General features: G+C 40.7%; 1 non-coding gene across 1 annotated transcript; it reads right to left on the minus strand.

The window, feature by feature from the left end:
- Positions 1-100,774: 100,774 nt before the first annotated feature.
- Positions 100,775-100,880, minus strand: LOC122028359. Its single transcript, XR_006124756.1, has one exon. It is a non-coding gene; the product is annotated as a small nucleolar RNA R71 (small nucleolar RNA).
- Positions 100,881-144,179: the final 43,299 nt, after the last annotated feature.

A 144,179-nucleotide genomic window follows, 5' to 3' on the forward strand; every position in this document is an offset into this window, starting at 1 on the left:
GTCTACAAATATCATCTGGTGCTTTATACTTAATCGGACTCCGTCCGATCTAGTATAATCGTCCAATATGATATAGTCAATTTCGACCGATCTATTATATCTACAAATATCGTCTGACGCTTTATACTTAACTAAATCTCGTCTGGTCTAGTATGACCGTCCAGGTTTATTGTTTAATCAAATAGATAGTCTTAAGTTACTCGATCGACCTTACACCCGACCGATTTTCCTCATACTTCTTTGATTCTTTAAGAATCAAGTGCAGAGAGAGAGAAAAACTTGTCGCATTTTTCGAGGATGATTGCTGAGCTTACCTTCCTTTCCTTGGGATTCGACCTTTTTTTTAATTTGATCCCCTTTTTCAAGGACATCCTCTTTTTATGGCAGTTATGATTCTGTGTACTCTTATTTATTGAGTTTATAACAATTATGTCATCCCCTCCTTTTTTGTACCTAATCTTTTTACAAACTATTATTGATCTTCGGGTTTCTTCTCTTTCCAGTTTTCCCCTATCTTTCTAAGGGTTTTCGGTATAGGGCCCAGAAGACACTTTCTTCTACTCCCCGACTATTCCTCCTTCTTCCTTTGTTCACCTTCTTTCTGCTTTTCGACCATGGCCACGCCTTCCCCAGCATGGTTTCTTTCGTCTACTTCTAGCCTTATCGATTCAGAAGAAGTGGAATTGCAAGCGAACTATGGTTTTCCTTCCTATATGGTTCTCCCTACTTCTCATAATGGTCTGCATCTTCCTCCTTTAGGAAGCATATCGATCTTCTAGGCTCAAGCTTTACAAGGTTTCCGTTTCCCTCTTCATCCCTTTTTCGTTGATGTTAGTACCTACTTTGAGATTCCTCTTAATCAGCTTACTCCTCAATCTTTTTCTATCCTTGTGGGTTTTGTTGGGGTATCTAAACTACTAGATTTTCCTCTGTCCCCTCGCCTTTTTCACTACTTCTTTATTCCCTGCCAAGTAGATATCGGTATCTTTAAATTTCAATCTTGCCCTAAGGCTATTTTGTTTAGTGGGATTCCTCCTCAAGAGGAATGGCGTCACAAATTTTTCTTTATGCGTCTTCCTCCCCCCCCTCTCCTTTTCCTACCAACTAGATATATGACCTTCCTCCAGTTCCTAGCACTGATGGCCTCCTTACTGATCCCTCAGTTTCTTCTGCCTTACCCAAGTTAAAGGGGGCTAAATTTTGCTTACCGACCTTAATTGTGGAAGGTCTGATGTTTCCCTTTGGAATAAACTCCATTGAAACCCCCTTGGAGGTCTCTTTTGGTATGTTCAGACATTCTCGACTATGTTTATTAGCCATTTGTTAATTATTTTCTATAATAACTCCTAATTTTTATATTTCAGATGATGCTCTTCTACCTGCTTTCATGTACAAGAACACAACTATGACCAAGTCTTTTTTGAATAAACTTGGAGAAAAATTGCTACAGGCTCGTCGAGCTAATCCTACTACCTCTACTCCAGGTTTATTATCTAAGGAAGAACAAGCAGCGGAAGCTATTGCTTCCTTGGAAGAGGAAGAAGAACAACCTTTTATTGCCATACACAAGAAACCCAGGCTTACTAAGGAAGTTCCCTTTCGTGACACTTTTGGTACTTTTGTGCAGATCCCCATTGTTCCTTTACCTATTTCTTTTGAGAGAGGTAAAGAACTAATGCCCCCTACTCACATTGTCTCCAACATTTCTCTTAATATGATGAGACCGGGCTACTACTACTTCTACATCCTCTCAACCTCTTTCATTGGCCTTACCTCCTCTGACTTCTAGACCACGAGCTAAAAGAACACCTTGCAAGAGATCTTCTCCGAGACCATCAGCTATCCGTGCCTCAAAAACTCAATAAACTTTCATTGCTTTGCCATCCTCCATCCCCTCTAGCTCTTCCTCTATTGTTCCCCTTTCTACCACTTCCTCTCCTTCTCTTCCTTCTTCTTACACCTGGCCTTCTTCACCTTCTGCCCCCCACCTCTGTTTAGACAAGCTATGGGTCTGCCCTCTCAAATGGGACAAGTTTCGGATTCTCCTAGTTACGGTTTTCTATAGCTACAAGACCCGTTGGATGAGTCTTGGCTACATAGCCAAGAGTTGTTAAGGGGCATCAGTATTTCAAACCGCGTTGACAGTCATAGTCGTCAAGTTGTTGCCGTAAGCGTTTTTCATTATACATTGTTAACGTCTTATTATTTCCCGCTGACTGCATTATTATTTTAGTTTCTTGCCTCAAGTCTTTATCTAGACTAGCTACTCATTGCTCTAGAAAGGGACAATAGCAAGTTAAAAGCTCAAGTAGAGGCACTAAAAGCCAATCTTCCTCCTTCCCACATTAAGCTTACTCAATTACAAGAGAAGATAGCTTTACAAACTCAACAAATAGAGGTTATGAAAAAGGAATTGCAGCATCAGCAACAGTTATTGAAAAACAAAAAGCTTGAAAGGAAAACCCTGGAGCTACAAGTGGATCAGTTAAATTCCAGCCTCTAGGTGGAAACTACTTTGAAAGACAAAGCTATTTCAGATGTTTCTCATAAGAACACGTTTTTAGAGAAAGTGGAGAGGCTTCACAATATCTTTCTTTCTCAGCAGGCTTAAGATTCAGCCTCAAGCGAGTTTGCTCTTCTGCAAGAGCAGGAACAGAGAAAGGCTCAAGATGTAGAGATATCCTCACTCCGAAAGGAATTGGAGCAGCTTAAATATGAAAGAAACACTTTCAAAGACTAAGCGGCTAAACTACAAACTGAATTTCAAAGTTATAAGGAGCATGAGGAAGACCGATGGGAAGATAGGCGCTTAACTTATCTGAGGTCCCCAGAATTTACTAACGAATATGTCCGCCATATCATTGGAACTTTAAATCATTCTGTGACCGGGGTTATTCAATAACTAAGGGAAGGTGATTATCTATCTCGCGAACCCCCTCTCAATTCATAAATCGTCGCAGACTTAACCAGGAATTATCCGAAAATTTGACAAGCAACTTTAAGTGATCATGATGGTGTATTTATAAAAGACTTGTAATTCAGTACTTGCAATTTTGGTAAAAATGTGTACTTACCTGTTTTTCTGACCTTTATTATCTGGCTGCTGCTTCCTGAGAATAAGTACTATCTTGCTCAAAAGCTTTACCTCTTGTGATATCTTAATTGATCATATGGCTCTAAACAATAAGCTTTCCATAAACTCCTTAATCTTTATTCAGGTATGACTGTATATAAAGAATTCTAAAGACCTTAATGCTTCCGAGGGATGTGTAATCCCGAGCAACTTTATATGAAGAACTTCATAGGATTTATAAGTTCTTGGTTGGGCGTACAATCCCAAGCGATTTTAAATAAAGAACTTCATATGAATGTGACTTCTGATGGGGAATGTAATTTTATAGAATTCACTCTGAACTTTGAATCCTGGTAGGGAGTGTAATACCGAATGATCTTTATAAAGAAATCCAGATGACTTTGAATCTAGGCTAGGCGTATAATCCCGAACGATTTAATATGAAGAATTTCATCAACCTTTGAGTTTTCGGTCGGGAGTGTAATCCCGATCGATTTAATATGAAGAATTTCATCAACCTTTGAGTTTTTGGTCGGGTGTGTAATCCCGATTAATTTAAGTCAATAGAGTCCAGTGCTTTATCATATTTTGATCAGGTATTCAATCCTGCCTGACTTTTCTAATGACAGTTTAAAGTCTCCGGTTCCTCCCAGGAAGGCCCATCCAGGTTACATCAAGAGATTTCTCGATCGACTGTGTTCATGCTAGTTTAAAGTCTCCAGTTCCTCTCAAGAAGGCCCGTCCGGGTTACTTCAAGAGATTTCCCGATCGATTGTTCTCATGCTAGTTTAAAGTCTCCAGTTCCTCTCAAGAAGGCCCATCCGGGTTACTTCAAGAGATTTCCCGATCGACTGTGTTTATGCTAGTTTAAAGTCTCCAGTTCCGCTCAAGAAGGCTCATCCGAGTTTCTTCAAGAGATTTCCCGATCGACTATGTTTATGCTAGTTTAAAGTCTCTGGTTCCTCTCAAGAAGACCCGTCCGGGTTTATTCAAGAGATTTCCCGATCGACTATATGTTTATGCTAGTTTAAAGTCTCCGGTTCCTCTCAAGAAGGCCCGTGCGGGTTACTTCTAGAGATTTCCCGATCGACTGTGTTTATGCTAGTTTAAAGTCTCCGGTTCCTCTCAAGAATGCCCGTCCGGGTTATTTCAAGAGATTTCCCGATCGACTATGTTTATGCTAGTTTAAAGTCTCCGATTCTTCTCAAGAAGACCCGTCTGGGTTACTTCAAGAGATTTCCCGATCGACTATGTTTATGCTAGTTTAAAGTCTCCGGTTCCTCTCTAGAAGACCCGTCCGGGTTACTTCAAGAGAATTTCCGATCGACTATGATTTGAGTGGAACTAAAAATGCTTTCACTAACCTTGTGATGGTTTATCGTCTTCGAGATTCCTTAAGGAAACCTGATCGGTTACTCCTTAAAGCTCCCAATTGACGGCCGCTTGAACAGAATAAAAATGTTTGCACGGTAATCACCATGTTGTTTAAACCGTGTCTATTTTTCTGGCGATTCTTGGCCTGCATTGTATTTATCAAATTAAATGAAGTACAAAAATTGCAAGCATACTTGTCATCTTTTTGTAGAACTGAATGGAGGGAAATTGCTTACATAAACTTGATTTGTTCTTTTGGGCATGCTAAGTTTCACATGATTGGGTGATTGAAGTATACTGAGGAGACATTAGTTTGCTCATTCAAGGATATCTATATTTCTCGAGCGATATAAACTTGTTAAGCTCGGTAGGGCTGTAAATGATTTGCACTCCATGGGCGCCCGAGAATTCTTCCTTCTGTGTCTTGGAGATAATATGAGCCTGATGCTAATTTTTCTACCACCTTGTAGGGTCCTTCCCATTGTGGTGCTAATTTGTTAACATCCCCAGTTGGCTTGACATGCTTCCATACTGGATCCCCCACTTGGAAGAATCTCGAGATGACTCTTTTGTTATAATTTTGTCTTATTCATTGTCGGTATGATATAAGACGAGTTGTAGCTTTGTCTCGAATCTCTTGTATCAGATCTAGCTCCATAAGTCACCTACCTGCATTGTCATCGTCATATAGTTGTCTTCTGTGGAATTCTACTCCCACCTCGATAGGAATTACAGCTTCTCCTCCATAAACCAGTTGGAAGGGGGTAATCCCTGTAGCTTCTCGGGGTGTAGTACGATATGCCCAAAGAACACTGGGCAATTCATCTACCCAGCTGCCTCTGACATGATCCAGTTTGATTTTTAGACCTCTTATAATCTCTCTGTTGGTTACTTCTGCTTGACCGTTAATCTGTGGATACGCCACAGAGGTGAATGCTTAAGTAATTCTGTAGCTTTTACACCAATCTAAGATTTTGTCTCCTTGAAATTGCCTTCCATTATCAGAGACTAATTTATGGGGAATACCGAATCTGCAAACAATATTTTTCCACAAGAATTTAATAACCGCATATTCAGTAATCTGAGCAAGTGGTTCCGCTTCTACCCATTTAGAGAAATAGTCTACCGCTACTAATAAAAATCTTCTCTATGCAGTGGCCATAGGAAATGGACCAACTATATCTGATCCTGTCTGAGAAACTTGACAAAATGAAAAGCTAGGGACAGAACTTACTCCTGATAAAGAAGAATACATGAGGATGCCCGATCCGAGAAAACCAAAGCGGATCAGGAAGAATAAAGTCACAAAACACCTCCTTGTTCAAAGACCCAAGGACAAAAGGAAGGATCCTGTGAAAAATACTAAGATCTGGAGCTCTGACGACTTCCTGCGCACAAGAGACCAACCAACACTATCGTTAGTGACCTAAGACCGGGGTGGGAATACCTGGCTAGGCCCTCCGACGCTCAATTCAGTGATCTCTCTTAGTGTGGAAGGAAAAAGATGAAGAAGATGAACCGTGATTGAAATTAGGGTTTGTAATGGATGGTTGTGAGTGTGGTGAGCGTGAGCCTACTTGGCCAACGGAGAGGATTCCCTTTTTTATACCAATTCATATAACGTCCGTAGTCATGAACTGGACCCCGGCTTGTTAGAGTTTATTATGAGATGACATAAGCCATATACTTGCAGAAAATAACTTTTAAGGAATCTTTTTTTACCCCAGATGTACCTTCTTTGTCGCCTAGTGCCTGTAGAAGAGTCTAGAAACATTCTTCCCGCCAAATTAGTAAACCTGTTATACAATTACATATTACAGATATCTTCATTAAGCTATTTATGAATATTATTGAAATATTTGTTCTCGCCCTGTCTTATAAGCTATATGGAGATATATTTATTGTCCATACCTGCTTACCCTGCTTTTATTATGTTACAAACAGTTCGATCTTATACTACGATTTGTATCTGACGGAATTGAACCTAAGTTATGTCCGAGCGAGTTACTACTATTGTTCAACATATGTCCTAACCGTCTGATAATATATTATAGATCTTGTAAGGCCTTGTATCTTTTCACATCCAGATGTACTAATTTAGACAATCTTAAATTATCTATCTTAAACGCTTAAACCCTGCCGATATTGGCCTGCTTTTCTTAAGGTATTATCCTGGACGATATTAGCCTACTTTCTTAAGGTATATACCGGCCGATATTGGCCTATCCTTCTCAAGGTATTATCCGGCCGACATTAGCCTACTTTCTTAAGGTATATACCGGCCGATATTGGTCTATCCCTCTCAAGGTATTAAGATATATACTGGCCGATACTAGTCTATCCTTCTCAAGGCACATCCCAAACGATATTAGCCTACTTTTCTTAAGGTATTATCCCGGCCGATATTGGTTTATCCTTCTTAAGGTATATCCCAGACGATATTAGCCTACTTTCTTAAGGTATATACCGGCCAATACTGGTCTATCCTTTTCAAGGTATTATCCGACCGACATTAGCCTACTTTCTTAAGATATATACTGGTCGATACTGGTCTATCCTTCTCAAGGCACATCTTGGACGATATTAGCCTACTTTTCTTAAGGTATTATCCCGGCCGATATTGGTCTATCCTTCTCAAGGTATATCCCGGACGATATTAGCCTACTTTCTTAAGGTATATACCAGCTGATACTGGTCTATCCTTCTCAAGGTATTTCCCGGTCGATATTAGCGCTTGCTTAATTCTGCTATTTCCCTTCTCATTCTCACCGGGGACCTACTAAACCTAAACCATATCAATATCCATGCCCCATTGATCAAAGGGGCAGGAAACTATAGAGGTTCTTAATAATTGTGTAGGATGATGTGGAATATTCTGATGTTTCTGACAAGAAATGTAATTTCCTACAAATTTGGCAGCATCTTCATGTAAAGTAGGCCAGAAATATCTTTCTAGTAAAATCCTGCGGGCTAAAGATCTTTCTCCTATATGACTCCCACATGAGCCCTGATGAACCTCTTGCAAGATAAATTGTATATCTTCTGTTCCAGTACATTTAAGCAAAGATCTAGAGAAAGCCCTTTTACATAACTGTTCCCCTATCATAGTGTATTGGGAAACTCTCTTCTTAAATACTCTTGCTTGTTCTGCATTAATCGGAAGAATGCCATGCTGCAAATATAATATGATTTGTGCTCTCCAATCACCTTGTATCTCTATTTCAGCCTGTCTTTCAATACAAGATACTAATAATGTCTACTCAACTGGCCGATCCAAGCTCCATGGTGTTATAGCAGAGGCCAATTTAGCTAATTCATTCGCTACTTGATTCTCAGATCGAGGAATTTTTTTTGTATATTTACTCCTTGAAACTGAGCCTTCAATTTATCAAATGCCTCAGCATATAACCTGAGTCTATCATTGTTGATTTCGAAGATACCTGATAATTGTTGGGCTGCTAACTGAGAGTCAAAATAAATGTAAACCCAGGCTGCTCCCACATGCCGAGCAGCTTGTAATCCTGCTATCAATGCTTCATATTCTGCTTCATTATTAGTGGCCCTATAATTCAGCCTGACAGAAAGTTGAAGCTTATCTTTCCTTGGAGATACAATGAGAATACCAATTCCACTACTCTGTCTGGTTGAAGATCCATCCACATATACTTTCCAAGTACTTTCTTCTTCAGGACCCTGAACTTCTATGATGAAATCTGCCAGAGATTGTCCTTTGATGGCCGAGCGGGGTTGATACTGTATATCATACTCACTAAGTTTGGTCATCCATTTGATTAACCGACTAGATGCCTCTGGGATAAGCAAAACCCGCCCGCCCGAGAGTACTGTTGGTCAATACAATAATTGCATGTGCTAAAAAATATGGACGCAACCTCCGGGCAATTAACACTATTGCATAGGCCAACTTTTCGAGTGTAGTATATCTACATTCAGCTCCTTTTAATAAATGGCTAGAAAAATACACAGGTTGTTGCTCTTTTCCTTCCTGTTTGACTAACATAGAGCCTACAATATTTTCATTGGCCGACAAATATACCCATAGGGTTTCTCCTACTACAGGCTTAGCCAACACGGGAAGGGTGGACAAGTAATCTTTCAATTCCTGGAAGGCTTTGTCATATTCTTCATCTCATTGAAATTTGTTAGCCTTCCGGAATATTTTGAAGAAATGGAAGCTACGATCGGCCGATCTTGAAATGAATCTAGACAAGGCTGTGATCCGGTCGGTAAGTCTTTGAGCTTCCCTCATATTGCGTGGTGGCTCCATATTTTGAAGTGCTTTGACTTTCCTTGGGTTGGCTTCTATTCCTCGTTCGGACACCATGTAACCCAAGAACTTTCCACCTTTTGCTCCAAACAAACATTTGCCCGGGTTCAACTTGAGCCTATACTGTCTCAATGTTTCGCAAGTTTCTTCTACATCCCTGAAGAGATCAGTAGCCTGAAGAGATATAATTAAAATATCATCAACATATACCTCCATATTTCTTCCAATCTGCTTCCGGAAGACCTTATTCATAAGTCATTGATAAGTTGCTCCTGTATTTTTTAGTCCGAACGACATAACATTATAACAATAAGTACCTTGAAAGGTTACAAAACTGACCTTCTCTTGATCCTCCTTAGCAAGAGGGACCTGATGATAGCCTTGATAGGCCTCCAACATAGAAATGCACTCACACCCAGCTGTAGAATCCACTAATTGATCGATCCGCGGCAGTGGATAATAATCCTTTGGGCAGGCCTTGTTAAGATCACGGAAATCAATACATACCCGCCATTTATTTCCTGGTTTAGAGACCAGGACAACATTAGCTAACCAACTAGGGAATTGTACCTCCCTAATGTAACCGACCTCCATCAGTTTAGCCACTTCTTCTTTAATGATTTGATTCCGCTCTGCACTGAAATTCCTCTTTCTTTGCATGACAGGCCGAGCATCTGGAAAGACATGTAAAGAATGCTCCATTACTGAAGGAGAAATGCCCATGACTTCTTTGGTCATCCAAGTGAAGACATCCTTATTTTTCTTCAAGCATTGAATCAGCTCAGTTTTCAGGGCAGGATCAAGATCGTCCGCGACATAGGTGGTGACTTCAGGTCAACCGGTCTGTATCTGGACCTCTTCCTTTTCCTCATAAACCAGGATAGGTGGCTTCTCTTGAACGACATTAACCTCCATTTTTTGCATTTTTCGAGCGGCATTGGCTTCAGTTCTGACGATCTCCAAACAACACTTATGAGCCATCTTCTGATCACCACGTACTTCCCCAACATGGTCCTCAACGGGAAATTTAATTTTCTAGTAAAAAGTAGAAACGACTGCCCTGAATCATTTAAGGTCGGTCGACCCAGTATCACATTATAGGTAGATGGGGCATCCACCACCATGAAGTAAGATCTTCTTGATCTCATGAGGGGCTCCTCCCCTAAAGATATGACCAAATTTATCTGGCCAAGCGGTTGTACCTCATTACCAGTGAATCCATATAGAGGTGTCACTATATGTTGAAGTTCACTTGGATCAATCTGCAGTTGATCAAAAGCTTTTTTGAAAATAATATTGACGGAACTACCAGTGTCTATAAAGGTATGAGAAATAGTGTAATTGACTATCACAGCCTTAATTATTAACGCATCATCATGGGGTATTTCTACCCCTTCAAGGTCTCTGGGCCCAAAACTAATTTCCGGTCCTGCTGCTCTTTCCATGCTGCATCCCACAGCATGAATCTCAAGTCTTCTTGCGTGTACCTTCCTGGCCCTGTTGGAATCTCCATCAGTGGGCCCGCCCGCGATCATATTAATGCTACCCCGAGCGGCATTGCTTCTGTTCTCTTCTTATCGAGTTGTCATGGTCTCCGGTTGAATTTTCTCAGGCGCCTGAGTTGTACCGGCCGGGTTTGGTAATACCCCTTGTTGAGGTTCGACCAGACGGTATTCTATCTTGAGTGGACTTTGCTGCCTGGGATATTGTTGTTGATAGTAGTTTCGCCTTTGATAACGATCCCTATTTGCTTTCTTATTTTTCAAAACAAAATAGTCTTCTGTATGATGACTGCTGATCTTGTGATAAGTGCACCATGTTCTTGGTGCTTCTTGTGCATCTCCACATGCTGTACGGCTTGTGAACGATACTCTGTATGACAATGGGGTGGAGGGATCACTCGAGGTCCCCTCGGTGGAGGAACATGAGCGGGAGCTTTCTCCTTAATAGGAGTAGGAGAAGAAGTAGTATCTTCTTTCCTGCGTGCAGCCTGAGCTTCTTTGACATTAATAAATTCAGTAGCGCGTTCAATTAATGAGTCAAAATTGGCAGGAGGATTTCTCACCAGATTTTTAAAGAAATCATTATCATTCAAGCCTAGAGAAAAAGCACTTACTAATATCACAGTAGTGGCATTGGATACGTCAATAGCTACCTGATTGAATCTCTTGATGTAGGCTCTGATGGCCTCTTTAGATCCTTGTTTAATTGAGAATAAGCTCCAGGGAGTTTTATGATACCTCTTGTTGCTGGAAAAATGGTGTAAGAAAACCTTCTTGAAATATTTAAACCTTCAGATAGAATTTTTCGACAATCTTTTGAACCAGCGTTGAGCAGCTCCTCCAAGTATTGTAAGGAACATCCGACACTTTACTCCATTAGAAAATTATTGTAATAATGCCACGTTCTCAAATTTTAATAGATGATCTTCTGGATCTGTGGTTCCAGTATACTCGCCGATTTGAAGATTTTGATATCGCTTAGGAAGTGGATCATCCAGGACACTTTGAAAAAAGGGAGAAATAGTTCTCTCTGGCGAGCTATCACTAGCCACCATTATTTTAGCTTTACATTTCTCTTTGTCCGGTGCTTCGCCAGAGGCTTCTTGAAATACAGACCATCATCCTCCCTGTTCGAAAGGAGTACGAAGAAAAGCTTGAGGGCGTCTAGTCAGAGAAGCAATGGCCGGAGTAGTATACATACAATCTTCCTCTTCCAATTCTTTCCCCTTCCGATGGTCAGAAGTCGACATCGCCGGATTATGAGCTACTGGTAGAGTAGCTCCAATATGAGCTTGTTGTTGTTGTTGGTGTTTATGTAGAGCCTTCTGCACATGAGTGCTAATAAGGAAATCCAGATCTTCACGACTAATAGTGAGTAGGTTCGTTTTTCCAGCGTATTCCATCTTTCAATCTCAGATTCAGGTGAAATTTGTCGGGAATTTCGGGCCACAAAAACCGCCTTTTTTTGCGTTGCGGAAACCCCAAACCCCAAGCCACCGGATCCGTGCGAAGATAAAATTTTTGAAAAATATTACGAGTACGAGTTTCTTATGCTAGTTCTAAACTAGATCTACAAGGAGAAGGAATTTACCCTCGATGCGATGCCCTTCGCAATCCCGCTCGTCCAACGGTTCGCCGGATCTCGAGATCGTAAAATGTACGATCCTCTAGAAGTATCCACACGAACAAACTAGGTGGAGAAGATCAAACAAAGGTGTGCTAGCACCTTAGGTTGTTCGGCCAAGAAAGAGGAGTGGGAGAGCAAGAAGAGAGGAAGAAGGAGGAATGAATGCCTTTAATAAAAAATCAACCCCAATTCCACCATAAGTGGCTGGCCACAATTGGAGTTGTAACCTCCATCCTCATTTAATGTGGCCATTAAAGAGGAGATTTGTAACCTCCATGAGGTGGCATACACATGTGCTAAATATGATGATGTGACACATCATCATTAGTCCTCCTAATGCCAACTCACAAATGAGATGGCAAATAGTCAAGTCAAACTTGACTTTTCATCTTCCTCTCAAGTCAAGTCAAACTTGACATTATAACTCTCATGGTTGATCAAATCCAACCATTTGATTCAAGCCAATTTAATATAATGAATCTAATACATTTAATTAAATTGATTCAATGAGTCATAATCTAAATTAGACTCATTGAACACATGAATCAAATTGAGGCCAACTCAATTAGTTCAATTAGGATTACTCTTAATCCAATTTGATTCATCACATGAATCTAATCCTCTTAGTTCATCATATGAACCTAATCTCCATCTAATTGTCCTTTGTGTGTGACCCTATAGGTTCTTATAACGTTAGCAATGCTCCTAAACCCATTTAAAAACATAAGTAATGAGCGGTATCTAGCAACACATCATTACTACCCAAGTTATAAAGAATGTTGAGATCCAACATCACCTTGTGACTACTAATTGTGACTCCTCATAATATATGACATTGTCCTTCTATCCTAGACATCTAGATTGATCAATGTGAGGCATAGACCGTGTCATCCTCTAATCAATCTAAATCTTGAACTCCAAGTAGACTCACTAAATCAAATGAGCTCAAAATCTCATATTGACTCATTTGGGCATGACCATGTACTTCGTGGTCTCACTCTATCAAGAATATCGATGTCTCTCCCGTCATATAGGAGGAATAGATCCCATCTACATCACTCACATCCCTCTGCATAATTCGTTACATACCCAATAATCGCCTTTATAGTCCACCTAGTTACGGGTGACGTTTGACGAAGCCAAAGTACGTAACTCCTTATGTAGGGAACCATGGTGACTTCAGGTCCATGGACTAGTAGTCATACTAATAGCCACATGAGAAAGTATATGACACTCATATAACGATCCATGATACTTTCTCATGGCGGGTCATTCAGTATACATTCTCCAATGCATACCCATGTGTCAACTTGATATCTCCATATCCATAACTTGTGAGATCAAGTCATCGAGTTGACCTACATGCTAGTCTCGTTGCATTAACATTGTCCCTGAATGTTAATACTCGACTAGGAATGATTATGAGTAGTGTTCCCTATATCATCTCACTATCGATTCAACCAATCGATTGATATAGGTAAGAACCTTCTACTCAAGGACGTTATTATACTTAGTTTATTTGGCACCAATACAAGTAAACATAATAACCAAAAACCAAATGCCTTTATATATAAGAATATGATACAATGAGTCCATATAACAATCATCAAATGATTGGCTCTAGGGCTCTAACTAACAATCTCCCACTAGCACTAGTGCCAATCAGTGTAAGCTCTAAGCCCCAATGACCTAGTGTGACCATCATGCTTCCTCTATGTCAAAGCCTTGGTCAAGGGATCTGCGATGTTAGCCTCTATGGGTACTCTACAAATTTTCATATCTCCTCTCTCGATAATCTCCCGGATGAGATGGAAGCGCCGTAGTATGTGTTTGGTCCGCTGGTGTGAGCAAGGTTCCTTAGCCTGTGCAAACCTTCACATCTGCGATGTTGTCATAATAGAGCTCAATAGGGTCAGCGATACTAGGAACCACCCCAAGTTCAGTGATGAACTTGCAGATCTAAACTGCCTCCTTTGTTGCCTCTGATGCAGCAATGTACTCGGCCTCTGTTGTAGAATCAGCGACTGTGTCCTGCTTCGAACTCTTCCAGTTCACAGCACCACAATTTATGCAAAATACGAACCCTGACTGCGATCGATAATCATCCTAGTCGGTCTGGAAGCTAGCATCACTGTAACCCTTTACAGCTTGCTCGTCATCGCCTCCATATATCAAGAAATATTATTTAGTCCTTCTTAAGTACTTAAGAATATTCTTGACCGCTATCTAGTGACTCTAACCTGGATCTGACTGGTATCTGCTCGTCATGCTCAAAGCATACGAGACATCAGGTCGAGTACATAGCATGGCGTACATGATAGATCCTATGTCTAAGGCATAAGGGATCTGATCCATGCAGTCTCTCTCCTCTCTAGAAGAGGGACTTTGAGTCTTCGAAAGACTCACGCCATATGACATCGGCAGAAAACTCTTCTTGGAGTTCTGCATGGCAAACCGTAGGAGTACCTTATCAATGTATGTACTCTGACTTAGGCCAAGCAATCTCTTAGATCTATCTCTATAGATCTGTATCTCTAGAATGCGGGATGCCTCACCTAAGTCCTTCATTGAGAAACATGTCCCTAGCCAAGTCTTGACAGACTGTAGCAAAGGGATGTCTTTCCCAATGAGTAGTATGTCATCCACATATAATATGAGGAAGACAACTATGTCCCCTACAACCTTCTTGTACACATAAGGTTCATCTTCATTTTTGATGAAACCAAACTGTTTGATTGCATCATCGAATCGAAGATTTCAGCTCCGATAAGCTTGCTTTAGTCCATAAATGGACCTATGCAGCTTGCATACTCTGCCAGTATGCTGTGGATCTACAAAACCCTCAGGTTGTGTCATGTACACATCCTCGAGTAGATTCCAGGATGAGTGAGTTGGGATAGAATCCCACACTCAGCTAGATAGTCACGAAACTCATGGCTAAGGTATTCTTCACCTCGATCTGATCGAAGTATCTTAATACTCTTGCCAAGCTGGTTCTGTACTTCATTCTTGAATTGTTTGAACTTTTCAAAGGATTCAGACTTATGTGTCATCAAGTACACATAACCATATCTACTGAAGGCATCAGTAAATGTGATGAAGTACCTATAACCGCCTTTAGCAGCGACATTGAAAAGGCCACATACATCACTATGTATAAGTCCTAACAAATCTGTCGCTCTTTCGCTGTGCCCACTAAAGGGAGTCTTGGTCATCTTGCCTTGTAAGTATGACTCGCACGTCTCATTAGAGCTGGGATAAGTGCTTGTCATTTATATGACCTAAGCGACAGTGCCAGATATAGGTTTGGTTTATGTCATTTGAGATGAACCTCTTGGTATTTAAGTTATAGATAGGGCTTTCAAGGTCTAGAATGTAGAGTCCGTTCATCAGAGGTGCACTACAATAGAACATATCTTTTAAATAAATAGAACAACATTTGTCCTTTATTATAAAAGAGAAACCTTTCTTGTCCAAACAAGAAACTAAAATTATGTTCTTAGTTAAAGCAGGCAGATAACAATATTCGTCTAATTCTAATACAAGCCCAGAGGGCAGAGATGGAAAATAAGTCCCTACAGCAACAGCAGCAACCCGTGCTCCATTGCCTACTCGTAGGTCCACCTTGCCCTTCGTCAATGCCCTACTATTTCTCAGCGCCTGCACATTAGTACAAATGTGAGAAGCACATCCGGTATCTAATACCCATGATGAAGAAATAGATAGATTGACTTCTATAACATATACCTGAAGTCTTCCAATGCCCGGTCTGACCGCAGTGGAAGCAGGTAGCATCCTTGGTGACCCCTCCTCTAGGCTTCAGTGCCTTGCCTTTACCCTTGGCTTGGGACTTTCCTTTGCCTTTGGGCTTGCCCTTGCCCTTGTGTTTCTAAAGCATCAGAACAGAGTGGGGCTTAACCTTCTTAAGGTTCAGCTCAGCAGTTCTTAACATGCTAAGCAGCTCGGGCAATGGCTTGTCAATTTCGTTCATGTTATAATTTAGAACGAATTGACTATAGCTATCTGGCAAGGACTGCAAGATCAGGTCAGTGGCCAATTCTTGGCCAAGTGGGAACCCCAACCTCTGTAGGTTCTATATGTACCCAATCATCTTGAGCACATATGGACCTACGGGAGGCCCGTCTGACATCTTGCACTGAAATAATGCCTTAGAGATCTCGAATCTCTCGTGCCTCGCTTGTCCTTGATATAGTTGACGAAGATGTTCAACCATATCGTAAGCGCCCATCAACTCGTGTTGCTTCTGAAGCTCAGAGTTCATGGTCGCGAGCATTAGACAGGACACATCTAATGCCTCATCTTGATGCTTCTTGTAAGCATCTCGGTCAGCTCGCGTGGTAGTGGTAGGAGGAGCCCCCGGAATGGGCTGCTCCAGAACGTACAGTTTACGTTCTTGGGCGAGAACTATTCTCAAGTTCCTGTACCAGTCCAGGAAATTTGCTCCATTGAGCTTGACCTTCTCAAGGACAGAATGCAGGGAGAAAAAGTTCGTATTCGACGTCATGGTAATCTACAACAGAAATTAAAGTAGAAAGTAAATATCACATTCTTTTTAATCATTTAATTAGGCCTTTAACTAAATGATGCTCCCACTGAATTCTATAATTCAAGTGGAACAAGATCCATATCATACTACGCCTTGAGTTAGCTTTGGCTAAATCACCCAAGACTTAGTATGATCGGTAGGTAACTAATTACCAATTACATCTCTATGCAACTCTTGTTTATAGGATCAAGATCCGCATTTATATTAAAACTCGAGTTAGCTTTGGCTAATACGCCCAAGAGTTAATATAAACGTGATTTTGTCCTACCTTTCAAACCATTGGATAAATGCCTATAGTTAAACTCGATCCAATTGAGTTAACTAGTTACTCAATCTAATTGAGTTGTACTCACCCATGCGTTGATAGGCGGGACCAAGATTGTCCCTCCGTACCCTACCAAGATAATATATGTTGCTCTGCTTTGGCAGATTCAACAACACATGTGATCGATGTAATGATAGGTATCACGGCATGGTAGGCATTTGAGTTGATGCAATTGAGATCTAATCTAATTGATAGGGTGCATCTTTTACATGATTTAGATCTAATCTAATCGTTAAGGCGTTAATTAATTACTATACTAGCATGCATCACATATACACAAACAAGCAATTAATTAAATTATTTGTGATTAGTCATGGCCCTACTACGATCTTCTCAAGCTAATGAGAAGATCGGATGGTCAACCTAGGGTCAACAGCTTCTCCAAGCTCCTCCCTTTGACCACCTTGTGTTGCTCGCGCCCTCCTCGTAGCTCCGTCTCGAGTGGACCTTCCACCGCTCCAATTTTTTTTGTACATTACAATTTTTAAACTCAAGTTACATTTGAGTCTAAACTAATTTACAACAAGAATTAAAAGAGAGGCACGACGCGCAGGTCGCGTATCAAGTATACAGCACACACAACACAAATGACGGCGCGCAGGCCGTAATATGAATTACAACACAATTTTTCAAATCCAATTTGGGTCTTTTGGGCCATGACTATCACAAAATAATACATAATTCTAAATTATGTATTTTCTATAATTTTCTGTAATTTTTATTACAATTTTTACAATTTTTATGAGTAAAATTTCCCGACGGTCCCGTTTAGCGATTTTCAGGCGCAATCGCGGAACGAATCCCCTTGCGGGGTCAGGGGCAGTACCCTTACCCGCGATATAACCATCGCGAGTGTTCCTAAGCGATCCTACAGTGCCTTAGTCCACTGTCCCAAAAGGTTTTGGGGCGAAACCTTGCCGTTTCGGAAAAATCTTCTAGGTAGTCGAAGCCTACAAGTGTCTAAACACTTGTGCTTCACATCTACGAGAAAAATACCCATAAAAACCATAAAATAGAAAATTCATAGAATATTACAGAACTGATATTTTTCTTAAAAATACAAATTCAACTCGTACAAGACTTCGCACGTGGCTCTGATACCACTGTTAGGAATTTCGGGCCGCAAAAACCATCTTTTTTTGCGTTGCGGATACCCCGAACCCCAGGCCACCGGATCCGTGCGAAGATAAAATTTTCAAAAAGCATTACGAGTACGAGTTTCTTATGTTAGTTCTAAACTAGATCTACAAGGAGAAGGAATTTACCCTCGATGCGATGCCCTTCGCAATCCCGCTCGTCCAACGGTTCGCCGGATCTCGAGATCGTAAAATGTACGATCCTCTAGAAGTATCCACACGAACAAACTAGGTGGAGAAGACCAAACAAAGGTGTGGTAGCACCTTAGGTTGTTCGGCCAAGAAGGATGAGTGGGAGAGCAAGAAGAGAGGAAGAAGGAGGAATGAATGCCTTGAATAAAAAATCAAGTCCTCATTCCACCATAAGTGGCTGGCCACAATTGGAGTTGTAACCTCCATGAGGTGGCACACACATGTGCTAAACATGATGATGTGGCACATCATCATTAGTCCTCCTAATGCCAACTTACAAATGAGGTGGCAAATAGTCAAGTCAAACTTGACTTTTCATCTTCCTCTCAAGTCAAGTCAAACTTGACATTATAACTCCCATGGTTGATCAAATCCAACCATTTGATTCAAGCTAATTTAATATAATGAATCTAATTCATTTAATTAAATTGATTCAATGAGTCATAATCTAAATTAGTCTCATTGAACACATGAATCAAATTGAGTCCAACTCAATTAGTTCAATAAGGATTACTCTTAATCCAATTTGATTCATCACATGAATCTAATCCTCTTGGTTCATCATATGAACCTAATCTCCATCTAATTATCCTTTGTGTGTGACCCTATAGGTTCTTATAACGTTGACAATGCTCCTAAACTCATTTAGAAGCATAAGTAATGAGCGGTATCTAGTAACACATCATTACTACCCAAGTTATAAGAATGTTGAGATCCAACATCACCTTGTGACTACTAATTGTGACTCCTCACAATATATGAAATTGTCCTTCTATCCTAGACATCTAGATTGATCAATGTGAGGCATAGACCTTGTTATCCTCTAATCAATCTAAATCTTGAACTCCAAGTAGACTCACTAAATCAAATGAGTTCAATATCTCATATTGACTCATTTGGGCATGGCCATGCACTTCGTGGTCTCACTCTATCAAGAATATCGTTGTCTCTCCCGTCATATAGGAGGGATAGATCCCATCTACATACCCAGTAATCGCCTTTATAGTCCACCAAGTTACTGGTGACGTTTGACGAAGCCAAAGTACGTAACTCCTTATGTAGGGAACCATGGTGACTTCAGGTCCATGGACTAGTAGTCATACTAATAGCCATATGAGAAAGTATATGACACTCATATAACGATCCATGATACTTTCTCATGGCGGGTCATTCAGTATACATTCTCTAATGCATACCCATGTGTCAACTTGATATCTCCATATCCATGACTTGTGAGATCAAGTCATCGAGTTGACCTACATGCTAGTCTCGTTGCATTAACATTGTCCTTGAATGTTAATACTCGACTAGGAATGATTAAGAGTAGTGTTCCTTATATCATCTCACTATCGATTCAACCAATCGATTGATATAGGTAAGAACCTTCTACTCAAGGACGTCATTATACTTAGTTTATTCGGCACCAATAGAAATAAGCATAATAACCAAAAACCAAATGCCTTTATATATTAGAATATGATACAATGAGTCCATACAACAATCATCAAATGATTAGCTCTAGTGCTCTAACTAACAAAATTCTCACAGACAACACCAGATTCAGGTGAAATTCCCACAGACAACACCAAATTTGATCCTGTCTGAGAAGCTTGACAAAATGGAAAGCTGGGAAGAGAACTTACTGTTGATGAAGAAGAACACCTGAGAACTCCCGATCCAAGAAAACCAAAGCGGATCCGGAAGAACAAAGTCACAGAACACCTCCTGGTGCAGAGATCCAAGGACAATGGGAAGGATCCTGTGAAAAATACCGAGAACTGGAGCTCCAATGACTTCCTGCACACAAGAGAACAACCAAAATTATCGTCAGTGACCTAAGATCGAGGTGGGAATCCCTGGCTAGGCCCTCCAACACTCAAGTCAGTGATCTCTCTTAATGTGGAAGGAAGAAGATGAACAGTAGCTAAAACTAGGGCTTGCAATAGATGACTATGTGTGTTGTGAGCGGGAGCATACTTGGCCAACGGAGAGGATTCACCTTTTTATACCACTTCATATAACCTCCGTAGTCATGAAGTGGACCCCGGTTTGTTAGAGTTTGTTATGTGATGACGTACGCCATGTACTTGCAGAAAATAACTTTTATGGAATCTTTTTTGCACCCCAAAAGTACCTTCTTTCTCGCCTAGTGCCTGTAGAAGAGTCTAGAAACATTCTTCCCGCCAAATTAGTAAACCTGTTATACAGTCACATACTACAGATATCTTCATTAAGCTATTTATGAATATTCTTGAAATATTTGTTCTCACCCTGTCTTATAAGCTATATGGAGATATATTTATTGTCCATACCTGCTTACCCTGTTTTTATTATGTTACAAACAGTTCGATCTTATACTACGATTTGTATTGGACGGAATTGAACCTAAGTTATGTCCGAGTGAGTTACTACTATTGTTCAACATACGTCCTAATTGTCTGATAATATATTATAGATCTTGTAAGGCCTTGTATCTTTTCACATCCAGATGTACTAATTTAGACAATCTTAAATTATCTAACTTGAACGCTTAAACCTTGCCGATATTGGCCTACTTTTCTTAAGGTATTTTCCCGACCGATATCGGTCTATCCTTCTCAAGGCATATCTCTGACGATATTAACCTACTTTCTTAAGGTATATACCGGCCGATATTGGCTATCCTTCTCAAGGTATTATCCGGCCGACATTAGCCTACTTTCTTAAGGTATATACTGGCAGAGATTGGTCTATCCTTCCTAAGGCATATCCTGGACGATATTAGCCTACTTTCTTAAGGTATATACCCACCGATATTGGCCTATCCTACTCAAGGTATTATCCGGTCGACATTAGCCTACTTTCTTAAGGTATATACCGACCGATATTGGTATATCCTTCTCAAAGCACATCCCGGACGATATTAGCCTACTTTCTTAAGGTATATACTGGCCGATATTGGCCTATCCTTCTCAAGGTATTATCCGGCCGACATTAGCCTACTTTCTTAAGGTGTATACCGGACGATATTGGACTATCCTTCTCAAGGTATATCCCGGTCGATATTAGCGCTTGCTTAATTCTGCTATTTCCTTTCGCCTTCTCACCGGGGACCTACTAAACCTAACCCATATCAACAGGTAAGTACAAATTTTTACAAAAATGCAAGTACTTGATTACAAGTCTTTTATAAATACACAATCATGCTTATTTAAAGTTGCTTGTCAAGTTTTCGGGCAATTCCTTGTTAAGTCTACGACGGTTTATGAAATGAGAGGGAGGTTCGTGAGATAGATAACCACCTTCTCGTAATTGATGAATAACCCCGGACATAGTATGATTTAAAGTCTCTATGATACAACGAACATATTCGCCATTAAACCCTGGGGACCTCAGATAGGTTAGGCGCTTGTTTTGCCATCGGTCTTCCTCATGCTCTTTAAAACTTTGAAATTCGATTTGTAGTTTGGCAGCTTGATCTTTAAAAGTGTCTCTTTCTAATTTAAGTTGCTCTAATTCCTTTTGGAGTGAGGATATCTCTACTTCCTGGGCCCTTCTTTGCTCCTGTTCCTGTAGAAGAGCAAACTCTTTTGATGCTGAATCTTGAGCCTGCTCGGAAAGAAAGATATTCTGAAGCTTTTCCACTTTTTCTAAAACAATGTTTTTATGAGAAACATCTGAAATAGCTTTGTCTTTCAAAGCAATTTCCACCTAGAGGCTGGAGTTTAACCGATCTACTTGTAACTCCAAGGTTCTCCTTTCAAGCTCTTTATTTTCCAATAATTGTTGCTGATGTTGCAGTTCCTTCTTCATAGCCTCTATTTGTTGAGTCTGTAAAGCTCTCTTCTCTCGTAATTAAGTAAGATCAATGTGGGAAGGAGGAAGAGTGACTTTCAGTGCCTCTACTTGGGCCCTTAACTTGTTGTTATCCTTTTCTAAAGAAATGAGCAGCTGGTCTAGATGAAAACTTGAGGCAAAGAACTAAACAAAATAACAATGCAGTTAGAGGGAATGATAAGAAGTTAACAACATATAATTAAAAATACTTACAACAGCAGCTTGACGACTGTGACTGTCAACGCGGCTTGAGATACTGGTGCCCTTTAATAGTTCTTGGCTATGTAGCCAAGATTCAGCTAACGGGCCCTGTAGTTGTATAGAGCCCCAAATAGGAAGATCTGAGGCTTGTCCCAGTTGAGAGGGCAAACCTAAAGCTTGCCTAAAAAGAGATGTGGGGACAGAAGGGGAAGAGGGTCGTGTAGAAGAAGAAGGAAGAGAGGGAAGGGAAGTAGTAGAAATGGGAACAACAGAGGAAGAGCTAGACGGGATGAATGGTAAAGCAAGGAGAGTTGAGCCAGTTATTGAGGTACAAATAGCTAATAGCCCTGGACTCGGAGAAGATCTCTTGCAGGGTGCTCTTTTAGCTCGAGGTCCCGAGGCTATAGGAGGTGAGACCAAGGGAATATGTTGAGGGGATGCAGAAGCAGTAGTAGTCAGCAGGGGAGCAGAAGTAGCTGAAACAGAAATAGAAGAGGAAGGAATAAGTAGACCCGGTCTCATCATATTAAGAGAAAGGTTGGGTATATGGGCATTATTTCCTTACCTCTCTCATAAGAAATAGTTGAAGGAACAATGGGGGTCTGCATGAAAGTACCAAAGGTATTATGAAATGGAACCTCTTTAGTAAGCCTGGGTTTCTTGTGTATGGCAACAAAAGGTTGTTCCTCTTCCGGGGAAGCAAGAGCTTCCGCTGCTTGTTCTTCCTCAGATAACAAGCCAAGAGTAGAGATGGTAGGATTTGCTCGACGAGCCTGTAGCAATTTTTCTCCAAATTTATTCAAAAAAGATTTGGTCATAGTGGTATTCTTGTACATAAAAGCAGGTAGAAGAGCATCAGCTGAAACATAAGAATCAGGTGTCAGTAGGAAGAATAGTTAGCAAATAACTAATAAACTTAGTCGGGAATGTCTGGACATACCAAAAGAGACCTCCAAGGGGGTTTTAATGAGGCTTAGTCCAAAGGGAAATATTAGACCCTCAACAATCAAGGCCGGTAAACAAAATTTGGCCCCCTTTAACTTGGATAAGGCCGAGGAGACAGAGGGATCAGTAAGGAGGTTGTTAGTGCTAGGAACTGGAGGGGAGACGCATAAAGAAAAAATTGTGACGTCATTCCTCTTGAGGAAGAATCCCACTAAACAAAATAGCTTGAGGACGAGACCGGAACTTAAAGATACCAATGTCTACTTGGTGGGGAATGAAGAAGTGATGAAAAAGGCGAGGGGATAAAGGAAAATCTAGTAGTTTGGATACCCCAACAAAACCCACAAGGATAGAAAAAGATTGAGGAATAAGCTGATTAAGAGGATTATCAAAGTAGATACTAACATCAGGAAAAAAGAGATGAAGAGGGAATCGGAAACCTTGTAAAGCTTGATCCCGAAAGATAGATATACTTCCTGGAGGAGGAAGATGCAGACCATTATGAGAGGAAGGGTGAACCATATAGGAGGGAAAATCGTAATTCATTTTCAATTCCACCTCCTCTGAATCGATAAGGCGAGAAGCACACAAAAGAAACCACGCTGGGGAAGAAGTGGTCATGGTTGAATAATAGAAGGAAGGCAAACAAAGGAAGAAGAAGAGGAAGGGATAGACTGGGAGCAGAAGATAGCGTCTTAAACCTTTTTTCCCTTCCTCCATGTCTTATGCCAAAAACCCTTAAACAGAGATGGAAGAAGAACTGGAAAAAGGAGAAACCCCAAAGACCAATGATGGTTCGTGTAGAATTTAGGTACAAAAGAGGGTAGGAAAAGTAACAGTATAAACCCAACATAGAAGAACATACGGAATTATAATTACCATAAAGAGGTGATATCATCGAGGAATGGCATAAAATTCAAAAAGAAGGCTGGATCCCAAGGAGAGGGTGTTAAGTTCAACAATCATTCTCGGAAAACGTGATAGGTTTTCCTCTCTTCCGCACCTGATTCTTAAAAGATTCTAGGAGGTATGGGGGAAAATCGGTTGGGTATAAGGTCGAGCGGGTAGCTTAAGACTACCTATCTGATTAAACAATAGACCTAGATGATTATATCAGATCGGACAAAATCTTGGCAAGTATAAAGTATCAGACGATATTTACAAACATAAGGGTAAATCGGGCGGTTATAATAGACTGGTCGAGATTGAGGGTATTATAGTTTACTGATAAAAAATTAGGACCTTATTTAAATATAGTTAGCTAAATAGTAATAGACCGGGCAATATTTGACACGCTAGGATAAGGTGAACAAGAGAAAGCCAGTTATGAAAAGGGGATTAATTCAGGGAGGCAGTATACCACCATAAAAAAACAAGTTTGATAACAGAGGAAAAATAATTTTAAACATATAAATACGAAAAGATAAAAGCATAAAATAAGAATATAAACCAAATGGTCTGGTAAATTCATTAACATAAAAAATTGTTAACACCAGAAACGAATAAAAAGTTTAACTTCACAAAAATAAACCAGTGTCTGATGGGAACTGTCATAACAAGTCATAGTTAACTTTACAACCAGCTGGAGTAAAAGGGTTATTTTACAGATAATTGAGGAAACAGATCATCATGCCTATTATCAATCAGCTTGCGTCGATCCAAGAAGTTGGGAGGAGGATTATGAGACAAAAAGCCTTTCTCCCGTAATTGCTCAACGGCTCCTTCAGCTCCGACAGTATAAGCTGCCAAAATAGATTTTACAATTGGCCTATTGAATTCAGTAGATCTAATTAGGGTTGTGGCTCGCTCCTTGAAATGATCATCTTCACCAGCTTTGTAAACAACTAGGGCTGTTTGGGAAGTCGTCAATTCGGCATCTTTAGTGGAGACCTCTATTTTAGATGTGTCCAAGGAGACGTTTAAAGAAGCTATTTCATCCTCTTTCAAATGTAAAGTTTTGAGTTTATCGGCTAAGGTAGACTCATAATCAGACTTCAATTTGTTGGTCTTAGTAGTTTACTTCTCTAATTTAGAAGATAATCAATGTTGAGGGTCGTAGCCGATTTAAATTGAGATTGAAGGCTCTCAAGCTGGGCTTCATATTGTTTCCTAGATTCTTCTTAAAGTTTGGTAGAGGACATCTCAACAACCTATTGTTTAAGCTTCTCTTTCTCCGAATATAAGTTGTTTATTAGTCAAGCCAGACCTATATTGGCTATCCATCGCAAAGAACATAAGAATGGGTCATAAAATAGTCAGGGATAAACCATAAAGAAGTAATAGTAAAAATACCTTGGTTTCCTCATGGGAAAATTGATCAATTATCTCAGAAGGGGTAAGCCCTCCAAAGAGTGGGCGAATTTCCTCCCGGGCAGTAGTGAAAGAACCTCCCAGCAATATAGGGAGGATAGGAACAAAAGAAGAACTTGTAGAAAAGGAAGAGGTTGGAATAGAAGGGGGAGCGAAAACCAAATAAGACGAGGATGAAGTAGGTAAAGACCCAAATTCTGGAAGAGATAAGGGAAAAGTAAAAGAAGTACCACCGGGGGTAGTACTGCTGGAAGAAGGAGAGGAAGAGAAAATAAGGGAAGGATAAAGATCAACCAAAGTAGGGTTAGTAGGGGGAAGGGTAGTAGGAACAAAACCTTCTGAGAGTAATTCCTCAGAAGGAAGAATGAGTCTCCTTTTAGAAGGGGGAGCTCTAGTGAGTTTACGTCTCGGGCATTTGCAACAACCACTGACGAAGAAGCAGTTGGCAAAGGGACAACAGGAGTTCCTGCCGGAAGGTTCTCAGGAACTTCAGGAACTACTTGAGAGCTGGAAGCTTCAACCAGAGGAACCGAAGCTCCAATTGAAGAGGGTGGATTAATTGCAGCAAGAAGCTGTTTCTCTTTAGCATGAAGTTCGGCCTCTTCTATACGTAGTGCTTCATCAATCAGAGCAGCATAAAAACCAGCCACTACACAAAATGGAAGAAAATATTTTAGTTAGTAAAAATTAATAGGAGAAGAAACAGAACTTTACCTAAGGAGTCGTGTATCTTAAATTTGACCGGGCTCAAACCAAACAGATACAGAAGGTCGCTCCGTATCCATTTAGTGATAGAAAGGCGATGATATAGCAACTTTTCACAATAAAGGGGAAAAGAAGGGTGAAGATGAAACTCCTTGATATCAGGTAAAGGAGGTAAAGAAGATCTCCAAGCATGGGATCAAGGAATAAGTCCTGGAAACTTTATAAAGAAGAAGCGAGATTTCCAAGCTTTAAGAGAAGAAGGTATATCATCAAAAAGGACCATCTTAGTCCGAGATTGGAAAAGAAAAACACCTGGCTCTGCCACCTTTGTTAGTTAGAGCCCTAGAGCCAATCATTTGATGATTGTATGGACTCATGTATATCATATTCTTGTATAATAATAAAGCCATTTGTTTGGTTATTATACTTATTTATATTAGTGCCAAATAGACTAAGTATAATAGCCTCCTTGAGTAGAAGGTTCATACCTATATCAATCGATTAGTTGAATCGATAGTGAGATGATATAGGGAACACTACTCTAAATTATTCCTAGTCGAGTATTAGCATTCAGGGACAATGTTAATACAATAAGACTAGCATGTAGGTCAGCTCGATGACTTGATCTCACAAGTCATGGATATAGAGATATCAAGCTGACACATGGGTATGCATTAGAGAATGTATACTGAATGACCCGCCATGAGAAAGTATCATGGATCGTTATATGAGTGTCATATACTTTCTCATGTGGCTATTAGTATGACTATTAGTCCTTAGACCTGAAGTCACCATGGATCCCTACATAAGGAGTTATGTACTTTAGTTTCGTCAAACGTCACACGTAACTGGGTGGACTATAAAGGTGATTACTAGGTATATAACGAATTATGTAGAGGGATGTGAGTGATGTAGATGGGATCTATCCCTCCCATATGACGGGAGCGACATCGGTATTCTTGATAGAGTGAGACCACTAAGTGCATGGCCATGCCCAAATGAGTCAACATTAGATGTTGAGCTCATTTGATCGAGTGAGTCTACTTGGAGTTCAAGATTTAGATTGATTGGAGGATGACACGGTCTATGCCTCACATTGATCAATCTAGATGTCTAGGATAGAAGGACACTTGTCATTATTTTGTGAGTAGTCACAATTGGTAGTCACGAGGTGATGTCGGATCTCGACATTCTTGTAACTAGGGTAGTAATGATGTGTTGCTAGATACCGCTCATTACTTATGCTCCTAAATGGGTTTAGGGCATTGCCAACATTACAAGAACCTATAGGGTCACACACTTAGGGTAATTAGGTGGAGATTAGGTTCATATGATGAACCAAGAGGATTAGATTCATTTGATGAATCAAATTGGATTAAGAGTAATCCTAATTGGGCTAACTTGAGTACGACTCAAGTTGATTCATGTGTTAAATGAGTCAAATTTAGATTTTGACTCATTGAATCAATTTAATTTAATGAATTAGATTCATTATATTAAGTTGACTCGAATGAAATGGTTGGATTAGATCCACCATGGTAGAGATTGAGTCAAGTTTGACTTGACATGAGAAGGAAGACCAAAGGTCAATTTTGACTTGACCTTTTTCCACCTCATTGGTGAGTTGGCATTAGGTGGACCAATAATGATGTTCCACATCATCATGGGTGCCACCTCATGGAAGTGACAAAGCCACTCTCTTAATGGTTTCATATTAATTGCAATTAATGCAATTAATGTGATTTTATGGTTTCATATTAATTGCAATTAATGCAATTAATGTGAATTTTGAAAAGTGGCCGGCCACTTGGTTTTGGGTGATGAAATTCATTTTTCATTCACTTGTGTGCCTCTTCCTCCTTCTCCCTCTCAAGCTCTCCCTCTCCCTCTCCTCCCTTAGCCGAACCACATATGTGCTAGCACACCTTGGTTTTGGTCATCTCCATCTAGTGTGTCCGTGTGGATACTTCTAGAGGACCAACGCTTGACGGTCTTGAGATCCGGATGAGCGGGAACGCGAAGGGCATCGCATCAAAGGTATAAATGGTTTATCCTTATGTAGATCTACTGTAGATTAAAGTTTTCAAACTCGTACTCATATTTTCGTTCGGTTTTACCTTGCACGAGATCCGCGACGCGAAAAGCGGTTTTCGCGGCCCGAAAAACCCAACAGTGGTATCGAGCCACGTGCAAGGCTTGTACGAGTTTGTTTTATTTTATGAAAAATAAACCTTCTGTGATTTTCTGTAAAATTATGATTTTATAGTTTTTCTCGGCACTTGTAGGCTTCGGCTACCGGAAAGATCTTTCGAAACCGGCTTCGTTTTGCCCCAAATCCATTTGGGACAGCGGGATTGGGTGGCATTAGATCGCAAAGGAGCAACTCACGATGGTTAGATCGTGGGTAGGGGTACTTTCCCTAACCCCGCAAGGGGATTTGCTCCGCGATCGCACCAGAAATCGCTAAAAACAACCCGTCGGGAAGATTTTTCCAAAACGGTAATGTCTCGGCCCAAATCGTTTTGGGACAGCGGGTTTAGGCGCTGTTGGATCGCAAAGGAACCCTCGCGATGGATAGATCGCGGGTAGGGGCGCTGCCCCTGGGCCCCGCAGATAAACGGGACCGCCGGGAAATTTTACTTGTAAAATTGTAAAAATTAATTTTAAAATTATAGAAAATTATGAAAATATATAATTTTGAATTATATATATTAATTTGTGATAGTCATGGCCCAAAGCCCAATATGATTGGTTGTGTTGTAATTCATAATACGGCCTGCGTGCCGTGATGTATTTTCGCGTGTTGTATTTATTTTATTATTCGCGACCTGCGCGTCGTGCCTCGTCTTTTATTCTTGTTGTAAATTAGATTTAGACTCGAATGTAACTCGAGTTTCAAATTGTAATGTACAAATTGGAGCGGTGGAGGGTCCACACGAGACGGAGTTCCGAGGCGGGCACGAGCAACACAAGGAGGCGCTTGGAGAAGCTGTTGACCCTAGGTTGACCAATCGATCTTCTCATTGGCTTGAGAAGATCGTAGTAGGGCCATGACTAAATCACAAATAGATTAATTAATTAATTATTATGTATTTGATGCATGTTTAATAATTAATTAATTAATTAGTGCCTTAACGATTAGATTAGATCTAAGTCATGCACATGATGCACCCTTGCGATTAGATTAGATCTAAGTCGTGCACAAGATGCATTCTTCTCGATTAGATTAGATCTAGATCGAACCAACTCTAAAATGCCTAACCGTACCGTGATACCTATCACTACCTCGATCACATGTATTGTTGAATCAGCAATACATATTATCTTGGTAGGGTGCGGAGGGACAATCTTGGTCCCGTCTATCAACGCATGGGTGAATAAAAACTGAATTAGATTGAGTATTCATAGTTACTCGGTTGGATCGAGTCAACTATAGGCATTCTTCCAATAGTTGAAAAGATAAGTCAATATCACATCTATATTAACTCTCAGCCAAAGCTAACTCGAGTTTTAATATAAATACGGATATTGATTCTATAAACAAGAGTTGCATAGAGATGTAATTGGTAATCGTTACCTACCGATCATACTAAGCCTTGGGCGTATAGCCAAAGCTAACTCAAGGGTTAGTATGATGTGGATCTTGTCCCACAAGAATTATAGAATTCTGGGGAGCATCGTTTAATTAAAGGCATAATTAAATGATTTTTAAAGAATATGATATTTATTTCTCCCTGTTGTAGATAACCATGACGTCAAATACGAACATTTTCTCTGCGATCTATCCTTAAGAAGGACAAGCTCAACGGAGCAAATTTCTTAGAATCCGAGAATAGTTCTCACCCAAGAACGTGAACATTCCGGAGGCCCTCCTTCCACCGCCACGCGAGCAGACGAGATGCTTACAAGAAGCATCGAGATGACGATTAGATGTGTCTTGTCTTATGCTCGCAACCATGAACTTTGAGCTTCAGAAGAATGGATGCTCACGATATGGTTGAACATCTTTGTCACCTATATCAAGGACAAGCAAGGCAACGGAAGAGGAACTCCAAAGAATACCCGAAGATCTTAAGAAGAAGAGAAATAAGATTTCTACTTGGTATAAATGTTATAGAAGTCAACCTCTATTTCTTCATCGTGGGTATTAGATACCGGATGTGCTCGCACATTTGTACTAATGTACAAGCAACGAGGAATAGCGAGCATTGACGAAGGGTGAGATAGACTCACGAGTAGGCAATGGAGCACGAGTCGCTTTAGGAACTTATCATCTATCTCTGCGGGCTAGTACTAGAATTAGACGATTGTTGTTATGTGCATGCAGAACATAATATCGGTTTCTTGTTTGGACAAGAGAGGATACTGCGTTTATAATAAAGAACAAATGTTGTTCCGCCTTTTTAAACGATATGTTCTATTGTAGTGCACCTCGATAAACGGACTCTACATTCTAGACCTAGAGAGCCCTATAACATAAATACCAAGAGGATCAAGTCGAATGACTTGAACCAAACTTACCTAGGTCATATAAATGACAAGCGCTATCCCAACTCCATAAGGATGGTTTGCTGGACTCATTTGATTTTGAATCATATGAGATATGCGAGTCATGCCTACGAGGCAAGATGACCAAGACTCCCTTTAGTGGGCACGGCGAGAGAGCGACTGATTTGTTAGGACTCATACATAGTGATGTATGTGACCCTTTCAATGTCGCTGCTAGAGGCGGTTATAGGTACTTCATCACATTTACTGATGATTTCAGTAGATATGGTTATGTGTACTTGATGACACATAAGTCTGAATCCTTTGAAAAGTTCAAAGAATTCAAGAATGAAGTACAGAACCAGCTTGGCAAGAGCATTAAGGTACTTCGATCAGATCGAGGTGGTGAATACTTAAGCCATGAGTTTCGTGACTACTTAGCCGAGTGTGGGATTTTACCTCAACTCACTCCTCCTGGAACACCACAGTGGAATGGTGTATCCGAAAGGAGGAATCGTACCTTATTAGATATGGTACGGTCTATGATGAGTCACACAGATCTTCCGACATATCTATGGGGATATGCTCTAGACACGGCAGCTTTTATTCTCAACCGAGTTCCATCCAAGGCCGTGATAAAGACACCATATAGGATATGGACTGGGAGAGATGCCCAGGTGTCTTTCATGAGGATTTGGGGTTGTGAAGCTTACGTACGACGTCAAGTCTCAGACAAATTAGGACCCAAATCCGACAAGTGCTATTTCATCGGATATCCCAAGGAAACTAAGGGATATTACTTCTACATTCCCAGTCAGCACAAGGTAGTTGTGGCAAAGACTAGGGTCTTTCTAGAAAGGAATTTTATTTCTAAAAAGACTAGTGGGAGCACGTTCGATCTTGAAGAAGTTCAAGATGCGAACAATAGCACTGATTCCTCGATGGAAATTGAACTGGAACCACAAAGTGTTGTGGATGATGTTGTTCCACAAAGAGTTGAGGAACAACAACCAGTTCAGGTAGACATACCTGAGAGATACTCATTTCTCTTGTCTGACCATGATGACATTGTGCTCATAGAGGATGAGCCTACCACCTATCAAGAAGCTGTGATAAGACCAGATTCTGAGAAATGGCTAGAAGCCATGAGATCCGAGATAGAATCCATGTACACCAACCAAGTATGGACTTTGGTTGATCCACCTGAAGGGGTAAAACCCATTGGGTGCAAGTGGGTTTTTAAGAGAAAGACTGACATGGATAGACTTATTTATAAAGGTCGCTTGGTAGCTAAAGGTTTCAAGCAGATTCATAGTATTGACTATGATGAAACCTTTTTCTCCATGTTTAAGTCCATTCGGATCATGCTTGCTATTACCATGACTATGAGATATGGCGGATGGATGTCAAAAACTGAATGGAAACCTACTCGAGGATGTGTACATGACACAACCCGAGGATTTTGTAGATCCACAAGATACAAGATGCATAGGTCCATTTATGGAATAAAGCAAGCTTCGACTGGAATCTTCGATTTGATGATGCGATCAAACAGTTTGGTTCAAGAACGAAGATGAGCCTTGTGTCTACAAGAAGGTTGTAGGGGACATAGTTGTCTTCCTCATATTATATGTGGATGACATACTACTCATTGGGAAGGATATCCCTATGCTTCAGTCTGTCAAGACCTGGCTAGGGAGTTGCTTCTCAATGAAGGACTTAGGTGAGGCATCCCGCATTCTAGGGATACAGATCTATAGAGATAGATCTAAGAGATTGCTTGGCCTAAGTCAGAGTACATATATTGATAAGGTACTCCTTAGGTTTGCCATGCAGAACTCCAAGAAGGGATTTCTGCCTATGTCACATGGCGTGAGTCTTTCGAAGACTCAAGGTCCCTCTTCTAGAGAGGAGAGAGACCGCTTGGATCAGATCCCTTATGCCTCAGCCATAGGATCGATCATGTACGCCATGCTGTGTACTCGACCTGATGTCTCGTATGCTTTGAGCATGACGAGCAGATACCAGTCAAATCCAGGTGAAAGTCACTGGATAGCGGTCAAGAATATTCTTAAGAACTTACGAAGGACTAAAGAATATTTCTTGATATATGGAGGTAATGATGAGCTGGGGTTACGATGTTTCGTGACCGATCGTGATGATTACCGATCGCAGTTCGATTTTGCATTAATGGTGGTCCGAAGAGTTCAAGAGGATACGAGTTGATTCTGTATATTGCGCATCGGTAGCAAAGGAGGCTTGATCCGCAAGTTCATCATCAACTTGGGTGGTTCCACATCACCAGTTAACCTCTATTGTGACAACAATGGAGCTATAGCGCAGGCGAAGGAACCGCTCACACCAGCGGACCAAGCACATACTACGGCTCTCATTCGAGAGATTATCGATAGAGGAGATGTGAAGATTTGCAGAGTACCTACAGAGGCTAACATCGCAGATCCCTTGACCAAGGCTTTGGCACAGAGGAAGCAAGATGGTCACACTAGGTCTTTAGGCCTTAGAGCCTATACTGATTGGCACTAGTGCTAGTGGGAGATTGTTAGTTAGAGCCCAAGAGCCAATCATTTGATGATTGTATGGACTCATGTATATCATATTCTTGTATATTAATAAAGGCATTTGTTTGGTTATTATACTTATTTATATTAGTGCCAAATAGACTAAGTATAATAGCGTCCTTGAGTAGAAGGTTCATACCTATATCAATCGATTAGTTGAATCGATAGTGAGATGATATAGGGAACACTACTCTAAATCATTCTTAGTCGAGTATTAGCATTCAGGGACAATGTTAATACAATAAGACTAGCATGTAGGTCAGCTCGATGACTTGATCTCACAAGTCATGGATATAGAGATATCAAGCTGACACATGGGTATGCATTAGAGAATGTATACTGAATGACCCGCCATGAGAAAGTATCATGGATCGTTATATGAGTGTCATATACTTTCTCATGTGGCTATTAGTATGACTATTAGTCCTTAGACCTGAAGTCACCATGGATCCCTACATAAGGAGTTATGTACTTTAGTTTCGTCAAACGTCACCCGTAACTGGGTGGACTATAAAGGCGATTACTGGGTATATAACGAATTATGTATAGGGATGTGAGTGATGTAGATGGGATCTATCCCTCCCATATGACGGGAGCGACATCAGTATTCTTGATAGAGTGAGACCACTAAGTGCATGGCCATGCCCAAATATGTTGAGCTCATTTGATCGAGTGAGTCTACTTGGAGTTCAAGATTTAGATTGATTGGAGGATGACACGGTCTATGCCTCACATTGATCAATCTAGATGTATAGGATAGAAGGACACTTGTCATTATTTTGTGAGTAGTCACAATTGGTAGTCACGAGGTGATGTCGGATCTCGACATTCTTGTAACTTGGGTAGTAATGATGTGTTGCTAGATACCGCTCATTATTTATGCTCCTAAATGGGTTTAGGGCATTGCTAACGTTACAAGAACCTATAGGGTCACACACTTAGGACAATTAGGTGGAGATTAGGTTCATATGATGAACCAAGAGGATTAGATTCATTTGATGAATCAAATTGGATTAAGAGTAATCCTAATTGGGCTAACTTGAGTTCGACTCAAGTTGATTCATGTGTTAAATGAGTCTAATTTAGATTTTGACTCATTGAATCAATTTAATTTAATGAATTAGATTCATTATATTAAGTTGGCTCGAATCAAATGGTTGGATTAGATCCACCATGGTAGAGATTGAGTCAAGTTTGACTTGACATGAGAAGGAAGACCAAAGGTCAATTTTGACTTGACCTTTTGCCACCTAATTGGTGAGTTGGCATTAGGTGGACCAATAATGATATTCCACATCATCATGGGTGCCACCTCATGGAAGTGACAAAGCCACTCTCTTAATGGTTTCATATTAATTGCAATTAATGCAATTAATGTGATTTTATGGTTTCATATTAATTGCAATTAATGCAATTAATGTGAATTTTGAAAAGTGGCTGGCCACTTGGTTTTGGGTGATGAAATTCATTTTTCATTCACTTGTGTGCCTCTTCCTCCTTCTCCCTCTCAAGCTCTCCCTCTCCCTCTCCTCCCTTGGCCGAACCACATAGGTGCTAGCACACCTTGGTTTTGGTCATCTCCATCTAGTGTGTCCGTGGATACTTCTAGAGGACCCCTAGCAGCGGTCTTGAGATCCCGCATCATTTGACGGGAATGCGAAGCATCGCATCAAAGGTATAAATGGTTTATCCTTATGTAGATCTACTGTAGATTAAAGTTTTCAAACGTTACTGCTCATTGTCACGGTTTACCTTTCGCACGTTCGTGGTTGGGCTATTCGGGTAAAAGTGTAAAAGGGTGCTGTCCGACCCAACAACTTTTGGATAGGAAAACATGAAAATATTTTGAGGAGTAGGAGGAATATCGAATGTACGAAACAACATGTATGCACCACACAAATAACGAAAGGCATTAGGCACACAAATTGTTGAAGAGGAATGTCGAAGTATTGACTTACATTGATCAGAAAAGGAGGAATGGGAAACCTTAAGCCCCCTATCAACTGATCTCTAAAGAAAGTTACGTAGTTAGCAGGGGGATGGTGAGGATGCTCATCTGGTTTAGGAATTATGATGCCATATTCCCTAGGAATTTCATATTACCTACGAATAGTAAGCCTAGCATCCTAATTGAAAGAGGATGAAATTTGAACATACCAAGGGCAAATCGTTTCTTCAGCCATAGATAGAAATAAGGATTAACAGAAAAATGAGTCACTTACTGAGAGTTGAAAGAGAAGATCACTGGAAGAAGGCAATCGCGAAAACTGATCAAAAGCTTATAGTAAAGAAGAAACGCTAAGGCGAAGAGGAAGGGGCAAAGTCAACAAGAAGATGAAGGGTTTAGGGTTGAAAGAACATACAACCACCGTTAGATTAGAATACCATTTTTCAACGGACACCATTGATTATGGAGGTATGCAAATGCCAGCATTACAAAGAAGAGGGGAAAGACACGCGTCATATGACCAATAATGAGCATTTAGGATGGACGAGACAAATCAAATCATATAGGGGTTGGTGACGCCTCATCGTGCGCCTCCAATGTTCTCTTACCATTGAAGGGTCAATCATAGTCAAGGAAATTCGGGAAAGAGGGCGCAGTTTACCAAGTGCAATAAAGAAGGGGGGAAGGGGATAGTAAAACCATACAAAGACTAATCAGTCGGTTACATTTCTTTTTGACCAGACTCAAAGAAGAGGCTGATGACATGGGTTAGGTTTTGAGGTCTCTTGGTTCGGTTGAAAGGGGGAAATATCGATCGGGTATTATAGATCGGGCTGGTATAGAGGCCTATAGCCTTATGTGGTCCGTGTTGTAATATCGATTGACTAAATGAAAAATATTGGACGGGATAAGAAGACACTTAATCTTATATAATTTACAGCACATAAATGACTAAATAAGTACGAATTAAGATGAAGTCTGGCCAGTTTTCTTGCGTTTGGGGTTTTTGTGATAGGAAGAGCCTAATTTGACTTAATTTAGTGCAACCAGTAGAGAATTCACCTGATCTCTTAGAAGGCCCGTCTGTGGTCATGGATGAAGGACTGACCGAATTAATATAATTATAGAGGATAGACTAATATCGGCCAGGTTAACACACTTATAAGAGACAGGCCAATATTGGTTAAGTTAATACATCTATAAAAGATAGGTCAGTATCGAACAAGGTGGGTTGATTGAGTATAATATGTTGATCGCATTGGAGGCATTTAGACTTATATGACTTAGATCATATCATCAGTTAAATAAAAAACAAGTAAGTTCTGCACACACTTAATAGGCAAAGCCCGAATGAGCACGTAATATTGCTCAAGCCGTGTAACTCAACTAAACATAAATGCATGTCTAGTCAGTCGGCTGATACCTCCTTCGACTAGACTTGAAGGGAAGGCTAGTGATATAGGTTAGGTTTAATAGGTCCTCGGTGGGAAGGAGGAAAGAGATAGCAGGATTAAACAAGCATGGATATTGGCCTGGGTAATATGCTCAAGAAAATAGGTCAATATTGGCCGGGATAATACCTTAAGAAAATAGGTCAATATCGGCCGAGATAATACCTTAAGAAAGATTGGTCAATGTCGGTCGGGTTTGCACTTTAAGATAGATGGTCGGGATTGTCTGAATTAGTACATCTGGATATAGACTAGTATGGGTCGGATGTATATGATTGCTTGGGTATATAATGAAACAAAGCCGTACAAAATTTATAATATATTATTGGACGAATAGGACATAGGTTGAATAGTAATAATAACCCGCCCGAACATAACGTAGGTTCAATTCCGTTCGATACAAATCATAGTATAATATCAGGCTGTATATAATATAGAAAAAACAGGGCAAGCAAGCATGAGCGATAAATATACCTCGATATAATTTATAAGACAGGGCGGGAACAAATATTTCGGGAATATTTATAAATAGCTTATGAAAATATCTACAGCATGTGATTGTATAACAGGTTAATTAATTTGGCGGGAAGAATGTTTCTAGTCTCTTCTGCAGGTACTAAGCGACAAAAAAGGGTACATTTGGGGTACAAGAAAGATTCCTTAAAAACTATTTTATGCAAGTACATGACTTATGTCATCTCATAACAAACTCTAACAAACTGGGGTCCACTTCATGTCTATTGAGGTTAGATGAAGTGGTATAAAAAGGGGAATCTTCTCCATTGACCAGGTATGCTCACGCTCACAACACACATAGTCATCTATTGAAATCCCTAATTGAGAGTTATTGTTCATCTTCTTCCTTCTTTCTTCTTCCCCACCAAGAGAAATCACTAACTTGCGTCGGAGGGCCTAGCCAAGGATTCCCACCCCGGTCTTAGGTCGCTAACAATAGTGTTGGCTGGTCTCTTGTGAGCAGGAGGTTGTTAAAGCTCCAGATCCTGGTATTCTTCCGAGGATTCTTCCTTCCGTCCTTGGGTCTTTGCACAAGGAGGTATTATGTGATTTTCTTCTTCCGGATCCGCTTTGATTTTCTCGGATCAGAAGTCTCCAGTCTCCAGGTATTCTTTTTCATCAACATTAGGTTCTCTCTCCCCAACTTTCCGTTTTGTCAAGTTTCTCAGACAGGATCAGTCGTAAATTTCTGTTCACTATTTGGGTCCTCAACTAAAAAAAAAAAGTAGGAAAATTTGAAAAAAAAAAAAATCATTAGAGTCAATAGTTTCTGATTGAAAAAAAAGAGAGGAGGATTTGTGAATTGAAAGGACTCAATATTCTTTCTTTTTGAAATATGAATTCAAAGATATTCCTTTCATTGATCTTGATCGTTGCTGAATTTCTCATTTTATCCGTTTATTTCTCTTGTTCTACTCATATTTCTCTTGTTGATTTCTTATTTACTTGATTGTCTACTTGCTGTCTTGAGAAAGACATTGATAAGGTTCATTCCTTAAGAGCTTGTAAAGGAAGTAGAGTGGATAAATTTGAGTGCAACCACGTGAGTAGAGTGGTGAGGTCCTTCTAATATTTCTTTTGTACTTTTCCTTGTCATCTTCTTTTGTTGCAAGCATGAGTGGGGAAAGATCACCTCATTCCCCTAGGTGAGATCTTAATAGGCTTCAAATGGAGGCACTTACTCAACAACTTGAGAGAATGTTTCAAAGACGACTTGAAGAATTATGAAAGGATGGACCGACTTGAAGGAGAAAAAGTTTCCAACCGTGGGGGCAATTCTAATCATGAAGACTCTCGTCAAAGTGACCCATTCTATGATCCATCAAGAGAAAGAAGGAGGCATGAAGGTGGAAGAAGATGTGAAACAGGTAGAGACTGTAACACCCATAGGATCCCTAGCAATTTTATGAATTTTACCATGATTAAAATAGGCCTTATGTGGATTTTTCCAAAATAAAAGAAAAATAGAACCCAAAAGAGGCATGACCAAGGTTTGAACCTTGGAACTTATGTTAGATGTATGTATGTGATAACCAGTAGCCTCAGCAGGGGTGTGTTGTTAGGAAAAGAAGGGGAATTGTAGTTAAGGTGAAGGCCTTTCATTTAGAAGGAGACTTAGAAGGAAAAGTTGGAGTTGCCTTCTTCCTCCCTAAGGGAAAAAGATGAATTTGCTTTCTTCCTTCATTCAACATAAATAAGAAAAAGGGAAAGAGAACTTCATTTTCTTCTCTTTTCTTCCTTCCTTCTTCTCTCCACCGAAAAACCAAAGCCTCACCCTCACCATTGCCGAAACCAAGCCAAATAAATTCTTCTAGGGAAAAGTTTCAAGAAGCAAAGGGTATTCTCTTAGTAAATTAAGCGAGAAGATGTAAGTATTCCCTTACCTGCAATACAAGTAGTTCTCGTACGCTTTATGTTTAAAAGTTATTTGAAAAACTTAGGGTTTTCCTTGCAAGTTTCGGCCAAGATAAGGAGTTGTGGTCACTTATGGTTGTCAAGTTTACAATTTATGCTTCATGTTGTAACAAAAATTCTAGAACCTCACTCTTGAGGTTTCGGCCAAGATGGAATACAAGGCTTAGAGTAAAATTTTAAGACCTAATCATGCTTGTTTATGTTCCTTCATGATGTATGATCTATTATATGTTGTTAGTTAAGTTTTCATGCTACATGTTGTATAAACAAAACTTAGAACTTTACCTTAGGTTTCGGCCAAGGATGAACATAAGGCTTAGAGCAAGGTTTTGGAATCTAATCATGCTTGTTTATGATCCTTCATGATATATGATCTATTATATGTCGTTATTTAAGTTTCCATGCTACATGTTGTATAAACAAAACTTAGAACCTGACCTTAGGTTTCGGCCAAGGATGAACATAAGGCTTAGAGCAAGGTTTTGAAATCTAATCATGCTTGTTTAGGCTCCATCATGATGTATGATCCCTTGTCTATGATTAGTTTAAGTTTTCATGCTTTTTGTGGTAGTCAAAGTTTAAGATCCTTACCTTTAGGGTTCGGCCAAGATTAAATGGAAGGTTTAGGGAAAAGTTTTGAACTTAACTATGCATGTTTATGTTTTCTCATGATGTATTATTCTTGATATATGGTTAGTTTAAGTTTTCCATGCTTCATGTGGGGTTAAAAATAAAAAGAAAACCTAGAATCCTACCTCTTGGTTTCGGCTAGGAGAAGATTTAGGGTTATAGGAAGACCAAAACCCCAATCATATATGCTAATGATTTCTTATGATGTGATATGGATTTTATGCCATCATGCTATTTGTTATGTACACTTACGTCATCATGTATGTTTTCTCTAAGAAATGCCATGTGTTATGTGCACTTTATGTTACTATGTTATGCAAGGCTTATGTATGATGAAAAGTCTAAGAGATGCTTCCCTTAAGTTGGGACTAAGAGCACTCTTCATGATATGACAAGAATATGATATGCCATGATAGGACAAGAACATGATATGCTATGATATGATATGATATGAAATATGATATGTTATTTTACTTTGTATGACTTGTACTAGGGATGGGCTCCTAAGTTGCCCCTAGGTCGATGGTCTATGAAACGGGCCTAGTAAAAGGGATGGGCTCCTAAGTTGCCCCTAGCCCGATGGTCTATGAAACGGGCCTAGTTCCTAGTAGGTTCAAGATTTGCTACCTTGGATCTATTTAGGATGCGTATTTATGTATGTATGTGGTACAAAGCCGGGCCCTCATGATGAGATTATGTTTAAGTATTTATATGATATATATGTTTTCAAAGGACATCTTGCATATACTCATTCATGATGCATGTTTTCAAAGGACATCTTGCATATGCTTATTCATGCTAAATGTTTTCCTTTATGTTTTAGTAAGATGTTCCTCTTTGAAAAATAAGTTTATGATGCCTAGATGATCATATTATTACTTTGTGTATGAACTCTCACATGCTATGTTATGATTTACTTACATGAGTATGACTCTACTTTATGCTAGTATGCAGATTTATATCTAGATGTTGGTTGAATGAACATGTTACCACTTTATGTTTAGATGCATGATTCATGTTTTGTGAGTAGGAAGGAATCTTACTAAGCCTATGTGCTTATAGTTTAATTTCCCTTGCACTGCAGACAAAGAAAAGGAATGGTTGAATTAAAAGGGAGCAGCATGAAGGGCAAGAATGTGTGTGGCAGTGGCATAGTGGAAAAAATCTACTTAATGTTTCTATGTTCTAAAACTTTACGTATGATGGATGATATTTATTGATGTCTACTCACTATGAACTTATGTTTTGATGATCTCTGATAGTATGCTTATTTCAAGTAAAATGCTATGCATTATGTAGCATGTAGTAGATGTTAGGTCAAGTTATGAATGTTAACATGATATGTTGGATATATGATCCTATGATAATGAACATGTTTCTATGACAACATGATTGTATGCTTAAGTTAGTTTAATTTGTTTAAAAAAAAAACATTATTTACTTCCGCTGCCATGTATGTATGTTTTCAAGTAACCCCGTCCTTCCGCCCCCTTCCCGAGTGGCGGGGAAGGGCGGGGCGTTACAGTTTGGTATCAGAGCAGGTATGCCTTTCCACTACACACACATCAAGCCTTCATCCTGCCGCTCCAAGTAAGAATTTCTATGCCTACTTTATTTTTTTTATGTTTGATAAGATATCTAAGTATGATAACATGCTTGCTTTATTCTTTTAAGTATGATAAGGAATGTTATAATCTAAGTATGCATGAAGGTAGGGTAGAAATAATGATAACTTATGATTAAGCTTTGTTGAGAATAATAATAACCTTATGCTAGCCTGGTTAGGAATAATGATAACTTATGCTAGCCTTGTTGTCATTTATGAAGATAAGCATGGCTAGAAGACGCAATACCAGAGCCGATGAGACGGTACCCCTACCTGATCTGATGCATGTAGTCATCGAACTTCAGCATCAGGTTACAGAACAGCAACAAGTGATTAATGCTCTGATGAATCAGCAGGGGAATCCTGTTACCCCACTAGGGAATCAAAACACGATGCCAGCCATACCTACAGTTGTGCTAGTACCACCCGTGGGCCCTGCCCCAGGGATCAGACAGGAGGCGTACCTGATTTATGTTGGGTTTTTTGGGCTGTGAAAACCGCTTTTCGCGTCGCGGAAACCCCGAATCACCCAAAGCCGTAGATCCGTGCAAGGAAAAACCGAACAAAAATTACGAGTACGAGTTTTTAAATATCTAGATCTACTCCTAGATCTATGTGTTAAGAAGTATACCTTGAAGCGTGCCCTTTCGCGTTCCCGCTCGTCCAAGGAATTGTCGGATCTCTAGACCGTCAAGCGTCGGTCCTCTAGAAGTATCCACACGGACACGTAGGTGGAGAAAACCTCACACAAAGGTGTGCTAGCACCTTGGTAAGATTCGGACAAGCAAGGAGGAGAGGGAGAGGGAGAGCTTGAGAGGAAGAAGATGCAATAATCATCACTTGAATGAAAATGAATCCATATTCATTCAAATTGTGGCCGGCCACATTTCCCAAATGTAACCCCTTCATTAATGCATTAAGTTGTCATCAAAGAGGGAATGCAACCTCCATGAGGTGGCACTAACTAGTAACTCCCATGAGGTGGCAACCATGATGATGTGGTGCATCATCATTGGTCCACATCAATGCCAACTCACCAATGAGGTGGCATAAAGTCAAGTCAAACTTGACTTTTAATCTTCCTCTCAAGTCAAGTCAAACTTGACCAAATCTCTTCCATGGTTGATCTAATCTAACCATTTGATTCAAGCCAACTTAATATAATGAATCTAATTCATTAAATTAAGTTGATTTCATGAGTCATAATCTAAATTAGACTCATTGAATACATGAATCAACTTGAGTCCAACTCAAGTTAGCCCAATTAGGATTACTCTTAATCCAATTTGATTCATCAAATGAATCTAATCCTCTTGGTTCATCATATGAACCTAATCTCCATCTAATTGTCCTAAGTGTGTGACCCTATAGGTTCTTGTAACGTTGGCAATGCCCTAAACCCATTTAGGAGCATAAATAATGAGCGGTATCTAGCAACACATCATCACTACCCAAGTTACAAGAATGTCGAGATCCGACATCACCTTGTGACTACTAATTGTGACTCCTCACAATATATGACAAGTGTCCTTCTATCCTAGACATCTAGATTGATCAATATGAGGCATAGACCGTGTCATCCTCTAATCAATCTAAATCTTGAACTCCAAGTAGACACACTAAATCAAATAAGCTCAATATCCTATATTGACTCATTTGGGCATGGTCATGCATTTCGTGGTCTCACTCTATCAAGAATACCGATGTCACTCCCGTCATATAGGAGGGATAGATCCCATCTACATCACTCACATCCCTCCGTATAATTTGTTACATACCCAGTAATCGCCTTTATAGTCCACCCAGTTACGGGTGACGTTTGACGAAACTAAAGTACAAAACTCCTTATGTAGGGATCTATGGTGATTTCAGGTTAAGGACTAGTAGTCATACTAATAGCCACATGAGAAAGTATATGACACTCATATAACGATCCATGATACTTTCTCATGGCGGGTCATTCAGTATACATTCTCTAATGTATACCCATGTGTCAACTTGATATCTCTATATCCATGACTTGTGAGATCAAGTCATCGAGTTGACCTACATGCTAGTCTTATTGCATTAACATTGTCCCTGAATGTTAACACTCGACTAGGAATGATTAAGAGTAGTGTTCCCTATATCATCTCACTATCGGTTCAACTAACCGATTGATATAGGTGAGAACCATTTACTCAAGGACATTATTATACTTAGTTTATTTGGCACCAATACAAGTAAGTATAATAACCAAAATCCAAATGCCTTTATTAATATACGAGAATATGATACAATGAGTCCATACAATCATCAAATGATTGGCTCTAGGGCTCTAGCTAACACTTTAGTGGCAGAGACTGAAGCCGGAAGCCTTCTCTGGTAATTGTGAACCATGGGACGCTCAAGCCTGGTTCAAGACTGTGGAAAGCATAGTAGAACTATTGGACTGGCCAGAGCATGAGAAAGTCAAGTGTGCATCATTCTACCTTACTGGAGATGCCAGAATATGGTGGGACCGAGTTAAAGCAAAAAGACAAGTGAACCAAATGAGATGGACAGATTTTGTAGCTGAGTTCTTTAAAGAATTCTTCCATATGCGTGTTACCAACAAACACCACGACGAGTTCACCGAGTTCCGGTAAGGTGACCTGTCCGTTAATGAAGCTGTGAAAAGATTCAACCAACTAGCACGCCTATGCCCAGAGTTGGTCAGTACAGAAAGAGAAAGAGTCAGACTTATGCTGAAGATGCTCAGACCTGAAATAGCTTTGAACGTGGCTGGAGGAGTGAATAGACCGCAGACCGCAGAAGAGCTAATCAGCAGTGCCCTGATCACCGAACATTATTTGAAGGCGATGAACGAGGGCAAGAGTCAAGCCCAACAAGGAGGACAGAAACCTCAAAATACCAGAGCCAGATGGAAAGGAAACCACAGTGGCAAGAGAAAGCAATGGAATGACTCTAAGGGTGGTCCAGCAAGCAAGCAACCCATGTTTCCTCAGTGTATCACATGTGGGAAGAAGCACCCAGGGATATGCCGGATAGGCACAAATAAGTGCTACAACTGTGGATTGGAAGGACATATGGCCAGAAACTGCCCTACTCAGGTTCAGACACCTCCTCAGCAGTATGTCCAGAACCGAGGTGCTCCCTCACAGCTACACCTAATGCAAGCTGCGATAGAAGGCCCTCAGATAAGCCAAGGGAGATTGGAAGCTCCGCCAGTTACGAGGAATGTCAGGATCTTCTCCCTCACCAAGGAAGATGTGGCGAATGATTCTACAATTGTCACAGGTCAGATATTTATTTTCAATCAACATACTACTGTATTATTTGATACTGGGGCAACTCACTCGTTCGTCTCTACACTTTTCACAAGAAAGATAGACATGCCACCTCAAGCCTTAGATTTCAAGTTCTTAATGACCCTACCGTTAGGAGAAGTGATGCCATCTACTCATATGCTGCGAGTCGCGCCCATCAGAATCGCAGACAGGGAACTCTACTGTGATCTGATAGTACTCGATATGCAGGATTATGATATTATATTGGGCATGGATTTTCTGAGAAAGTACAGTGCTTCGATCGAGTGTCGAAAAAGAAAAGTAGTCTTTCGGCCTGAAGAAGAACCGATGTTTGAGTTTATTGGGAAGCCAAGGGGAATTATGTGTTACGGGGTCGAAACTATGTCCGGACAACTCTCTACCCTGACAATAGCACCAACGCTGTTCGACGATATATTGGGGAAGCAAATCCGTGACCCAAGCATCCAAAGGATCAAGCATGAGAGCTTAGAAGAAAAGAATGATGGATTCCGTATCACTGACAGTGGAGTATTATACTTCAGGGACAGCTTTCCCCGACGATCTAGAGTTTCGGAAGAAGATTCTGGAAGAAGCCCATGCAACACCCTATGCGATGCATCCTGGATCCACCAAGATGTACCAGGACTTGAAAAAGAAATTCTGGTGGTTTGGTATGAAAAGAGACGTGGCTCAGTACTGCCTGACCTGCCAGAGAGTTAAAGCAGAACACCAGAGACCTGGAGGAGTACCGCAGCCAATTTAAATTCAAGAATGGAAATGGGAGGACATATCTATGGATTTCATCTCCGGACTACCCAAAACAACGAATGGTTACGATGCTATATGGGTAATCGTGGATAGATTGACGAAATCCGCCCACTTCCTAGCAATCAAGATGACCTACTCAATTGAGCAATTGGCTCAATTATATGTTAGGAAAATTGTTAGATTACATGGGATTCCTAAGACCATCATTTATGATAGAGATGGTCGCTTTGTTTCACATTTCTGGGAATGTGTTCAGAAGGCCCTCGGTACGAAGTTATTGTTCAGTACTGTCTTCCACCCTCAGACCGATGGACAAACAGAAAGGGTGAACCAAGTACTAGAAGGTATGTTACGAGCTTGCACCTTAGATTTCAAGGGAAGCTGGTGCCGATATCTATGCTTAGCGGAATTCGCCTACAACAATAGTTACCAAGCTACTATTGGAATGGCGCCTTATGAGGCTTTGTACGGGAGGAAATGTAGATCCCCTATATGCTGGTACTAAGGCGGTGAAAAGAAGGAGATGGGATTCCGAACAGATTTCATTGACAACACCACCCGTGCTATACAGAACATCCGCCAAAGAATTGAAACTGCTCAAAGTCAGCAGAAGAATTATGCAGATAAGTGAGGTAGGCCATTGGAATTTAGTGTCGGGGATTCGGTATTTCTCAAGGTAGCTCCTATGAAAGGAGTGATGAGGTTTGGAAAGAAGGGAAAGTTGAGTCCGCGCTACATGGGACCATATCAGATTCAGAAAAGGGTCGGCAAGGTAGCTTATGAGATAGAGCTGCCTCAAGAGATGTCAGCTATCCACAACGCCTTTGAGTAGGAGTAGCCACAGGCTCCGAATCAAGTAAATCATAGCTGTGTTTGCATTGTTTCTTACTTTCTATCTTTATTCCATTGTTGTTACTCTCGAGTTTTAAAATGAACTTGAAAGCCATAAGCACTATTCATCACCTTCTAGCACAACGATCCTACAATTGGTATCAAAGCGGGGCTGCTTCTAATCGGTGAAACCACCATTCAAGAAATTTGTTCATGGTATTATTTTTAAATTTTTCTTAGTCAAACGGAATCAAAACAATTGCCCCTTCCGATTATTTTTCTCGCAATCAAGTTTTTTTATTTCTCAAAGTTGGTGTAATACCACTCGAGTTCTTTTAGTTTTTATAAGTTCTTTATTCCACACTACTGATCCAAGACCAAGTCTTGGGATACGTCAACTTGTTTTGTTGTGTGCTAGATTTGTTTTTCAAATGACATACCAAGAAGGCTATAGCACCACACACCCACCACATACATTTAAATCATACCTGTCTCTTGTCAATCGAACAAATAGAAAAGTAGTGCAAGTATGGGTCCCCAAGTTTAATTTGGTTAATCAAGGTGGACTTGCTCAATATTGGATCTCCAAGAATCAAATCCACTACCTTGATAGACCTTATCTAGGTTATGATCTAGGGGAAGCCAATAGAAAGACCATCTTCATTATTAGATCAACTTGTTTGATGTTTGCTTTACTACTTTCCTTATACATGTTTAGATTAGGATAGATAAGAACTGAGGCTTGTTAACAATTGTTTAGTAAGACAAAGGAATCTCAGAAAGAAAATTAAATATTTAATTTCTTTAAAAGACTTTATCTAGAAGTGGTTGTTGCTCCAATATCTAAGAAGGCCTAGTGCCTCGCCATAGCCTTGAAGTCAATTATTGAAATAAATGTTTAATTAACTAATTGTTAAATCTTTGTCTAACTCAAATGTAAATCAGTTCTTAGATTTTAATCTAAATTAAAGATAAAATTGTAATGCCCGCCCTCCCAGCTAACCCTAAGAGACGGGGCTACGATACTCTATGTACATATTACAGCGGAAGACTTGAAATAAATTTTTTTTTATGCTTCTTAGTTTAATAAAACTTTTCTTTTGTTTTCAAATCCAAACTACACTAATATGGTTTCCATAACATGATAACAAGATAAATAGAAACATAACATCAAGTTACCCATATAGTACTACAATTTACGAAACCAAAGCGTAATTCTTAAAAGTTCTTAAAGCAGGTTCTTATTTAGTTGCCTAGCCACCGCCACACACATCTCCTTGCCTCTCCTGCTGCTCCTTTAGCTCATCCAGCTTTTTCCTTTATCTGTGGTACAAGGAAAGTAAGCTATGAGCACTCATGGCTCAGTAAGTTCCTTTCCTACTCACTAAAACCGAAAATCATCACATGATCAAAGAATATCTCAACATAACATGATCTCAACTAGTCATGGCATAACATATCATACTCTTTAAGCATATCATGCAACATAACAAAATCATAACTAGTCATGGCATATCATCTCTTAAAGCATAGCATGATACATAACATAATCATATCTAATCATGGCATATCATAGCATCATCATAAGGTAGCATGACATATCAAGCATAGCATGAAACATAACATAATCATATCTAATCATGGCATATCATAAATCATAGCGTCATCACAAGGTAGCATGGCATATCAAGCATAGCATGAAACATAACATAATCATATCTAATCATGGCATATCATAAATCATAGCATCATCACAACATGATCATAAGGTATATGCAATCTGATTTTGAAAACATGTATCCGAAAAACATGTGTATGTCTCATGATCTTTAAAATCATTTCTTCTTACATATATACTTGAACATATCAACTTAAAGGGGATCCCGGCTATGTACCACTTACATATTGCGCGCAACCTATGTAGGTCCAAGGTAGCAAGTCTTGAACCCTACAAGGCAAACATACTAGGCCCGAGTCTTACTCCATCGACCTAGGGGCACTTAGGAGCCCATCCCTAACGAGGCCCGAGTCTTATTCCATCGACCCCAGGGCGCTTATGGAGTCCACCCTTGGTACAAGCCATATAAAGTAAAGTACATGTCATACTTATACATATCACACATCATAAGAGCATGCATCACTTAGGCACACATCATATCATAAAAGTATGCATCACTTAGGCATACATCATATCATAAAAGTATGCATCACTTAGGCATACATCATATCATAAAGGTATGCATCACTTAGGCATACATCATGTCATAAAAGTAAGCATCACTTAGGCATACATCACATCATAAAGGTATGCATCACTTAGGCATGCATCATGTCATAAAAGCATGCATATTTTCACCACATAGCATATCATAAAAGCATGCATATTTTCACCACATAGCATATCATAAAAGCATGCATATTTCTATCCACATAGCATATCATAAAAGGATGCATATTTCTAGCACATGTCATATCATGGAAAGTATGAATCACAAGCATACATGTTTAAGCATAAGGGTGTATCATGTGATTATACTATCATAAGAAACATGGTAACATAGTTAACTTGGATTCTAAGCTTCCTAATCCCTTGGGTTCTTATCATGGCCGAACCCCCTTAGATCTCAATTTAGGTAAAAATAACCTCCAAGCATGTGGAACCTAAATTATCATCACATCAATTTCATAGGAAGCATTATAAGCATGATTAACTTGGTTTTTAAGTTCTCCAAGTCCCTAAACTTCATGTGGCCGAACCTTATCAGGTGTGAAACAAGGTCCCAAATGTCATGAAAGCATGGAAATCTTAAACCATATTTATAGCATTTTTCTTCCAAGCAACATAGTAATCATATTTGAGCTAATTCCTAAGTTCCTCGAGCCCTTAACATATGTCATGGCCAAAATTTCACAAGTATTCATTAGGGCTAAAAACAAGCATACAAGCATGTGAACTTGAACTAACATCATATATAAATTCATAATAATGTATCATACAAAGGGTATGGCCGAAACTTACCCTAGCCTCATTTTAGGTCATTAAGCAACATATAGCATGAGAACTTTGGCTTTCTACATATCATATTTCATGTAGAGTGACATGAGCATATTTAAATTTTGTTATAGGGTTGCTAGGGCATCTATCCCTTCATGGCCGAGACCTACAATGGTCCATTTAGGTCATGGAAAAATTATACAAGCATGTGACACAATCAACACATTATCATATTTCCATAAGAAACATTTTTAACACAATTGGTTTCAATTCTAAGGCCTCTAGGTCATTTAAACCCTACTTGGCCGAGACCCATCAGTGGTTAACTTTGCTTCAAATAGCCTAAAAGCATAGGAAGTCATACAAGTTTCATAGCATGTATAAAGACAAGCATAATAAACATACATGTGCATTGTGTCTTAGGCTTCCTAGGTTTCTTTCCCTTTTTATTTTATTTTTCCTCATGGCCGAAACCTACCATTCTCTAAACTAGGTTTTAAGTGGCCTAAAGCATGGAAAAACTAAGTAAGTTTCATGGCAAAAATTACTAAGAACATCATATACAAATTTGGTTCATAAACAAGCTAGGACCCTTGTGACCTTACAAGTCATATATCATGTAACTAAATTCTCTATACCCTAATTAAGCATGAGAGCATTAAACCACTTTCATATCTTAATATCACAGAGGTCTTGAGCATGTTAAAATTTTGTTTAAGCTTTCCTAAGCTATCCATCTTAACATGGCCGAAAATCTTAATGAAGAGTTCATGAATTTCCAGCAATATTCAACATGCAATTCTTTAAGAGAACTCTATATTCTATCATATAAACATGGTTACTTAAATTTAAAGGTCTTCCTAACCCTAAGCTATTTTCTTGGCCGAAACATATGAGGGGATTTCCTTTGGTTCCAAGTAACTTTCAAGCAAGAAAACCAATAAAAGATCCTTAGTAATTCATGGAGGGAATCTTATACTAGTTTGGTTAAACAATGATTTCCCTAACCTCTTTAAAACATTTTTGGCCGAAATTATAGGGTTAGGTACTCCTCTGACCAAGCATCATATAGGTATAAAAACATGAAGGAAAACCTTCCTACATAGCATAGAAAAATATCACGAAATGATGACTTGTTTAAACCTTCCTAGATTTGAAACTCTTCTTTGGCCGAATTTTCTTAAATTCTATTCTAGGTTTTCTAATCCTCATAAAATCCAAAAATCACATAAAAAGCCTTGTACCACAGGTGAGGGGAAGCTTACATCCTTTTCACTTGTGGATCTAAGGTATGGTGATGGAAGAAGTAGCCTCTTCTTCTAGTTCCCTTCCCTTGTTCCTCTTGCTAAGTCCTCCTTGTTTCTTAGGAGAAAACCTTGGCTTGGGGCCGAAGATGGAGGAGAGGGGGCTGGGGTTCTCGGTGATGGAGAGGGGAGAATGAGAGAAATGAGAGAAAAATTAGAATTCTTCTCTTTACTTGCTCCCTTTTATGTTAAGGAGGAAGAAGTAGCAAAATTAGTTTTTGCTTTCCTTCTCCCTTAGCCTTTTTTTCTATTTTATTTTTATTTTTATTTATTTATTTATCCTCATCATTCATGGTGAAATAAGGGGGAATGAATCCCCTTAATTAGCCACTTTTATTTTCGGCAAGAGAAGAGAGAAAGAGGGAGAGAAGGAAGGAAGGCAAGTTGCCTTTCTCTTGCTCTTTTCTTATTTTCTTTTGGCTAACTTTTACTCTCACCCATATCATGAGTTTCCCTCCTTTTCTATCAATATCTTCTCTCTATCCCAATTGGTTTCTACTAATTAATTCTATAAATTATAATATAAGAGGTTCAAGGTTCAATCCTTGACCTCCTCTTCTTTTTATTTCATTTTATTTCTTTTTGCTTCAACCCACTTCCTTTTATTTTTCTAAGGCAAAATCCTACATTCATATGCTTATCTTAAAAGTTTAGTGGGTGTTACAGTACCCCGTACCTCATAAAAAGTTCGTCCTCGAACTTTATAATAGCTACATCAGGTGGCACTGAACTTTCGGCTGAGTGCATCGGCCACTTTGTTCGCCTTTCCTGGGTGATAAAGAATCTCGCAGTCGTAATCTTTAACTAGCTCGAGCCATCGGCGTTGCCTCATATTCAGGTCTTTTTACGTGAAGAAATATTTCAGACTCTGATGGTCGGTATAAATCTTACACTGGGCTCCATATAAATAGTGTCTCCATATTTTGAGAGTGAAGACCACGGCTGCTAGTTCTAAGTCGTGAATGGGATAATTTTTCTCATGCTCTTTAAGTTGTCTAGAAGCGTAGGCAATGACTTTGCCATCTTGCATGAGTACAGCTCCAAGTCCTGTGATGGAAGCATCACTGTACATATCGAAGCCTCTGTTGGTTTCAGGGAGAGTAAGAATCGGAGCACTGGTCAGTCTCCTTTTTAATTCCGCGAAACTCTTCTCGCAAGCTTCTGTCCATTCATACTTTGTATTTTTCTTGGTGAGGGCTGTCATAGGGGCTGCGATTTTTGAGAAATTCTCTACGAATTTCCTGTAATAGCCTGCTAGCCCGAGAAAACTCCTGACTTCGCTGGCATTTCTTGGTCTGTTCCAGTTATTTACAGCTTCGATTTTGCTTGGATCCACCATAACTCCATCTTTGGAGATGACATGACCTAGGAATATTAGCCGATCAAGCAAAAACTCGCATTTGGAGAATTTTGCATATAGTTATTTCTCTTGAAGGATCTGTAGTACAGTATTCAGGTGTTCAGCATGTTTTTCTGGGGTTCTCGAATAGATAAGTATATCGTCAATAAAGATGATTATAAATTTATCAAGATATGCCGTAAATACCCTGATTCATCAGGTCCATAAATACTGCAGGAGCGTTGGTTACTCCGAAATGCATAACTATGAACTCATAGTGTCCATATCGGGTTCGAAATGCTATTTTTGGTATATCATCTGGTTTCACCTTCACTTGATGATAACCGGATCATAGGTCTATCTTTGAGAAAACGGTCGCACCCTTTAGTTGATCGAACAGGTAATCTATCCGTGGGAGTGGGTACCGGTTCTTGATCGTCACATTATTCAGCTCTCGGTAGTCTATACACATTCGCATAGACCCATCCATCTTCTTTACGAACAGCACTGGAGCTCCCCATGGAGAGTGACTAGGACGAATAAGTCCCTTGTCAAGCAATTCGGATAACTGTTCCTGAAGCTCCTTTAATTCAGCCGGAGCCATACGATAAGGTGCTTTTGAAATCGGTTGAGTACCAGGAATCAATTCGATTCCGAATTCTATCTCTCTGTCATGGGCCAACCCTGGTAGTTCATCAGGAAATACTCTTGGATAGTTGCATACTATTCTGACATCTTCTAATTTCTGGTCTTTGACTTGATTGGTGTTAACCACGTGCGCTAGAAACCCCATACATCCTTTATCTAACATCCCTTGTGCTTTAATAGATGACAATAACTTCTCCGTTCCTTTTGATTCCCCGAAAAATTCAAACTCTGGTTCATTTTCGGGTCGGAAAATCACTTTCCTGTTGCGGCACTCGATTGAAGCGCCGTATTTACTAAGGAAATCCATGCCCAATATTATGTCATAATCCTGCATATCAAGTACTATCATATTGCAGTAGAGTTCTCTGTTTGCGATCCGAATGAGTACTGCTTGCAGCACATGGTCCGATGGCATAATCTCCCCGGATGGTAAGGTTGTTAAGAATGTGTCATCTAGAGTTCGGAGTGGTATATGTAGCTTCTTCATAAAAGGTGTTGAGACGAACGAGTGTGTTGCCCCAGTATCAAATAATACTACAGCATACTGATTGTAAATAAGTAGCTGACCTGTGACAACGGTAGAGGCATTCGCCACGTCCTCCTTGGTAAGAGAGTAGACTCTGGCGTTTGTCATAGCGGGAGGGGCTTCCAATCTTCCTTGGCTGATTGAAGTCCCTTCTATGGCGCCTTCAGCATCGGTGAAGTTGTGGGGGCACCTGCTCGAAAGTTCCTGAGGTGGTGCCCGAGGTGAGTTGGGCAATTTCGCTAGATGGCCTTCCTTCGCAGCTTATAGCACTTTTCCGGTACTTAGAGACATACTGAATGCATCTTCCCACATGTGGCACACTGAGGGTACTTGGTCTGCTTATTGGCGGGACCACCTTTTGTTTTATTCCACTGCTTCCTCTTTCCACTTGAGTTTCCTTTCCAACCTTCGGTATTGTGCGATTTTGTCCTCCCGTGCTTGGTTCATGCCCTTGTTCATTGCTTTCGGTAGTGCTCGTTAATTAGGGCACTGGACTAGCTCCTCCCGCATCACGGTTCTATTAACTCCGCACGGCCACGTTGGGCTATCTCGGCGGAGCATCTTTAACATTAATCGGACCTTCATTTTCGACGGATTCACAGGGCGGTTGAACCTCTTGACGGTTAAATCATGATCACCTGCGGTTTTTCGGGCAGCGAAAACCTCTTTTCGCGTCGCGAAAACCCCGAATCACCCAAAGCCGTAGGATCTGATTGAGTTTGTATTCACCCATGCGTTGATAGGCGGGACCAAGATTGTCCCTCCGTACCCTACCAAGATAATATGTATTGCTCTGCTTTGGCAGATTCAACAATACATGTGATCGAGGTAGTGATAGGTATCACGGCACGGTTAGGCATTTAGAGTTGGTTCGATCAAGATCTAATCTAATCGAAAAGGATGCATCTTGTGCACGACTTAGATCTAATCTAATCGCAAGGGTGCATCATGTGCACAACTTAGATCTAATCTAATCGTAAGGCACTAATTAATTAATTACTTATTAAACATGCATCCTATACATAAGCAATTAACTAATTAATATATTTGTGATTTAGTCATGGCCCTACTACGATCTTATCAAGCCAATGAGAAGATCGAATGGTCAACCTAGGGTCAACAGCATCTCCAAGCTCCTCCCTTTGACCACCTTGTGTTGCTCGTGCCCGCCTCGGAACTCCGTCTCATGTGGACCCTCCACCGCTCCAATTTGTACATTACAATTTGAAACTCGGGTTACATTCGAGTCTAAATCTAATTTACAACAAGAATATAAGAGGAAGGCACGACGCGCAGGTCGCGGAAAAAAAAATAAAAACATACAACACGCGCAAACACATAACGGCACGCAGGCCGTATTATGAATTACAACACAATCCAATCATATTGGGTTTTTGGGCCATGACTATCACAAAATTAATATATAATTCAAAATGATATATTTTCATAATTTTCTATAATTTTAAAAATAATTTTTACAATTTTTACGAGTAAAATTTCCGATCCTGCTTAGCGGTTTTGCTAATCGCGGAACGGATCCCTTGGGCCAGGCGGTGCGCCCCGCGATCTAACCATCGCGAGGGTTCGTTTCCATCCAACAGCGCTTAAACTCGCTGTCCCAAAACGATTTGGGCCAAGACATTGCCGTTTCGAAAAATCTTCCGCGGTTCGCTTTTAGCGATTTTGGGTGCAATCGGAGCAATTATGGGGGTTAGGGGCACTACCCACGATCTAACCATCATGAGTTGCTCCTTTGCGATCTAATGGCACCCAAGCCCGCTGTCCCAAACGGATTTGGGGCAAAACGAAGCCGTTTTGGAAAAATCTTTCCGGTAGCCGAAGCCTACAAGTGCCGAGACACTTGTGCTTAGCTTCTACGGAAAAATTACCCATAAAAAATATAAAAACATAATTTTACAGAAAATTACAGAAACTTTAGTTTTCATAAAACCAAAATTTAAACTCGTACAAGCCTTGCACGTGGCTCTGATACCACTGTTGGGTGTTTCGGGTCGCGAAAACCGCTTTTCGCGTCGCGGAAACCCCGAATCACCCAAAGCCGTAGGATCCGTGCAAGGAAAAATTTTGAAAACACGAGTACGAGTTATAAACTACGATCTACAGAAGATCTACAAAGGAAAACACTTTATACCTTTGATGCGTGCCCTCGCAAAAATCCCGCTCGTCCAAGGTATGTGTCGGATCTCCAAAGTATCAAGGTAGATACTTCTCTAGTGATATCCACACGAACAAGGAGTGTCTCTCACACTCAAAGGATGGAGAAGAGAGCCCCAAGTGTGCTAGCACTTTCTAGGGCTCTCGGGTAGGATTTAAAAGGAAGAAAAGAAAGGATGCAAAAGGAATGTCTTACACTCAAGAAGTAGTATCCCTCCTTTGTGACCTTCACTCTTCCTTTGCTCTTGGAACTCACTCAACCACCTTCATCTTCCCTTGGAACCCACGGCAACCACAAGAGAGGAGGAGGAAGAAGCTAGAAAGAAGATGGAATAATTACCACACATCAATTGCACTAAATGAAAACCTTCTCATCCTTTAGTGTGGCCGGCCACACACTCATAACTCCCTCATTTAATGTGGCCGGCCACATTAAATGGAATGGGAGGTGTTGTAACCTCCATGAGGTGGCACACCTCATGAGGTGGAGATGATGTGGCAAGGTTAGTCATGCCATGTAGGATGAGTCAACCTTATGATGTGGCAATACATCAAGTCAAACTTGATGTTTCAACTTCTACTTGGTCAAGTCAAACTTGACCAATTGTCTTCCTTGTTGAGTTAAATCCAACCTTTGACTCAAGTCAATTTTAATTTAATGAATCTCAATTCATTAATATAAATTGACTCAATGAATCAAATCTAAATTAGACTCATTCAACAATTGAATCTAATTGAGTCTAACTCAATAAGTCTAATTTGAATCCAATTGGTTCATCATATGAACCCAATCCAATTGGTTCATCATATGAACCCAATCTCCATCCACTTGTTCTTTGTGTGTGACCCAATAGGTTCTTGTAACGTTGGCAATGTTTCTAAACTCCTTTAGAAACATAAGCAATGAGCGACATCTAGCAATACATCATTGCTACCCAAGTTACGAGAAATGTTGAGATCCAACACCACCTATTAATTGTGACTCCTCACAATATATAACAAGTGTCCTTCTATCCTAGACATCTAGATTGATCAATGTGAGGCATAGACCTGTCATCCTCTGACCAATCTAAATCTTGAACCTCAAGTAGACTCACTCATTCAAATGAGCTCAATATCTCATATTTACTCATTTGAGCATACACTTCGTGGTCTTACTCTATCAAGAATATCGATGTCACTCCCTTCATATAGGAGGGATAGATCCCATCTACATCACCCACATCCCTCTGCATAATTCGTTACATACCCAGTAATAGCCTTTATAGTCCACCCAATTACGGGTGACGCTTTGACGAAACCAAAGTACATAACTCCTTATAGGGATCTATGGTGACTTCAGGTCTAGGGACTAATAGTCATACTAATAGCCACATGAGAAAGTATATGACACTCATATAATGATCCATGATACTTTCTCATGGCGGGTCATTCAAGATACATTCTCTAATCCATGTGTCAACTGATATCTCTATATCCATGACTTGTGAGATCAAGTCATCTGACTTACATGCTAGTCTTATTGTATTAACATTGTCCAATGTTAATACTCGACTAGGAATGATTTAGAGTAGTGTTCCTATATCATCTCACTATCGATTCAACTAATTGATTGATATAGGTATGAACCTTCTACTCAAGGATGCTATTATACTTAGTCTATTTGGCACTAATACAAATAAGTATAATAACCAAACAAATGCCTTTATTAATATACAAGAATATGATACAATGAGTCCATACAATCATCAAATGATTGGCTCTAGGCTCTAACTAACAATCTCCCACTAGCACTAGTGCCAATCAAGATAGGCTCTAAGGCCTAATGACCTAGTGTGACCATCATGCTTTCTACAAAGCCTGGTCAAGGGATCTGCGATGTTAGCCTCAGAGGTACTCAGCAAATCTTCACATCTCCTCTATCGATAATCTCTCGAATGAGATGGCGTAGTATGTGCTTGGTCCGCTGGTGTGAGCGAGGTTCCTTCGCCTGTGCTATAGCTCCATTGTTGTCACAATAGAGTTCAATCCGGCGATGATAGGAACCACCCAAGTTCGATGAACTATGGATCCAAATCGCCTCCTTCGCCGCCTCGATGCATCAATATACTTACAGAATCAGCTTCGTGTCCCGTCAACTCTTCCACCAGCACCACCATTTAAGAAAACACGAACCCCGATTGCGATCTATAGTCATCTGGTGGGTGCCGGAAGCTAGCATCACTTCAACCCCTACGACTAGCTCATCATTGCTCCCATATCAAGAAATATTCTTTAGTCCTTCTTAAGTACTTAAGAATATTCTTGACCGCTATCGATGACTTTCACTGGATCGATCGGTATCACGCCGTCATGCTCAAAGCATACGAGACATCGGTCGAGTACATATAGCATGACATGATCGATCCATGGCTGAGGCATAAGGGATCTGATCCATACTCTCTCTACTCTCTAGAAGAGGGACCTTGAGTCTTGAAAGACTCACCCATGTGACATAAATCTCTCTGGTTCCCAAGGAGTACCTTGTCAATGTATGTACTCGACTTAGGCCAAGCAATTTCTTAGATCTATCCCTATAGATCATATCCCTAGAATGCGGGATGCCTCACCTAAGTCCTTCATTGAGAAGCAACTCCCTAGCCGTGTCTTGACAGATCAAGCATAGGGATGTCCTTCCCAATGAGTAGTATGTCATCCACATACAATATGAGGAAGACAACTATATCTCCTACAACCTTCTTGTAGACACAAGGCTCATCTTCGTTCTTGATGAAACCAAACTATTTGATTGCATCATCAAAACGAAGATTCCAGCTCCGAGAGCTTGCTTTAGTCCATAAATGGACCTATGCACTGCATACTATGCTAATATAGGATCTACAAACCCTGGTTGTGTCATACACATCCCCGGTTTCCATTCGTAAACGCGGTTTTGACATCCATCCGCCATATCTCATAGTCATGGTAGGTTACAATAGCAAGCATGATCCGAATGGACTTAAACATCGCTATCGAGAAAAGGTTTCATCATAGTCAATACCATGAATCGCTTGAAACATCTACCAAGCGACCCTTATAGATAAGTCCATCCATGTCGGTCTTTCTCTTAAAGACCCACTTGCACCCAATGGGTTTTACCCCTTCGGTGGATCAACCAAAGTCCATACTTGGTTGGTGTACATGGATTCCATTTCGATCCTCACAGCTCATTGCCTCGATCTGGTCTCATCACGAGCCCCGATAGGTGGTAGGCTCATCCTCATGAGCATAACGTCATCATGGTCAAACAAGAGAAATGAGTATCTCTCAGGACGGCATCTCCCCATTCGACTGCAGAGGTATGTATGTCTTTTGCGGTTGATGTTCCTCAACCTTGTGGAACATCATCCACAACACTAGTTCAACTTCCATCGAGGCTTCGATGCTATGGTATAATCTTGAACTTCTTCAAGATCGACCCACTAGTCTTTCTAGAAACAAAGTCCCTTTCTAGAAAGACCCCGCTTTGCCACAACTACCTTGTCGATGGGAATAGTAAGAATATCCCTTAGTTTCCTTGGGATATCCTATGAAAAAGCACTGCTCGAATTTGGGTCCTAATTTGCGAGACTTGGCTGACGTAACGCTCACAACCCCAAATCCTCATGAAAGACACAGGCATCTCCCACCCCATATCCTATATGGTGTCTTTATCACGGCCTTGGATGGAACTCGGTGATTGCCGTGTCTAGAGCATATCCCCATAGATATGTCGGAAGATCTGTGTGACTCATCATAGATCGTACCATATCTAATATGGTACGATTCCGAGTACACCATTCCACGTGATGTTCCGAGGGAGTGAGTTGGGATAGAATCTCACAGATTGTCACGAACTCATGGCTAAGGTATTCTCCACCTTGATCGGATCAAGTATCTTAATACCCAATCCTGTTTCATGTACCATTCATTCTTGAATTCTTTGAACTTTTCAAAGGATTGACTTATGTGTCATTAAGTACACACATAACCCTCAAGTCAGTGAAATGTGATGGAGTACCTATAACGCCTAGCAGCACGACATTGAAAGGGCCACATACATCACTATGTATGAGTCCTAACAAATTAGTCGCTCTCTCGCTGGCCCACTAAAGGGAGTCTTGGTCATCTTGCCTCGTAGGCATGACGCATACCTCATATGATTCAAAATCAAATGAGTCCAGATACCATCCTTATGGAGTGGGATAGCGCTTGTCATTTATATGACCCAAGCGGCTGAGGTAGGTTTGGTTCATGTTATTTGACTTGAACCTCTTGGTATTTATGTTATAGATAGGGCTCTCAAGGTCTAGAATATAGAGTCAGTTTATTAGAGGTACACTACAATAGAACATATCGTTTAAATAGACGGAACAACATTTGTTATTTATTATAAGCGAAACCTTTCTTGTCCAAACAAGAAACTGAAATTATGTTCTTAGTCAAGGCGCACATAACAACAATCATCTAATTGTAGTACAAGCCCGGAGGGAAGAGATAGATGATAAGTTCCTACAACAATAGACAACTCGCGGTCTCCATTGCCTACCGTGTAGGTCTATCTCACCCTTGTCAATGCCTCGCTATTTCGGTACATTAGTACAAATGTGAAGCAGCACATCCGTATTTAATACCCACGATGAAGAAATAGAGGTTGACTTCTATAACATGTATACAAGTAGAAATCTTATTTGTCTTCTTCGTAAGATCTTCCGGTATTCTTTGAGTTCCTCTTCCAAGGCCTTGCTTGTCCTTGATATAGGTGACAAAGATGTTCAACCATATCGTAAGCGCTTATCAACTCATGTTGCTCAAGCTCAGAGTTCATGGTTGCGAGCATAAGCAGACACATCTAATGCGTCATCTTGATGCTTGTAAGCATCCTGCCAGCTCGAACGATGGGGGAGCATCCGAATGGGGCTCGAGCCTGATTCTGAGTGAGAACTAATCTCCCTGCAGTACATCCGTGAATTTGTTCGTTGAGCTTGTCCTTCTGTGGACGCAGGAGAAAGAGTTCGTATTCGACGTCATGGTTATCAACAACAGAAAATTTACAGAAATAAATATCATATTCTTTTTAAAATAATCTAATTAGGCCTTTAATTAAATGATGCTCCACTGAATTCTATAATTCTTGTGGGACAAGATCCACATCATACTAACCCTTGAGTTAGCTTTGGCTAATACGCCCAAGGTTTAATATGATCGGTAGGTAACGATTACCAATTACATCTCTATGCAACTCTTGTTTAGAAAATCAATATCCGCATTTATATTAAAACTCGAGTTAGCTTTGGCTAATACGCCCGAGAGTTAATATAGATGTGATTTTGACCTATCATTCCAACGATTGGAAGAATGCCTATAGTTGACTCGATCCAACCGAGTAACTAGGAATACTCAATCTGATTGAGTTTGTATTCACCCATGCGTTGATAGGCGGGACCAAGATTGTCCCTCCGTACCCTACCAAGATAATATGTATTGCTCTGCTTTGGCAGATTCAACAATACATGTGATCGAGGTAGTGATAGGTATCACGGTTAGGCATTTAGAGTTGGTTCGATCAAGATCTAATCTAATCGAAAAGGATGCATCTTGTGCACGACTTAGATCTAATCTAATCGCAAGGGTGCATCATGTGCACGACTTAGATCTAATCTAATCGTAAGGCACTAATTAATTAATTACTTATTAAACATGCATCATATACAAAAGCAATTAACTAATTAATATATATGTGATTTAGTCATGGCCCTACTACGATCTTATCAAGCCAATGAGAAGATCGAATGGTCAACCTAGGGTCAACAGCTTCTCCAAGCTCCTCCCTTTGACCACCTTGTGTTGCTCGTGCCCGCCTCAGAACTCCGTGTGGACCTTCCACCGCTCCAATTTGTACATTACAATTTGAAACTCGAGTTACATTCGAGTCTAAATCTAATTTACAACAAGAATATAAGAGGAAGGCACACGCAGGTCGCGGAAAAAAATAAAACATACAACACGCCAAGCACATAATAGACGCGGTAGTATTATAATTACAACACAATCCAATCATATTGGGTTTTTGGCATGACTATCACAAAATTAATATATAATTCAAAATGATATATTTTCATAATTTTCTATAATTTTAAAAATAATTTTACAATTTTCGAGTAAAATTTCGTTCGTCCTCGGTGTTGGGCGCAGCTACGCATCTCATGAATGTGCGGCAGGCAGTAGCAGGCGATCTAACCATCGCGAGGTTGGTTGCCATCCAACAGCGCCTAAACTCGCTATCCCAAAACGATTTGGGCCAAGACATTGTCGGAAAAATCTTCCCGTGGGTTCGATTTTAGCGATTTTGGGTGCAATCGCGAAGCAAATTCTCTTGCGGGGTTAGGACCCCTACCCACGATCTAACCATCATGAGTTGCTCTGCGATCTAATGGCACCCAAGCCCGCTGTCCCAACGGATTTGTGGCAAAACGAAGCCGTTTTGGAAAAATCTTTCCGTTGGCAGAAGCCTTCACAAGTGCAGACACTTGTGCTTAGCTTCACGGAAAAATTACCCATAAAACTATAAAACATAATTTTACAGAAAATTACAGAAACTTTAGTTTTCATAAAACCAAAATTTAACTTCGTACAAGCCTTGCACGTGGCTCGATACCCTATTGTGTGTTCGTGGTCAAACCAGCTGCAAGGAAACCGAATCACCCAAAGCCGTAGGATCCGTGCAAGGAAAATTTAAAACACGACGAGTTATAAACTACGATCTACAGAAGATCTACAAAGGAAAACACTTTATACCTTTGATGCGTGCCCTCGCAAAAATCCCGCTCGTCCAAGGTATGTGTCGGATCTCCAAAGTATCAAGGTAGATACTTCTCTAGTGATATCCACACGAACAAGGAGTGTCTCTCACACTCAAAGGATGGAGAAGAGAGCCCCAAGTGTGCTAGCACTTTCTAGGGCTCTCGGGTAGGATTTAAAAGGAAGAAAAGAAAGGATGCAAAAGGAATGTCTTACACTCAAGAAGTAGTATCCCTCCTTTGTGACCTTCACTCTTCCTTTGCTCTTGGAACTCACTCAACCACCTTCATCTTCCCTTGGAACCCACGGCAACCACAAGAGAGGAGGAGGAAGAAGCTAGAAAGAAGATGGAATAATTACCACACATCAATTGCACTAAATGAAAACCTTCTCATCCTTTAGTGTGGCCGGCCACACACTCATAACTCCCTCATTTAATGTGGCCGGCCACATTAAATGGAATGGGAGGTGTTGTAACCTTCATGAGGTGGCACACCTCATGAGGTAGAGATGATGTGGCAAGGTTAGTCATGCCATGTAGGATGAGTCAACCTTATGATGTGGCAATACATCAAGTCAAACTTGATGTTTCAACTTCTACTTGGTCAAGTCAAACTTGACCAATTGTCTTCCTTGTTGAGTTAAATCCAACCTTTGACTCAAGTCAATTTTAATTTAATGAATCTCAATTCATTAATATAAATTGACTCAATGAATCAAATCTAAATTAGACTCATTCAACAATTGAATCTAATTGAGTCTAACTCAATAAGTCTAATTTGAATCCAATTGGTTCATCATATGAACCCAATCCAATTGGTTCATCATATGAACCCAATCTCCATCCACTTGTTCTTTGTGTGTGACCCAATAGGTTCTTGTAACGTTGGCAATGTTTCTAAACTCCTTTAGAAACATAAGCAATGAGCGGCATCTAGCAATACATCATTGCTACCCAAGTTACAAGAAATGTTGAGATCCAACACCACCTTGTGACTATTAATTGTGACTCCTCACAATATATAACAAGTGTCCTTCTATCCTAGACATCTAGATTGATCAATGTGAGGCATAGACCGTGTCATCCTCTGACCAATCTAAATCTTGAACTCCAAGTAGACTCACTCATTCAAATGAGCTCAATATCTCATATTTACTCATTTGGGTATGGCCATACACTTCGTGGTCTTACTCTATCAAGAATATCGATGTCACTCCCGTCATATAGGAGGGATAGATCCCATCTACATCACTCACATCCCTCTGCATAATTCGTTACATACCCAGTAATAGCCTTTATAGTCCACCCAATTACGGGTGACGTTTGACGAAACCAAAGTACATAACTCCTTATGTAGGGATCTATGGTGACTTCAGGTCTAGGGACTAATAGTCATACTAATAGCCACATGAGAAAGTATATGACACTCATATAATGATCCATGATACTTTCTCATGGCGGGTCATTCAGTATACATTCTCTAATGCATACTCATGTGTCAGCTTGATATCTCTATATCCATGACTTGTGAGATCAAGTCATCGAGCTGACCTACATGCTAGTCTTATTGTATTAACATTGTCCCTGAATGTTAATACTCGACTAGGAATGATTTAGAGTAGTGTTCCCTATATCATCTCACTATCGATTCAACTAATTGATTGATATAGGTATGAACCTTCTACTCAAGGATGCTATTATACTTAGTCTATTTGGCACTAATACAAATAAGTATAATAACCAAACAAATGCCTTTATTAATATACAAGAATATGATACAATGAGTCCATACAATCATCAAATGATTGGCTCTAGGGCTCTAACTAACAATCTCCCACTAGCACTAGTGCCAATCAATATAGGCTCTAAGGCCTAATGACCTAGTGTGACCATCATGCTTTCTCTGCCAAAGCCTTGGTCAAGGGATCGCGATGTTAGCCTCTATAGGTACTCGCAAATCTTCACATCTCCTCTATCGATAATCTCGAATGAGATGGAAGCAAGTAGTATGTGCTTGCTTGGTGGTGCGAGGTTTCCGCTGCTGCTATAGCTCCATTGTTGTCACAATAGAGTTCAACTGGCAGCGATGATAGGAACCACCCCAAGTTCGATGATGAACTTGCGGATCCAACCGCCTCCTTCCGCCTCCGATGCATCAATATACCTTTCTAGTAGAATCGACTGTCTGTCCCGCTCAACTCTTCCACACACACCACCATTTAAGAAAACACGAACCCCGATCGCGATCTATAGTCATCTGGTCGATGCGAAGCTAGCATCAGAACCCCTTCATAGCTCATCATTGCCTCCATATATCAAGAAATATTCTTTAGTCCTTCTTAAGTACTTAAGAATATTCTTGACCGCTATCCAGATGACTTTCACCTGGTATCTGCTCGTCATGCTCAAAGCATACGAGACATCGGTCAGTACATAGATGGCGCGATGATCGATCCTATGGCTGAGGCATAAGGGATCTGATCCATACGGTCTCTCTACTCTCTAGAAGAGGGACCTTGAGTCTTTGAAAGACTCACGCCATGTGACATCGGCAGAAATCTTGGCAAACCGAAAGAGTACCTTGTCAATGTATGTACTCGACTTAGGCCAAGCAATTTCTTAGATCTATCCCTATAGATCTGTATCCCTAGAATGCGGGATGCCTCACCTAAGTCCTTCATTGAGAAGCAACTCCCTAGCCAGTCTTGACAGACTCAAGCATAGGGATGTCCTTCCCAATGAGTAGTATGTCATCCACATACAGGAAGACAACTATATCTCCTACAACCTTCTTGTAGACACAAGGCTCATCTTCGTTCTTGATGAAACCAAACTATTTGATTGCATCATCAAAGCGAAGATTCCCTCAGAAGCTTGCTTTAGTCCATAAATGGACCTCTATGCACTCTGCATACCTAGTATGTGGATCTACAAAACCCCTGTGTGTCATGTACACATCCTCGAGAGGTTTCATTCAAACGGCGGTTTTGACATCCATCCGCCATATCTCATAGTCATGGTAGGCGCAATAGCAAGCATGATCCGAATGGACTTAAACATCGCTCTCGGAGAAAAGGTTTCATCATAGTCAATACCATGAATCGCTTGAAACATTTAGCTACCAATTGACCCTTATAGATAAGTCCATGTCAATATTTCTCTTAAAGACCCACTTGCACCCAATGGGTTTTACCCTTTGGATCAACCAAAGTCCATACTTGGTTGGTGTACATGGATTCCATTTCAGATCTCAAAGCCTCTAGCCATTTCTCGGAATCTCATCACAGTTTCCGATAGGTGGTAGGCTCATCCTCTATGAGCATAACGTCATCATGGTCGAGACGAGAAATGAGTATTTCTCGGTGATGCGTCCTATGACACTGCGAAGAGGTATGTCTACTTGAATCGTTGTTGTTCCTCAACTCCTTGGAACATCATCCACAACACTTTGTGGCTCCAGTTCAACTTCCATCGAGTGCTATTGTATCGCATCTTGAACTTCTTCAAGATCGAACGCGTGCTCCACTAGTCTTTCTAGAAACAAAGTCCCTTTCTAGAAAGACCACAACTACCTTGGGAATGTAGAATATCCCTTAGTTTCCTTGGGATATCCAATGAAAAGCACTTGTCGGTTGGGTACTAATTTGTGCGAGACTTGACGTCTGTAAGCCTCACAACCCCAAATCCTCATGAAAGACACATGGGCATTTCTCGACCCATATCCTATGGTGTCTTTATCACGGATGGAACTCTCGGTTGAGAATGAATGTTGGTTGTGTCTAGAGCATATCCCCATAGATATGGAAGATCGTGTGACTCATCATAGATCGTATCCAAATCTAATGTTTCCTCGTTGCTCGGATACACCATTCCACCGTGGTGTTCGTGAGGAGTGAGTTGGGATAGAATCTCACACTCGGCTAGATTGTCACGGAACTCATGGCTAAGGTATTCTCCACCTCGATCGGATCAAGTATCTTAATACTCTTGCCTAGTGTACTTCATTCTTGAATTCTTTGAACTTTTCAAAGGATTCGGACTTATGTGTCATTAAGTACACATAGTATCTACTAAAGTCATCGATAAATGTGATGAAGTACCTATAACCGCCTCTAGCAGCGACATTGAAAGGGCCACATACATCACTATGTATGAGTCCTAAGTCGCCTCCGTGCCCACTAAAGGGAGTCTTGGTCATCTTGCCTCGTAGGCATGACTCTCGCATACCTCATATGATTCAAAATCAAATGAGTCCAGCATACCATCCTTATGGAGCTGATGGATTGTCATTTATACTGACCTACAGTCGGCGGTAGGTTTGGTTCATGTTATTTGACTTGAATCTCTTGGTATTTATGTTATAGATAGGGCTCTCAAGGTCTAGAATATAGAGTCTGTTTATTAGAGGTGCACTACATATCGTTTAAATAGACTGAACAACATTTGTTCTTTATTATAACGAGAATCCTTTCTTGTCCAAACAAGAAACTGAAATTATGTTCTTAGTCAGGGCATAACAACAATCATCTAATTCTAGTACAAGCCGAGAGGGAAGAGATAGATGATAAGTTCCTACAACAATAGCAAGACTTCATGCTCCATTGCCTACCGTAGGTCTATCTCACCCTTCTACACCGCTATTTCTCGCTTGTACATTAGTACAAATGTCGAAGCACATCCTATCTAATACCCACGATGAAGAAATAGAGGTTGACTTCTATAACATGTATACCTGAAGTAGAAATCTTATTTGTCTTCTTGTAAGATCTTCCAGGTATTCTTTGAGTTCCTCTTCCAGTGCCTTGCTTGTCCTTGATATAGGTGACAAAGATGTTCAACCATATCGTAAGCGCTCATCAACTCATGTTGCTTCTGAAGCTCATGGTTGCGATGGCAGCAGGACACATCTGTCGCCATCTTGATGCTTGTAAGCATCCCGGCGTCGTAGGGGAGGAGCATCCACAGATACGGGGGCTGTCCCTTCAGTGAGAACTATTTCGGTGTACATCATCGAAAATTTGCTCCTTGAGCTTGTCCTTCTGGAGCGAGCTAAGGGAGAAGAGTTCATATTCGACGTCATGGTTATCAACAACAGAAAATTTACAGAAATAAATATCATATTCTTTTTAAAATAATTTAATTATGCCTTTAATTAAATGATGCTCCACTGAATTCTATAATTCTTGTGGGACAAGATCCACATCATACTAACCCTTGAGTTAGCTTTGGCTAATACGCCCAAGGCTTAATATGATCGGTAGGTAACGATTACCAATTACATCTCTATGCAACTCTTGTTTATAAAATCAATATCCGCATTTATATTAAAACTCGAGTTAGCTTTGGCTAATACGCCCGAGAGTTAATATAGATGTGATTTTGACCTATCATTCCAACGATTGGAAGAATGCCTATAGTTGACTCGATCCAACCGAGTAACTAGGAATACTCAATCTGATTGAGTTTGTATTCACCCATGCGTTGATAGGCGGGACCAAGATTGTCCCTCCGTACCCTACCAAGATAATATGTGCTCGCTTTGGCATTCAACAATACATGTGATCGAGGTAGTGATAGGTATCACACGCACGGTTAGGTATTTAGAGTTGGTTCGATCAAGATCTAATCTAATCAAAAGGATGCATCTTGTGCACGACTTAGATCTAATCTAATCGCAAGGATGTGCATCAAATCTAATCTAATCGTAAGGCACTAATTAATTAATTACTTATTAAACATGCATCCTATACATAAGCAATTAACTAATTAATATATTTGTGATTTAGTCATGGCCCTACTACGATCTTATCAAGCCAATGAGAAGATCGAATGGTCAACCTAGGGTCAACAAAGCATCTCAAGCTCCTCCTTGACCACCTTGTGTTGCTCGTGCCCGCCTCTAACTCCGTCTCATGTGGACCCTCCATCCAATTTGTACATTACAATTTGAAACTCGGGTTACATTCGAGTCTAAATCTAATTTACAACAAGAATATAAGAGGAAGGCACGACGCGAGTCGCGGAAAAATAAAAACATACAACACGCAAACACATAAGCACGCAGTCCGACGTATTATGAATTACAACACAATCCAATCATATTGGGTTTTTAGCTAACTATCACAAAATTAATATATAATTCAAAATGATATATTTTCATAATTTTCTATAATTTTAAAATAATTTTTACAATTTTACGAGTAAAATTTCGTGGGTGCGGTTTTGCTGGTGAGCGGATCCCTTGCGGGGCCAGGGCAGCGCCTACCCGATCTAACCATCGCGATGGTTCTTTTCCATCCAACAGCCTAAACTCGCTGTCCCAAAACGATTTGGGCCAAGACATTGCCGTTAAATCTTCCCGGCGGGTTCGTTTTAGCGATTTTGGGTGCAATCGCGAGCAAATCCTCTTGCGGGGGGCCCCTACCCACGATCTAACCATCATGAGTTGCTCCTTGCGATCTAATGGCACCCAAGCCCGCTGTCCCAAGCGGATTTGGGGCAAAGCGTTTTTGGAAAAATCTTCTAAGCCTACAAGTCCGAGACACTTCTTAGCTTCTAAAAAATTACCCATAAAAATATAAAATAATTTTACAGAAAATTACAGAAACTTTAGTTTCATAAACCAAAATTTAAACTCGTACAAGCCTTGCGTGGCTCGATACACACCTTTGTTGGGTGTTTGGTCTCGGAAACCCCAATCACCCAAAGCCGTAGGATCTGCAAGAAGGAAATTTTGAAAACACGAGTACGAGTTATAAACTACGATCTACAGAAGATCTACAAAGGAAAACACTTTATACCTTTGATGCGTGCCCTCGCAAAAATCCCGCTCGTCCAAGGTATGTGTCGGATCTCCAAAGTATCAAGGTAGATACTTCTCTAGTGATATCCACACGAACAAGGAGTGTCTCTCACACTCAAAGGATGGAGAAGAGAGCCCCAAGTGTGCTAGCACTTTCTAGGGCTCTCGGGTAGGATTTAAAAGGAAGAAAAGAAAGGATGCAAAAGGAATGTCTTACACTCAAGAAGTAGTATCCCTCCTTTGTGACCTTCACTCTTCCTTTGCTCTTGGAACTCACTCAACCACCTTCATCTTCCCTTGGAACCCACGGCAACCACAAGAGAGGAGGAGGAAGAAGCTAGAAAGAAGATGGAATAATTACCACACATCAATTGCACTAAATGAAAACCTTCTCATCCTTTAGTGTGGCCGGCCACACACTCATAACTCCCTCATTTAATGTGGCCGGCCACATTAAATGGAATGGGAGGTGTTGTAACCTTCATGAGGTGGCACACCTCATGAGGTAGAGATGATGTGGCAAGGTTAGTCATGCCATGTAGGATGAGTCAACCTTATGATGTGGCAATACATCAAGTCAAACTTGATGTTTCAACTTCTACTTGGTCAAGTCAAACTTGACCAATTGTCTTCCTTGTTGAGTTAAATCCAACCTTTGACTCAAGTCAATTTTAATTTAATGAATCTCAATTCATTAATATTAATTGACTCAATGAATCAAATCTAAATTAGACTCATTCAACAATTGAATCTAATTGAGTCTAACTCAATTAGTCTAATTTGAATCCAATTGGTTCATCATATGAACCCAATCCAATTGGTTCATCATATGAACCCAATCTCCATCCACTTGTTCTTTGTGTGTGACCCAATAGGTTCTTGTAACGTTGGCAATGTTTCTAAACTCCTTTAGAAACATAAGCAATGAGCGGCATCTAGCAATACATCATTGCTACCCAAGTTACAAGAAATGTTGAGATCCAACACCACCTTGTGACTATTAATTGTGACTCCTCACAATATATAACAAGTGTCCTTCTATCCTAGACATCTAGATTGATCAATGTGAGGCATAGACCGTGTCATCCTCTGACCAATCTAAATCTTGAACTCCAAGTAGACTCACTCAATCAAATGAGCTCAATATCTCATATTTACTCATTTGGGTATGGCCATACACTTCGTGGTCTTACTCTATCAAGAATATCGATGTCACTCCCGTCATATAGGAGGGATAGATCCCATCTACATCACTCACATCCCTCTGCATAATTCGTTACATACCCAGTAATAGCCTTTATAGTCCACCCAGTTACGGGTGACGTTTGACGAAACCAAAGTACATAACTCCTTATGTAGGGATCTATGGTGACTTCAGGTTTAGGGACTAATAGTCATACTAATAGCCACATGAGAAAGTATATGACACTCATATAATGATCCATGATACTTTCTCATGGCGGGTCATTCAGTATACATTCTCTAATGCATACTCATGTGTCAGCTTGATATCTCTATATCCATGACTTGTGAGATCAAGTCATCGAGCTGACCTACATGCTAGTCTTATTGTATTAACATTGTCCCTGAATGTTAATACTCGACTAGGAATGATTTAGAGTAGTGTTCCCTATATCATCTCACTATCGATTCAACTAATTAATTGATATAGGTATGAACCTTCTACTCAAGGACGCTATTATACTTAGTCTATTTGGCACTAATACAAATAAGTATAATAACCAAACAAATGCCTTTATTAATATACAAGAATATGATACAATGAGTCCATACAATCATCAAATGATTGGCTCTAGGGCTCTAACTAACAATCTCCCACTAGCACTAGTGCCAATCAGTATAGGCTCTAAGGCCTAATGACCTAGTGTGACCATCATGCTTTCTCTGTGCCAAAGCCTTGGTCAAGGGACCTGCGATGTTAGCCTCTATCGGTAATCTCTCGAAGCGCCGTAGTATGTGCTTGGTCCGCTGGTGTGAGCGAGGTTCCTTCGCCTGTGCTATAGCTCCATTGTTGTCACAATAGAGCTCAATGGGTCAGCGATGATAGGAACCACCCAAAGTTCTGATGAACTTGGATCAATCCGCCTCCTTTCGATGCATCAATATACTTACCCTCTTGTAGAATTAGCTTCTGTCAACTCTTCCATACTGCACCACCATTTAAGAAAAAAGCGAACCCATTGCGATCTATAGTCATCCTGGTCGGTCGAAGCTAGCATCACCGTAACCCTTTACGGCTAGCTCATCATTGCCTCCATATATCAAGAAATATTCTTTAGTCCTTCTTAAGTACTTAAGAATATTCTTGACCGCTATCCGATGACTTTCACCGGATCTGAGTATCTGCTCGTCATGCTCAAAGCATACGAGACATCGGTCGAGTACATAGCATGGCGTACATGATCGATCCTATGGCTGAGGCATAAGGGATCTGATCCATACGGTCTCTCTCCTCTCTAGAAGAGGGACCTTGAGTCTTTGAAAGACTCACGCCATGTGACATCGCGAAATCCCTTCTTGGAGTTCTGCATAGCAAACCGAAGGAGTACCTTGTCAATGTATGTACTCGACTTAGGCCAATTTCTTAGATCTATCCCTATAGATCTGTATCCCTAGAATGCGGGATGCCTCACCTAAGTCCTTCATTGAGAAACATGTCCCTAGCCAAGTCTTGACAGACTGTAGCAAAGGGATGTCTTTCCCAATGAGTAGTATGTCATCCACAAACAATATGAGGAAGACAACAATATCCCCTATAACCTTCTTGTAGACACAAGGCTCATCTTCGTTCTTGATGAAACCACACTATTTGATTGCATCATCAAATCGAAGATTCCAGCTCCGAGAAGCTTGCTTTAGTCCATAAATGGACCTATGCAGCTTGCATACTCTGCTAATATGCTTTGGATCTACAAAACCCTCAGGTTGTTTCATGTACACATCCTCGAGCAGGTTTCCATTCAGAAATGCGGTTTTTGACATCCATCTGCCATATCTCATAGTCATGGTAAGCTGCAATAGCAAGCATGATCCGAATGGACTTAAACATCGCTACTGGAGAAAAGGTTTCATCATAGTCAATACCATGAATCTGCTTGAAACATTTAGCTACCAAGCGACCCTTATAGATAAGTCCATCCATGTCAGTCTTTCTCTTAAAGACCCACTTGCACCCAATGGGTTTTACCCCTTCAGGTGGATCAACCAAAGCCCATACTTGGTTGGTGTACATGGATTCATTTCGGATCTCATAGCCTCTAGCCATTTCTCGGAATCTGGTCTCATCACAGCTTCCTGATAGGTGGTAGGCTCATCCTCTATGAGCATAACGTCATCATGGTCAGACAAGAGAAATGAGTATCTCTCAGGCTGACGACGTACCCTATCAGCCAAGAGGTATGTCTACTTGAACGGTTGTTGTTCCTCAACTCCTTGTAGAACATCATCCACAACACTTTGTGGCTCCAGTTCAACTTCCATCGAGGCTTGAGTGCTATACGCATCTTGAACTTCTTCAAGATCGAGCTACGGCTCCACTAGTCTTTCTAGAAACAAAGTCCCTTTCTAGAAAGACCCCAGTCTTTGCCACAACTACCTTGTGCTGACTGGGAATGTAGAAGTAATATCCCTTAGTTTCCTTGGGATATCCAATGAAAAAGCACTTGTCGGATTTGGGTCCTAATTTGTCTGAGACTTGACGTCGAACGTAAGCCTCACAACCCCAAATCCTCATGAAAGACACATGGGCATCTCTCCCAATCCATATCCTATATGGTGTCTTTATCACGGCCTTGGATGGAATTCGGTTGAGTATAAAAGCTGGCGTGTCTAGAGCATAACCCCAAAGGTATGTCTGAAGATCTGTGTGACTCATCATAGATCGTACCATATCTAATATGGTACGATTCCTCCTTTCAGATACACCATTCCACTGTGGTGTTCCAGGAGGAGTGAGTTGGGATAGAATCCCACACTCAGCTAGATAGTCACGGAACTCATGGCTAAGGTATTCTCCACCTCGATCGGATCGAAGTATCTTAATACTCTTGCTGTACTTCATTCTTGAATTCTTTGAACTTTTCAAAGGATTCGGACTTATGTGTCATTAAGTACACATAACCGTATCTACTGAAGTCATCAGTAAATGTGATGAAGTACCTATAACCGCCTCTAGCGGTGACATTGAAAGGGCCACATACATCACTATGTATGAGTCCTAACAAATTAGTCGCTCTCTCTTACTAAAGGGAGTCTTGGTCATCTTGCCTCGTAGGCATGACTCGCATACCTCATATGATTCAAAATCAAATGAGTCCAAAGATACCATCCTTATGGAGTGGGATAGCGCTTGTCATTTATATGACCTACGCGAGAGGTAGGTTTGGTTCATGTTATTTGACTTGAACCTCTTGGTATTTATGTTATAGATAGGGCTCTCAAGGTCTAGAATATAGAGTCGTTTATTAGAGGTGCACTACAATAGAACATATCGTTTAAATAGGCAGAACAACATTTGTTCTTTATTATAAGCGAGAATCCTTTCTTGTCCAAACAAGAAACTGAAATTATGTTCTTAGTCAAGGCGGACACATAACAACAATCATCTAATTCTAGTACAAGCCTGGAGGGAAGAGATAGATGATAAGTTCCTACAACAATAGCAAAGCAACTCTGCTCCATTGCCTACTCGAGGTCTATCTCACCCGTCAATGCCTGCTATTTCTCGGTAGCTTGTACATTAGTAAAAATGAAGCACATCCGGTATATAATACCCACGATGAAGAAATAGAGAGGTTGACTTCTATAACATGTATACTTGAGTAGAAATCTTATTTGTCTTCTTCGTAAGATCTTCCGGTATTCTTTGGAGTTCCTCTTCCTGCCTTGCTTGTCCTTGATATAGGTGACAAAGATGTTCAACCATATCGTAGCGCTCATCAACTCATGTTGCTTCGAAGCTCGAGTTCATGGTTGCGAGCATAAGGCAGGACACATCTAATGCGTCATCTTGATGCTTCTTGTAAGCATCCCGGTCATCCTGCGTGGCAATGGCGGGAGGAGCATCCGAATGTGCTCTAGAACGCGTGGTTACGTTCACGAGTGAGAACTATTCTCGGGTTCTGTACCGGTGAAATTTGCTCCGTTGAGCTTGTCCTTCTTAGAGGATGACGGAGGAGAAAGAGTTCGTATTCGACGTCATGGTTATCTACAACAGAAAATTTACAGAAATAAATATCATATTCTTTTTAAAATAATTTAATTAGGCCTTTAATTAAATGATGCTCCGCTGAATTCTATAATTCTTGTGGGACAAGATCCACATCATACTAACCCTTGAGTTAGCTTTGGCTAATACGCCCAAGGCTTAATATGATCGGTAGGTAACGATTACCAATTACATCTCTATGCAACTCTTGTTTAGAAAATCAATATCCGCATTTATATTAAAAATCGAGTTAGCTTTGGCTAATACGCCTGAGAGTTAATATAGATGTGATTTTGACCTATCATTCCAACGATTGAAAGAATGCCTATAGTTGACTCGATCCAACCGAGTAACTAGGAAAACTCATTCTGATTGAGTTTGTATTCACCCATGCGTTGATAGGCGGGACCAAGATTGTCCCTCCGTACCCTACCAAGATAATATGTATTGCTCTGCTTTGGCAGATTCAACAATACATGTGATCGAGGTAGTGATAGGTATCACGGCACGGTTAGGCATTTAGAGTTGGTTCGATCAAGATCTAATCTAATCGAAAAGGATGCATCTTGTGCACGACTTAGATCTAATCTAATCGCAAGGGTGCATCATGTGCACAACTTAGATCTAATCTAATCGTAAGGCACTAATTAATTAATTACTTATTAAACATGCATCATATACATAAGCAATTAACTAATTAATATATTTGTGATTTAGTCATGGCCCTACTACGATCTTATCAAGCCAATGAGAAGATCGAATGGTCAACCTAGGGTCAACAGCTTCTCCAAGCTCCTCCCTTTGACCACCTTGTGTTGCTCGTGCCCGCCTCGGAACTCCGTCTCATGTGGACCCTCCACCGCTCCAATTTGTACATTACAATTTGAAACTCGAGTTACATTCGAGTATAAATCTAATTTACAACAAGAATATAAGAGGAAGGCACGACGCGCAGGTCATGAAAAAATAAAAACATACAACACGCGTAAAGAATTACAACACAATCCAATCATATTGGGTTTTTGGGCCATGACTATCACAAAATTAATATATAATTCAAAATGATATATTTTCATAATTTTCTATAATTTTAAAAATAATTTTTAACATTTTTACGAGTAAACGGATCCCCTTGCGGGGCCAGGGGCAGCGCCCCTACCCGTGATCTAACCATCGCGAGGGTTCGTTTGCCATCCAACAGCGCCGCTGTCCCAAAACGATTTGGGCCAAGAAATTGCCGTTTCGGAAAAATCTTCCGGGCGGCGTTTTTAGCGATTTTGGGTGCAATCGTGAGCAAATTCCCTTGGGGTTAGGGGCAGTACCCCTACCCACGATCTAACCATCATGAGTTGCTCCTTTGCGATCTAATGGCACCCAAGCCGCTGTCCCAAGCGGTTGGGGCAAAGCAGCCGTTTGGAAAAATCTTTCAAAGCCTCCAAGTCTTGAGACACTTGTGCTTAGCTTCTACGGAATAATTACCCATAAAAACTATAAAAACATAATTTTACAGAAAATTACAGAAACTTTAGTTTTCATAAAACCAAAATTTAAACTTGTACAAGCCTTGCACGTGGCTCATGCCATACTTTGTTGGGTGTTTGGTTGAAACCACTTTCGGAACCGAATCACCCAAAGCCGTAGGATCCGTGCAAGGAAAAATTTCGAAAACATGAGTACGAGTGATAAACTACGATCTACAGTAGATCTACAAAGGAAAACACTTTATACCTTTGATGCGTGCCCTCGCAAAAATCCCGCTCGTCCAAGGTATGTGTCGGATCTCCAAAGTATCAAGGTTGATACTTCTCTAGTGATATCCACACGAACAAGGAGTCTCTCTCACACTCAAAGGATGGAGAAGAGAGCCCCAAGTGTGCTAGCACTTTCTAGGGCTCTCGGGTAGGATTTAAAAGGAAGAAAAGAAAGGATGCAAAAGGAATGTCTTACACTCAAGAAGTAGTATCCCTCCTTTGTGACCTTCACTCTTCCTTTGCTCTTGGAACTCACTCAACCACCTTCATCTTCCCTTGGAACCCACGGCAACCACAAGAGAGGAGGAGGAAGAAGCTAGAAAGAAGATGGAATAATTACCACACATCAATTGCACTAAATGAAAACCTTCTCATCCTTTAGTGTGGCCGGCCACACACTCATAACTCCCTCATTTAATGTGGCCGGCCACATTAAATGGAATGGGAGGTGTTGTAACCTTCATGAGGTGGCACACCTCATGAGGTAGAGATGATGTGGCAAGGTTAGTCATGCCATGTAGGATGAGTCAACCTTATGATGTGGCAATACATCAAGTGAAACTTGATGTTTCAACTTCTACTTGGTCAAGTCAAACTTGACCATTTGTCTTCCTTGTTGAGTTAAATCCAACCTTTGACTCAAGTCAATTTTAATTTAATGAATCTCAATTCATTAATATAAATTGACTCAATGAATCAAATCTAAATTAGACTCATTCAACAATTGAATCTAATTGAGTCTAACTCAATAAGTCTAATTTGAATCCAATTGGTTCATCATATGAACCCAATCCAATTGGTTCATCATATGAACCCAATCTCCATCCACTTGTTCTTTGTGTGTGACCCAATAGGTTCTTGTAACGTTGGCAATGTTTCTAAACTCCTTTAGAAACATAAGCAATGAGCGGCATCTAGCAATACATCATTGCTACCCAAGTTACAAGAAATGTTGAGATCCAACATCACCTTGTGACTATTAATTGTGACTCCTCACAATATATAACAAGTGTCCTTCTATCCTAGACATCTAGATTGATCAATGTGAGACATAGACCGTGTCATCCTCTGACCAATCTAAATCTTGAACTCCAAGTAGACTCACTCAATCAAATGAACTCAATATCTCATATTGACTCATTTGGGTATGGCCATACACTTCGTGGTCTTACTCTATCAAGAATATCGATGTCACTCCCGTCATATAGGAGGGATATATCCCATCTACATCACTCACATCCCTCTGCATAATTCGTTACATACCCAGTAATCGCCTTTACAGTTACGAGTGACGTTTGACGAAACCAAAGTACATAACTCCTTATGTAGGGATCTATGGTGACTTCAGGTCTAAGGACTAATAGTCATACTAATAGCCACATGAGAAAGTATATGACACTCATATAATGATCCATGATACTTTCTCATGGCGGGTCATTCAGTATACATTCTCTAATGCATACTCATGTGTCAGCTTTATATCTCTATATCCATGACTTGTGAGATCAAGTCATCGAGCTGACCTACATGCTAGTCTTATTGTATTAACATTGTCCCTGAATGTTAATACTCGACTAGGAATGATTTAGAGTAGTGTTCCCTATATCATCTCACTATCGATTCAACTAATCGATTTATATAGGTATGAACCTTCTACTCAAGGACGCTATTATACTTAGTCTATTTGGCACTAATACAAATAAGTATAATAACCAAACAAATTCCTTTATTAATATACAAGAATATGATACAATGAGTCCATACAATCATCAAATGATTGGCTCTAGGGCTCTAACTAACAGCCGGAACTCAGTGAACTCATCATAGTGCTTGTTGGTCACTTGCATGTGGAAGAATTTCTCTAAGAACTCTGTTTCAAAATCCGTCCACTGCATTTGGTTTATTTGTCTTTTCGCCTTTACTCTGTCCCACCACATCCGGGCATCTCCTGTAAGGCAGAACGACGCGCATTTGACCTTCTCGTGTTCAGGCCAATCCAGTAGTTCCATTATGCTTTCCATGGTCTTGAGCCAGGCTTGTGCATCCCATGGTTCGTAGTTTCCCGAGAATGCTTCCGGATTGAGCCTTTGCCACTGAATCAGATAGGCCTCTTGTCGGACCATCGGAGTAGGAGCTGCCGGGGGCATTGGCGCGGCTGTAGGTATAACCGGTAGTGCATTCTGATTTGTCGGTGGGGTAACTGGGTTGCCTTGCTGACCCATTAAGGTAGTGATCAGCTGTTGTTGCTCCGCGATTTGATGCTGGAGGTCTGCGACTACCTGCGTCAGGTCTGGTGGAGTCCCTGTCCCTCCTGTTCGGGCATTGCGTGTCCTAACCATGTTTATCTAAATAAGGACAAACAGACTAGTGTAAGTGGTTATCGTTTTTAGCCCATCTAATGTACTGTTTTGTTTCTATCTATTTGTTCTGGTATTATTCCTAAGCTACCAATACGTAATCCTAATCTAAATTATAACTAAAAGCATGGAATAAAGCATCAAACATAAACAAGCAAAACATGAAACTAAAGCATAAAAAAAAAACTTAAGGAAAAATAAGGAATAGAGTGACAAACAGTATAACATAAGGAAATAAAGCATAAGCAATGTAGCAAAGAAAATAATGCATAGGCAATATAACAAGGAAGAAAAATAAATAAAGCATAAGTTATATAACATGAAAATTAAGCATCAACATATAACAAGAAAATTAAACATAAGCATTCTTACTTGGAGCGGCAGGTCGGAGGCTTGATGTGTGTGTAGTGAGCTGGCAATAACTTTGGCTCTGATACCAACCTGTAACGCCCGCCCTCCTTGCTAACCCTAAGGGACGGGGCTACGATACTCTATGTACATATTACAGCGGAAGACTTGAAATAATTTTTTTTTTATGCTTCTTAGTTTAATAAAACTTTTCTTTTGTTTTCAAATCCGAACTACACTAATATGATTTCCATATCATGATAACAAGATAAATAGAAACATAACATCAAGTTACCCATATAGTACTACAATTTACGAAACCAAAGCGTAATTCTTAAAAGTTCTTAAAGCAAGTTCTTATTTGGTTGCCTAGCCACCGCCACACACATCTCCTTGCCTCTCCTGCTGCTCCTTTAGCTCATCCAGCTTTTTCCTTTATCTGTGGTACAAGGAAAGTAAGCTATGAGCACTCATGGCTCAGTAAGTTCCTTTCCTACTCACTAAAACCGAAAATCATCACATGATCAAAGAATATCTCAACATAACATGATCTCAACTAGTCATGGCATAACATATCATACTCTTTAAGCATATCATGCAACATAACAAAATCATAACTAGTCATGGCATATCATCTCTTAAAGCATAGCATGATACATAACATAATCATATCTAATCATGGCATATCATAGCATCATCATAAGGTAGCATGGCATATCAAGCATAGCATGAAACATAACATAATCATATCTAATCATGGCATATCATAAATCATAGCATCATCACAAGGTAGCATGGCATATCAAGCATAGCATGAAACATAACATAATCATATCTAATCATGGCATATCATAAATCATAGCATCATCACAACATGATCATAAGGTATATGCAATATGATTTTGAAAACATGTATCCGAAAAACATGTGTATGTCTCATGATCTTTAAAACCATTTCTTCTTACATATATACTTGAACATATTATCAACTTAAAGGGGATCCCGGCTATGTACCACTTACATATTGCGCGCAACCTATGTAGGTCCAAGGTAGCAAGTCTTGAACCCTACAAGGCAAACATACTAGGCCCGAGTCTTACTCCATCGACCTAGGGGCACTTAGGAGCCCATCCCTAATGAGGCCCGAGTCTTATTCCATCGACCCCGGGGGCGCTTATGGAGCCCACCCTTGGTACAAGCCATATAAAGTAAAGTACATGTCATACTTATACATATCACACATCATAAGAGCATGCATCACTTAGGCACACATCATATCATAAAAGTATGCATCACTTAGGCATACATCATATCATAAAAGTATGCATCACTTAGGCATACATCATATCATAAAGGTATGCATCACTTAGGCATACATCATGTCATAAAAGTATGCATCACTTAGGCATCCATCATATCATAAAGGTATGCATCACTTAGGCATACATCATGTCATAAAAGCATGCATATTTTCACCACATAGCATATCATAAAAGCATGCATATTTTCACCACATAGCATATCATAAAAGCATGCATATTTCTATCCACATAGCATATCATAAAAGCATGTATATTTCTAGCACATGTCATATCATGGAAAGTATGAATCACAAGCATACATGTGTAAGCATAAGGGTGTATCATGTGATTATACTATCATAAGAAACATGGTAACATAGTTAACTTGGATTCTAAGCTTCCTAATCCCTTGGGTTCTTATCATGGCCGAACCCCCTTAGATCTCAATTTCGGTAAAAACAACCTCCAAGCATGTGGAACCTAAATTATCATCACATCAATTTCAGAGAAAGCATTATAAGCATGATTAACTTGGTTTCTAAGTTCTCCAGGTCCCTAAACTTCATGTGGCCGAACCTTATCAGGTGTGAAACAAGGTCCCAAATGTCATGAAAGCATGGAAACCTTAAACCATATTTATAGCATTTTTCTTCCAAGCAACATAGTAATCATATTTGAGCTAATTCCTAAGTTCCTCAAGCCCTTAACATATGTCATGGCCAAAATTTCACAAGTATTCATAAGGGCTAAAAACAAGCATACAAGCATGTGAACTTGAACTAACATCATGTATAAATTCATAATAAGGTATCATACAAAGGGTATGGCCGAAACTTACCCTAGCCTCATTTTAGGTCATTAAGCAACATATAGCATGAGAACTTTGGCTTTCTACTTATCATATTTCATGTAGACTGACATGAGAATATTTAAATTTTGTTCTAGGGTTGCTAGGGCATCTATCCCTTCATGGCCGAGACCTACAATGGTCCATTTAGGTCATGGAAAAATTATACAAGCATGTGACACAATCAACACATTATCATATTTCTATAAGAAGCATTTTTAACACAATTGGTTTCAATTCTAAGGCCTCTAGGTCATTTAAACCCTACTTGGCCGAGACCCATCAGTGGTTAACTTTGCTTCAAATAGCCTAAAAGCATAGGAAGTCATACAAGTTTCATAGCATGTATAAAGACAAGCATAATAAACATACATGTGCATTGTGTCTTAGGCTTCCTAGGTTTCTTTTCCTTTTTCTTTTATTTTTCCTCATGGCCGAAACCTACCATTCTCTAAACTAGGTTTTAAGTGGCCTAAAGCATGGAAACCCTAAGTAAGTTTCATGGCAAAAATTACTAAGAACATCATATACAAATTTGGTTCATAAACAAGCTAGGACCCTTGTGACCTTACAAGTCATATATCATGTAACTAAATTCTCTATACCCTAATTAAGCATGAGAGCATTAAACCACTTTCATATCTTAATATCACAGAGGTCTTGAGCATGTTAAAATTTTGTTTAAGCTTTCCTAAGCTATCCATCTTAACATGGCCGAAAATCTTAATGAAGAGTTCATGAATTTCTAGCAATATTCAACATGCAATTCTTTAAGAGAACTCTATATTCTATCATATAAACATGGTTACTTAAATTTAAAGGTCTTCCTAACCCTAAGCTCTTTTCTTGGCCGAAACATATGAGGGGATTTCCTTTGGTTCCAAGTAACTTTCAAGCAAGAAAATCAATAAAAGATCTTTAGTAATTCATGGAGGGAATCTTGTACTAGTTTGGTTAAACAATGATTTCCCTAACCTCTTTAAAACATTTTTGGCCAAAATTCTAGGGTTAGGTACTCCTCTGACCAATCATCATAAAGGTATAAAAACATGAAGGAAAACTTTTCTACATAGCATAGAAAAATATCACGAAATGATGACTTGTTTAAACCTTCCTAGATTTGAAACTCTTCTTTGGCCGAATTTTCTTAAATTCTATTCTAGGTTTTCTAATCCTCATAAAATCCGAAAATCACATAAAAAGCCTTGTACCACAGGTGAGGGGAAGCTTACATCCTTTTCGCTTGTGGATCTAAGGTATGGTGATGGAAGAAGTAGCCTCTTCTTCTAGTTCCCTTCCCTTGTTCCTCTTGCTAAGTCCTCCTTGTATCTTAGGCTTTCTTAGGAGAAAACCTTGGCTTGGGGCTGAAGATGGAGGAGAGGGGGCTGGGGTTCTCGGTGATGGAGAGGGGAGAATGAGAGAAATGAGAGAAAAATTAGAATTCTTCTCTTTACTTGCTCCCTTTTATGTTAAGGAGGAAGAAGTAGCAAAATTAGTTTTTGCTTTCCTTCTCCCTTAGCCTTCTTTTCTATTTTCTTTTTATTTTATTTATTTATTTATCCTCGTCATTCATGGTGAAATAAGGGGGAATGAATCCCCTTAATTAGCCTCTTTTATTTTCGGCAAGAGAAGAGAGAAAGAGGGAGAGAAGGAAGGAAGGCAAGTTGCCTTTCTCTTGCTCTTTTCTTGTTTTCTTTTGGCTAACTTTTACTCTCACCCTTATCATGAGTTTCCCTCCTTTGCTATCAATATCTTCTCTCTATCCCAATTGGTTTCTACTAATTAATTCTATAAATTATAATATAAGAGGTTCAAGGTTCAATCCTTGACCTCCTCTTCTTTTTATTTCATTTTATTTCTTTTTTGCTTCAACCCACTTCCTTTTATTTTTCTAAGGCAAAATCCTACATTCATATGCTTATCTTAAAAGTTTAGTGGGCGTTACAAAAATTAACTATCTCATAAAACTTATAAGGTTCCTTGATTGACAATCTAGAAAAAGGTGAGATAGACTTAGGTTTAAAATTAGTCAACTTAAACCAAATCGAACTAAACTTAAATTAACTTAAATTACTTAAACCAAATCTAATTAAACTTAAATTAACTTAAACCAAATCTAATTAAACTTAAATTACTTAAACCAAATCTAATTAAACTTAACTCAAATCAAATTAAAGTTAAATCAAACTTAAATCAAATTAAACTTAAATCTAATCAAATTAAATCAAATCAAATCAAATTTAAATCTAATTAAATTAAACTTAAATCAAATTAAATTAAATCAGATCAACTTTAAACTTAAATTTAATTAATCTAACTAAAACTTAAGTTAAATTTAATCAATGATCTCACAATCACCCATAGGTATAACATGATTGACAATCTAGACTTGGTGAGATGGAAAATGAGAGGTTTAATTCAATCAATCTATCTTATAATTCATCAAAATTAGATCCAAATCAAATACTTTATCTGAAGGAACATAATGATTTGGACCAATGGATATTGGATAGTGGATACTCCAAGCATATGACTGAAGATAGATTGAAGTTCACCAAACTAAAACTCAAGAACTTAGGGTCAATTGCGTTTGACAATGATGGAAAACTTAAGGTATATCAAACTGAGTTTCCATTTCATTATTCGAAAAGTCTAATTAGTTGATAAATTAAATTTTAATTTACTTTACATAAGTCAATCATGTGACTCTGGATACTTAGTAACTTTTTTTAATTCTAAATGTGTAATTAAAAATATTGATAACTTGAAATTACACTTAAGGAAATTAGAAAAAAATAACATTTACACAATTAACCTACCAACCTCCTCACTAATGTGTGTTTTGACACAAGAGGAAACTAAATTATGGTACAAAAGACTGGGTCACACTCACATTAGACTCATTTAAAAAATGAGTTAAAATGGCTGTAATGTTTGTCAACAAAGTAAACAAAGTCAACCCAAAAATCAACAAATCTAAATCGAACCAATTCAATACTTGAGCTCTTACACTTAGACCTATTTGATTCACACAGAGACAAGTTACTAAGTAGAAACCAATACTGCTTAGTTTTAATTGATGATTACTCAAGATTTACTTAGGTAAATTTTCAAAAAATCAACGATAAAATGTTTAAAATATTTAATAATTTTTATAAATTAATAGAAAATGAAAAAGATACCAATATTAAAATAATTAGAAGTGATCATGGGGGGGGGATTCAAAAATTATAAGTTTACCGAATTTTGTCAAACTAATGGATATAATATGAATTTTCATGTCCTAGAACTCTCCAACAAAATGGTCTAGTTGAAAAAAAATAGAATATTACAAGAATCTACAAGAACTATATTAAATGAATATAACCTAAGTAACCAATTTTGAGCAATAGTAATAAATACAGCATGTTATATTCATAATAGAATATTAATTAATAAATTTAACAATAAACCCCTTATGAAATATATTACAATAAAATAGTGAATATAATTTATCTAAAAGTTTTTTGATGTAAAGTGCACATATTAAACACTAAGGACTATTTAAGTAAATTTATGTATAAATCAACATCTGACATATTTTTAGGGTAGTCCACAACCAGTGGGTCTTATAGAGTTTATATAAAAAATACTCTAAAATTTGAAGAAACAACCAATGTAATTTTTGATGAAGAAAATAATCTAGCTAATTTAATCAATGGAAATAATGATCAAATTACAAGAAATATGGAAGATGAACATAAAACAAGTGAATCAGAAGAACCAATTATTGATCCTAACATAAGACTATCAAGGTAATTACCCATCTGACCAAATTTTGGATGATCCAACCCTTGGAGTTGGAACTCAATTATCTTATAGAAACCTAAATCAAATAACTCTTATTTCCAAAATTAAATCTAAAACTATAGAAGAATCCTTATCTGACCGAGATTAGATAATTGTAATGTAAGACAAGTTTGCTCCAACGGTCTAACTCAGGTTTTGATGAATGACAAGTGAGTTAAGTAATCTAAGTGCTTTACTAAGTGTGCAAGAGTAGACGGGTCTGGAGGACCTAACACCAGGCTGAAACCCAGCTAGGTCCACGGGACCGGATAGTTGGTGTGAAGTCCAGATAGGTTAATAGACTGACCTAATATTTGGCGGGAAGTCGGTTGGGTCTACAGGACTTGACAACTGACAGAAGTCCAGTTGGGTCTACGGACCTGACAACTAGCATGAAGACTTGGTGGGTATGAAGCTAGTCAACCGACTGTAAGTTGGTAAGTAAAGGTAAGTCACTGGAGGAGAGTGACTAGGTAAGGACACATCCCGGTCGAGGGACAGTGGGCGTCGGTCCAGTTTAGGTCCATTTCTGATTCTTAAACTGAGACCTTGACTAGATCCTGGTCTCAGAGAGATAGGATTTAATTACTACTCAGTATTATAGTGCTAACACTTATCTTGTAGGTTATTATTTAGTTTATTGGACTAACACACTTTATAGGTAAGAAGAGCATAAAAAGCCTCAGGTGAATAGTACTCGAGGTGCGCCCCAGGAGATGGAAGGCACCTTCAAGCATTGGGAGGCGCCTTTGGTGCATGGAAGGCACCTTCCGTAGGATAAAGTTTATATTTAATCAAAGATAAGGATCGAGTTGTTTAGGATCAGACTTGCCACATTGGAGGCACCTTCAAGGCCTTTGAAGGGGCTTTCTATTGTGCGTAGATTACATACACTTTTATGTATGTTTTGACACACATTCACATACTTTATGCATGCTTTATCTATGTTTTTTTTTTTACCCCCTGTCTTACTTTCACCATAATTACTCTTCTTTGTTTAGAGATCTACTATTTGTGCATTTTCTATTGACATGAGTCAAACAACGTTCATGGTCGATCCGGATAGCAAACGAAGGAAAATGACACTGGGCATGTGACCCTACACGACCGTGTGAAAGAAGCAAGGAGAAGGATGACTCTGGGGTGTGAAGCCACACGACCATGTGGTTCACCAGAGAAGGAGCAAGGAACGGTCGTGTGAACCCACACAACCGTGTCACCTCACCTGCAGCAACTAGAGCATGGTTGTGTGGATCCACATGACCGTCCAACATTTCCAGAGAGCAAGAAGACCTCGGCTGTGTAACCCACATGGCCATGTGGCCAAGTAGAAGAGAAGAATAACAATACCATGTGAATTCACACGATCGTGTAGTCCATCCAGAGCCAAAGCAGAAGACGGTCGTGTCACCCTGGCCGAGAGCAAGAATGAGGTCGTGTGGAGGCGACAGTCGTGCCAAGGCCGTGTGGTGCCCGTGCCCTGCTCTATAAAAGGGGGTTTCTTCCCCTTTCGAAAGGGAGAAGGCTCTCCCTTTGGGGAGATCCATCTTGGTGCTGATCCTTGCCTTCTCCAACCTTCATCCGACAATCTGAGGCCATCTCCATCTCTGCATCAACTCCAAAATCTCATGATTGGATCCAAAGATCACTCAATGCCATTGGATAAGCATTTCTCTTCTCTTCTCTTTAATTTGGGATTTGAATGCTTGTGATCTTTATGTCTTTGGATCTTTATCTTAGTGCCATGGAGTAGATCTTTTATTCTAGAATTAAGGGAGTAGTTGTGGTGTGATTTGATGTAAGAACTCATGGATATGCCAATTTCCTATCTAAATGAAGTTAGCATGTTTTGTATCTATTTGATCTTATGTGAATTCATGTGTTTGGACTCAATTATCATGTTTGATTGAATGTTTATGTGTGCTTATGGATATCAGAGAGGGATGCTCTACATTGTATGACCGAGGAACGGTAGTGATAGGTAGATCCCGCTGACGGATGTCTAGGGTGTCATCTTGTAAGGTGAAGTAGGTCTCCACAAGGAAGTGGCTTGGTTGATTGCATTTATCACTATGTTGTATGACCGAGAGATGCTAGTGATAGGCAGATCTCGCTAACGGACTTTATAGGAATCACACCTATTCAATTGCTAGTGATGTTGATCTAAATCCCTTGTCGATGTCCACTACAGGGGAGAACCGGCAACTTCCTACATATTGATGAATATCATAATGGAACTGAACTCCTAGAACTCTCATAAAAATCAAGTTCCTCATTTACTTTTCTTATTCTAAGTCTTGTTTCTTTACTTAGTACCCTTCTTATTTTAGACAATCGTTTAGCTAATTATTCATTAGACATCGTTAGTGCTTATGGTTAGTTCCTGTGGGTTTGATATCTTTTATTACTGACGATGAAACTTTGCACTTGCGGTATCGTAATAAGTTTTTGGCATCGTTGCTGAAGACTGCGCTTATAACATTAGTAATAATCATTTGAGTTAGATTAAACTTTTCTTTCATTTCTTTTTCATACTTGTAACTAGTCTCAGAAATTTTGTTTTGGTAATTTCATATTGCATTCCTTATTTTTTTCTGCAATATTCTCTTTTGCAATTCAAATTCTGCACTTTATATTTTCAACACTTCCAGTTTCTGATTGAAATATTTGCAATCCTGTTCTTGTATGCATAGATCTAACTTTGCAGGAGACCTATTACCTTTTGACACTGAGATTGACAAAACTTATCATAGAAGAAGAATCTTGCAAAGACGTCAAGAAGAATAAGAACTTTCAGATATGGTAAACAAACCTCTGAATGATTACACAACACCATACCACACATTGAAGCCAATAATTTTGAAATAAAGCTTACTATAATCACTATGGTACAACAGAACCAATTTAGGGGTAGACCACATAAAGATCCGAATTAACATCTTGAAGTCTTTTATGAAATCTGTGGTACAATGAAAATGAACGGTGTTCCGGTAGAGGCAGTGAGACTATTATTGTGTGGGTTTTCTTTGTAAGACAGAGCCAAACAGTGACTTTAATAGCATATCAACTTGGGAGCAATGTGAGCAACAATTTCTGGACAAATTCTATTCTCCTAGGAAAACTGCTCATATGAGAAATTTGATAGCAAGCTTCAAACAGTCAGACTCTAAATCACTATTTGAAACATGAGATAGATTTAACAATATGCTCAGATAAGGCCCACATCACAGACTTAAAAAATGGTTAGTACTACATACATTTTATAACGACATCAACTACCACACAAAATTATCCCTAGATTCTGTAGCCGGAGTGGCACTAATGAACAAAAGTCTAGATGAGACCGAGGACATCATTGAAAGTGTAGCACAGAACCATCATCAGTGGGCATTCGAAAGATGTGGAGGCTCTTCATCTGTAAACCCAATTTAAGCATCAGAAAAATTTGATGTAGATGCAATTACATTAATGTCTGCAAAACTGGATGCTTTGACTAAAAAGCCTGACAATATGGGAACAAACACAATCACGGTCAGTGTAATAGTATGTGTATGCAAAATTTGTGGGAGCACAAACCATGCTCAAGACATGTGCCCGTTGGAAGCCATCTCTACACAAATTAATCAGCTTGAGCAGTGTGATGCTATAGTAAGTTACAATCAAATGTAAAATAATCCATACTCGAACACATACAACCCTAGGTGGAAGAATCATCTAAATTTTTCCTATCATAACAACCAAGAGAAAGGACCATCCATGGGGGCTAGACCAAGCTACCAGCCTGGATAGCAAAGATATCAACAACAACAATCTTCTCAAGGCTATCAACTATCCAGATTAGAAAAAATTCTTGAAGTTCTTACCAACCTCAATCAAAGAATGGATATTTCTGAAAAACAACAGAAAATTCTAGATAGACAAGTTGCTCAGATAGCTTCATCATCCTCAAGAGCACTAGGAGCATTTCCAGGATATCCTGATATCAACCCAGTTAAACACTGTAATAGGATTGATCTTCAGAGCAGATGGACCTTGGGAGATCCTCAAGTGACTGCTCAAAAAGGGATTACAATTCAAGAAGAGCCCTCTCCTCCTAAATTTGATCCTGTTCAGATCCAAGATGATGAGGAGAGTAGCAAGAAGGTTGTAGGGACTCTTCCACTCCTACCACAAAGTCAAACAATCCCTTTTCCGCAAAGACTAGCCATGACCAAAAAAGATGAAGAATTCGACAGCTTTCTTGACAAGGTTAAGGATATCTATGTTGAAGTCCCTCTAATTGACACTATTCAACAAATGTCAAAGTTTGCCAAATTCCTGAAGGGCATTATATCCAATCGAAGAAAGTTAGGAGAGATTGAGACTATAGCTTTAACAGAAGAATACAATGCTCTATTTGAGAAGAACACTTCTCCAAAGCTCCAAGACCCTAGAAGCTTTTTCATTCCTTGCACCATAGGATCTGAATTTAGAGAAAAATCTTTTTGTGATTTGGGGACAAGTCTTAGCTGTAAGGGAATACGTTGCTTAACACGCAAACATGCAGCGGAAAAACCTATTTCCTCCAGAATATCCATGCGAAGGGAAACATAATCTTATACTAAGTTAGATCTAAAGACATGATAGAGTTATACCTTTGAAGCGTGCCCACGATCTCCCGACAGCTTGGATCACAGCACGATCAAGCGTTCGCGCCTCTACGGTATCCACACGAACAAGCCTTGCCTTCGTTTGTCTCACAAACTCAACAAGATGGAGAAGAACACACAAGGTTGTGCTAGCAACCTACAAGTGTGTTTCGGCCAAGATGGGAAGGAGGAAGAATAAGAAGCAAAAGAGACCTTTCACCTTCTCAAGTGATCAAATCTTATGATAAATATCATCCAAATGATATTTTGACCATTCAACTTCCTTAGTTGAATTGTTGAATTAGCCATCCCATGGAATACCAAGAGTCTCCACCCTTTCATCTTCTAATCCAATGGCTTAAAATCAACCATTCAATCCAATGGTTGAATTTTGACCATTCAACTTCCTTAGTGAACTCAAGTTCACCCAATGAGTCTAACCCATTGATTCCATGCAATTCGACTCAATCCAACAATTGGATCTATTTGAGTCTAACTCAATGAGTCTAATTCAGATTACACTTAATCCAATGAGTGGGTTCATTCGAGTCTAACTCAATGATTAATCCAAAAAGCCTAATCATCTCATGATTGGCTCTTAGGGCTAATTATTAACAATCTCCCACTAGCATTAGTGTCAATCACCACTAAGATGACACCAACACATTGGATTTACCCATTATTCTTAATATCCTTTGTTTTTAGTCAAACTAAAATACCCATCTCTATATCAACTTGTTCTTTGTGTGTGACCCTGTAGGCTCTTGTGACGTTGGCAATGTATCCAAATTAACATTTGCGATACATAAACAATAAGTGGCATCTAGCAAGGCATCATTGCTACCCAAGTGACGAGAATGTCGTGATCCGACCTAACCTTTCCGTGGCTATCATATTGTATGACTTGGTCCCTATCCTTGATATCTAGATTGATCAATGAGGCATAGACCGTGCCATCCTCTTATCAATCTTTGTGTTTCTTGATCTCCAAGTAGACGCACTTATCAAATAAGCTCAATATCTCATATTGACACATTTACGCATGGCCATGCTTTCTTGTGCCCTACTAATCAAGGGGCCCACAGATATCGCATCTGTCATATGAAAGGGATAAATCCCATCTACATCACTCACATCCCTCCGTATAATTTATTGCATACCTAGTAATCGACTTTATAGTTCACCTGTTATGGGTGATGTTTGACGATACCAAAGTATACAACTCCTTATGTAGGGAACAGTAGTGACTTGAAGTCTAAGGACTATTCATACCAATAGTCACATGAGAATGTTTATGACACTCATACGATAATCCATGAAAAATTCTCATGGCGGGTCATTTAGTATATATTCTCTAATATATACCCATGTGTCAACCTGATATCTCATATCCATGACTTGTGAGATCAAGTCATCCGTTGACCTACATGCTAGTCTCAATGCATTAATATTGTCCTTGTATATTAATGCTTGACTCGGAATACTTAAGAGTAGTGTTCTCTACAATATCTCACTATCAATTCAACCAATTGATTATTGTAGATAAGAACCTACTACCCAAGGACATTATTATATTTATTCAATCGGCACTGAACTGCAATAAATATAATAACCATAACCTTTGCCTTTTATTAATAGTGATATATGATACAAAATGAGCCCTTTACAATCATCTCATAATTGGTACTAGGGCTAATACTAACAATCTCCCATTAGCACTAGTGGCAATCACTGAGGTATCGAATACCCATTGACCTAGTGTGACCATCATACTTTCCTTATGCCAAAGCCTTGGTTAAGAGATCCACAATGTTAGCATCGGTCGGGACTCTGCATATTCTCACATCTCCTCTATCGATGATCTCTCGGATGAGGTGAAATCACTGGAGTATGTGTTTGGATCTCTGATGAGAGCGAGGTTCCTTAGCCTGTCCAATAGCCCCATTGTTATCACAATAGAGGTCTATGGGGGTTCCTACACTAGAAACAACACCAAGCTCTATAATGAACTTCCTGATCCAAACACCCTCCTTTGTTGCAGCTGATGCAGTAATGTACTCGGCTTCTGTTATAGAATCAGCGACTGTGTCCTGCTTCAAACTCTTCCAGCTCACAGCACCACCATTTAAGCAAAATACATACCCTGATTGTGATCTGTAATCATCCTTATTTGTTTAGAAGCTAGCATCGGTGTAACCCTTTACAACAAGCTCTTCATCGCCTCCAAATATCAAGAAATAATCTTGAGTCCTTCTCAAGTACCTAAGAATATTCTTGACTGTTGTCCAGTGACCTTCACCTGGATTTAACTGGTATCTGCTCGTCATGCTTAACGCATATGAGACATCTGGGCGAGTACAAAGCATGGCGTACATGATCGACCCTATAGTAGATGCATAAGGGATCTGATCCATGTGGTCCCTTTCTACCTTAGAAGAGGGGCATTGATTCTTCAAAAGACTCACACCATGTGACATGGCAGGAACCCCTTCATGGAATTCTCCATGGCAAAACGTTTAAGTACCTTGTCAATATATGTACTCTGGCTTAGGCTAAGCAATTTCTTAGATCTATCTTTATAGATCTTAAGACCTAAAATGTAGGCTGCTTCACCTAAGTCTTTCATTGAAAAACAATTCCCAAGCCAAGTCTTCACTGACTGAAGAGTAGGGATATCATTTCCAATGAGTAGAATGTCATCTACATAGAAAATGAGAAAGATAACTGTGCTCCCACTAACCTTTTTGTAGACACAAGGTTCATCTTCATTCTTAATGAAACCAAACGTTTTGATCGCATCATCGAATCGAAGATTTGGGCTTCTAGAAGCTTGCTTTAATCCATAAATGGATCGTTGCAACTTACATACCTTTCCAGCATACTCTGGATCTACAAAACCCTTAGATTGTGTCATGTACACATCCTCGAGTAGATTTCCGTTAAGAAATGTGATTTTGACATCCATCTGCCAGATCTCATAATCATAATAAGTAGCAATAACAAGCATGATCCGAATGGACTTGAGCATCGCAACTGGAGAAAATGTTTCATCATAGTCTATACCATGAATCTGCTTGAATCCTTTAGCGACCAATCTACCTTTATAGGTATGCATATTTCCATCCATGTCAGTCTTCACCTTGAAGACCCACTTACACCCAATGGGTTTTATCCCTTCAGGTGGATTAACCAAAGTCCATACTTGGTTAGTGTACATGGATTTCATTTCGGACTTCATGACCTCTAGCCATTTCTGAGAATCTGGGCCCTGTACAGCTTCCTAATAAGATGTAGGCTCATCAAGACAAATAAACTCTACATCACCGTGGTCAGACAAGAGAAAAGAATATCTCTCAGGTTGACGACGAATCCTATCAGATCTGCGTAGAGCTTGTGCTACTTGAATAGGTTGTTGTTCCACAACTTCTTGTGGTGTAACAAGATCCCGATCCACAACATCTTGTTGAACCTGTTCAATTTCCATCAAGGTGTCAGTGCTAGTATCTTGAACTTCTTCAAGATCGACTTCACTCCTACTAATTTTTCTAGAAATAAATTCTCTTTCTAGAAATACATCAGTCTTGGCAACAAACACCTTGTCATGTGTGGGATTATAGAAGTAATATCCCTTTGGTTTCTTGGGATATCCAACAAAGTAGCACTTATCTAATTTGGGTCCTAGTTTTTCTGAGACTTGTCGTCGAACGTAAGCCTCACAACCCCAAATCTTCATAAACGACATATTGGGACTCTTCCTTGTCCATATCGTATATGGTGTCTTTATGACAGCCTTGGATGGAACTCGGTTAAGTGTGAAAGCGGCTGTCTCTAGAGCATGTCCCCAGAAGGAAGTAGAAAGATCTGTATGACTCATCATCGATCGTACCATATCTAATAAAGTACGGTTCCTTCTTTCTGATACACCATTTCATTGTGGCGTTCCAGGTGGAGTGAGTTGAGATATGATCCCACACTCAACAAGATGGTCATGAAACTCTTGGCTAAGGTATTCCCCACCTCGATCTGATCGAAGCATCTTAATACTCTTACCAAGTTGGTTGTGTACTTCATTTTTGAATTCTTTAAACTTTTCAAAGGATTCTGACTTATGTCTCATCAGATACACAGTCGTATCTACTGAAATCATTAGTGAAGATAATGAAGTAATGATAGCCTCCTCTAGCTGCTATTCTGAAAGGGTCACATACATCAGTATGTATGAGTTCTAACAGATCATTAGCCCTTTCTCCATGCCCACTAAATGGAGTCTTTGTCATCTTGCCTCGAAGACTAGATTCGTATACCTCATATGATTCAAAATCAAATGAGTCCAAAAGTCCATCCTTATGGAGTTAGGATATGCGACTCTCATTTACGTGACCTAAGCGACAATGCCAGAGATATGTTTGGTTCAGATCATTCGACTTGAACCGTTTGGTATTTATGTTATAGATTGGGTTTTCAAAGTTTAGAACATAGAGTCCATTTATCAGAGGTGCACTACAATAAAACATGTCATTTAAATAAATAGAACAACATTTGTCCTTTATTATAAATGAGAACCCCTTCTTGTCTAAACAAGAAACAGAGATTATGTTTTTGGTTAAAGCAGGCACATAACAACACTCTTCAAGTTCTAAAACAAGCCCAGTGGGCAAAGATAAGGAATAGGTTCCTACGGCGACAGCAGTAACTCTTGCACCATTGCTTACTCGTAGGTCCACTTTGCCCTTTGTCAATAATCTACTATTTCTCAGTGCCTGGACATTAGTACAAATGTGAGATGCACATCCGGTATCTAATACCCATGAAGAAGAAATAGATAGATTGACTTCTATAACATATATACCTGACGCAGAAGTCTCACTTCTCTTCCATTTCATTTCCTCTAGGTACCTTTTACAGTTCCTCTTCCAGTGTCCGGTCTCATCGCAGTGGAAGCAGGTCCCTTCCTTAGTAACTCCTCCATTGGGTTTCAGTGCATGAGCCTTGCCCTTGCCTTTGTCTTGGGTCTTACCCTTACCTTTAGGCTTCCACTTGCCTTTACCCTTAGATACCATCAGAATGGAACTATGCTTTGCCTTCTTAAGGTTGATTTCAGCAGTTCTCAACATGCTTAACATCTCAGGCAGTGGTTTGTCAATTTCATTCATGTTGTAGTTCATGACAACGGACTATAACTGTCAGGCAACGACTGCAAGATAAGGTCAGTGGTCAATTCTTGGCCTAGTGGGAATCCCAACCTTTGCAGATTCTCCACATGCCCGATCATTTTGAGCACATAAGGCCCTATGGGAGTTCCTTCTTGCATTCTGCATTGAAACAGTTCTTTAGAGATCTCAAATCTCTCATACCTTGCTTGTCCTTGATACAGTTGTTTAAGATGTTCAACTATATCATAAGCATCCATGTTCTCATGTTACTTCTGAAGCTCAGAGTTCATGGTGGCGAGCATGAGGCATGACACATCTAATGTGTCATCTTGATGCTTCTTGTAAGCATCCCTATCATCTCTAGTGGCATTATCAGGGGGTGCTTCAGGAATAGGCTGCTCTAGGACATACAGTTTTCGTTCTTGTTTGAGGACTATTCTCAAGTTTCTATACTAGTCCAGGAAATTAACTCCATTGAGCTTGTCCTTATCAAGGACATATCGCAAAGAGAAGGTATTTGTTGTCCTTGATGACATGGTAATCTACAACAGTGAAATGCAGGTCTTAGTATCATATATCCATCATTTAATTAGGCCATTAATCAAATGATTCTCCCACTAAATTCTAAAGCTTGATCGAAGCAAGTGACTACTAGTTCTATACCCATAAGCAAAGACATTTTAGTGGGACAAGATCCACATTATACCTCATCTTGAGTTAGCTTTGGCTAATCACCCAAGACTTGTATAAATAGGTAGGCAACGTGTACCAATTGGATAAATCCATATTATACTTTTCTTAAGTTAGCTTTGGCTAATCGCCCAAGATTTGTATAACTTAGGTAGACAATGTTCACCAATTACATTGTATGTAACTCTTGTATCCTTAGATGAACAACACTGTTTGTTCGTTTTCCCATCTTATGAAATACATATTATAATTCATCTTGAGTTAGCTTTGGCTAATCACCCAAGACTAGTATAATATGATTTACATCTTATGGGATATGCCTTTATGTTCTCAATCCAATTGAGGTAAAATTAAGTCATACCCAAAGGTCAATAGTCGGACATCACAATTGTCCTGTCGTACTCTACCAAGATAAAATGAGCCACTTTGCTTTGGCAAACCTGACTACAGATGATCGAGGTAGTAGTGAGTACCAAACTTTGGTAGGCATATGTAAATGACCTAATTACGATAGCTACACATGCATCACATAAATCATGGCATATCATGGCATATATCAACATATACACAAGTTTAAACGTGACATGGTTATGGCCCCCATAAACTACGATCTTCTCAAGCCAATGAGAAGAGCGATAAGTCAACTTAGGTCTAAGCCGCTTCTCCAAGCGCTTCCTTGGTTGTCGTGTGTTATTGTCCTTCCTTCCTTTTCACCCATCTTCCAGAAGACTAACTCTTTCTAATTTTGTACATTACAAAATCTAAAGAAACTCGAGTTACATTCCAGTGTAATTTAATTACAACAAGAATAAAAAGGGATGAAGGCACGACACGCAGGTCGTATTATAAATTACAACATTACACACATCCAATCACATTGAGGTCTAAGGGTCATAACCATGCACCATGTCATTTATATTCACAATATACTACTGACATAAAATTTACTATGATTGGAGAAACTAATTATGAGCCGCAACACCATGTCGTTTAGGAGTTGCTGCCATGCCCGAGACACTACCCACAATACCAACTATGTTTCGTTCTAAACAAAACATCTCTAGCCGAGACCTTGTTGGTCACACACTAACTTCATTTTGTTCCAAACAAAACAACTCTGTTCGATACCTTGTTGGTCACACACAAACTTTCGGTCAAGATTCAAAATTTGGCCGAGTTGGTCACACACCAACTTTCGGTCAAGATTCAAAATTTGGCCGAGTTGGTCACACACCAACTTTCGGTCATGACTCAAGATTTGGCCAAAACTCCGAATCTAGCCAAGACTTATAGTCTGGCCGAGACCCATAATTTGGCCGAGAGTCAAGTGTGGCCGAGACTCACAATTTTGCCAATCATAGAAATCCTATCATGCAATTTCTATATCATATATAAAAGTTCTAATAACTTAGCATATCCCTTCGCAAGTGGCTCTGATACCACTGTAAGGTAATAGGTTTCTTAACATGCAAACGCACAGCGGAAAAACTTATTTCCTCCAGAAGATCCATGCGAAGGGAAACATAATCTTATACTAAGTTAGATCTAAAGACATGATAGAGTTATACCTTTGAAGCAAGCTCACGATCTCCCGACAGCTCGGATCATGGCACGATCAAGCGTTCACGCCTCTACGGTATCCACACGAACAAGCCTTGCCTTCGTTTGTCTCACAAACTCAACAAGATGGAGAAGAACACACAAGGTTGTGCTAGCAACCTACAAGTGTGTTTTGGCCAAGATGGGAAGGAGGAAGAAGAAGAAGCAAAAGAGACCTTTCACCTTCTCAAGTGATCAAATCTTATGATAAATATCATCCAAATGATATTTATAGCCATCCCATGGAATACCAAGAGTCTCCACCCTTTCATATTCTAATCCAATGGCTCAAAATCAACCATTCAATCCAATGGTTGAATTTTGACCATTCAACTTCCTTGGTGAACTCAAGTTCACCCAATGAGTCTAACCCATTGATTCCCATGCAATTCGACTCAATCCAACAATTGGATCTATTTGAGTCTAACTCAATAAGTCTAATTCATATTACACTTAATCCAATGAGTGGGTTCATTCGAGTCTAATTCAATGATTAATCCAAAAAGCCTAATCATCTCATGATTGGCTCTTAGAGCTAATTACTAACATTTACCTCATACCATATTCAATCTATAATAAACTAGGTCTCTAACACTTTAAACTTACTACCATGGAATTGCAATTAGCTGATCATTCTTACAGGTATCCTATGGGTATCATTGAAGATGTGTCGATAGAAGTGGGTGGCTGCATCATACTCACAAATTTTGTTGTGTTAGACTTGGAGGAAGACTCGAAAATTCCAATTATTCTAAGAAGACCTTTCCTTGCAACAGCCGGAGCCATCATTGATGTGAAAAACCATAAGCTATCTTTTGTTATCGATAAGGAAAGGCTAGAGTATGATTTATCTAATTCTTCTAGCCATGTCTCCTCTTTCTTAGTAAGCATGTGCAACGGGGGTAGATGCTTGAAAAACAAAGGAGTGGAACTTCCATCCTCATGGGAGGCCACCGGATGAAGTATATGAACACGCAAATGTTGGGAGAAGGCCCCTAATTAAGAATGAGAAGTACCTCTGCCCTCCAAGGGAAAGAAATAAGGAAGAAGCAACAACATCAACCCGAGGAGGAAAATCCGTGCCTCCATGGGTATAGTCAGTGGCAACAGAGATGGGATCGAACTAAAGACTTTAAACAAGCATTTCTTGGGAGGCAACCCAAGGGTTCTTTTAGTTAGATTCATGTTCACTTTTCTTTTGTTAGTGTTTCTAATCTTTTGTTACTTTGTTTTCTGGTTGTATATCAACTCCATGAGCTAGCCATGTTCATTTCATGGGTGTGGAGGTATTGGAGAAGTCAGAAAGGAGAAAATTTAGCACTTCCGGACCTTACAGAACCGACCATATAACTTCACACGACTATGTGATACAAACAGAAAAGGAGAAGCATTTGGTCGTGTGAGTTCTCCCAAGGAGAAGATAGACAAGGCTGTGTGATCTCACACGACTGTGTGGAAATTCTAGAGAGAAAGAAGAAGGCAGTTGTGTGAAACACACGGCCGTGTGAACTCAATAGTGGAGGAAAAGAACTTAGCCGTGTGGTACACACGACCGTGTGAAACCAGCTAAGGGGAAGACTTCACTGCCTGTGTCATATGACACGGTCGTGTGGATATAGCCATGAAAAGGAAGACTTGTGCCATGTCAATCCACACGGCCGTGTGGGCCATCTAGACCGGGTCGTGTCTATAAGACACAACCATGCCAAGGCTGTGTCGGTCACACACCCTAGCCGAATTCCTCTTCTCCATTCCTTCTCATCTACAAACCTTCTTCTTCTACTCCTCAGATCTAGATCTCAAACTCATTTTTCTCCAAGAACTAGAACTAGATCTAGATCTAGATCAAAAACTTTGATTCTTCTCCTCCTCCTTTCTTAAGATCTATTTCTCTTTTCATATGACCTCACTTCTCTGATTAATCACCTTTCCCTCTCTTAACTTGACATCATATCTCATCTATTGAAAAGACTCTGAAAGGGAAGTGGTGGATCTAGCAGAGGAAAGGAACCACCAAGGGAAAAGGGCAAGGAGAAAGCTACGGTAAAGGGAAAAGGCAATAGGATAGCACGCGACGAAGGTATGAATTTCATATTGTCTTTAAAAATGATGAACATAAATCTATATATGATATTCTTGTCACTAGAAAGATTGTGTGCACATGATACATGGATCCAACTACAATAGATGCTTTAGGGATTAGAGATAATATAGATTTGATGATTAGTGATTTTGAATGGAATGATATGATTCACATCTACCCACATATCCTCAAATTGTCTTTGAATTTTTAAGCTCAATAGATGTCTACTACTCTAATGAGGATGATTATATTGGAAAAATTAGCTTTAAATTAATGAATCAAGAATTTCAGTGGACATTTAGTGACTTTAAAAATTGTTTTGGCCTACCCACCGGTTTATCTCATAGGTTTGATCCTAGATTTAATTGGAATAGTTTTTGGAGCTCAATTAATGGATTAGACAACTCTTATAAGCCCTCTAGAGCTAAGGCTTCCCATATGCAAAATTCCATCTTTAGATATTTACACCATGTCATGAGTAAAATCATCTTTGGTAGAGGGGATAGCGTTGGAGTCTTTAGGAAAGTGGAACTTTATGCTCTTTGAGCTATGTTAAATAAGATTGACTTTGATTCCGATTTCTATTTTCTGCAAAACCTCGTGAGAGCCGGGAAAGTAGCCTCGTGATTGATTGTTTTTGGCGGATTAATCACCCAAATAGCTATAAATCTGGTTGTAATCTTGATGAGTTAGAAATATTCATGGCAACAACATGATCGATATAGATGCATGACTTGCCATGAATATGATTTGCTGGGATGGGGATGGGTTTACCTTTCCTATGAGAGACGGGTTTTCGTTACCTCTTCCTTGTCCCGAGCGGACCTTAGTTCACAACCCCGCTAATTGGGTGATCACTGATTCCATTCCCAAGTCTATTCCCTCCTTGTCCAAAGACACCGAACCCCACCTTGAGCTCTTGTCATCTAGACACCTACAACCATCCGGACATCCGAAACCTGCTAAGCACCCTTTTACCTATGGTACGGCTCATTCCAGATTCGACTTTTCTGACTTCCGTTCCTCTTTAGACTCGCTTCACAAGAAGCATGAGGCCCAACGACAAATGTTGGAGGGCCAAGGGTAGGTGGCCGAGTTTGTCTAAGATTATGACAATGACTAGGCTAGAATGAGAGAATTCATGGATGGCATGAGTGTCACTAGTCAACAAGTAGACGCCCTCTACGAATACCTTAGGATCCTTTGTCAGTCTCCGGGCTTCCCTAGTTTTCCTTCTTTCTGACCATGTAGACCTCCCTTTCCCTGCCCTCCACCTCCATTTTGATTTCATCAGGATGATGAAGAGTTTAAGTCTGTTGAAGGGGGAGGGGGGAGGGGGGGGTTGGGTTGTTTGCACAACCTCAATTTTTTGTTTCTCTTTTATATTTTAACACTTTACTTTCAGTATTTTCATTTGTTTTGTTTGTTTTGCATTTTGATTTGCTTTGCTTGCTTTCAATTTTTGGCGCATCATTATTGCTTATAACCAGTCCCTGTGGGTTCGATATCTTTTATTAATGACAACGAAACTGTGCACTTGCGGTATCGTAATAAGTTTTTGGCGCCGTTGTTGGAGACTGCGCTTATAACATTAGCGATAATCATTTGAGTTAGATTAAACTTTTCTTTCTTTTCTTTTTCATACTTGTAACTAGTCTCAAAAATTTTGTTTTGGTAATTTCTCATATTGCATTCCTTATTTTTTTTCTACAATATTTTCTTTTGCAATTCAAATTCTGCACTTTATATTTCCGGCACTTCCAGTTTGTGATTGAAATATTTGCAATCCTATTCTAGTATGCGTAGATCTAACTTTGCAGGAGACCTATTGACCCTGAGATTGACAAAACTTATCATAGAAGAAGAATCTTGTAAAGACTTAAAGAAGAATAAGAACTTTCACATATGGTAAGCAAACCTCTGCAGGATTCACAACACCGTGCGTATGTGGTATTTGGTCTAGCATCACCATACCACACATTGAACCAATAATTTTGAAATAAAACCTACGATAATCACTATGTTACAACAGAACCAATTTAGGGGTAGACCACATAAAGCTCCGAATCAATATCTTGAAGTCTTTTATGAAATCTATGGTACAATGAAAATGAACGGTGTTCCGGTAGAGGCGATGAACTATTATTGTTTGGGTTTTCTTTGAATGATAGAGCCAAACAGTGGCTAAATTCCTACCAGCCAATAGCATATCAACTTGGGAGCAATGCGAGCAACATTTTCTAGGCAAATTCTATTCTCCTAGGAAAACTGCTCATATGAGAAATTTAATAGCAAGCTTCAAACAGTCAGACTCTGAATCACTATTTGAAGCATGAGATAGATTTAACAATATGCTCAAACAATGCCCACATCACAAACTTAAAAGTTACCCCCATCAATTAATGTAAAAGGAGTAAGGAGTTTCTTGGGGCATGCTGGATTTTATAGGCGTTTCATCAAGGATTTTCAAAAATCTCCAAGCCACTAACTAATTTGTTGATTAAAGATGTTGAATTTTGTTTTGATGATGATTGCATGAAGGCTTTTAAAAAGATTAAAATGCTCTTACATCAGCTCTAGTAATCCAAGCCCCAGATTGGGAGTTCCCATTTGAAATTATGTGTGACACCAGTGACTTTGCAGTAGGAGTAGTTTTGGGGCAAAGAAATAACAAGCTTTTACATGCAATCCACTATGCAAGCAAGACACTAGATGTAGCCCAAGTAACTATTCCACTACAGAAAAAGAATTTCTAGCGGTAGTCTTTGCGTTTGACAAGTTCAGATTCTATCTAGTGAGTTCAAAAGTGATAGTGTATACTGATCATGCTGCCATCCGATATTTACTTGGCAAGAAAGATGCCAAACCATGGCCTATCAGGTGGATATTACCTCTTCAGGAATTTAATTTAGAAATCAGAGACAAGAAAGGGGCAGAAAATGTAGTGCCCAATCATTTATCTCGAGTATGTCAAAATGGGAAAGAGGATGCAGAGTTTGATGCACCTATTGATGATATTTTTCCATATGAACACCTTCTGGCATTAGCATGTGTAAAGACACCTTGGTATGCAGATTTTATTAATTATCTGGCAAGTAGAGTTTTATCCCCAAATTTCTCTCGAGAGCAAAGAAAAAAATTTCTTTCAAACATCAAGAACTATCTTTGGGATGAACCATTTCTTTACAAGAAATGCAGTGATGTAATCTATCAAAGATGTATACCCAAGGAAGAAGTGAAGGACATTTTGTTCCATTGCCCATTCTTCATCTTACGGTGGGCATCTAGGATTTTCGAAAACAAGTGCAAAAATTTTATAGGCAGGATTTTATTAGCCAAATCTATTTAAAGATGCATGAGCATCTATACAATCCTGTGATCAATGCCAAAGGACTGGAAGTATCACTAAGAGAAATGAAATGCCACTAAACTATATTTTTGAAGTTGAGTTATTTGATGTATGGGGGAATAGATTTTATGGGACTATTTCCTTTCTCGTGTGGAAATAAATTTATTTTTGTTGCAGTGGACTATGTATCAAAATGGGCGGAGGTCATAGCTTCTCCTACAAATGAAGCAAAGAAAGTCATCAAATTGTTTTAAAAGATAATTTTTTCACGATTTGGCATACCTAAAGCAGTTATTAGTGATGGAGGGTCATATTTTATAAAAAAACAATTTGAAAACCTACTCAAGAAATATGGGGTGAATCACAAAGTGGAAACACCATACCATCCACAAACCAATGGGCAAGTTGACATATCTAATCAAGAAATCAAAGCCATATTAGAGAAAATAGTTTCTACTTCACATAAAGATTGGTCATTGTAGTTAGATTATGCTTTATGGGCATACCGTACAACTTACAAAACCCCAATTGGTATGATCCCATTTCGGCTAGTCTATGGAAAGCCATGCCATCTTCCTGGAGAATTAGAACATAAAGCTTACTAGGCAATTAAAAAGCTTAATATGGATCTAAGGGTATCAGGAGAAACAAGAAAGCTCCAGCTAAATGAACTTGATGAATTAAGAATGGATGCTTACTACCAAATCTTATAAAGAAAGAACAATGAAATGACATGATGAACATATACTACGCAGGGATTTCAAAGAAGGAGATTTAGTCTTATTATTTAATTCAAAGTTAAAACTCTTTCTAGGGAAGCTTAAATCATGATGGATAGGCTCGTTCAAAGTTAAAAAGGATTATCCCTTCGGAGCGGTGGACATTTGGAATGAAGAGTTTGGAGACATTATGGTGAATGGTTAACGTCTTAAAGGATATGTCCATGGTATGCAGATAGAAGGGAAACAAAAGCTATACTTCTCTAAACTGCGCCCCCCCCCCCCCCCCCCCCAGAATGAATTCGTACGGGGTCGAGCTAATGACCTTAAACAAGCGCTTCTTGGGAGGCAACCCAAGGGTTCTTTTAGATAGATTCAGTTTTAGTTCTCTTTTTCATTAATTAGAATTTTTAAACTTTTGTTTTCTTTGTTTTCAGGTTATATTTTGCCTCCATGAGCTGGCCGTGGTTAATTCATGGGTATGGAGGCATCGGAGAAGTTGGAAAGGAGGAAATTCAGCATTACCGGACCTAACTAGGCTCGGTCGTGTACTATACACGACCGTGTGACATTGACAATGAAGAAGAAGAAGGTGGACATTGACATTGACAGTGACTCACACGGGTCGTGTGAGCTAACCCGAGGAAGAAAATTACTTGGTCATGTCGATTGACATGGACGTGCAGAAATACCCAAGGAGAAGGTGGACAAGGCCATGTGAATTCACACAGCCGTGTGAAAATTCCAGAGGAGAAGAAGAAAGAGGTCATGTGACACACATGACCGTGTATGCTCAACCGAGAAGGGGAAGATTTGAGTCATGTAGATCTACACGACCGTGTAAGTATTAAGATTTGGTCGTGTCTATAAGATATGGCTGTGTCAAGGTCGTGTCAGCCACACCCCCAAGCCAATCTCTTCTTCCCTAATCCCTCTCATCTTCAACCTCTCTTTTTGCTTCTCAGATCTAGATCTCTTACTCATTTTTCTCCATAAATATGATCTAGATCTAGAGTTAAATAGTAAATCCTCTCTTCCTTAAGGTCTACTACCTCCTTACCTAAGATCTTCTTTCTCAAGATCTATTTTCTCGAGATCTCACTTCTCCAATCAAGCATCTTACCCTCTCTTAACTAGACATCTTATCTAATCTTTTGAAAAGCATCGAAAAGGAAGTGGTGATCCAGTGGAGGAAAGGGGCCAACAAAGGAAAAGGGAAAGGAGAAAGTTACAAAGGGAAAAGGCAAGAGGATGGAACGTGATGAAGGTAACGACAATGAATTCAATATTGTCTTTAGAAATGATAATCATAAAGCTATATTTAATATTCTTGTCGCAAGAAAGATTGTGTGTGCACGATATGTGGACCCAACTGTTTTGGATAATTTAGGAATTAGAGATGATATGGATTGGTTGATTGGTTCTCTTGATTGGGATGATATTATGTACACACATTTACCTACATATCCTTGAATTATATTTGAATTCTTGAGCTCATTAGATGCCCACTAGTCAAATGAAGACGATTATATTGGTAAAATTACTTTTAGGTTAATGAATAAAAAATTTTAGTGGACATTTAGTGACTTTAACAGCTATTTTGGTTTGTCTACTAGAGGCTCTCAAAGATTTGATCCTAGATTTAATTGGAATAATTTTTGGAACTCAATTACCGGATTGAACCAACCTTATGAGCCCTCTATAGCTAAGGCTTCCCATAAGCAAAATATCATCTTTAGGTATTTAACCGCGTCATGAGTAAAACTATTTTTGGTAGAGGGGAAAGCGATGAAGTTGTTAGGAAAGTAAAACTTTATGCTCTTTGGGCTATGTTGCATAAGGTTGACTTTGATTCCAATTTTCATTTTCTGTAAGACCTTGTGAGAGCAGGGAAAGCATCTTCGGGATTGATTGTCTTTGGTGGTTTGATTACCCAAATAGCGATAAATCTGGGTTATGATCTAGATGAGTTAGAAATCATTCATGGCAATAACATGATCGATATTGATGCATGTCTTGCTATGAAGAAGATTTGTCGGGATGAGAATGAGTTTGTCTTTCCTAGGAGAGATGATTTCCCATTACCTCTTCCTTGTCCTAAGAGGACCTCAGTTCGCAACCCTGCTAATTGGGTGATCACTGATTCAATTCCCAAGTATGTCCCCTCCTTGTATGGAGACACTGAGCCCCACCTTGAGCCCTCATCATCTGGACACCCACTACCGTCCGAACATCCAAAACCTGCTAGGCACTCTTTTGCCTATGGCACGGGTCACTCCAGATTTGATTTTTCTAACTTTCACGCCTCTTTGGATTTAGTTCACAAAAAGAAAGAGGCCTAACAAATAATGTTGGAGGGCCACATTACTTTGTCGGATGATCAGTATAGAGAGGTGCAAGATCACTTTTAGTTCACAAGGAATTTCCAAGGTTAGGTGGTCGAATTGGTCCAGGATTATGACATTGATTAGGCTAGAATGAGAGAATTCATAGAGGCCATGAGCATTACTAGTCAACAAGTTGATGCCCTCTACGAATATCATAGGATCCTGAGTCAGTCTCCGAGCTTTCCTAGTTTTCCTTCTTACCGACCACGTAGACCTCCATTTCCCCACCCTTCTCCACCACCACCTCCGTATTGATTTCATCGGGACGATGAAAAGTTTAAGTGGGGGGGGGGTGTTTGTAACCTGAATTTTTAATATTTTCTTTTACATTTCATTTGTTCTGCATTTTGTTTTGCTTTGCTTGCTTTCAATTTTTTACTTACGTCCTGCATTTTTCTTTATTTTGTTTGCTAGACTTGGTTTTGACTATCGCATGACTGTCTTTTGAAATATTTTGTGGCATATTGAGAACATCATTCCTCACTACTACTGACTTGTCTAAAAGAAAATTTTTTAGCATGTTTATATCTTGATTCATGATGTTGTAGACATAATGCTAGTATGTTTAGTGTATCTCTTTTCTCTATTTCAAGTTAAGTGTTGTACGGAAACATATTTGAGTTTTGTCTTGACCATAAGGATCTTATTTTCACTTACTTGGGCTTGAATGGTTGATATCATTGGAATAGTCATGATTCATCCTATTTGTTTAGTACTTAGTTCCTATGGTGATTTCTTAAGCTACATTTTGGTTGCTGGATGATGCTCGAATCATGTAAGCTCATTTGGAAAAATCAAAATATCCCAACATTTGTAATTAAGTGCATTTGTGTTCAAGTGTTGCATCTTACAATCACTAATAAAAAAATTGATGAATAAGGGATATAAAAAATAGTTGTCGTAACCAGAAACTAGCAAGTTATCCCTTTGAGATCGAGTTAGGTTACTGGGTAAATGACTGCTATGTTTCTCTTGATATCAAGCATGCCTTTGAGACCTTGGATGGATTGAGGAATATGAACCAAGTGTGTGACAGACAAGTGTCTATCACCGGGAACATTAGGAACTCAATTGGATGATGACCTGACTAGGATAATGATTGAAACTTGAAGAGTTTGGGTCACGCATAGGAAACTTATGCTTAGACCATACTTGAGTTATTTCCATGATCATGCTCATCAATGACATTTTACTTGATGACAAGCAGAAGTTTAAGCGGTGTGATGTGCGTAGATTATATATATTTATTTAGCATGTTTTGACGCACATTCACATATTTTATGCATGCTTTGTCTATGCACTTTCATACTCTTAGTCTTATTTTCAGCATAATTACTCCTCTTTGTTCGGAGATCTACTCTTGTGTATTTTCTGTTGACAAGAGTGAAATTTGGAGAGGAAACGATGTTTGCGGTCGAGGCAGTCAACAATCGAAGGAAAATAGCACTAGCAATGTGACCTACATGGCCATGTCAAAGAAGCAAGGAGGAAAATGACCTTGGTCGTGTGGCGCACACATGCCGTGTGGCTTCACTAGAGGAGGAGCATGACATGGCTGTGTGAGAGCCACACGATCGTGTCATCCAACAACATCACCAGAGCAGGGCCGTGTAGATCCACATGCACGTGCTACACTTCCAGAGAGCAAGTAGAGATTGATTGTGTGGTCCACACGGCCGTGTAGGATTTCCAGAGACCAAGAATGGCTAGGTTGTGTGAGCCACACAGCCGTGTAGGCCATCTAGAGCCAAAGCAGAAGACGACCATGTGGATCCACACGACCGTGTCACCCTAGCCAAGAGGAGAATGTAAGAGGCCGTGTGAGAGCCACACGGGCCGTGTGGTGCCCGTACCCCAGCTATAGAAAAGAGGTTTTCTTCGTCCCCAAAGGAGGAAGGCTCTCCCTTTGGGGAGATCCAATTTGGTGATGTTCTTCATCCATGATCCATCGATCCGAGGCTATCTCCATCTCTACATTGACTCCGGTAGCTAAGGATTGGTTCCGAAGATCACTCATCGACACTAGATAAGCTTTCCTATTCTCTTTTCTTCGGATTGGGATTGAAATTCTTGTAATCTTCTTGTCTTTAGATCTTTACCTTTTTGCTATGGAGTAGATCCATTGTTCTAGGACTAAGGGAGCATTTGTGGTGTGATTTGATGTAAGATCTCATTGATATGCCAATTTCCTATCTAGATGATGTTAGCATGTGTTGTATCTATTTGATCTTGTGTGGATTCATGTGTTTGGACCTAATTACCATGTTTGATTGAATGTTTGTGATGCTTGTGGATCCCGTAGAAGGATGCCCTAGATCGTATGATCGAGGGACGCTCGTGATAGGTAGTCTCGCTAACAAACGTTTGGGGTCTCTTCTTGAAAGGTGAAGCAAGTCTCTACAAGGAGGTGGGATGGTTGAATGTACTTAATACCTACATCATTATGTGGATTGAGTAGAGATGTGTTTCTGTGTTGTATGACTGAGGGATGCTCGTGACAGGCAGTCCCGCTAACCAACTTCATAGGGATCATATCTATTTATTCGGTTGTGGTGTAGATCAAAGTCCCTTGCCGGTTGTCTTCTGCAGGAGAAAATCGGCAACTTCCTATAAATGCATATTAATTGAGGATATGAATTGGTGAACCATATTACATCGATAAATATCACAATGAAACTGAACTCCTAGAACACTCATAAAAACAAAGTCCCTTCATTTACTTTTCTGTTTCTATTTCTAGTTGCTTTATTAATAGATTCACTACCTTTGTTAATTGTTTAGCTAATTCATCGTGAGACATCTCTAGTGCTTATAACCAGTCCATGTGGGATCGATAATCTTTTATTATTACTGATGATGAAACTGTACACATACAGTTGCGTAACATTGGGTTACACGGCCTTGACCATTCTTCCTTCTGCTCTTTTGACACAGCTGTGTGAGATCACAAGACCAGTGTCATTTGACTTTGTATGCTCTCTAGATCATCAACAAATACCATTTTCAGTTCAAAATGGCTCATGTCAATAGAAAAATATACAAAGAGCAGATCTCCTATAAAGAAAAGTAATTATGCTTAAAGTAAGACAAGAGGTGTAAAATGCATAAATTGAGTAAAATATGTGAATGTGCATCAAAACATGCATAAGAGTGTGTATACTCTATGTGCATCAAGAACTTTCAAGAAGACGAAGATGGAGAGAGAGATGCTACACAACATGGATCCGATAATGATAGCTCTCTTCATAATATAATGGGGGATTTTAAGAAAAGTCTAGAAGTTTCTTACTTTGGACTGAGCGTAATTTTGAAAGGTCCAATATGGGATCGAGCTAATGACCTAAAATAAGTGATTTTTTGGAGACAACCCAAGTTCAATCTTGTTTTCATTTAAGTTTTTAGTTTATTTTTAGACACTTTGATTTTTTCCATTACCCTAAACCCTCTACCTAATTTCACTTATCTAATTTATTTTTGTAGGTTTCAAAGTTATGGAGGAATGTGAATACCAGTAGAGGAATATCTTCAACATATAAATGTCTTAACCATTTAGAGTTCATCACTTGATAACTTCTTTAATTTCAAAACCTCCTCCATACTACATATCTTGTTTTCATTGGGACAATCAAAAGTTTATGTCTGGGGTTTAGTTCAGTTTTTGTCATCTTTCTTTTTTTTATAATAAAATTTGTCTAGTTGCATCATACATCATATCATGATTGCTTGCCCTTAATGCAAAAATACTAGTACATTTATTCTAAATTCCATGTGGTTCTTTTTGTCACTTATAGTGATAGTGTGTTTAGTGATCTATCTATTTCTATCCATTGTAGAATGCAGTGAGCAATGTTTTTATTGTAAGAGTTGAAGTATTGGTCTTATTTTAGAATCTCTTTAGACTTTGTCTAATTTTGATAGTAGATAACTTTGAAAATAATCATGATTCATAAAACTAAACTAGTATTTATGTTTCTAAGGTGACCTGTTAAGTACATTTTGATTATAGGATGACCTTAGATCATGACAACTCACTTGAAAAAAATCAAAATCCTTACATTTGCACTTGTATATTTATATTTGAGTTAGTGCTACTATAAGATACGATGATTAAATAATAAATATTATTGGAGCAATAACCTTATTAAACATTCTGGGAATTTTAAGAAATTTTTTTAGATTTAAACGGAGCCGATATGACACATTTTAAGGGAATAAATCTATTAGACTAGGAGAAAGCCTATTTGAAATATCCGGAGCTAATTGAGGAATTAACTTAGAGTTTAATTAAATAAATCTAAGTATAAAAAGAAAACTTAAGTTCCTAATCTTATTCCTCCCCTCTCTATGTTGATTCCTCCTCTTCCCCAATTCGCCATCGCAATCCATGCCGCCACGCTCCCTCAACTGTCGACCACTAATCCCGACGTCATCAACATTGGTGATCACCTCACTACACTGACCTTTATTGGAGCAGGTCACAGCCACGTCTAGTGCCATGATAACCACGATCAGCGCAACACTTCTACTTTCATGATAGAAGCTCTGGTTAGTATGCTGTCGATCAGTATTCTTCGTTCTGTCAACACTACCAACCATCCATTGGTTATGCCAAGCCCAGCCATGCATTACCGGTCGTTTTCCACTCACCTCTACCTGATTTCCATAGCACTGCTCGATGCAGCAACCGACCATCACCACTCTCTTCATCCCTACTCCCTACCACAGTAGCTGTCGCAAGTCTTCTTGTGGTCCAGTCACTGGTCAGGTGAAAGTTGCTAATCTTCCCTTTTGTTGGCTCTTCTCGGATCCATCACCGCTCTCCTTGCCTGTGATTGTGGCTATTCCAGAGAGCTGTCGCTGGAGCCTTGAGATGCTGGAGAATCATGATAAAGAATCTTTGTAAATGGATCACCTTGAAATTCAGCTTGGGGAAGGGTATTGATGTCACACTCAAGCAAGATGAGAAGGTGAGTGATAAGTCATGGGGTTTGATCGCCACAAGTTGCCTTGATAAGATCAGAATTGGTTCTTTGCCTAAGAACTAGAAGGAAGCTCTCACGAAAGAGAAACTCAAATTTGCATTCAAAACTTACTTGATTTGCGATACAAGAGTTCTCCTATTTAGCATCCCCTAAAATTCACTATGCACTAATTATGCAATAAATATCATGCTTGCTTGCATGGTATTTATTATCCACTAATGCAACCACTAGTCCCTAATACTAGTTTAATGCAACCATGCATGCATGGTATTTATTATGCTAGCTTAGGAACTCTCAAAAATACATTAAAACCCCACAAAGGACATCAAAAGTCACTTTAGAAAACCCCTCCAATAAATGCATATGAAAATGGTCCTCATGTTGGTTCAATTTCATTTTTAAGTTAAAGGAATGTGATCCATTTAGTTGTTGCCTCCATTGTGCATTGATCCTCCTTTTCCTTGAGCCCCATTATTAAGCCTTCCAAAGCTTGCTTCATTCTCTTAGTCTAGGACCTTATCATGGGTCCCCCAATTCCCTTCAATGCCTCTTCTTGGCTCACATCATTCCCTCCTTTAGGTGAATCCATCCTCGAATTTAGGTCTTCATCACTTGCATCAAAAGGACTCAAATCAGCCACATTAAATGTTGTACTAACACTATACTCACCGGGCAAATCAATTTTGTAAGCATTGTCATTAATTCTTTCCAACATTTGGAATGGTCCATCTCCTCTTTGTTGAAGCTTTGATTTCCTTTGGGTAGGAAACCTTTCCTTCCTCATATGAACCCACACCCATTCACCGGGTTCAAGGACAACTCTTTTTCTCCCTTTATTGGCTCGATTTGCATATTGCTCCATTTTCTTCTCAATTTGAGCTTTAACTTGCTCATGAAGCTTCTTCGCATATTCTGCCTTTGTTTTGCCATCCTGGTGAACTAAAGAAGAAGTGTTAGGTAAAGGAAGCAAATCAAGAGGTATTAGTGGATTGAACCCATAAACAATCTCAAAAGGAGAAAATTGAGTAGTAGAATGGACCGCCCTATTATAAGGAAATTCAACATGAGGTAAACATTCTTCCCAGGACTTAATACTCTTAATAATTGCTCTAAGAAGAGTAGAAAGTGTCCTATTTACCACCTCAGTCTAGCCGCCAGTTTGTGGGTGGCATGTGGTGGAGAAAAGAAGCTTTGTTCCCAACTTGTTCCATAAGGTCCTCCAAAAATGGCTTAAAAATTTAGTGTCATGATCTGAAACAATGCTCCTAGGCATGCCATGAAGTCTTACCACCTATTTGAAAAACAAATCTGCCACATGAGTTGCATCATCCACTTTGTGGCAAGGTATGAAGTGTGCCATCTTGGAGAATCTATCAACTACCACAAAAATGGAGTCCTTACCTTTTTGAGTACGTGGTAGCCCTAAAAAAAATCCATAGACAAGTCAGTCCAAGGAAAATTAGGAATAGGCAAAGGTGTGTAAAGTCCATGAGGTAATGTCTTAGATTTTACTTTTCTACACACAATGCATCGTGCATAAAATTTCTGTACATCGTGTTTCATGTGTGGCCAATGAAAATCTTCAAGCAGCATTTCTAAGGTCTTTTGAACCCCAAAGTGTCACATTAAACCCCCCTCATGTGCTTCCCTAACTAGCAATTTACACATGGATTGTTAGCTAGAGCCCTAGAGTCAATCATTTGATGATTGTATTATGGACTTGTTGTATCTTATTCTATATAAATAAAGCCATTTTGTTTTTTGTTATTATACTTACTTGTATTGGTGCCAAATAAACTAAGTATAATAACGTCCTTGAGTAGAAGGTTCTTACCTATATCAATCGGTTAGCTGAACCGATAGTGAGATGATATAGGGAACACTACTTTTAATCATTCCTAGTCGAGTATTAACATTCAGGGACAATGTTAATACAATAAGACTAGCATGTAGGTCAACTCGATGACTTGATCTCACAAGTCATGGATATAGAGATATCAAGTTGACACATGGGTATGCATTGGAGAATGTATACTGAATGACCCGTCATGAGAAAGTATCATGGATCGTTATATGAGTGTCATATACTTTCTCATATGGCTATTAGTATGACTATTAGTCCTTGTTGGGTTTTTCGGGCCGCGAAAACCGCTTTTCGCGTCGCGGAAACCCCGAATCGCCCAAGCCACGGATCTCGTGCAAGATAAAACCGAACGAAAATACGAGTACGAGTTTGAAAACTTTAATCTACAGTAGATCTACATAAGGATAAACAATTTATACCTTTGATGCGATGCCCTTCGCGTTCCCGCTCGTCCAAATGATGCCGGATCTCAAGACCGTCAAGCGCCGGTCCTCTAGAAGTATCCACACGGACACACTAGATGGAGATGACCAAAAACCATGGTGTGCTAGCACCTATGTGGTTCGGCCAAGGGAGGAGAGGGAGAGGGAGAGCTTGAGAGGGAGAAGGAGGAAGAGGCACACAAGTGAATGAAAAATAAATTTCTTCACCCAAAACAAAGTGGCCGGCCACATTTCAAAATTCACATTAATTGCATTAATTGCAATTAATATGAAACCATAAAATCACATTAATTGCATTAATTGCAATTAATATGAAACCATTAAGAGAGTGGCTTTGTCACTTCCATGAGGTGGCACCCATGATGATGTGGAACATCATTATTGGTCCACCTAATGCCAACTCACCAATGAGGTGGCAAAAGGTCATGTCAAAATTGACCTTTGGTCTTCCTTCTCCAGTCAAGTCAAACTTGACTCAATCTCTACCATGGTGGATCTAATCCAACCATTTGATTCGAGCCAACTTAATATAATGAATCTAATTCATTAAATTAAATTGATTCAATGAGTCAAAATCTAAATTAGACTCATTTAACACATGAATCAACTTGAGTCGAACTCAAGTTAGCCCAATTAGGATTACTCTTAATCCAATTTGATTCATCAAATGAATCTAATCCTCTTGGTTCATCATATGAACCTAATCTCCACCTAATTGTCCTAAGTGTGTGACCCTATAGGTTCTTGTAACGTTGGCAATGCCCTAAACCCATTTAGGAGCATAAGTAATGAGCAGTATCTAGCAACACATCATTACTACCCAAGTTACAAGAATGTCGAGATCCGACATCACCTCGTGACTACCAATTGTGACTACTCACAAAATAATGACAAGTGTCCTTCTATCCTAGACATCTAGATTGATCAATGTGAGGCATAGACCGTGTCATCCTCTAATCAATCTAAATCTTGAACTCCAAGTAGACTCACTCGATCAAATGAGCTCAACATCTAATGTTGACTCATTTGGGCATGACCATGTACTTAGTGGTCTCACTCTATCAAGAATACTGATGTCGCTCCCGACATATGGGAGGGATAGATCCCATCTACATCACTCACATCCCTCTACATAATTCGTTATATACCCAGTAATCGCCTTTATAGTCCACCCAGTTACGGGTGACGTTTGACGAAACTAAAGTACATAACTCCTTATGTAGGGATCCATGGTGACTTCAGGTCTAAGGACTAATAGTCATACTAATAGCCACATGAGAAAGTATATGACACTCATATAACGATCCATGATACTTTCTCATGGCGGGTCATTCAGTATACATTCTCTAATGCATACCCATGTGTCAGCTTGATATCTCTATATCCATGACTTGTGAGATCAAGTCATCGAGCTGACCTACATGCTAGTCTTATTGTATTAACATTGTCCCTGAATGCTAATACTCGACTAGGAATGATTTAGAGTAGTGTTCCCTATATCATCTCACTATCGATTCAACTAATCGATTGATATAGGTATGAACCTTCTACTCAAGGACGCTATTATACTAAGTCTATTTGGCACTGATATAAATAAGTATAATAACCAAACAAATGCCTTTATTAATAAACAAGAATATGATATACATGAGTCCATACAATCATCAAATGATTGGCTCTAGGGCTCTAACTAACAATCTCCCACTAGCACTAGTGCCAATCAGTATAGGCTCTAAGGCCTAAAGACCTAGTGTGACCATCATGCTTCCTCTGTGCCAAAGCCTTGGTCAAGGGATCTGCGATGTTAGCCTCTGTAGGTACTCTGCAAATCTTCACATCTCCTCTATCGATAATCTCTCGAATGAGATGGAAGCGCCGTAGTATGTGCTTGGTCCGCTGGTGTGAGCGAGGTTCCTTCGCCTGTGCTATAGCTCCATTGTTGTCACAATAGAGCTCAACTGGGTCAGCGATGCTAGGAACCACCCCAAGTTCAGTGATGAACTTGCGGATCCAAACTGCCTCCTTTGCTGCCTCTGATGCAGCAATATACTCGGCTTAGAATCAGCTACTGTGTCCTGCTTCGAACTCTTCCAGCTCAAAGCACCACCATTTAAGCAAAACACGAACCCTGACTGCGATCGGTAATCATCCTGATCGGTCTGAAAGCTGGCATCACTGTAACCCTTTGCAGTTAGCTCATCATTACCTCCATATATCAAGAAATATTCTTTAGTCCTTCGTAAGTACTTAAGAATATTTTTGACCGCTATCCAGTGACTTTCACCTAGATCTGACTGGTATCTGCTCGTCATGCTCATAGCATACGAGACATCAGGTCGAGTACATAGCATGGCGTACATGATCGATCCTATGGCTGAGGCATAAGGGATCTGATCCATGCGGTCTCTCTCCTCTCTAGAAGAGGGACCTTGAGTCTTCGAAAGACTCACGCCATGTGACATCGGCAGAAATCCCTTCTTGGAGTTCTGCATGGCAAACCGAAGGAGTACCTTGTCAATATATGTACTCTGACTTAGGCCAAGCAATCTCTTAGATCTATCTCTATAGATCTATATCCCTAGAATGCGGGATGCCTCACCTAAGTCCTTCATTGAGAAGCAACTCCCTAGCCAGGTCTTGACAGACTGAAGCATAGGGATGTCCTTCCCAATGAGTAGTATGTCATCCACATATAATATGAGGAAGACAACTATGTCCCCTACAACCTTCTTGTAGACACAAGGCTCATCTTCGTTCTTGATGAAACCAAACTGTTTGATCGCATCATCAAATCGAAGATTCCAGCTCCGAGAAGCTTGCTTTAGTCCATAAATGGACCTATGCAGCTTGCATACTCTGCTAGTATGCTGTGGATCTACAAAACCCTCAGGTTGTGTCATGTACACATCCTCGAGTAGGTTTCCATTCAGAAACGCAGTTTTGACATCCATCTGCCATATCTCATAGTCATGGTAGGCTGCAATAGCAAGCATGATCCGAATGGATTTAAACATCGCCACTGGATAAAAGGTTTCATCATAGTCAATACCATGAATCTGCTTGAAACCTTTAGCTACCAAGCGACCCTTATAAATAAGTCTATCCATGTCAGTCTTTCTCTTAAAGACCCACTTGCACCCAATGGGTTTTACCCCTTCAGGTGGATCAACCAAAGTCCATACTTGGTTGGTGTACATGGATTCTATCTCGGATCTCAGGGCTTCTAGCCATTTCTCAGAATCTGGTCTCATCACAGCTTCTTGATAGGTGGTAGGCTTATCCTCTATGAGCACAATGTCATCATGGTCAGACAAGAGAAATGAGTATCTCTCAGGCTGACGACGTACCCTATCAGACCTGCGAAGAGGTATGTCTACTTGAACTGGTTGTTGTTCCTCAACTCCTTGTGGAACAACATCATCCACAACACTTTGTGGTTCCAGTTCAATTTCCATCGAGGCATCAGTGCTATTGTTCGCATCTTGAACTTCTTCAAGATCGAACGTGCTCCCACTAGTCTTTCTAGAAACAAAATCCCTTTCTAGAAAGACCCAGTCTTTGCCACAACTACCTTGTGCTGACTGGGAATGTAGAAGTAATATCCCTTAGTTTCCTTGGGATATCTAATAAAGTAGCACTTATCGGATTTGGGTCCTAACTTGTCTGAGACTTGACGTCGAACGTAAGCCTCACAACCCCAAATCCTCATGAAAGACACCTGGGCATCTCTCCCAGTCCATATCCTATATGGTGTCTTTATCACGGCCTTTGATGGAACTCGGTTGAGTATGAAAGCTGCCGTGTCTAGAGCATATCCCCATAGATATGTCGGAAGATCTGTGTGACTCATCATAGATCGTACCATATCTAATAAGGTACGATTCCTCCTTTCAGATACACCATTCCACTGTGGTGTTCCAGGAGGAGTGAGTTGAGATAAAATCCCACACTCAGCTAAGTAGTCACGAAACTCATGGCTTAAGTATTCACCACCTCGATCTGATCGAAGTATCTTAATACTCTTGCCAAGCTGGTTCTGTACTTCATTCTTGAATTCTTTGAACTTTTCAAAGGATTCAGACTTATGTGTCATCAAGTACACATAACCGTATCTACTAAAATCATCAGTAAATGTGATGAAGTACCTATAACCGCCTCTAGCAGCGACATTGAAAGGGCCACATACATCACTATGTATGAGTCCTAACAACTCTATCGCCATGCCCACTAAAGGGAGTCTTAGTCATCTTGCCTCGTAGGCATGACTCGCATATCTCATATGATTCAAAATCAAATGAGTCCAGCAAACCATCCTTATGGAGCTGGGATAAGCGCTTGTCATTTATATGACCTAAGCGACAGTGCCAGAGGTAAGTTTGGTTCAAGTCATTCGACTTGATCCTCTTGGTATTTATGTTATAGACAGGGCTCTCTAGGTCTAGAATGTAGAGTCCGTTTATCAGAGGTGCACTACAATAGAACATATCGTTTAAAAAGACGGAACAACATTTGTTATTTATTATAAACGAGTATCCTCTCTTGTCCAAACAAGAAACTGATATTATGTTCTTTGTCAAGGCAGGCACATAACAACAATCCTCTAATTCTAGTACTAGCCGGAGGGCGAGATAGATGATAAGTTCCACAGAGAATAGCGAAGAACTCGTGCTCCATTGCCTACGTAGTCTATCTCACCCTTCGTCAATGCTCTGCTATTCGGTGATTGTACATTAGTACAAATGTTGAAGCATCCGGTATCTAATACCCACGAGGAAGAAATAGAGAGGTTGACTTCTATAACATTTATACCTGAAGTAGAAATCTTATTTCTCTTCTTCTTAAGATCTTCCGTATTCTTTGGAGTTCCTCTTCCAGTGCCTTGCTTGTCCTTGATATAGGTGACAAAGATGTTCAACCATATCGTAAGCGCTCATAAACTCATGTTGCTTCAAGCTCAAAGTTCATGGTTGCGAGCATAAGACAAGACACATCTATCCGCCATCTCGATGCTTCTGTAAGCATCTCCTGCCTTCGCCAGCGGTGGAAGGAGGGGCCTGGAATGGGGGCTCTGCAGCACGTTTTGGGTGAGAACTATTCTCGATTCAGTCCAGGAAATTTGCTCCGTTGAGCTTGTCCTTCTTAAGGACAGATCGCAGAGAGAAAATGTTCGTATTTGATGTCATGGTTATCTACAACAGAAAATTTGCAGAAATAAATATCATATTCTTTAAAAATCATTTAATTAGGCCTTTAATTAAACGATGCTCCCACTGAATTCTATAATTCTTGTGGGACAAGATCCACATCATACTAACCCTTGAGTTAGCTTTGGCTAATATGCCCAAGGCTTAGTATGATCGGTAGGTAACGATTACCAATTACATCTCTATGCAACTCTTGTTTATAGAATCAATATCCCCATTTATATTAAAACTCGAGTTAGCTTTGGCTAATACGCCCGAGAGTTAATATAGATGTGATATTGACCTATCTTTCCAACTATTTGAAGAATGCTTATAGTTGACTCGATCCAACCGAGTAACTATGAATACTCAATCTAATTGAGTTTTTATTCACCCATGTGTTGATAGACGGGACCAAGATTGTCCCTCCGTACCCTACCAAGATAATATGTATTGCTCTGCTTTGACAGATTCAACAATACATGTGATCGAGGTAGTGATAGGTATCACGGCACGGTTAGGCATTTTAGAGTTGGTTCGATCTAGATCTAATCTAATCGAGAAGAATGCATCTTGTGCACGACTTAGATCTAATCTAATCGCAAGGGTCCATCATGTGCATTACTTAGATCTAATCTAATCGTTAAGGCACTAATTAATTAATTAATTATTAAACATGCATCAAATACATAATAATTAATTAATTAATCTATTTGTGATTTATTCATGGCCCTACTACGATCTTCTCAAGCCAATGAGAAGATCGATTGGTCAACCTAGGGTCAACAGCTTCTCCAAGCGCCTCCCTTTGACCACCTTGTGTTGCTCGTGCCCGCCTCGGAACTCCGTCTCGTGTGGACCCTCCACCGCTCCAATTTGTACATTACAATTTGAAACTCGAGTTACATTCGAGTCTAAATCTAATTTACAACAAGAATAAAAGATGAGGCACGACGCGCAGGTCGCGAATAATAAAATAAATACAACACGCGAAAACACATCACGGCACGCAGGCCGTATTATGAATTACAACACAACCAATCATATTGGGCTTTGGGCCATGACTATCACAAATTAATATATATAATTCAAAATTATATATTTTCATAATTTTCTATAATTTTAAAATTAATTTTTACAATTTTACAAGTAAAATTTCGTGGGTCCCGCTTTAGCGGTTTTCAAGAATCATGGAATCCCTTAGGGCCTGGGGGCAGCGCCTCTACCGCGATCTAACCATCGCGAGGGTTCCTTTGCGATCCAACAGTGCCTAAACCCGCTGTCCCAAAACGATTTGGGCCGAGACATTACCGCTTTAAAAATCTTCCCGACGGTTCGCTTTTAGCGATTTTGGGTGCGATCGATGAGCAAATCCTGCGGGGTTAGGAAGACTACCCTACCCACGATCTAACCATCGTGAGTTGCTCATCTAATGGCACCCAAGCCCGCTGTCCCAAATGGATTTGGGGCAAAACGAAGATCTTTCCGGTAGCCGAAGCCTACAAGTGCCGAGACACTTGTGCTTCGCTTCTACAGAAAAATTACCCATAAAATCATAAAAAAAAATAATTTTTACAGAAAATCACAGAAGGTTTTATTTTTCATAAAAATAAAAACAAACTCGTACAAGCCTTGCACGTGGCTCTGGTACCTATCACTGTTGGGTTTTTCGGGCCGCGAAAACCGCTTTTCGCGTCGCGGAAACCCCGAATCGCCCAAGCCATACCAATTGTTGGGGTTGCAAGGTTGCAAACATAGTCCCATATTGGAAACACATGGGAAAGATCATGGGTTTATAAGAGAAAAAGATATCTCCATTGGCATGAGGCCTTTTGGGTAGAGCCCAAGAGAAAAACCATGAGGGCTTAGGCCCAAAGTGGACAATATCATGCAATTGTGGAGATATCTAAATTCTTTTTGATCCTACAATTGGTATCAAAGCTCGGACTGCCAGAAGGTTTAACCACCGACTGTGCACAAGAGTTATGGTCTGATTGAACCATGTGAGTACAATATTGACCTCGAATAAAGAAAGTGGGGGCTCCAATGTTCGGATCAAGAGGACCAGACACCAGGCAAGAAGTCCTAGTTGCGGCTAGGCAAGGAAGTCCTAGTAGGTCTGGCTGGCCTGAGTCCCTGATCAGACAGTCCGAGAACTCCCTGTAGGCCTCGGATCAGACACATACTCTCTGTCCTTGTTTTCGCTTTGTTCTATTGGGGTTGCAAACATAGTCCCATATTGGAAACACATGGGAAAGATCATGGGTTTATAAGAGAAAAAGATATCTCCATTGGCATGAGGCCTTTTGGGTAGAGCCCAAGAGAAAAACCATGAGGGCTTAGGCCCAAAGTGGACAATATCATGCAATTGTGGAGATATCTAAATTCTTTTCGATCCTACAGTCCTTAGACCTGAAGTCACCATGGTTCCCTACATAAGGAGTTATGTACTTTGGTTTCGTCAAACGTCACCCGTAACTGGGTGGACTATAAAGATGATTACTAGGTATGTAACAAATTATGTAGAGGGATGTGAGTGATGTAGATGGGATCTATCCCTCCTATATGACGGGAGAGACATCGATATTCTTGTTAGAGTGAGACCACAAAGTGCATGACCATGCCCAAATGAGTCAATATGAGATATTGAGCTCATTTGAGTGAGTGAGTCTACTTGGAGTTCAAGATTTAGATTGATTAGAGGATGACACGGTCTATGCCTCACATTGATCAATCTAGATGTCTAGAATAGAAGGACACTTGTCATATATTGTGAGGAGTCACAATTAGTAGTCACAAGGTGATGTTGGATCTCAACATTCTTGTAACTTGGGTAGTAATGATGTATTGCTAGATACCGCTCATTACTTATGCTTCTAAATGAGTTTAGGGGCATTGCCAACGTTACAAGAACCTATTGGGTCATACACAAAGAACAAGTGGATGGAGATTTGGTTCATATGATGAACCAAGAGGATTAGATTCATGTGATGAATCAAATTGGATTAAGAGTAATCCTAATTGGGCTAATTGAGTCGTACTCAAGTTGATTCATGTGTTCAATGAGTCTAATTTAGATTATGACTCATTGAATCAATTTAATTAAATGAATTAGATTCATTATATTAAATTGGCTTGAATTAAATGGTTGGATTAGATCAACCATGAGAGAGATTAAGTCAAGTTTGACTTGACTTGAGAGGAAGAGGAAGAGTCAAGTTTGACTTGACTTTATGTCATATCATTTGTGACTTGTCATTAGGAGAACTAATGATGATGTGCCACATCATCACATGTGCCACCTCATGGAGGTTACAACTATTCTCTTTAATCGCCTTCACATTAATTGTGATTAATGTAAAGGGGGTTACACCTCTTGTAGTGGCCGGCTAATTGATGAAAAAGAAGGTTTTTTTTTATTTTGGTGAATAACTCTCATTCAAGTGATCTTCCTCCTCCCAAGCTCTCTTCTTGCTCCTTTCTCTACTGTTGCCGTGGGTTTCAAGCAAGGGAGAAGAAAGGAGAGTGAGTGTAATCCAAGAAGAAAGGTTAGTGAAAGTCACATAGAAATTTTAGAGGAGTGTTCTCTTCTTTTCTTTTCTTGTTCTTCCAATCCCATCCGAGAGCATCAATAAGTGCTAGCACACTTGTGGTGTTCTCTTCTCCATCCTTGTGTGTTAGAGAACACATCTTGTTCGTGTGGATACTACTAGAGGTGTGTACATTTGAACACACTTGAGATCCGGCGTACCTTGGACGAGCGGGATTTGCAAAGGGCACGCAACAAGGGTAACCTTCTAAACATGTAGATCTAAGTGTAGATCTAGTTAGTAAACTCGTACATGTAAATTTTGTTTTATACTCTTCGCACGGATCCGTTGGCTAGGGACTTTCGGGGTTTCCACGATGCGAAAAAGCGATTTTCGCGGCCCGAAAAATCCAACAGTGGTATCAGAGCCACGTGCGAAGACATGTACGAATTTATTTTGTATTTTTATGAAAAATATAGTTTCTGTGAATTTATGTAATTTCATGAATTTTATAGTTTTAAAGGGTATTTTTCTCGTAGAAGCGGAGCACAAGTGTTTAGACACTTGTAGGCTTCGACTACCGAGAAGATTTTTTCGTAACGGCAATGTTTCGACCCAAAACCTTTTGGGACAGCGGGCTAAGGCGCTGTAGGATCGCTTAGGAGCAACTCGCGATGGTTAGATAGCGGGTAGGGGTACTGCCCCTAACCCCGCAAGGGGATTTGCTCCGCGATTGTGCTTGAAATCGCTAATCGGGACCGCCGGGAAAAATTTACTCATAAAATTGTAAAAATTATGAAAAATATATAATTTAGAATTATATATTATTTTTGTGATAGTCATGGCCCTAAAAGACCCAATATGATTGGATTTGTGTTGTAATTTATAATACGGCCTGCGTGCCGTCATGTGTTTGTGTGTGCTGTATTTGATACGCGACCTGCGCGTCGTGCCTCCCTATTTATATTTTGGTTGTAAATTAGATTTAGACTCGAATGTAACTCGAGTTTTAAAATTGTAATGTAAATTTTGAAGCGGTGGAAGGTCCACTCGAGACGGAGTTATGAGGAGGGCGCGAGCAACACGAGGTGGTCAAAGGAAGGAGCTTGAGAAGCTGTTGACCTTAGGTTGACCATCCGATCTTCTCATTGGCTTGAGAAGATCATAGTAGGGCCATGACATAATCAAAAAATTTAGTTAATTACTTGTGTATGTGATGCATGTTTAATTAAGTAATTAATTAGTGCCTAACGATTAAGATTAGATCTAAATCGTGCACAAGATGCACCCTTACGATTAGATTAGATCTACATCGTGTACAAGATGCACCCTATCGATTAGATTAGATCTATATCGAGTATATGATACAACATCGACGTTTAGATTAGATCTAAATCACGTCAACTCTAATGCCTACCGTGCCGTGATACCTATCACTACCTCGATCACATGTGTTGTTGAATCTGCCAAAGCAGAGCAACACATATTATCTTGGTAGGGTACGGAGGGACAATCTTGGTCTCGCCTATCAACGCATGGGTGAGTACAACTCAATTAGATTGATAACTAGTTAACTCAGTTGGATCGAGTACAACTATAGGTATTCTTCCAACGATTGGAAAGATAGGACATAAATCACATTTATATTAATTCTTGGGCGTATTAGCCAAATCTAACTCAAGTTTTAATATAACTGTGGATAATGATCCTATAAACAAGAGTTGCATATAGATGTAATTGGAAATCGTTACCTACCGATCATACTAAATCTTGGGCGTATTAGCCAAAGCTAACTCAAGGGTTAGTATGATGTGGATCTTGTCCCACATGAATTATAGAATTCAGTGGGAGCATCATTTAGTTGAAGGCCTAATTAAATGATTTAAAAAGAATATGATATTTATTTTCTGTATTTTTCTGTTGTAGAATTGCCATGACGTCAAACACGAACATATTCTCTCTGCGTTCTGTCCTTAAGAAGGACAAGCTCAACGGAGCAAATTTTCTAGACTGGTACAGGAACCTGAGAATAGTTCTCACCCAAACGGCTAAAAGCACGTTCGGAGGAGGCTTGAGGCCTCCTCGCCACCGCCCGGCCGCAGAAGATCGATAATTACAAGAAGCATCAAGATGACGACGCATTAGATGTGTCTGTCTTTATGCGACCATGAACTCGAGCTTGAAGCAACATGAGTTGATGGGCTACGATATGGTTGAACATCTTTGTCACCTATATCAAGGACAAGCAAGGCACTGGAAGAGGAACCCAAAGAATACCGAAGATCTTAAGAAGAAGAGAAATAAGATTTCTACTACATATTATAGAAGTCAATCTCTATTTCTTCATCGTGGGTATTAGATATCGGATGTGCTACATTTGTACTAATGTACAATGAAAACGGCTTGACACATCGATAATGAACAATGGAACACCAAGGTCAGTCTCAGGAACTTATCATCTATCTCTGCCCTCTAGGCATGTACTAGAATTAGATGATTGTTGTTATGTGCCTGCATTAACTAAGAACATTATATCAGTTTCTTGTTTGGACAAAAAAGGTTTCTCATTTACAATAAAGAACAAATGTTGTTCCATCTATTTAAATGATATGTTCTATTGTAGTGCACCTCTGATGAACGGACTATATATTCTAGACTTTGAGAGCCCTATCTATAAAATAAATACTAAGAGGTTCAAGTCAAATGACATGAACCAAACCTACCTCTGGCACTGTCGCTTATAAATGACAAGCGCTTATCCCACTCCATAAGGATGGTTTGCTGGACTCATTTGATTTTGAATCATATGAGATATGCGAGTCATGCCTACGAGGCAAGATGACCAAGACTCCTTTAGTGGGCACAGAGAGACTGATTTGTTAGGACTTATACATAGTGATGTATGTGGCCCTTTCAGTCGCAGCTAGAGGAGGTTATAGGTACTTCATCACATTTCATTGATGACTTTAGATATGGTTGTGTACTGTAATGACACATAAGTTCCTTTGAAAAGTTTAAAGAATTCAAGAATGAAGTGTAAAACCAGCTTGTATTAAGATACTTGATCGGATCGAGGTGGAGAATACCTTAGCCATGAGTTTTGTGACTATCTAGCTGGATCCTATCCCAACTCACTCCTCCTAGAACACCACAGTGGAATGGTGTATCCGAAAGGAGGAATCGTACCCTAGATATGGTGCGATCTATGATGAGTCACCTGATCTTCCTACATTTCTTGGGCTATGCTCTGACACGGTAGCTTTTATACTCAACCGAGTTCCATCCAAGTGTGATAAAGACACCATATAGGATATGGGTGAGAGATGCCTGTGTGTCTTTTATGAGAGATTGGGGTTGTGAGGCTTATTGGGCGACGCCAAGTCTCGCAAATTAGACCCAATCCGGCAAGTGCTACTTATATGATATCCCAAGGAAACTAAGGATATTACTTCTACATTCCCAAGATAGTTGTGGAAACACTGGAGTCTTTCTAGAAAGGGACTTTGTTTCTAGAAAGACTAGTGGAGTACATTCGATCTCAAGAAGTTCAAGATGCGATCCTAGCACCAAGCTCGATGGAAGTTGAATCGAACCACAAAGTGTTGGATGATGTTGTTCCACAAAGAGTTGAGGAACAACAACCAGTACATACCTCTTCACAGGTCCGATAGGGTACGTCGTCACCGAGAGATACTCATTTCTCTTGTCTGACCATGATGACGTTGTGCTCATAGAGGATGAGCCTACCACCTATCAGGAAGCTGTGATGAGACTAGATTCTGAGAAATGGCTAGAAGCCATGAGATCCGAAATGGAATCCATGTACACCAACCAAGTATGGACTTTGGTTGATCCACCTGAAGGGGTAAAACCCATAGGGTGTAAATGAGTCTTTAAGAGAAAGACTGACACGGATGGACTTATCTATAAGGGTCGGTTGGTAGCTAAAGGTTTCAAGCAGATTCATGGTATTGACTATGATGAAAGCTTTTCACCAGTAGCGATGTTTAAATCCATTCGGATCATGCTTGCTATTGCAGCTTACCATGATTACGAGATCTGGCCGCGTGTCTGAATGGAAACCTACTCGAGGATGTGTACATGACACAACCTGAGGGTTTTGTAGATCCAAAGCATACTAGCAGAGTATGCAAGCTGCATTGGTCCATTTATGGACTAAAGCAAGTTTCTCAGAGCTGGAATCTTCGATTCGATGATGCAATCAAACAGTTTGGTTTCATCAAGAATGAAGATGAATCTTGTGTCTACAAGAAGGTTGTAGGGGACATAGTTGTCTTCCTCATATTGTTTGTGGATGACATACTGCTCATTGGGAAAGACATCCCTTTGCTACAGTCTGTCAAGACTTGGCTAGGGACATGTTTCTCAATGAAGGACTTAGGTGAAGCATCCCGCATTCTAGGGATACAGATCTATAGAGATAGATCTAAGAGATTGCTTAGCCTAAGTCAGAGTACATATATTGACAAGGTACTCCTTCAGTTTGCCATGCAGAACTCTAACAAGGGATTTCTGCCGATGTCACATGGCATGAGTCTTTCGAAGACTCAGATAATCATAATCATAATAATACAGGTTAGGAGTTAGGAGAGAATACAACTCTTTTCAAAAAAATAATAATCATAATAATAATAAAGGGTAAAAAGTTATTCAAAGAGAATCCCACATCAAATCTATCACCGAAGTTCCACAAGGAATATCGATCCAGAAGAAAGTTCGGATTTTTTAAGGGTTCATGACAAAAAAAAAAGGGTTTACATGCAAGAGGGAAAAAATCTGAACAAAAAGAAGGCAAAGAACAAGAGAAAAAACCACACACGCTTTCCATCCAGAGCAAATCCCACAGTTCACAATCTCCAACGGAAAAAAAGGAGTTCGCCCTAGTAATGGCAGAGGGAATAGAACACCAAACCTGTATCGCCGATCGTAAGGGGAAACGATGAACCTCCGGAGCTTGACCCTGTGGTTGCTCCTGGCCCCGAGGGAGGGGAGAATCCCGGTGGAGAGGCTGTAATGGCTGCCGTCCCGTGAGATCTCCTTCTCTGTCTCGATGTCGCACATCATTGCCAACGACATGTTGAACACCTTCGTCGTATCCGCCATAGTCGCCAATTCACGTTATCTACACCCACACTCCCTCTCTCCAACCGCTCCCTTTCCGGATTCAAAGCATCACAGCTCACAAGAATCTCGATTGGTGATGGCGGTCGCTGAGGCATGAGCAAGAGTGGAGAAAGCAGCAACAGCAAGAAGCCTGTTGTAAAAGGGAGGAGTTGGAGGAGATGCGGTGTGGTTGGACGGAGAAGCAAGGGCATCGTGCCTTGATCCTGATCGGGAGAGGAAGGGGCGATCTAGGAAGGGGAAGAGGGAGATGAGGTTGAGAGAGATCGGGGAGGTTTAGGAAAGTGGTGGTGAAGGCGCGATATAGGTTTAGGTTTGGAGGGAACTTCACAGTGTTGCAAATTTTGCTGGTGGGAACATTAAAATATTTTATTTTGGTTCATTAACACCGGGTTTTAAAAACCGCTGTTAAAATCGGTGTCTATTAACGAAAAAAATGTGCTCATAGACATCGCCTAAAAAACCGATGTCTATGAGCGAAAATCTGCGGTCATAGACACCGGTTTTTGGAAAAATCGGTGTAAAATACTCAAAGACATTGGTTTTTGCTTAAAACCGTTGTTGTTCCACTGATGTCTATAAGGGTTTTTGTTGTAGTGAGATCATTTATGTCTAGGGGATTTTAACCATGGTTAACTATATAGTAATGTGGAAGCAGCGGAAGCAGGGTGAGATCATAACCCATAGAGTCATCCATTATGGTTAGAGATTTGTTAATGATACTTGGATGAAGTGGTATATGAGTATGTTGTTTGGTGGTTACCCTTGGATGAGGATCCTTGAGTTGAGTAGTAAATTTGGAGACAAAATTTTTATTAGTGGGGGAGAATGTAAAACATGACACCCAAATAATAATTAAATAAAAAATATTATTGGAGAAATGACCATATTGGATTTTTTTTTCAAAATTTTTAGATTTTAACGGAGTCCATATGGCACGTTTAAGGGGTATAGTTCTTGGGCTTGGAGAAATCCTGTTTGGAATACCCATTTTAACAGGGAGTTGATTGAGATATTAACTTAGGTTTAATTATGAAAACCTAACATCTCTTAATATCTCCACCCGATCCCCCTTTCCCTTCACCACGCGCACACTGCCGATTCCCATCCCCTTTCCTGATCTCCTTCCATCACCTCTCTTCATCGCCGCCGATCACCGAGCCCCGACGCCGAGAGCCAGCCGCCGATAGCCAGCTGCTAATCCTGAGACACCGGCACCCTGTGATGTATCTGTCGTCGATCTTTGGACTGCCTCCTCTGGCCTTCTGTCGGCTGATCAGTGCCCTAGCTACGATCCATCGCAACCATCTTTTAAGCGAGCTTGGATTGGTGATGCTACAACACCGGTTGAGTAAGAGTCCCAATCATCCCTTCTTTTCCTCTGCCACGCCTCCGTCGTATATCACCGACCAGGCGGTTGTGTTACATGCCATCTGCATCACTGCCCACATGTTAGCATGGGAGGTGGACGATGGTAGCAGTAGCCGCTATGCCCTTCAGGGCATCCATCCTCTTGTTGGCTGAGGAGACCAACCACGGTGATTCCCCAGCACCACCGCTTCGCCGGAGTTGTTTCGTCCATAAGCAAAAGGTCACTAGATTTCCTATACACTACCAGCTTTGTCCCGACCACTATAACTCGACCAGCAGCTAGTTCGGTTGGGTGCCCCACTAGCCACAGCGAGTTACCGCTGTAGAGAAAGGAAGCATGATGTTTGATTTGGGTAACAAATCTCTTTTGTTAAACCTAATCCAGTAATGATTAGTTCTTCAATTAATAGGCGATTTGTGGATAAATTGATCAATAAGAGGTTAATTGATAGATTAGTTGATTTGGAATTGTTATGTTAGCTGGAGAATGAAGGGTGGGCATTAGACCATCTTCTGGCCGTGAATCCCTCTAGTCGTGAGCAACCATTAGCTCTCACGGATTTGGTGAGTATGTGGAATGATTAGGTTAATTCAATTAGGGTTTCCTAATCCTAATTAGGATTATATTTGGTTAATTGTATTATGATAGATTGGTATGATTTGTATTCTATGTTGCAGAGTTTCGATTCAATTTGAAGCAGACTCTTAGACATGAGGATAATTAGCGCTGATCGAGTGATAAGGGCCCACCCCTCAGGGGGTCATGGCCACGGTGGAAGTCAAAGTCTAAGCGGTCAACATCCATGTATCGGTGGCCGGTCGGACAACTCACCCGCTCGATTGGGACAAAGAAGTACCGATCAGATATCACCACAGCTCGGCCAGGCACCGAGCTTCTAGCGCTCAAAGCAAGGCATACGCCGAGCGGCTGTCATGCTCAGACTTATATTGAACCTCGGAGCAGGTGAAAAGGGATCACAACACAATGGAACGTTGACAATGAAATGTTTGTCGAGCGACCAATCCGCTCGGCCGAAGGGCTAGACCATCCAAACGGCCAAGGGCTGGCCAAGCGGACATCCCGTTCGACCCCCAAACAGACAAAAGGAGGATCAGCTGATATCCTCATGGGAACTCGTGCCACCAACAGATTACATGGTTGGTGGCATGGACAGGCAGAGGATCGTACGGCGGAAGCTTCTACTGTCATGTCAGAGATATGCCCGGGTTTTTGAGGTATGGTGTAAGGGACGCTTTCCTGACATGTCTTTGTAGGGAAAGTTTTGAGAAGCGTGTATGCCCCGAGAAGCATGCACATGCTTCCTCGGAGCCCTATATAAATGGCTCCAAGCTTCGACGGAGGTATGCACACTTTACTGTAGCTACTGTTACTCTGCTTCTTTGCTTCCTCGCTTATACATCGCAAGAGACTAACTTGAGTGTCAGAGGGTCATCGCCGGGGAACCCCTCCCTGGCTCAGCATCGACGCTACTGTGGTTGTAGGTTCCTTCAACTTGGAGTCCATCAACAGTCAACAGGAGTGCCACGTCCCCCAGCGTCCATCGCCTCGACTCTCGAACAAGATCAAATTTGGTGTCGTCTGTGGGAACGCACCTGTATCCGAGCCGAGAAGATGGAAGAAGTTGGACAACTTCACACCGTGACGTGGACTCAAGAGGAGATCGATATGGTCGTACAAGCTCAGGCAGCCAAAATAGTTGAGCAGCAACAACAAAAGGCGCTAGCCGATCGGCTGTCATAGCAAGCAACATCAGCGTCCGGGGGCCGAGTGGCGCAAGACGATCGACCATAGCAACTCTCCATCTTGGGACAAAATAGAGGGCCGACCGACACCCATGGAGAGGCACCGCCCGCCCCAATATAATTTCACCGGGCTTTGTTCCAGACACCCTCAGAAATCACGCAGGTGAATCAAGAGCGAAGATCCTCTTCAGATAAAGCACCTGTTCGGGACGTCCAAAAGCGCAAGGCACCTCAAGGTGACAGATCCCTGAACGGATCAATCGCTAGTTCTTCGAAGCGATACTGCAGGACCCTTTACCAAGACACTACGCTCCCCTGGCTATTGGAGAATACAATGGGTCGACCAATCCAAACGACCATTCGGGCAAGTTCGACAATGCGGCCGCCCTTCGCCAATACACAGATGGGGCGAAATGCCGGGTCTTTCTTACCACGCTCTTCGGCTCGACACAACGATTGTTCAGGAGACTGCCAGACGGATCGATACAAAGCTTCAAGGATCTCCGAACGGTCTTCCTACATCATTTTGCAAGCAGCAGGCGCTACCAGAAGATGAGTGTCAGCTTGTTTTCTTTGAAGCAAGGGTCGAGAGAAACCCTCCGAGTGTACATACAACGCTTCAACCAGGTAGCAATGGATATCCCCTCGGTCTCGTCCGAGACCATGATGAATGCCTTCAAACAGGGGTTCGTCGAAGGAGATTTCTTCCGATCGCTCATCAGAAAGCCACCCCACGACTACGACCACATGCTCAAGAAGGCTAATGAGTATATAAACGTGGAGGAAGCCCAGGCCGCAAGAAGGAAGGAGGCGCCAGCCGAACCCACGGTGTCGACCAAGCAACGACCATCGAACAACCACCAACCGCCGAAGGGGCCAAGAGCTGAAGGCCGACCGCACTAGGAAACGAGGGCGCATGCCGTTCAGCATGTGGCTTCCGACCGGTAGATGGCACCGAAGGGCAAGGTATGGACACCTATGTTCTCTTCCTTCCACCAGTCGGTATCGCACAACACACACGATTGTCGTGGCCTGAGACCAATCATCAGACTGGCCCCAAGGGGCTACCGTCGACGATCTCCTTCTCCCAATCGGCGACATGGGCATCAATACACGGGGCGACGGGAAGATGCAAGAATATCACCCGAACGACAACAACATCATTAGCGAAGGGGAAGCATTGACCCTTCCCAAGCCATGCATGAGCGAAGCAGGCCATCTGCTCGGGAGGAGGAAAACAGAAGTAATGTCGCTCGAGGAGAAATAAACATCATTGCCGGTAGACCGACCAGCGGTGATTCTAACCGAGCCCGGAGGTCATTCGCTCGGCGGTTGGAAATTCACAGCGTAGGTTTTAGCTGAGAGAAGGCGAACGGGTCTGAGATCAACTTCGGGCCCTGGGACCTCAAGGACGTAGAAGTCCCTTACGATGACTCCCTCATCATCCGAGCGGTAATCGCTAACTATACTATCCACCGACTTTTTGTTAACATAGGAAGCTCAGTGAATATAATCTTCAAGAAGGCTTTCGATTAGCTCCAGATCGACTGAGGTGAGCTACTGCCAATGACGACCCCATTATATCGGTTCACTGGAAATGAGGTGCAGCCGATCGACCAAACTAAGTTGGCAATATCAATAGGAGAAGAGCCGCTCAAGAGGACCAAAGCCACGACCTTCATTGTAGTAGATGCCCCCTCAGCCTACAATGTCATCCTGGGCCGACAGGCTCTCAATGAGTTCCGAGCAGTAGTTTCAACCTATTGCCAAAAGATCAAGTTCCTGGTGGACGACCGGGTTGGAGAAGTCAGAGGCGACCAACTAGCCGCTCGGCGCCACCATGTTGAGATGGTCAAGAGCGAACCCAGATCCGCTTGAAAGGCTCCTAGACTAAAGGTAAGTGCCATCATTGAAAAATCACCTACTCTAGTTTATGAGGAGAAAGAGGAAGTGCAAATCCATCCTTGTCGAGCGGAAGCAACAACTTTCATAGCGTCTAACCTGGAAGCTGAACAGAAGGTGGACTGATCACTTGTCTCCAGCAAAACCATGACGTGTTCGCGTGGTCGACGCACGTGCTCCCTGGGATTTCCCCGAGCGTCGCGCAGCACCAACTCCACGTCCGACCGGACTCTCGTCTGGTGAAACAAAGGAAGAGAGACTTTAACGCTGAGCAAAATCTTATCATCCGGGTGGAAGTAGAGAAGCTGCTGGTAGCCGGCCACGTGCGAGAAGTTCAATTACCGAGCTGGCTCGGGAATGTAGTGCTGGTCTCGAAGCCGGGCAACAAGTGGCGAGTCTGCATCGACTTTCGGGACCTTAACAAGGTATGCCCAAAGGACTTCTACCCGCTACCTCAGATTGATCAGATGGTAGACTCCACTGCTGAGTGCGAGTTGATATGTATGTTGGACGCGTATTAAGGGTACCACCAAGTGCCGCTCACCCGGGAAGATCAAGAAAAGGTCAGCTTTATTATGGCTGATGGCACGCATTATTATAATGTCCGTTCGGATTAAAGAACACTGGAGCCACCTATCAAAGGCTGATGAACAAAGTATTCTGACGCCAAATCGATCGCAACTTGGAGGTATACGTCGACGACATATTAATCAAATCCCTCCGAGTAGCTGACTTATGTGCAGATATCAAGGAGACCTGCTAGACACTTAGGGCATATGGGATCAAGCTGAATCCTAACAAGTTTCTGTTTAGCGTGAAAAGCGGATGATTTCTGGGCTACATTATCACCGAACGGGGCATCGAGGCCAACCCCAGCAAAGTGAAGGCACTATAGGACATGCTACCTCCTAGAAATTTGAAGGAAGTCCACCATCTCACCGGTCGGATAACTGCGCTATCTCGGTTCATCTCCAAGTCATCCGACCGGAGCTTGCCATTTTTATAGATAATATGCCGAGCCACCAAATTTCAATGGGACGGGGAGTGCGACCGTACGTTCGAAGAACTGAAGCAATACCTCAATTCATTGCCTGTATTAGCTCAGCCAACTATTGACGAGCCACTAAGAATTTATTTATCCTCGACCAAGCATGTAGTTGGCTCGGCACTAGTTAGGCCGAACAGTAAGGAATGACCGGTGTACTTCCTGAGTCATTTATTGAAAGACGCTGAATCCCGCTACACCGGTCTTAAGAAGTTGACTTACGAATTGGTACTCGCTACTCGGAGGCTTCTCCCATATTTTCTCAGCCACTCCATCATCGTAATGACCAATAGTCCCTTGGGGAGGAGCGTTCTGCTAAATCCAGAAGCATCTGGATGGCTAATCAAATAGACTACGGAGCTCAGCGAGTTCGACATCTAATACCAGCCCTGAATGACCATCAAGGCGCAGTCCTTGGTGGATTTCATCACTGAGGTACACAATCTTGAGCCTAAAGACATTTGGAAAATATATGTGGATGGTTCGTCTACTAAGCAGGGGAGTGGTGTCAGTATATTGTTCATCTCCCCCCAGGGAGAGCGGATGCAGCTGTCCATTCTGCTAGACTATAGGGCAACAAACAATGAAGCTGAATACGAGACGCTGATAGTCAGCCTGCAAGCTTCTCGGCTCGTCCGAGCCATTAATGTCCTCATCCTTTCAGACTCACAATTAGTTGTCATACATAAAATCCTGTCTCAAACTCTACGCTGAAGCCTTTGAAAAATTGAAGGCCAACTTTTGGGAGGTCGTCATACATAAAATCCCCCGATCGAAGAACCAAGCTGCGGATGAGCTGGCCAAGCCAGCCAGTTCACTATCACCTATCGTCATACCACAGCTGATCGAGCGGGTATCTTTTGTGGCTCTTGTCTACCGAATGGAGGAACTCTGCTTCCCATGTGATTAGAGAACGACTCTAGTGGAATTCTTGCGGTCAGGGGCTACGCCAGCCAATCGGGAGGAGGCTCGCTTATTGAGGAAAAGGGGTGGTCGGTTCACCCTCAAAGGAGATCAGCTCTACTAGAAGGCCTTCTCCAAGACTCTGCTCAAATGCATCAAATCAGAGGACGCCGACTACATACTACAAGAGATACATCAAGGATCCTGTGAAGGACACCCGGGCGGTCGATCATTAGCAAGGAAGATTCTGCTGGCCGGATATTTATGATCGACCCTACAGGAGGACGCCGCTCAAATGGTGGCCACTTGTCTGTCCTGCCAGAGATACTATAACCCCTCGCACCGGCCGACCAAGGAGATGAAGACGTCCACAGTTTCTTTCCTGTTCAAACAATGGGGCATGGGCATTATAGAGTCGTTTCCCGTAGCGACGCGTCAGCGGAAGTTCCTACTCATCGGGATGGATTATTTCTCCAAATGGGTAGAAGCCGAGCCACTGGCAAGAATAACTGAATAGATGGTCATGAAGTTCATCTGGTAGCACATCATCTGTCGGTTTGGTATCCCCCATCATCTCGTCTCAGATAACAGAAGGTTGTTTGCCGGCCAGAGACTCTGAGAATGGTGCAGAGGATATGGCATTCAGCAAGCCTTCACCTCGGTAGCCTACCATCAAAGCAATGGGCAAGCGGAGGTTGCCAACCGCTAAATTCTCTGAATCTCTGCGCTCGGCTTGACCATATGGGAGGTAGGAGGGTCGATGAGCTCCCCACCGTACTATGGGTGCTTCGTACGACTCCCAAGGAAGGGATCGGAGCAACAACTTTCCACCTGGTGTACGACGGTGAAGCGGTCATCCCCGTCGAGGTCGGCGTTGAATCCAATAGGATACAACACTACAGCGAGGACAACGCCGAGTGGAGGCTCTTGGAGCTGGACTTGGTGGACGAGGTGCGCGCTAAAGTGACAGTACGACTGATGGCCTACCGGCAAAGGATGAGGCAGAGCTACAACTGAAGGATGATCCCAAGATCATTTCAGGCCGGTGACTAGGTGTGGAAGAAAGTAAAGTTGGTCGGCGACGTTTCGAAGCTAAAAGCCCCCTGGGGTGGGTCTTTTAAGGCTTTGGGAAAGCTCCGCTCAGGCGCCTACTACTTGGAGGACGAGGACGGGAGACGACTAGAACGACCATGGAGAGTAAATCATCTCCAGCCCTACCGAGCCGGATAAGAGGTGCGCTCATATAGTAGTCAATCTTTGTATCCCGATAGCCTTGTACTCTGGTTGTAGGATAAGTAAAAAAGAACCCAAGGGTTTCGAAGTTTCGGGTCAAACGGCTCACCAAATCGTCGAGCGGCGACGTTAAACCCTAGTCTCCACTGACGGTCGAGCGGTGACCTTAAACCCATGGGGACCCAAGCGGTCGGCAATCTGTGACTGCTCCTGTTGACTGTTGGCGGAGATGCAACCACAACAGGAGCGACACTGACACTGCTTGGCGATGGAAGCTGGGGGACGTGGTGCTCCTATTGACTATTGACAAACTCCGAGTTGAAAGAACCTGCAACCACAACAGCGTCAGTGCCGAGCCAGGGAGGGGTTCCCGTCGATGGTCCTCCAATGCTCAAGTCAGTCTCCAGCGATGTATAAGCGAGGAAGCAAAGAAGCAAAGTAACAGTAGCTACAGTAAAGTGTGCATACCTCCGTCGAAGCTTGGAGCCCTTTATATAGAGCTCCGGTGAAGCGCATGCACGCTTCTCGGGGCATGCATTCTTTTTAAAACATCCCCTGAAAAGACATGTCCGAAAAGCGTCCCTGATACCATACCTCAAAGACCTAGGCATATCTCTGACATGACAGTGGAAGCTTCCGCCGTACGATACTCTGCCTGTCCATGTCACCAACTATGTCGTCTGTAGGTGGCGTGAGTTCCCACGAGGATATTAGCTGATCCTCCTTTTGTCTATTAGGGGGCCGAGCGGGATGGCCGCTCGGCTAGCCCTTGGCCGTTCGGATGGTCTAGCCCTTCGGCCGAGCGGATTGGCCGCTCGGCCAACATTCCACTATCAGAGTTCTGTTGTGCTGTGATCCCTTTTCACCGACTCCGAGGTTCGATGTAAGTCAGAGCGAGCCAGCTGCTCGGCATATGTCTTGCTTTGAGCGCTGGAAGCTTGGTGCTTGACCGAGCTGTGGTGATATCTTATTGGTAGTTCTTTGTCGTGGTCGGGCGAGTGAGTCGTTCGACCGACCACCGATATATGGATGTTGACCGCTTAGACTTTAACTTCCACCGTGGCCATGACCCTCTGAGGGGTGGGCCCTTATCACTGATCGCACACCTCCCAGTCGAAGGAGGCTATAAGTTTGACTGACTGGACAAAAAGAAGCATGAGACCGGTTAGCTAATCGACCATCATAATGGTAGAACTCCGATCAATTCGTCGAAGAGTGATTGCCAGTCCTGAGACTGACCCCTGTAGCCGATCGGCGCTCCAAGCATTCGCACTTGGACTTTCTCCTTCAATGTCCTCGGACGCTTGCAGTCAATGCTGATGTCACCAGAATTTCTTCGGAATCCGTGCAAATTGTTGGATAGAAACCACGCTATAGGGGGGTGAATAGTGCTCATGGCTTTCACGCATTTCGAAATTAAAAACACGACTAGTAATGCAATGGAAATAATAAAAGAAATAAGCAATCACACAAAAGACACCAAGGGTTTATTTGGTTCGGAGCCTAGGGCGACTCCTACTCCAAGGTGGGCAACAACTATATTGGGCAAAAGTGTACAAGAGTATTACAATTTTAACAGTATTAAAAACTTATACCGACAACAAGAAATCTTAAAATTGAAGCTTCGGGTCGTCGGTGGCTTGTCGTAGCTTGGCCGGGACGTCTCGTTAGCAGCTAGTTGAAGACAGATGGCTTTTCAGATTGTGTTCTTAGCTGCTGGTCGAAGTCCTCTTAAATAGCTCATTGAGGGCGCCTCCAATGCCCCATGGAGGCGCCTCAAACACACTTCGTCATTGCTGATAAGCCTCTGCTACTACAACTTATCCGCTTGAGGGTGCCTCCGATGCCCCATGGAGGCGCCTCCAAGAAGCAGTCCACTATCCTCTAAGGCGCCTCTAAGCTCACTGCGTAGACAGCTCCAGCTTTGCACCCGAGGTGCCTCCAAGATCCATGGAGGTGCATCGGACACTGTTCATCTGAGGCTTAAGAGTGCTCCTTTGTATTTCCAACCGGAAACCCAAGGTCGGCCCGATGCCTACTGTGCCCTCATCCGGGGAACGCATCCTCACCTACTCCCCTCAAGAGAGATTACCTGATACCAGTCCGATCCTCCAGACCGATTGGACTTTCCACCTAGGGTTACCACCCCCTAGGACCTAGGATTTTTCTCCACCTAGGGTTTCCACCCCTAGGACCTAGGGTTACCGCCCCCTAGGGTTTTTCTCCACCCAGGGTTACCACCCCCTAGGACCTAAGGCCCCCTTAGGATATTTCCTTCACCTAAGGTTACCACCCCTTAGGACCTAAGGTTGTCGCCCCTTAGGATTTTCCTTCACCTAAGGTTACCACCCCCTAGGACCTAGGGTTACCATCCCTTAGGGTTTTCACCTGCCTATCCACACTTAGGACTTTCCTGAAACCTCATTTAAGCACATTAGATAACAAGGAATCTTAACTTTGAATCCCTTTGCAATTATCAAAACCTAGGTTCGATCGACGAATGCTTTCCGCACCAACAATCTCCCTCTTTTTGATTATGGCAACAAAAATTCAAAGTTAAGAAAATAATGCCATAAAAAGATACGCAAGAAAAGACAAGCATAAAATTAAGTGCAGAGCTCCCCTTAGTAAAAAGCTTAAGTATAAAGACTCCCCCTTAACAAAAGTTCCCCTTGAATTAAAAAAAAAATCAAAAATTTCTATTCTTAAATTTTCTTACACTTTCTTTGAATTTTCTTATACTCTCCCCCTTTGTCATATATCAAAAATAAACAAAATTTGGTTCACTTTCTTACACTCGAACTTTGAATTTTCTTATTGTTGGATTTTTCGGGCCGCGAAAATCGCTTTTCGCGTCGCGGAAACCCTGAATCACCCAAAGCCGTAGATCCGTGCAAGGAAAACTGAACGAAAATTACGAGTACGAGTTTCAAAATATCTAGATCTACTCCTAGATCTATGTGTTAAGAATATACCTTGAAGTGTGCCCTTTCGCGTTCCCGCTCGTCCAAGGAGTTGCCGGATCTCTAGACCGTCAAGCGTCGGTCCTCTAGAAGTATCCACATGGACACATAGGTGGAGAAAACCTCACACAAAGGTGTGCTAGCACCTTGGTGAGATTCGGCCAAGCAAGGAGGAGAGGGAGAGGAAGAGCTTCACGAGGAGGAAGAAGAAGATACACCACTTGAATGAAAAATTGAATTCACATTAAAACCCAAAGTGACCGGCCACTCTCAATGGTGAAAACTCCCAAATTAATTGCATTAATTGTAATTAATATGAAGCCATTAAAGAGAATGGCTTTGTAACTTCCATGAGGTGGCCCCCATGATGATGTGGCGTATCATCATTGGTCCACCTAATGCCAACTCACCAATGAGGTGGCAAAAGGTCAAGTCAAAATTAACCTTTGGTCTTCCTTCTTAAGTCAAGTCAAACTTGACCCAAACTCTTCCATGGTTGATCTAATCTAACCATTTGATTCAAGCCAACTTAATATAATGAATCTAATTCATTTAATTAAATTGATTCAATGAGTCAAAATCTAAATTAGACTCATCGAACACATGAATCAACTTGAGTCGAACTCAAGTTAGCCCAATTAGGATTACTCTTAATCCAATTTGATTCATCAAATGAATCTAATCCTCTTGGTTCATCATATGAACCTAATCTCCATCTAATTGTCCTAAGTGTGTGACCCTATAGGTTCTTGTAACGTTGGCAATGCCCTAAACCCATTTAGGAGCATAAGTAATGAGCGGTATCTAGCAACACATCATTACTACCCAAGTTACAAGAATGTCGAGATCCGACATCACCTTGTGACTACTAATTGTGACTCCTCACAATATGTAACATTGTCCTTCTATCCTAGACATCTAGATTGATCAATGTGAGGCATAGACCGTGTCATCCTCTAATCAATCTAAATCTTGAACTCCAAGTAGACTCACTCAATCAAATGGGCTCAACATCTCATGTTGACTCACTTGGGCATGGCCATGCACTTCGTGGTCTAACTCTATCAAAAATATTGATGTCGCACCCGTCATATGGGAGGGATAGATCCCATCTACATCACTCACATCCCTCTGCATAATTTGTTACATACCCAGTAATCGCCTTTATAGACAACCCTGTTACGGGTGACGTTTGACGAAACCAAAGTACATAACTCCTTATGTAGGGATCCATGGTGACTTCAGGTCAAAGGACTAATAGTCATACTAATAGCCACATGAGAAAGTATATGACACTCTTATAACGATCCATGATACTTTCTCATGGCGGGTCATTCAGTATACATTCTCTAATGCATACCCATGTGTCAGCTTGATATCTCTATATCCATGACTTGTGAGATCAAGTCATCGAGCTGACCTACATGCTAGTCTTATTGCATTAACATTGTCCCTGAATGTTAATACTCGACTAGGAATGATTTAGAGTAGTGTTCCCTATATCATCTCACTATCGATTCAACTAATCGATTGATATAGGTATGAACCTTCTACTCAAGGACACTATTATACTTAGTCTATTTGGCATTAATACAAATAAGTATAATAGCCAAACAAATGCATTTATTAATATACAAGAATATGATACAATGAGTCCATACAATCATCAAATGATTGGCTCTAGGGCTCTAACTAACACTTATACTCTTCCCCTTTTCCATAATAAAAAAGGGGGAGATTGTTGGTGCGAGATGCATCCGACAATCGAACCCAAGTTTTGATAATGGAAAAGAGATTCAAAGTTAGGATTCCTTGTTATCTAATGTGCTTAAATGAGGTTTTAGGAATGTACTAACTGCGGTTAGGTAAGTGAAAACCCTAAGGGGGTTGTAAACCTAGGTCCTAGGGGGTGGTAACCCTAGGTGGAGAAAAACCCTAGGGGGTGGTAACCCTAGGTCCTAAGGGGTGGTAACCCTACATCCTAGGGGGTGGCAACCCAAGGTGGAGGAAAATCCTAAGGGGGTAACTTTAGGTCCTAGGGGGCGGTAACCCTAGTTGGAGGAAAATCCTAAGTGGTAACCCTAGGTGGAGAAAAACCCTAGGGGGCGGTAACCCTAGGTCGTAGGGGGTGTTAACCCTAGGCAGAAAGTCCAGTCGATCTGGAGGACCGGACTGGCATCAGGTAATCTCTCCTGAGGGGAGTAGGTGAGGACGCGTTCCCCGTACAGGGAACAATAGGCGTCGGGTCGACCTAAGGCTTCCGGTCGGAGATCCGAAGTCAGACACGGATTGTCCGATGACTGTCACACTCTATATTCATACTGTTATTTATGTGCTAACATTGTCTTGCAGGGTATGTTGTTGTTTTGGGCTTAACATGTCTTGTAGGTACAAAAGGAATAAGCTAAGGCTTGGATGAACAGTGTCCGAGGCGCCTCCACGGAGCTTGGAGGTGCCTCAGGTGCAGAACGTGAGCTGGCCGTGAAGTGGAATCTGATTCAGCCAAAAGTCACACTTGCTAAATTTGGCATACAACTGATGTTCCTTCAACGTCTGCAGCACCGTGGTTAAATGCAGACGATGTTCTTGGCAATTCCGAGAGTATATTAATATATCGTCAATGAAGACAATAACAAACTGGTCCAAGTAGGAGTGAAATACCCGATTCATCAAGTCCATAAATGCCGCTGGGGCATTTGTGAGTCCGAATGGCATAACCAGGAACTCGTAATGCCCGTAACTGGTTCTGAATGCTGTTTTGTGCACATCTTCCTCCTTCACCTTCATCTGATGATACCCTGACCACAAATCAATTTTTGAAAACACTATTGCTCCTTGTAACTGGTCAAACAGATCATCGATCCTCGGCAATGGGTACTTGTTCTTGATTGTCACTCGATTCAACTCCCGGTAATCGATGCACAGTCGCATGGTCCCATCTTTCTTACGTACGAATAACACCGGGGCTCCCCATGGTGACACGCTTGGTCGTATAAAACCCTTGTCCAGCAGTTCCTGCAACTGCCCCTTCAACTCTTTCATTTCGGTAGGCGCCAACCAGTAGGGTGCTTTTGACACCGGCATAGTCCCCGGTACTAGTTCTATTCCGAATTCCACCTCTCGAGTCGGGGGTAGACCTGTAACATCCTCTGGAAACACCTCTGAGAAGTCTCGGGCTATCTCCACTTCCTCCAAACTTGGTCGTTGTGCCCCCGACATAACCGAGATGTGAACTAAGAGCCCCTCACATCCCTTGCTTAGCATTCGTCGCGCTTTGCACATGGAAATCATGTGGGGTACCGCTATCTATGAAGCTGCTTGAAAAATGAGGAGTTTTTCATTTGGTAGCTTCAACTTAACCGTCCGCTATTTACAATTGATGACTGCATCATGCTGAACCAGCCAGTCCATGCCAAGGATCACATCAAACTCTGTTATTTCCAACACAATGAACCTCGCGCCCACCATATGATCTTGCATCATCATTTGACAGTTCTTTACCATCCAGTTGCTATGCAATTCCTCCCCTGACGGTAATGAAACACTATATTCCGCAACCATTCGTTCAGGTATAATGCCCAGTTTTGTGAGGTAAGCCTCAGATATAAAGGAATGTGTAGCTCCGGAATCTATTAATACACGGGCCGGAATATTGGCGATATAAATCATACCTGTGATAATGGCTGTGTCCAGGTCCACCTGCTCTTGAGTCATCGCAAATACTCTCCCCTTGGTTGGCTCCTTGAGCAATGGACATTCTCTAGCGAAGTGTCCTGACTTCTTACACATGTAGCAGGCATCTGTACCCGTCAAACACTGCCCAGCGTGAATCTTCTCGCACTTGGAACAGCAAACCTTGTTTTCAGCCCCGGCACCATGCCTTCACCGCTTGTGTCTTCTGAATTTGCTGCCGCGACTGCGCCTGCTTAAACGACTGCTTTCCTGGATTCTGACCCGGAACTGACCTCTTCTTTCCCGGCTCCTGCTGATCCCGTCCCTGATAACTCAATCTCTTGTTCTGAGCTTCCTTGACCATGTCATTTCTGTCTCTTTCGGACATCAGTGCTTGGTCAACTGCCTCTCTGAATGTGGTGACCCGACTCAGCCTGATGTCATGGCGAATAGCCGGCCTCAACCCTTCGGTGAAGTGCTTCAATTCTTCGACTGGTCAGCTGGTAATCATAGGTACGAAATAGCGTCCTCTCTCGAACCTCCTGACATACTCTGCCACCGTCATATCTCCCTGACGAAGCTCCAAGAATTCCCGTGCCAGTCGTGTCCGGTTGTCAACTGTGAAATACTTCCCATAGAATATCTCCTTAAAATCAGCCCAAGTAAAAATAGTCAGATCTACAGTCAGCCGCGCCCCCTCCCACCATACCCGAGCATCATCCCGGAGCATGAATATCGCACACCTGACCTTGTCCGCATCTGTGAGCTGCATGAAATCAAATATCGTTTCCAGAGACCGAATCCATCCCTCTGCAGCAATTGGGTCTGTGGTGCCTTTAAACTCCGTCGGTCCAAGCTCCCGAAACTGCTTGTAGACCGGTTGCGTACTAGGTGTTGAACGTCTAGGGATGCTTCCCTGCTCCCTAGCCTGCAATATTTGTTGAATTTGTTCCCCATGAATGCGGTTTTGCTCATGTAGAAGTGCAGTAAGTCCTTCTAGAAACTGGTTGTTCTGACCGCCCAACTCTCCGTTATTGTTGTTCCTTCTACCAGCCATATCCTGTACAATTTCCGATTTAATCTCATTCATACACCATAATTACATATCAGTATAACAATCATAGTATGACTAAGTTATCGCATTAAATACAGATTTAAAATAATGTAGATCTTACAAACTGTTGGTTGAAGTAGTCGAGTTCCTGACGAGATGGCTAGCGCATGATGTCCCTTAGGAGTGTGTGCTCTGATACCAACTGAAACATCCTGTACCCAATTTTTTTTTTTTTTTTTTAACACCATTCACGAAGCGCATACTATCATACATTTATAACGTGATACCAATCCCAGAAGAATATTATTTCATCAAATGTAAAGGTCATCATTCCTCACAAAGTTTAGCAAAGAGACTCAACACTCTTGACATCACCAAGGCAAAACCCTTCCCGTGGAGAACATAAGCTCAGCACTCCTAATATCCAGACAATGTCATGCGTCCATCTCGCCTTCTCGCCTACTCCGTCTGTAGACCCTCCATTGTGCCCGGAGACACATCCTCACCTGAAATGTAGGCATCATGAGTCTACAACCCAGCATGTAATATCTCATGTGATAAAGTATGACATCCATAATGTAGTAGAGATAGGAGACTAAACAATAGAAACATACCTAAAATATTGCATGTCAGTGAAGGAAAAATGTGATAAATAAGGTTCCTACATAGCTAAATAAGATGAATATGTCACATATCCGGTAACCACAATTAGAGCCAGTCAACAGTCCCATGAACCTAGAGGTACCTCCTAGAGAACATGCAATCATATAGCCGAAGCTAACATAAATTCCAGTATCAGTCAAGTTTGGATGGGCCCTCCCCGGAGCTTATCCCGGGTCACCCATCCCGTACTGCTACCACATATGTTCATATTCAATCAACCAGCTATATAAGACTTAATTTACCCATAACATAACCATGTCTTCATTTCAATTCCATATCATCCAGTAACCATGTCATTTCAATCCTGTTCATGCACGCCCAAGCTAATGCAACCTAAGAAGTATTTATGAGGTACAAAATTCATATGCAGCAACATAGCATTACTTAACATTTGAAGCTTGCAATACTAAACCGGTAAGGAAATCAGTACATATAATAGTTTAATTAATCAGTGAAGCTTGCTATACGAATCAAATGCATAATGAAAAGAAATTAATCTATAAGGCAGTTATCAATTCTACAAGAAACCAACAGTCATTTAAATAGCTTCCCAATCAAAACTCACTCTCCATGGTTTACCAAACACCAAACCCAATATGCACAGATCCATAACAGAGATGTGTGGAAAAACTTCTAACAACGATGTGAAGATCGAATCCGCTATAAATCCGTCTGTTTGAACCAAACGAAACAATCCAATTCCCACTCTTCCGGACACACACCTCCAACCGCAAACATCAACAAGAACAAACAGTTAATAGCAACTAAAATCCCTCAAGAAGAACGCAGAAATTCCAACAGCTCCCACTTCCAAAAACCTCTACCAAATCTCAAGACCAAATCGTCAAATGAAACGTAAATCTGTCCACCACAGGAAGAACCGATTCCAAATCCAGAATTCCACGGAAAAGCCCAAAGAAAATAAATCATTCCCCAATTAACATCCCAAACCAACATTTAGTCCAACAGTTATCCTACAAAACTCATAGCATCAACTTAATCTCGTATCAATTTCACAACTAATTCAAGAATAAGAGCACATTCCGGCGAAGCATGACAGAGCCACAAAAAAAACAATCCAAAACCTCAACTAGTGGGTAGATCAATACCACTAGAACTGCAGGAAAATTAAACTAGAAATGTAAACCATCAAAGTGTAAATCATTCACAGTCTATCCTAATCTATCATGAACTATAGCATAAACGATCGTTCACAAAACCCATTGAAAGACTCCACAGAAAACAATATTTCACAGGAACCATAAACCAAAATCAAGACTCCACAGACCTCTCAAAACACAGCTCGATCCACCAAATTCCTCTCGGCTAGGCATATTGACAAACAGGTAGTGTTCATAAACTCACAACATCTACAACCTGAAGAAGAAATCGATGCTCAAATCCTTCACAGTCAAGCAACACGGCATAAATCATGCACAGAACAATCCCCTGGCAATCAAGTACCTCAAATAGCAAATTGCTCCGGCGAAGAATACCAAAAGACATGTGA

The sequence above is a fragment of the Zingiber officinale genome, chromosome 10A, assembly GCF_018446385.1.
Source record: "Zingiber officinale cultivar Zhangliang chromosome 10A, Zo_v1.1, whole genome shotgun sequence".
NCBI classification, from domain to species: domain Eukaryota; kingdom Viridiplantae; phylum Streptophyta; class Magnoliopsida; order Zingiberales; family Zingiberaceae; genus Zingiber; species Zingiber officinale.